The 123969-nt window shown below is 41.1% G+C and overlaps 1 protein-coding gene and 1 long non-coding RNA gene across 2 annotated transcripts; one reads left to right on the top strand and one right to left on the bottom strand.

Moving 5' to 3' along the window:
* Positions 1-17951: 17951 nt before the first annotated feature.
* Positions 17952-50003, bottom strand: Nampt (nicotinamide phosphoribosyltransferase). The gene is made up of 11 exons (XM_027417008.2): positions 49826-50003; positions 41584-41740; positions 39266-39369; positions 37640-37768; positions 33205-33363; positions 32290-32426; positions 29450-29675; positions 27977-28096; positions 24457-24597; positions 22948-23082; positions 17952-20830 (listed from the first exon to the last, which is right to left on the bottom strand). Exons 1-11 carry the CDS (start codon positions 49880-49882, stop codon positions 20720-20722), a joined length of 1476 nt encoding a protein of 491 aa, XP_027272809.1. The 5' UTR covers positions 49883-50003; the 3' UTR covers positions 17952-20719.
* A 267-nt stretch (positions 50004-50270) lies between these two features.
* Positions 50271-104073, top strand: LOC107980315. The gene is made up of 6 exons (XR_004770064.1): positions 50271-50607; positions 70840-70937; positions 82017-82120; positions 84704-84868; positions 97255-97312; positions 102579-104073. It is a non-coding gene; the product is annotated as an uncharacterized LOC107980315 (long non-coding RNA).
* Positions 104074-123969: the final 19896 nt, after the last annotated feature.

Here is a 123969-nt window from a genome sequence, read left to right as displayed (position 1 = left end):
AAATCAACACAAGACCCCCTTTTGGATCATCGTTTATGTAGTGACGTTACTAAGTATTTCAGTTATTTTTTGCATGGGTATGTGATAGTTTGGGTGAACATTGTGAGAGTGCCTGTGGACGCCAGAGACTGACATCAGGTGTCTTCAGTTGCTCTCCACACTATCTTTTGAGTCATGGTTTCTCACTTAAACCCAGAGCTCACCAATTCAACTAGTCAAGTTTGCTAGCTTGTTTCACAAACACGAGTCACCATGCCTATCTGGCACTTACAGGGGTGCTGGGGTCAGGTCACCATGCCTGTGTGACAAGTGAATTACTCACTGGGCCATCTCTTTACTCCTGAATCCCAAGTTTTAATCCTTATCTATCCAAGACAATTGAGTGTTTTATTTTGAAATAATTTTAAAATTCAGGAACCAGAGAGATTTTGTTGTCTTCACTCTGCTTAGTGTGTATTGGCTGCTGCCTGGTGGCCCGTGACTTCTACTCCTTATTCTCAACTTTATCATTGGTTTTGTTTCTGGCTTGTTGTTTGCATATAGTACATGTCTCAGTTCTGTCTTTTATCACACTCACTTATACTTAATGGTAGTTGGTAGATTTTACTTCTCTTCTTAAACTTTATTTTTGTATCTATACATAGTGAGCTTCATGATGTGATTTTGATACTTTCATTTCTTTTTTATTTGTTTTTATTTTTGCTTGTCTTTTGAGACAAGATCTTTATACATAGCCCTGGCTGGCCTGAAACTCACTATGTGGACCAGAATAGCCTTGAACTCATAGAGAGTTCTGCCTCTGCTTCCTAAGTGCTGGGATCAAAGGTGTGCACTGCCACCCTGGTGATATTCATTTCTAGAGTGTATTTACTGTTGTTTTTACTTAGCTTGCACCTCTTATTCCATTCATTAATTCTTAGAGCTTGATCAAGTAGCCATTTATTTCCTTTCATTATTAATTTTCATAGCTTTGATAGAATATGATTGCTATTAAGTAAACAACAGCCTAAAGTCTGTAAATTCAGGGCCAGTGAGATTGTTTAGCCTGGAAAAGAGCTTGGCACATAAGCACCCCCAGGAACCCGGATCTGAGCCTGGGTCCCACAGTGGGAGGGGACAGCTAGCTGTTGGAATCTGCCTCTGTCCTCCTCCTGCATGCCATGGCACAGTGGGTATCCACAGAGCCACAGCTGCAGGCCATGCTGTTTGGAAGCAGCATCTTACTATGTAGCTCAGGCTGCCCTTGACCTCGCCAACCCCCTACCCTGGCCTACCGAGTGCTGGAATTGCAGGTGTATATACTATGTCCAGCTTCACTTCCATTGTTGACATGTTTTTCCAGGTTGTAGACATTGTATTTTATTTCAGTACTTCGAATATTGCTTCATATCTTTATTACTTGCATTGTCTCCAACAACAGCACCAAAATGGTAAAAATATTTACTATTGCTCCTCTGAATATATAGCATCTTTATTTCTTCTGTGGCTGTTTATGAGGGTTTTTTTATCTTAAATGTTTATTTTTAGAAACTTGACTGTGCCATGTCTTGGTAAAATTTTTCCATGTGTTTCATGCTAGAGTTTATTGAACTTCTCAGGTCTTTTAGCTACATCTCTCTCTCTCTCTCTCTCTCTCTCTCTCTCTCTCTCTCTCACACACACACACACACACACACACACACACACACACACACAGTTTTTTATTGCTGTGAAGAGACACTATGACCATGGCAACTCATAAAGAAAACATTTAATTGGGATGGCTGACTTACACTTTCAGAGGTTCCGTCCATTCTCATCATGACCGAGAGCATGCCAGCGTGCAGGCGGATGTGGTGCTGGAGCTGAGAGCGCTATCTCTTGCAGGCAACAGTAAATCAACTGTGACACTTAAACAAGAGACCTCAAAGCCTGCCTCCGCAGTGGCAGACTTTCTCCAACAGAGCCACACCTACTAATAGTGCCACTCCCATTGCAGCTCTTTTCTTTCATACCACCACTGTGTGCATGCGTGTGTGTGTGTGTGTGTGTGTGTGTGTGTGTGTGTGTGTGTGTGTTATGTGGCTGTGCTTTAGCAACTAAACCATCTCTCCAGCCCTCAGTCAAGACTGTCCTGGAACCTGCCTACTACACTTGTCAAGGATATGCTACTCTTATATCAAGCACCTAGAACCCCAAGGGGTACTTCCCTCCAAGACCTAGGCCCTCCCACACCAATTATTAATAAAAAAAAAAATGCACCACAGGCTTGTCTATAGTCCTATCCAGTTTAGGCATTTTCTCAATCAAGGCTTCTTCCACAATGACTCTAGTTTTTGTCAAGTTGACATAAAAGCAACCAATACAACAACTAACAACAGACTCTTATTCAGTGCCCACTATTGGGTTAGGCACTATCTCCCAATATTATCTCTTCAAATGATTCTATGGGGCCCACTTCTATTATCATTTTACAAATGGAACAGTTGAGGCCCAGACAGGCTATAAAGCTTCCCCCAAAGCACATATGATGGTTAATCTCTATGGTCAAGTTGTCTGCGTCTGGGTGGAGGGATCTTCTCCTATTGTGGGCAGCCCAGGTTAAAGTGTTCCAAGGGAAAAGGCTTTTGCCTGTCTGCCCTTTCTTCTCACTGCTCAGTGTGCCTGATTCTGCTGCCTCCAGTCTTGCCAGCCTGAAGGCTAGTGGCTCTTCAGGATGCCCCCAGGCCTTCAGGTTGGACTGAGCCCTCTAAAGCATCTAGGATCATGGACTGAGCGGCCACTGAGTTCTCAGTCTCTCCAGTATGCAGATGGACATTGTTGAACTACTCAGCTCTTATCATGCAAGGTAGTCTAATAAATGCCCTTTATAATATTTGTTCATGTTCTGTTCCTCTAGAGATCCCTGACTAATACAGAAAGTGAGTAGTAAGTGACAGAGTGAGAATTTGGGCTACAATAGTGAATTGAAAGCATTGTGTTTAGGCAGGAATGATAGGTTTTCTTATACCTAGACCCTTCAGATTTTTTACAGTCATAAATCAACTCATATTAAAATACAACAGATATATATGTGCTCTTTAAAGAGCAAAACAAAAGAAAACAAAAAATATGCCATCAACAATTTTGAGGAATCAAACAATTTTGAATTTGGGGGTTTAGTAACAACTTATTGGAAATTTGAACACTAGCATGGTATGTTTTGTTGATAAGTTCAGGGTTAATTTTCAAAAAACAAAGCAGGGAGGCAGTAAGTGAGAAAGCTTGCTTCAAACCTGATCTATTTGTTTTTATTAGAATTATTAGGAAGAGAATTAAGTTAGCAAAAAGCCAAATACCCACCAAGGGTCAAAGTGTGCTCTTGGACTATGCCCTTCCATCCTAACAATGCTTGGCCTGGAACTTAGAAGTAAAGTTTAGCTAAAAGTAAGTCTATGTCCCTGTTAGCACCCTTCCCCAAAGCTCACAAACTAATTGAGTTATTGTAGATGCATGCAGTTTACTCGTTCTGTCTAGATTTTGTTGTTGTCTTTTTGTTTTATTTTTAAAATGTCTTCACACGTATTCCAGGCTGGCCTTCAATTTAAGATCTTTATGCCTCAGCCTCCTGAGACCTGGGACTTCTCAAGCATGTGCCACATCTAATTCTAAGGTAGAGTCTTAATTATTTTAAATATTTTCAGGCTTTTGAAAATATCTATTTTATTTCATCTATTGAGTTCTTATTTTTCTTGAGGAAATGATGGACTTACATTTTTGTATATTTTTATACTTTACAAGAACCATTAATTTGTTACCCTGCAATCTTATTACACTCTGAGGGAAGATATTTTTATTCCATTTTTGGTTCAGAAACTCAAGGTCCCGTTATTTCCCTGAAGTATATTGGCTAGTGTTGATGGATCCTAAAGGCTCTCTTGAAGAGGGCTGAGAAGCTGCAGTGCCAACAACTCAGACACTGGGAGTCAGGTGAGAAAGGAAACAGCCGGCTAATTTATTTAGCAATGGGGAAACTTTATATACACCCCAGCACCTAGGTGTTCTGATCAGCTGACATGGTGTAGCCCCTCCTTGGCTATGCAGGATCAGGACCTCTGACAGCACCAAGTAGACTCCAGGTTGGCTCCTCTTGGCCTGGTAGGCCTTAACTTCCTACACAGCCACCCTTTTTAATTATTACATGAGCGCTCATCCGGAGCCAGAGTTCATTGCACAGGCCTTGTTGGCCCCACCTCAGGATGGCTCAGTAACTGGACAGTGCCTGTCTTGGGCTGGCCTTCGATGAAGCCCTACCTATTATTGACTACCTGCCCTTGAAGAACTTCATTCCTGAAGAGCTGCCAGGGGCTGGGGGGCCAGTGACTAGGTGGTGGCCTTTTGAATTTCAGATAACTAGGCATATATAACCTCCTCTGGAGGACAGTGAGAGAGATGCCTAAGAGCCATTAACACCTGAAGTGTCACCTCAGTTGGTGCCTACTGCTGTTGAATACGCTGCTGAAACATTTAAAGAGAACAAGAATTAACAATACCACCCTGCCAATTAATGCATATGTGATCATCCTGGAGGGATAAAGTATCCTTTTTATATTATGCCAAACTTTTCAAAAAATAGAGTCAAAGGCTATAAACTCTGCCCTTGTCTGATTTAATTAAAATAAATCAATTTGTTTGTAGGGGGCAAGAAAGGGGAGTATATACATTAGCCATCCTGGGTTATTCCCTCTTTGGTGGAAGCAGACTGATCCATGGCTGGGTGCATATCTCTTATCTGGGACCCATATTGGTGTTGTGGCAGTCTGAGGAAAAACACAAGCTTACCCTCACCCACAGGTTAGCAGGGGGGCAGTCAGCTGCCATTGGAGGGAGATAGGATCCCTCCAACTCACCAGGGGCAGGAGTATGTTCCTTGGCAGAGATGCCCCATACTTGTAGGCCTGGATGATCTCCTTGTCATCAAAACTGAGAAAGTTCATGTGGAAAAGGACCTCTGTTAAGGCCAGATGAGGATCTCTATTAGCCTCTGGTGAGATAGTCCTGGCCAACAGTTCCTTAAGAGCTCTCTTGGTCCTCTCCACAATGGCTTGTCCCAGCAGATTGCAGGGGATGCCAGTGGTATGGAAAATCTTCCAGAACCTCAACATTGAGAGGCATAGGCAGGGCCATACATGCAGACACATAGACACACATACACTTACAAATAATTAAAAATAAGATAAATATGTTAAAATGTAATAAGATTCTACTGAAAACATGTCACATCTATCTATCATCATCTATTATCTATCATCTATCTATCTATCTATCTATCTATCATCTATGTGTGTATGTATGTATGTATGTGTCTGTCTGTGTATCTGTCATCCATCAGTCTGTCAATATATACTTAAGTTGCTCTATCTCTTGGTGCTTAAGAATAATGCTGCCTTGTCCAAGGCCCTGCTTTTATTTTATAGGCTATATTCCCAGCCTAGGATCTTTGAGTGATGTTTATTGGCTTGATGGTATCATTATGAACCAGGTAGAATCATTTCCTGGGGGCCCCATCTTCCTTCTGGAGACTCCATTGATTGCTCTTAGAAAAATTTTTTAGAGATTAACTGGACAGGACTGACTTATCTCCTGGACATCCCTGGACTGAATGGTTTATCTGACACTATCATTTTGGATATAATATCAAACTAATTGACAATCACTTGCCAAAAAACAAGATCTTAGCCAATAAAGTTACAGTCTCATGCAGTCCCTTCCTCCACTCCCATCCCTCATGCTACCCCAGCCTTTTCAGATTCTAATAAAAACAGACATGGTGTTCTTAGCCAGCATACTGGCTCCAAAGATGTCATCCCTAACCCTGATTCCATTCAATGGGTGAGCTAATGGCCCTCCTCAAGGTTCTAGTGGAGTGCCAGACTGAGCCTGTTAACATTTTTTTTTTCCTGACAGCCAGTACACTGTACAGGCAGTTTGTGCTGGCCTTTTCTCAAGTCAAAAACTCACTGACCCCACTACCAGCAGTGTGCTGCTCACACAAGATGTCTTAAGTCAGAGGACAGAGCCCTGGCAACTGTCACACATTAGATCTCATTACCTAAACATCTATATCTCTACACTTTTCAGAAAAGTTGTAGTCCCAACTCAATTAAAAATCAAAGCTGGCTTTGGAGTTGGAGCATGGTTCTCTCCTTCTCAAACCTCAAGCATGTTGTTAGAAGAAAAATTCAGAGTTCCTGTCTCATATCAGAAGAGACACCTGGTGTGGGACATAAGAGAACCAAAAATCTAGGGTTAGGGGAGCTCAAAACCTATGCCAGAAATGCCTGTTCAGGGCACCAGATGTTGCTAGGTCCTAAGGGCTCCCTCAGAGGAAGGGCTGAGGAGGTGTGATGCCAAAGACACAAAGATTCTAAATAAACAGACATTGTTTATTTAGCAACGGAGGAAACTTATATGCCCTCCCAGTACCCAGGTGTTGTGATCCAGTGACATTGTATGGCCACCCCTCATTGACTAGGCAAGATCAGGACCTCTGACAGTGCCAGGCAGACTCCAGGTTTACTCTTCCAGGCAGGTAGACCTTAACTTCCTGCAGGTTAGTACCTGGCAGAGCTAGATGCAGTATCTTTATATAGTGCCTCTTAGACCAGGGCCTGCTCCCCCACAAAAACCCACCACCACCACCACCACCACCACCACCAACAACAACAACAACAACAAAACCACAATGACTATGACACTGAAACAATCCTACAAATCAGTTACTTCCTAATGAAAAAGAATTGAAATGAAAAGAAAAAGATTTAGATATCCAAGTTAACAACAGCTAGTGAGGAAGGCACTAACTTTGAATAAGATCAGTTAGATGAAAGAATTGAGACAGTATGCACTCTTTTGACTGTTTAAGAAAGGCTTTTTATATGGTATAGAATACTAATACTGTTTATTTAGGGCTTCCTTAATGCAGACATGGTGCTGCACATTGATAGGGAATGTACTGTGTATGTTTATCTTATTGATTGTTAAATAAAATACTATTTGGCCAATGAGACAGCAAGTAGACTAGACTAGAAGTCAAAGAGGATTCTGGGAAATGTAGTGGAGAAGTGCTGATTCAGACAGGAAGTGACATAGCAAGGAGACTCATATTTAAGTGAAGGAGAAACCAGAAGGGCCCTCTCTTTTCCCCTCTGCTCCTGCTTCAGCGGCACAATTTAATCCACTGGCAAGGAGGGATGCCAATAAGGCATCTGATAAGATAAGTCTTATAACATATATAGATTTATGATAGTTAAGACTGAGCTAACAGATGAGAATCCTAGTCATTGGTCAAGCAGCTTTGAACCTAATACAAGTTTTTGTCTATTCATTTGGGCCTAACTAGGGCAGGTGGCTGGCATAAAGCGCACACGTGGCAGTGGGGCTCAGGCAGCTTTTGCAGAAAGATTTAGCATAACAGAATGGTGTCAGTGATCGGGATGACCCCATGCCCCAAGGTCTCCAGAGAAAGAGGGAAACATGCCGCCCACCACAGCCTGCCCTGTCGGGCCGCTGAGAGGCATTGGAGCAGCTTCCATATGCTCACTCCGTCCCGGCGCTCTTGGGCATTCATTGTACTCGGCACTTCTGAAATGATAAAGACAGATCCAGATAAAAACCTCTAAAGGTTTACACTACATTTAAAAATATATGTAGGCTTGTGAGAGAAAAAGTAACAGGAGGAAATAGAGTAACCGATTGTGATGGCCAACGCCGATAGTGTCTCGTCCTGCGGGTCAGTCATTCAGGGTTCCGGAGGGGGGCTGCCTGAAAAAGAGTCATGGGCGGGAGAAGGAAGGAAGCCAAGCGTGGCAAAAGAAAGAGGACCAGAGTCCGTCTATGCATTGTCAAGGCTTCCATTTATTGGGGTTCAGACTGGGCTTATATAGCCCTGCAACAAGGAAATTAGGCAGGCGGGGATAACAGGAAGGAGCCAGAGCATTCTTCTTATCAGCCGGAATATCTTGTGATCTTCCCCAGAACAGTGAACAGGAAAGCCCCAGGCCCTTTCTCGGAACAGAAGCAATTAGCAGTTCCGTGTGGCCAAACCATCTAATTACAGGTTACAGGAGGCTCATAGAAGGGTTTACAAAGATGGGCTTTAAAACCCATAGTTTAGGGCCCATGGCCCTTAACACGATAGGATTTGCTAAAGGAAGCAGAGGCAGGCAGATTTCCACAGAGAAACCCTGTCTCAGAAAAGAAGAAACAAAAGGAAGTAAAAGTAGAATAGTAAAAAAGCCACCTAGAGATTAAAAATACACAGAGAATCTGGATACTAAATGCCATACTGTTGTCTTTAAATTGTTTGATTGCCAAGGAAAGAATTACTGCTGCTAAAATACATTTGATTATAAATGCTGCTAAATTAATCCAACTTCTACATTTTAAAAATGCTTTGACTTCAAAATTTAAGTTTAAGGACAGGCTACTTAGAAATAAAGGTTTTGCTTGTATTTCCACAGAAAATGAAAAGCTGTTGATTCATTCCAGACTAATATGGTTTGATCAAGCAAGACCCCCTAAAGATGAGATGATACAGCCTTACAGACTACAAAAACAAGGACTTGGTCAGGTTTTTATGTTTTATCATGATCCCTATGGTATATGAACATCGTTCCCAATCAGCAGGAAGCAGTTTAGAAAGAACGATGCCCATATTCCCAAATATTGTTTATAAATGTTTTATTCATTTAAATGGGGTTAGTTATAATGATAATGAGCATAGTCAATCTCTTTTTAAAGAAAGAAAAGGGGACTAGGATATAGGAATGAATACTTTAAATTGGTAAAGATTTTCATTTATTGATACAACTTTAAGGACAATTTTGTGATATGTATATGTCTCCTTTTGTTTAGGTATTGTGTTTATACAGATCTTTTACCTACAGTAGTCAGAACTTATAATTAGGTTAGTTAGGTTTTCTAGATATAGAGATGTATTTGAGATGGTTAGGTATTCTTCAAACCTTTCAAAGACCTACAGAAATATGACATTTAAATGGTTTAGGGTTTTTCTTGGCAGTGAGACACAACTGCTCCTGGCACACCAATTACGTCAGAAAGGAGGATGGGCATCAAAGAAACTCGTTATGGAGTTTGTTTTCAACATGGCAAGATTAGCCATTTGGGCAAGAAACTGCTCTTGCCTGGACTGTTTGTTGCTGTATAAACTGGACATTCAGGACCCACAAGAAAATGACTGGTGAACTTACAAACAAGACAGTACTGAAGGGTTCCTGTTAAAATAGAGAAGTATGCTAGACACACTGTGGCCTATAGGCTGAAGATGGATGTCCCAACATTAAAGAGGAACTTTGGGTGACTGTCCAGGTAGCGAGAAGTCTCTGTCAATTCTAGAGTTTATATATTATCCTTCTGTGGTCTTTGATAGAGTTGAAGACAGATAGTTATGGTTATAGTTTTCTTCAGTTATTAAAAGATAAGTTATCCTTCTTTTATTTAGACAGAAAAGAGGAGATGATGGGGAATGTACTGTGTATGTTTATCTTATTGATTGTTAAATAAAATACTGTTTGGCCAATGAGACAGCAAGTAGACAGGACTAGGAGTCAAAGAAGATTCTGGGAAATGTAGTAGAGAAGTGGTGATCCAGGCAGGAAGTGACATAGCAAGGAGACTCATATTTAAGTGAAGGAGAAACAGGAAGGGCCCTCTTTCCCCTCCACTTTTGCTCCAGCGGCACAATGTGATCCACCAGCAAGGATGGACGCCATAAGGCGTCCGATAAGATAAGTCTTATAACATATATAGATTTATGATAGTTAAGACTGAGCTAACAGATGAGAATCCTAGTCATTGGCCAAGCAGCTTTGAACCTAATACAAGTTTTTGTGTATTCATTTGGGCCTAACTAGGGCAGGTGGCTGGCATAAAGTGCACACGTGGCAGTGGGGCTCAGGCAGCTTTTGGCAGAAAGATTTAGCGTAACAGCATATGTTAATGCAATGTTTCATTTCTTCTTACAAGAATCCTATGAAGGAGGAACCCCATGGCCCCCATTTTACAGATGGTATAACTGAGGCACAGAATGAGGGATTCCATCACTCCATTTTACAGCTGGAGGCCTCGTTCCTTTCCATCATGGGTTAAGGCTTTGGGTGCAGTCAGTCATGGACTATGTGAGAAAATAGTATTTGTGACATCCTCTCCAAATTCCAAGGAAAGAAAACAAGCAAGGGGTTAATCAGTGCTTAGGAATCACCATTTTCTTCCTTCTCTGCCAGTTACAGTGGCTGCTCACAGTCTCTTGCCTTGACAGCTAAGGTGGGGGACACCCACAACTGCCTCTGAGGGGACCCTGCAGGACCTTTGCCCTGTCCACAGTCCAGTGAAAATCCCTATCCCCTCACAGGGAGGAGCTGAAATTGCCTTATAGAGAAACCTGACACACACTCCATCTGTCCCTTTTTTCCCTGTCACAACACATTTGTTCTCATTTCCCTATCCCTTGTCAAAGTAAATTTAATTTTAAAACCAAAGCCAGATTGGGCATTTTATATTTTTAGTGGCAAAAATTGTTGTAACTATCATCAGTCTAACAAGGGGATTTGGAGCAGACTTTTAAAAAATTCCTGTAATTAGTAAGAGTCTGAACTCTGCAAACAGATTGGTTCAAGTTCCAACCCATACAGTTCACAGAACATCTAAAACCCTTTAGCCACATTGTTAACCTTGCTCAGCTTTAGTCTTTATGAATGCAGCAACCCTGTGATTGAGAGGATTTATTCAGATGTCTTCTGTAAATCCTTTAGTACAGGACCTGGCCCATAGTACACATATTTACACTGGATGCTCATTACAGACATTGTGAATGTAGCTTCTAATGTGCCACTAAGCCTGAAGGCCTGAGTTCAATTTCCGGTACCCACATGATGGAATGATGTCACAAGTCATCCTCTGACACTCTCATTCTTTCTGTGGCACATTTGCCTCCCCCCAATAAATACATGCTTAGAAAACAGAAAAGGGGAAAACTGACTCCTCCAAGTTGTCCTCTGACTTCCATACATGTACTTTCCAAAGAGCTTATGTGCACACACAATACACATACAATAATGATGATGATGATAATAATTAGACTTGACAACATGTTAAGCTGTGTATTGGCACATGAAGTATGTCTTGCTCATGCTGCACTTGCTCTTTCCCAGTGTGTTTGAGCATTGCCACAAGTAGTTTTGAAAAACTTCTGATGTCATAAGGGCAAATTAAAATTGTAGCCCTCAGCAGCACTAATGAAGAAGCAGAGGGGTTGCATTTTAAGTAGACATGAGAGGTGGACTTGGAAGGGGTAGGGTAGGCCTCACGCTGGGGTGTTGAACAATAGGCAGTTAGGGATCTGGCTAGGATCCTGAGCTAGGATCCAGCCAGGACTGTGCTGGCTTCTGGACCCCAAAGATAAAGGACAGTTTATTATTCCAGTGTTTTTGTGGCTCTAGCCTGCCTTTCAGTACTGTAGGTTCCCATGGAGTTGTGGTTGTTGTCAGGAGAGGGTGTAGTGAGTGGTGTGGTGTTTAGAAAGGATCCGGCTTCCCAACATACTGGTGTGTCTCTCCTGTTATAAATCCTTTTCCAGGCATCTTCATGGACTTACACAAATCCTACAATTTCACTTCTCTCTAGAAAGAAAGAAGAAATAAAGGACCCTTCATGTCTGTTAGCCATATTAACTTCTTTCCCTTAAATGCTCATATTTCTGTTTTCACACTATACACCAGACACTACAGTCAACAGCTCCTTCAAAACACTGTTCAAACCACAACTCAGTGGAAGCCCAAGGCTAATCGACCTTCTTTTTGTCAACAGAAAGCACAAAGCTAACTGGGTGATTAGCCAAAATCATCAGTTCAAATTGAGTTGGGTCTTGCACAGCAAAGCGGCCACTTCTAGAAGGTGAGGGAATGGTAGCAAGAGGGCACTTGAGGGGAATTCTCCAGAGCGCTTGATGATGTTCTAGAGGACAGCATATCCATAAATTAAAACCAAGCCCCATTCAAAGGAGTAATCACAAATTAGAATTCCTAGATGTGCAATCATGAAAGTTTGATTGCTTAAGTATAAAATTCCAAGAAAGTCAACAAAATGTAAATGAGTACATATGAGGACTGAACTAGTCATGCAGAAGATAATGCCGACAATGGAAATCTCCCCAAAGAATGAGACATAATGGGAAAACAAAAGAAGATGAGTAGGAAGCTGAGAAAAGACCTGGACAGTTCTCCAGGAGACAGACAGGATGTAGACAGAGGACTTTAGAAATAGAGAAGTGACTGACTTCAGTTGAAAGGGTCCATTTAGAGCCATAATTGGTAAGAGTTCTATATTGTGAGCATGTAAGAACTTCATTAAAAATTTCAGGAAGAGGACTGGCAAGAGAGAGCAGCAGGTAAAGGGCTAGCCCAGTCCTGTGCTGAACGAGAGAGCTGCTCCCTGACCCTCCTGCTAGCCCAGTCCTGTGCTGAACGAGAGAGCTGCTCCCTGACCCTCCTGCAAGTCCAGTCCTGTGCTGAAGCAGAGTACATCAGAAAGAAACTCGTTATGGAGTTTGCTTTCAACATGGCAAGATTAGCCATTTAGGCAAGAAACTGCTCTTGTCTGGACTGTTTGTTGCTGTATAAACTGGACATGCAGGACCCACAAGAAAGTGACTGCTGAACTTACAAAACTAGACAGTACTAAAGGGTTCCTGTTGAAATGGAGAAGTGTGCTAGACACACTGTGCCCTATAGGCTGAAGATGGATGCCCCAACATTACAGAGGAACTTTGGGTGACTGTCCAGGTAGCGAGATGTCCTGTCAATTCTAGAGTTTATATATTTTCCTTCTGTGGTCTTTGATAAGAGTTGAAGACAGATAGTTATGGTTATAGTTTTCTTCAGTTATTATAAAAGATAAGTTATCCTTTTTATTTAGACAGAAAAGAGGAGATGATGGGGAATGTACTTCTTTGTATGTTTATCTTATTGATTATTGAATAAAATACTGTTTGGCCAATGGCAGCAAGTTAGGCAGGACTAGGAGTCAAAGAGGATTCTGGGAAATGTAGTAGAGAAGTGATGTTCCAGGCAGGAAGTGACATAGCAAGGAGAATCATATTTAAGCAAAGAAAACAGGAAGGGTTCCCCTTTTCCCCTCCGCTCTTCCTCCAGCAGAGCAATATGATCCACCGGCAAGGAGGGACACCAATAAGGCGTCCGATAAGATAAGCGTTATAAAATATATAGATTTATGATAATGAGACTGAGCTAACAGATGGGAATCCTAATCATTGGCCAAGCAGCATTTGAACCTAATACAAGTTCTGAGTAATCATTTGGGCCCTAACTCAGGAGGGCGGCTGGTGTAAAGCGCACACGTGGCAGTGGGGCTTGGTGGCTTTTGGCAGAAAGATTTATTGTAAGTTTAGGATTATATATGGTTCACATTATGTACATAAAATTCATGATTAATCTTGCTTATTTTTCTAATTGTTCCACCTGCTTTTCTCATTTATTAAAAACACACACACACACACACACATTTGACCTTTCCCTGTTAGTCTGAAAGCAATATACTTACTTTCATGTCGATTGGTTCAATATGTATAATATGTACATGTTTATCGTGGTCTAAATTGACCAGTAGCTGTAGCCACTCTCCTGATAGCTAGTGCAACATAATTCTACCTGCTTTGCTCCTGAGTGTAACCCCTGGGCACATGATTATTCACTATTTCATATAGTCGGCGTCTGCTCAGTTTAGTGTCTGCTCCTCTCATTGCTCTTCCTCCCTGTATCCCAGGGATACCTTAGGAATTTCTGAAAGGGCAGCATGCAGAATTTCAGGTGTTGGTGATGGAGCAGAACTCAGTTTCTCCTTACTCTTGAGACAGTGTTAGTGGTTGTCTTGGGGATCACTTTCCTCTAGGACACTGGCATCCATTGAGGCTGTTGAGGCAGTGTTTCTCTTCCCTTAGAACATCATGTTTTGTTCTGGCTTTCCCCATATTTTTGTTAGCAGGTAATGAAATAATGGGCTTATAAATTTTCATGTGTGTTAATAATTGCTCTACTCAAATCTGTACTCACGCCCCCCACCCTGTGCTCTCTAAAGACCCCCTCTGCTATTCCAGGCTTGCAGTTTCACTCTTCCATCTGGACATGGCTTTATTTTGCTAAGGATTCTTTGAGATTTGACCATTAGATGGTTTTCTTACCCCATTTCAGGTGAATCCCAAGGCCATATCAAAAACAAGCATTTATTGTAGAGTAAGGACTTTCAAGACCTTCACTGTGTATCCCAAGCTGGTCCAATCTGTGTCCTTCTTCCTCGGCCTTCATTAAGACACTTTCACTGATGTATACATGTACTTTGATCCTATCCAACCATTATTATCCCATTCCTTGTCCTAAACAGCCCCTTGTCTGCCTTCACACCTTACAAATAGATTCTTGAAATGATCAAGAACTTTTACTACCCATCCAAGCAAGCCCAACGTATTTTACTTCATATGATGGTCTTCTGATGGGGGAATGTCCTTCTGTATGTATATTTCTTTTATTTGTTGATTTATAAAACACTGATTGGCCAGTAGCCAGGCAGGAAGTATAGGCAGGGTTATGAGACAAGAATTCTGGGGAGGAGGCAGAGAGGAGCCACCAGAGAGACTCCATGTAGCTACTGGGAAGATACAACACCGGGAATTCTCTAGTAAGATAAGACCATGTAGAAATACATGTAACAGTAGTTATGGCTTAATAATTAATAGAGAGCTAGCCAGTAAGAAGCCTAAGCCATTGGCCAAACAGTTTATAATTAATATTAGCCTCTGTGTTTTTTGGGGACTGAAAAGTGACAGGACTAGGCAGACCAGAAACTCTGTCTAGTCTTCATTTGCAATGATTTTCCTGCAAAGGATGTTTGTTGTTCTTCATGGATGAATCAAAAGCTACTATGGATACATACCACATTTGATGTTAAGGGACACCCAAGATAGTTTCATAACTGGGCTATTTTAAACAGCGCAGCAACAAACTTGGGTGTGCACATATCTTTTAATAATGATAGTGACTTGGAGCATATACCAAGAGTGGTTATTTCTATTTTAAAAACGTGTAAAACTTTGATGCTGCCTTCTGTAGTGGCCACACCTGCACTCCAAACAGTGTACAAGAGATCCCCTTCCCTTGCTCTAACCCAGACTGTATCCATGATAACAACCATTTTGACTGGCATGAGATGGAGTCTCATGGTTTCAATTTGTAGTCAACTGATAACTGAGAACACGCAAATATTTTCCCCATGCATTTATTTATGGTGATTTCTACTTCTTTTGAGAAGTCTGTTCAATTCCTATTCTTGGGGGAGTGCTTGTTTATTTTTTGAATATTTTGGATACTCATCTTCTGTTAAGACAGATAGCTAATAACTCTACTCTGTAGGTCCCATGTAATCCTTGCTATGTAATCCTACTTGGCCACTTCTGGTAGTTCACTTCCACTTTCTCTTACACTGAGGTCTTTGATTCATTTGGAGCTTATTTTTATACAGGATGGGAAATATGGCTCCAGTTTTATTCTTCTACACATGCACACCCCATTTCCCAGCACTATTTGTTGAAGAGGTTGTCTTTTCTTCACTGTATTGGAACTTGTCAAGAATCAAGTAGCTGCATGTACTTATTCTGTTGCATTAGTCTGTTTTGTGTTAGTATGTTTGTGTTGTGTATGTATTTACATGTGTGCATGTTGCGTGTGTGTTGTCAGTGCTGTTCTATTTTTTGAAGTTGAATTTCTTAAACTATATCCTCTAGCTTGTTTTCTCTGCTTCTAGAGCACCCCTTAGACCAAATGCTGGGCTTCCCTCCGCCCCATTCTTGTTATTTGCTTACTTTCTGTGCTGAACAATTCCTTTGGACTCATCTTCCAAGTCACTGGTTCCTCTACAACTTTGCATTTGAAAATTCTCATTCTATCAATCCTCCTTTCAAATATTACATCATTTAAAATTCACTCCCTGACATGTTTCAAAGTGACTTTTTTTTAATTTTAAAGGAACATCCTACTCTGTCTCAAGTCTAGTGTCTGAAGTCCTTGAGTTTGTTCATGGTATTTTGGGTGATTACTCTGTGAGCGGTTCATATTTCTTAGAACATTATTCTGACCACTCATTGAGGTTATGTTTCATTTCTAATACCACCTAAGAGATTCTGCTCATGCAGTTCAATCTGTTTTAGCCTGACCTTCTCATAAAATGCCAGAATGTGATTTGGACTGCAAGGGCAACTTAGGAGTTTTTGTTTGTTTTTTCACTTATCTTCTGAGTGTAGGCAGGTTTTCTGAGTGTTGCAGGGACTTGAGGCTCTGCTGGCGTATTTCATCCTCAAGGGTGAACTTGAGGACTTCCCAGGGGCTGGCTCACCTTCATCCCGAAGGGTAGATTTTAGGAGCTGGCTTGTTGAAGCACCTCTGTACATCAAGCCCACCCTGGCCTGCACAAGTGAGTTCACAGTCCCCATTTTGGTGAATATTTCTGGGCAAGAGCAGTTTCCTGTTTGATTTCCTTTCATCTATACTTTTTGACCTGGTGATTTCTTTCTTGCTAGTTCAGTACTCAGAAAATTATCAAGAACTTGGTGTTGCTGGCTCACACTGGTATCACGGTTTTTCTTAGTGTTCCCACTTCATTCAGTCAGACTCCTTTCCTTCTGGAAAAGGAGGTTTAGACAGGATCTCACTAGGTAGCTCCGGCTGGCCCCGAACTCACCACCTTCCAACTGCACCTTTCTAGTGCCGAGATTCCAAAGCACACTGATTTGCTTCTGGATTTCTTGCTTTCTCTTCTTGAACTTGTTTTCCATCCCTAACAGCATCAGTGAGATTAGGAAGCTAGAGTATATAAATTGTGTTTATTCACAAATTAGAATTTTCATGAGAAGAAGGTTCAGGTTTCATCAAATCCTGTGCTTGTCTTCAGACGGTTAAAAACGATTGAGCTACATACAAGGTAATCTTGGGCAAATAATGCCAGTTTTCTTCTCATCTATGTTTATGAAACTACTACTCCAGGAGTTTAAGAAAGGAATACATTACAGTTTCTAACTTTACCTGGAGACCCCTGACTATCTAGACTGGCTGGCCATCTAGTGAGCCAGGCCCAATACACACCCAGCTCACCCAGCCTTTTCTGCATGCTGGGGGTTTGAACTTGGGTCCCCATGCTTGCACAGCAAGCTTTTTGTTTGTTTTTAAACCTACTAAGCCATCTCCCCAGATCAACTTTCCTATAACTGTTCTTTTCCTTTCTCTTTAGCTGATGCTGACAGTTTCCTTCGCTTATATTCTGCCACTTAACCTTTACGAGTTCATTGCCAGTTGGTCTTGGGCCCTTTATAAGCTTGATATGCTTTTTCTGGAAAATGCAACATAGTGGACTATCTCAGCTTTGCAGGCTCTAGCTTGTGTTTCAACTACTCAACCCTACCACCGTGGCAGGAAAGCAATGATGACCATAACTAAACAACTGGCTGGGGCTATGTTCCAATGAAACTATCTACAAACCAGATAGATAGTGGGCTGGATTTGGTCTGTGGTGTGTGTGTATGTACCAACTCCTGCTCCACACTCACTCTCCAAAGCTGTGCCTCCAATGCACACACATGCATGCACACACTTGTGCTCATGAGCACACCTTACCAAGGCCTGGAAGGGCCCTTCTGTATCCAACCCTGTATTCTCCAGACACCTACTCATTTTCTGCATTAAAAGTCCCTTGTCCCATGAACCCAGTATCCTCCCAGCACTCCTAATAAACAGTACTGCCATGCAGAGCTACTGAAGGCAGGAAACAGGAGCGATCCTCAACACACCTTCCTCTCATCTTCTAATTCTGGAAATGGCATTATTTGACACACACAGTCAAATTTAACATTTCACTAACAGAACTAAACTTTATTTCCATGTTTATTACATATTGTCTTTGATGAAGAGTACATATTAGAATTGACTTAACATACAACTTGGGAGAAAGCTTGATAATTCTCCACTGGATGGGTTAAAAAGGAATGTAAAACTACAAAATACTAGTTTAAGTGAGTTCTAAGTTATGGTAAATACAACAACAAATACCTTGCTAGTTTTCTCTAATTTTCCAAGATGGATTTCACTATAAAAGTTTTTTTCATAACAGTTTATTTCAAGAAAAGGGCTACTCATAATAAAAACTTTTTACTTTAAATATAGGGTACAAATAAGTCAACACAAAATCCTACTTACTACTTAAAAGTTCTAGTGTCTTAAATCTGTATATGTTATTTGCTTTTGTCAGGAAGGGTTAGGCCAAGGGTGACACACAGTACAACTCCATTTGACATTTATGTTATCCATTGCGTACTTAGGATGGAGATGGCAAATAGTGCTTAGTGGCAGAAGCTCAAAACTAAACAGTTCCACGGGGACCAGAGCCAAGAGAAATTACCCATTCTACTCCTGGACCCACATGTACAAATGGAGACTTCTCGTTCTCACTAAATGTTCCAAGATAAAACTGGTGTGTGGAGCTGCCTGAATTCACAGAACACAAATACCCTGCTTGGTATGACACCAATGTCTGTAAGCCTTGTAGCGTATTTTGTGAAGCTGTGCCTCTCAGGGAGCACAGACAGGGGTCTACACAGCTCAGGCTGGTTTTGAACAATAATCTGCCTGTGTATACCTCTAAAGTACTGGAATTATCACTGCCTACCTTAATACCCATCCAGGACATGACTTTTTAGTCACATTTTCATTGTCTCAGGTAGTTCAGGCTAGCCTGGAATTGTTATGTAGTCAAGAATGTTGATTTCTGACCCTTCTGTCTCCACTTCAGTTCTGGGATTACAGGCATGCACCACACCAAACCGAGACTTCTTAAATTACATTAAAAAAAATAATCTGTTTAAGATAATTTTTAAACCCATGTTTTAGGATCACCTCTAAACCTGGTACTCCCTTCATGAGATTACAGATATGCTCTCATGTGACTGTTCTAGATGACTCATGGCTTTTAAAATTTCATCTTAATGGCAAGTTGTTAAAACTTGACTAATCAGTTTCTAGTATCAGATTCTTAAATGAGAACAAAAGAAACTTCATAAAATTCAGTTTCCTTCCTTCCCAGAAAAACCAACACCTCTTAAAGTGCAAACGCATGTTCCTTTTCTTAGAGCATAGGCTAGTGAGTTTTCTGTGTTTGTGTTTAGTGAACACAGAAGTGAACATTCCAGGCTTTGTGGAATATTTGGTCTCTATTGCAACTACTCAATTTCTGCCACTGTGGGAAACAGCCTTAGACAGTACATAATTACAATGGAGCAGTACCAAGGTGGCCTGCAGGGCAGCTGGCCAACCTTGCCTTAAAACTGACAGTAGTCACCCCAAAGAAACTAACTAGTGTCTAGTCAGATGCAATGGCCAACTCAGGATCTAGCAGTAAGTCACTATAAACGTTTTGATGACGGATATTTTAAATTTAGCCACAACTCTGATTAAAGTAGATTCTTCTACTAAGAACCACACTTTCCATTGGGGGTAATATCAAGAACTTGCTTAAAAAATATTAGTTACTGAGGGTTTAATTTAAAATTAATAAATGATGCCCATACAGTTTAATATCCAATTTAATTTTTTAAAAACTTAATGAAAATATAACAGAATCAAAGCATTTAAAATAAGTACACTCACTACCCACTCCAGCAATTCATTTAAGTCATACCAACTACAGAATATGAAAAATAAATTCAGAAGTGTAATTACTTTAAAATACACTGCTTTCACTTTCAATATTTTACATTATGCATATATTCTATAGTGGAAGCAGAAATTCTCTCTAAAAACATTATCTTCTTAAAATCTTGAGGTGCATATTAGAGCTACAGGCTATTCTCTGACATATAAAATTGCAGAACAGGCCTTTTGAATTTGGCATCTCACTTGTACAATACAATGACCAAGGTATAGAACTGTACAATGCCTAGAACATTCGAGTAAGAACCATAATTCCCATCAATATAGAATGACTAATGCATATTCTACAAGGGCAGTGAGGTTAGTAATTATGTTGGGTATGTGTCCTGACATAATTTCCAAATGTACAACAACACAAACAATTTTGTTAAGGCCATGTTTTATTTGCTGATTAATGGACAAAAGGCAATGTAATTTATTTTCAAGTATTTTCTTGAAAGTCTGTGCTCATAAAAATCATGAAAAGTTGGAAACAGACTGTTAAATCACTGAAACTTTAAATATATCTTACACAATCTCATTTGTACAAAAATACAAGTTAAATATAAACATAAAGCAGTCATGGTAATTTTATGCAAATCTGTTTTATGTGATCTGTAGTTATATATATAAAAGTTTCTTGGTTCTGTGATTTGTGAAAAGGTCAACACCAGATTGAGTTACTATCTATTAGCAAAGGGCACTAAAAGCTCACTTTAGCATTAATCTTGTACATGGTTATAAGTGTTTCCTAATTTGAGATCGTCTAAACATTGGCGAAAAGAAAAAGGGCACTATGTCCATAAACCAACAAATAATCTGGCTGTAATGTATCATAAACACAAACCCACACATCTGTACAATGAACATGTTATTACATACACACAAGTGCACACATAGTGCACGTATGTATACACACACTGCACAAACAACAACCAGGCCTAATGAGGTGCCACGTCCTGCTCGATATTCAGCTGTGCATTTTTTCTGACTTCATCAAATGAGTAGCTTTTTGTCACCTTCCCATTCTTGAAAACTGTATGGAGAAGATCCTGCAGAATGTAAATTTTGTCATTAAAAAGATCATCAAATATGTGAACTGTGGACCAATTTACCTAAGAGGTCAAGCACACAAAGGTGCTGAGAGTGTCCACTTAAACAGAGAGATCATGATGAACAGTCTCAGGCCAGCTTTCTTAACAGGACAAACAAAACCCCAGACGACCAGCTTTTGTACTACTGAAGAAACGTGCTCAAGTGGGAGAACGACAGCTGTCCCTGCTACATTACTCCTCTAGAGCCTGGCCAACAGCCTCAAGGCTGTTTAGACTGGTCAATTTACAAGTTTAATAAATTTGTTAACTATTAAATTTTGGCCTTAAAAAAGGGTAAAATCTAAAAACCAAACCGAAGACAGAAACAGAAAAACAGGCATTGATTTTTTTTGGTCTCATTTATAGTGATCAAGTTACACAAAATTGTAACTGTAAAGTCATGGATAAACATCAATAGAGGATGAGGACTGAATTAGTTTCTATAAGAAGAGTCCACTGAAATTCATCTTAATTTTCTTTCTTACAGTACACATGGCATTTTTTTTTTTTTTTTTTTGGGTCGGTTTTTTTGAGACAGGGTTTCTCTGTATTGTTTTGGAGCCTGTCCAGGAACTTGAGATCAGTAGACCAGGCTGGCCAAGAACTCACAGAGATCTGCCTGCCTCTGCCTCCCAAGTGCTGGGATTAAAGGTGTGCGCCAACAACACCTGGCCATTAACTGGTATCTTATGTGTTCTAAATTGCACCTAGATGTAGCATCTTCTTTGGTAAGTTTCAATACAAGCAACCAGAAAATTCTGGTTTTTATGTCTTAACTAATGTCTCCATGATCATAGAGATAGATCACCACCATGCTTCTGCCTGGACAGATGTTAGAGCACTGCTCACGCCCATGTTTCCTCCAACTCAGTCTCAACTGGCCTTGCTTCACTCGAGATGACTCAATTCGGCAGAACCTTGGTAGCTCCAATTGTAATGTGAAGTCTACTTAGAGAATTGCTGGTGGACTACAAAAAGATTGAATTCTAGAAACCTGATCTACAAGTTCACATAGTTTTCATAGAAAGACGGATTGTTTATTAATTCCAGCCCCAAACCTTAAAAAACATAAGGAAATAGTTGTCATAAGCAGTTACATTTGTACAATGTCATTGCAGCACTGTGATGCAGAACATAAACACTCAAGACAAGTTCTTCCTCTTAAACTGAGTCACCCTCCCATCTAGTGACTTAGAGATCAGTAATCTTCACTTTTGGGCACACATATGTAAGTGTACTTATGATGACAACCATTGAATCACATGGCATACATACCATACGTTCTTTCCTGTTTAACTAGAATCAGAAAACTCAGTATGGCTTTACCATCTGTTAATTATGTAATCTGAACCAACCCACTCTATTTCTATGCTACTAAGACATTTGCTTTTTTTTTTTTTAAAGCTCAGAATTCCATGAGAATGAAGTAAGACCAAAGAAAACCTCCTGAAATAGCTATTGTTAAGTTCCGAAGAAAGAATTCCCTTCAAACAGTGTGGAATTTGGCTAGTCCATCCATAATAAAATGAAAATATGCAAAGTCTAAGGGCAACACTTAAAAAGTATTATTTGCTATGCTTCTCCAGAAATTATTCACTGATAGGTAACAGTAAGATTAAGACCAAATATATATATATAAAAAAAAAACCTGTTAAAGGTCATCAATATTTACCATGTTAGCCACTATGTGAAAAAAAAAATAACTGTTCTGAAAACAATTTGAAAGTATAACACAAACTTCCATTTCTTAAATTGAAAAGCAAGTTCACTACTGTTAAAAACTCCAGTTAAACCAGGCAGTGGTGGTGCACACCATTAGTCCCAGTACATCAGAGGCAAAAGCAGGCAGATCTCCATGAGTTCGAGGCCAGCCTGGTCTACAGAGTGAATTCTAGAACAGCCAGAACTATACAGAGAAACCCTGTCTCAAAAAACAACACACACACACACACACACAGACACACACACACAGACACACACAGACACACACACACACACACACACACACACACACACACACACACACACACACACACACACACAAATATATCTTCAATCATCAGACAGATACTCACATGGCCATATTCCTCAAGGTCTCCCTTTCCTTCTTCAAGTGTAACGAAGTTCCCTGCTGGTGTCCTATGTAGAGATAACCGGCCCTTTTTTGACCTTTTGTTGGGATCAGCAACTGGATCCTTAAAAACATTAACCTGAAATCCACATTAAGGGAAGAATTATACATCAACATCCACCTAATGTCTCTAAAAACATGTATCAGTTCAATGCCACAGCTCTCAGCTGCACACAAGGATGGCTGGATCCCTAGCTAGAGCCAGTTTTTCTAAAGTGTATCATACACACGTGTAAAGAGTCTATGGTGTTGCATGTATAGTCATATCACTCTGCAACGGACTGTTTTCCTTCAAAATAGTAATGCTATGGAAACCCAAATCTTGAATCTTTTACAGGATGATTTGGAGAAATTTAACACATGGCCCTTACATGACAAACTACAAACACACACACGTCGTCACACACTGTCTAGAGAACTAGAGTATTTAGGATAAAGATGCTCTTGTTCCACAAGCTTTCCCTTTCCTCAGAAAGAGGCTGGAGAGACAGTTAAGAGGTGGGGTGTTGGCTGGCACGAAGGAAGCAGTGCATGCACTTACACAAAGGGTAACGGTTGGAGAACCTACTGGGCACTGGGCACAGTGGCACAGCCTGTAAGCCCAGCACTTGGGAAGCAGACAAGAGGACTGCTACAAATTCTAATCCAGCCAGGGCCAGGTTGCAAGACAGTACCATCGATAATGAAAGATTATAGAGCCAGAAAGACAGGAGGCAAAACACTAACAGATGGCAGTGGCGAGGAAGAGCAACAGATAAGACAAGACAGTCTCTGGAATCTCCAAAGAAAGGTGGAAGACAATACACAGGGTTTTTATTCATAATTACTGTGTGCATGTGTGTGAAGGTGATCAAAGTATAACTTTTTGGAGTTGGTTCTCTTTTCCACCTTTATGTGGATTCTGGGGATTGAACTCTGGTTACCAGGCTTGCATGGGAAAGTGCCTTTGTCTGCTGAGCCATCTTGCCTGCTCAGAGTTCTTAGCTTTCCCTGAGCCCAACTCCACAGACTACTCAGCCTTTAAGAGGCTATGGAAGATTTAAAAGAGATTGCAGTCCAGCTGTATTATGGTTATGGACCATATTCTGGTATCAAAATCAGAAATCCAAACCCCACCCACTAATAGGATCTTGACAGTGATTATTCCATACTTGATATCTTCAGTATGTGATGGCCAGGCTATCTGATAATCTTACCTAAACAGAACCAACTTCTTGATACAAAGATATATACCAAAACAATCACAATGGCTGGCCTACACTTGTCTTAAATCACTGTTTACTGGTTCCCACATCTCTTTTTTTATTACCTGACATCTTTCTTTCCCCATTTCTTAGGTAGCACCCATCAGCACCTGACAGTCCAGCAGCACCCTGTTCTTTTGAATACTGCCCTCACCGTGCCTTTCACAGACACAGGAACAAAACATGAGAAGAAAAGTTGAAGGACATACCCCAAGGCCATTTGTTACAACATAGCTGCATTTGAAGGAGCAATTCAAGAGGTCTCTTGTTAACTTCTGTAGCAAAGCTCCGCCAGAACCAAAGGAGACATTCTCAATACTCCATTTTTTTTGTTTCATTCCCTCTACAATCTAGAAGATTAAAAACAAGCAAACAAATGATCTGGAAGATGATGGAGGTTACTTTCAAAGGGCAATATTGTGAAACTCCTACACTTGTTTTGTACCAGTCAATACTTACAAGCCCAGGCAGGTAACAGTACATTTTCTTTTTAAAGACCCATTCAGGGTGCAATGGGTATATGGAAGGAGGGTTCACTGACAGATTTTCAGTGTACAGAAAGAAGTCAATGCAGTCAGGCTGAGAGTGAAGGAGCCAGAAACTGGTGATATATACGTATCTGAGGCTTTGTGGGCTCTCCCAGCAACCTCAAAGCTACTGTCCAATGCCAGCAACAAACGCTGAAATACTTGCTCCACGTTACTAGACTCTAGGGATTTGTAACCATCACAAATACATCACAGTGCACTGTGTTACTACACCTAACATTTACTGTTTGGCACACGCAGTTATTGACAGGAGCATCACTGTGTTACTGCACCTAACAGTTACTGTATGGCACAGGGCAGTTATTGACAGGAGCATATAATACTCACTTGTACCTAAGTCATTTCAACCTGTCTGGTGCTCCAGTGCATAAACAAAACTATGTACACCACTTTAGATGTTACAATTTATGATTGGGTCACAGCAGGAAAGAACGATTATTTATGTTCCAGCTGGAGAGACTGGTGTGGCACAGCTTTTTCAAGGGTCACAGGATTTAAAAACAACAAAGCCATGTTTCCAGTGACATCTGTGTTTCTCTACCCCGGGTTTATCTACCAATCATGTACCTCTAATTTACAAACAAATCCAATCACTTTCATAATAGAAACAGTAAGTAAAATTTATTAACCATTTTTTTGAATTTCATGAAAAGCCATGTTCTGTTTAAAAGAACTATTTAAAAAGAATTTCCAAAGTGATTAAAGCAGAGGCCAGTTACAGCTTTAAAATGAATCGTTTACACATTCTCCCCACATACTAAGTCTCAAATTGACATTGTAAAAGGAATCAAAGCCTAAACTTCATCCTGTGTTAATAATCTAACACTGAGAAATGCAATCATTTTTAAAATTTAAAATTGCAACCATCTAATTCTTCTCTCTCTATGTGTATGCTTTTCTTTTAAAACAAAATATGGTTTTCAATGAGGAAAAATTAAGGTAAAATACACAGTTTAAAGTGATTCTTTTAGGCTTTATACAAATCTGGTCTTGTGTCTATTACTGTGTCCTGAGCAGGCATGGAGATTCTTGTGCTCACAGATAAGCACTAGGGGAACCAGGATGTAAACACACAGGACTATCTCTGTAGAAGGCTAGGAGCAGATATGGTTAACAACCTAGTGACCTTTGCATTATCTGAGTGGTTGAGACCAGGGCTTGTCAATCTATAGAACCCATTTATGGAAGATGTTGCATGTATGTTATAAAGAGTGTCTTGGGCTTTATTGTGCACACAGGATTGAGTTATTTATCACCAGAAAACAATTTCCCCAAATTGTGCTGTGCTTAAATATACCTAAAATTATGTACTTTGTGTCAGACTTTTGAAGTTTGAATCAACACCGGCTACTTGTATTGAACTGAACTAACTACCTTCTTGCCTCCCAAGGTGGTCACAAAGAGCCCCCCCTTCCCAGGGATGGGCACAGACAGATTAGCTTGAGACCCACCACCAGATGAGCAATAATGAAAAGGAGAGCTTCACATCGTGGTATGTCAGCTCAAGTTTCTCCACTCTAAAGCAAGTCATTCACAAGCAAATCAGAAGAAAAAAATTCAAGGTAAAAGTAAATGGTCAAACTATCACTCTTATTGCATAATCCATTTTCATATTTCACACCATGGTATTTAAATTAGCTGAGGGGTCCTTAGGATTTTATTATCTGCTAACATCACTTATATGAATTGTGCTCCAGTGTGCAGGTTCTTTTCATATATTATGTATTTATGTAGGTCAAAAAAAGTAATTCATTCCTAACATTTACATAAAATCAATGCTTTCTAGTAAGCTTCTGAATCAAAGTTGTAATTCATAGAAGAAACATACAAGAGATGGGTTTCAAGGTAAGGACAGCAGACAGAAAGGAAAAGTGGTCATGAACTGCATCTAAGATTTTAAGCTATAAACCAGGTGGCAGTGGCACATGTCTTTAATCCCAGTACTCGGTAGGCAGAGCCAGGCGGATATCTGAGTTCAGGGCCAGAGTAACTTCTAGGATAGGCTCCAAAGCTACACAGAGAAACCCTGTCTCAAAAAACAAAAACAAAAAATATAACAGCTTGATAATAAAAACTTTGGAAATCTGTTAGATTGCAAAGAAACCTTCCTTTTTTATGGACTCAGAGGAGTCAGTACTATTTTAATGATATCAGTAAATCATTCTGGTGGAGAAAATAGAACAGCATCCAAGGAGATCAAGTCCTCAGGCCACCAACATAAACAGGAAACTGTATTTTCTGATACAAGATTTTTGCCCTTTGTTCTGGTTCACAGTAGAAGCTAGAGCAGCATGCCATGTGACAATGAATGTTGACAGGAAATCTATGGCTGAGGTTGGCAGCTAAGGAAAGAATGATGGTTTGTTAGATAAAATATCCCTACCCCATTAGCAAAAATTAAGGACTCTGATTAACATATATAGAAGAAAACTGTTAAGATGAATTCCTTTTCCTGTTTCTAAGACCACATGTGACTAACTTCCAACATGAGAAAATCAAGTACATTTGCTAGGTATGGGCTTCTTCTCCCTGTTTCCCCAAAGTGCATTGCTTTAAGAGCCAGTTTAAGATATTCTTCCTACAACAGTGAGTGCATCAACACTACACTACTCGGCACATATGATTTGCTTCAGTTGTCAGCCTGACAAGGGAGAGGGAACTTCAATGGAAGAACTGCTCAGATCAGGCAGGCCAGTGGTCACCTCTGGGAGGCATTTTCTTAATTATTAATGGATGCAGGAAGGCCCAGCCCACTGTCAACAGTGCCATTTCCAGAGAGGTGGGAGGTACTGAGAAAGCTGGCTGAGCAAGGTGTCTAGACCTGTTAAATGCTCCACTCCCACCTCTTACCCACAAGCTCACAGACCACCCAGATCTAGATAATCCTTAGATTGTGTCATGCTGAGAACTCTTATACATACTCTGACCTCTTCAAACAAAAGCCTTCATTCTGTTTCTCTTTAGAATTATAGTAGAAGGTGGCCCAGGGAAGTATGAGCTGGCTGGTATTTCTGTATTTTAAGCTACTGTTATTTCTAAACACCAAAGGAATTTACCATCATAAGTATTCAAAATAAGACTCAACAATTGCATTTAAATTTTAATAGGCTATTTATGAATAAAAAGGAACTTTTCAAGAATGGGGATTTCCTTCTTGTAACATTCATGTAAAACACATTACCTCCTGTAAAGTGTTGATATCCACTCCATCTCCCTGAATGACTCTCAGATAAGGTGGCAGTAACTTGTAGCCCTTTGAGTTCTCAGTAACAGGAAACTTCTTGCCTAAAATATCTAAGACCTGCATGAAAAACAGGACATAAGTAACCAAAATGGGGGGGGGGTGCTTCCCAAGCTAAGAATAAACAATTTTCAGATTGCAAAAGTTCAGTTACCTAAACACGTACAAAGCTTTATAAAATTTGGTTCCAATACCTTTGAATCACATTAGAAAAAGGTATGCTCTTTTCTATTTCAGTTCTGTTTGGTTCACACTTGTCTGAGTCACAAAGCTGACAGAAAATGCAACTGTCAGAGTGAGATGGAAATAAAGCATACACAATATGCAGTTTGTTCAAAGCTCTTTGCTCTTGTAATGCTAATGTGTGTGACTGATACTTAAGCCACTCCATGCAATGATGGCTACTCAAGATGTTATCAAAGCAGCTCAAACCCTTAAACACTACTTGATCAGGAAAACCTGTCCAGGGACACTGAAGACCTACTAGCCACATCCCCCTCCCACAATAATTGCTTCCTTTCCTACATACCCTAACCCTAATAAAACTCCATGTAAATGAATATAAAAGCTGTTTAGTTTGTCAAAAGTGAAACACTTCAGGTTAAGACAGAATGGGCTGTATACAGAACCGGAAAAGATCCCCTTGAATCTCTGTCCCCACTTCCTATGAGTGAGTGAGTGACACGCCATCTGCTCATTAGCTAAGAACAGTTATGGGAAGGCTCCAGACAGAGGCCTACCCTGGATACTAGACCCTGTTTCCATGTTTCTCAACCCTGGTGTGTCACTTCCTCCTTTACAACAGAGATGGTAAGAGCCACCAGAGGTTTTTTTTTTTTTTTTTTTTAAATGAGATTAAAGTAAACATTTTGGTGTAAAGCACCAAACAGTATTTCTCTAGAAGGCATCAATTACCTCCTGCTGGATGAATACTCTGTAAAACAGGCAAATCAAGCCCTGAGCACTAAAAGGGCAGCTCTGCTTGGAGACAGTTCTAGCTCTAGCCAAGCATGACTTGAAAAGCAGTTCTGAATCACTTGCATTCTTTATTACCCTGAACATATGCCTTCTGTGCCAACAACTTCAAAGTTGTAACAATGATTTCTAATAAATGGAATAGACAAGTTGACTAAATCACAAGCCTGATTAAGATGGTAATGCTACTAATTCAGAAGGCACATAAGGAAGTATTCAGTGGCCTTTAATTGTCAACTTGACAATTTGTAAATAAACTAACCTCCACCTCCTTTCTCTGCAATTAATGTGTGACCTTGGGCAAATCTACTGTTCTCTGAGTTACAACTCTGAAAACCAGGAAACTTTCCCAGAAAGTCTTGAAATCATGCGTACACAAATGAGCAGCACTGAAGAAGCTGGTGTACAGGCATCTTAATGATACACATTACAATTTACCTTCAACACAGTGTCGAGCGGATTTCCAGAGTCAGGTCTGATGATTAGCGGAGCCTCTGTACTTCTTGATACTATTAAATGTCTTAGGTCTTCACCCCATATTTTCTCACAAGCATTATAAATGTCATAACTATCGCTGACCACAGACACAGGCACTGATGAGAACTGTGTTACTATGTGTTCAAAAGCATCTTTTTCATGGTCTTTCCCCCAAGCTGTTATGGTACTAGAAAACAAAGCAAAAAAATACAGACTTACTCAGGCAGACACATGACCAGTGCAGAATCGTCAGTAACTACAATCTTCACCACACCACACTGTCAGTGTGTCATGGAGAAGGGATCCAGTTTAATAAATGTACATCAGAAGGCATATGAAATATCTGGGCCAAGTTATTCCTTGGCCAATTTGTTTTTAACACTATGAGTTAACTATTCAGCTCAGAAGTTATTACTTAGCTCTCAAATCAATAGTTACCCAATTATAAACTGTTTTTTTTTCTTTCCTTTCTTCAGCATCCTTCAATCTAATCAAGAGTCACATCACACTGATGGCTCTTTTTACAAAGCAGTAGCTGTGCTCACGTCTCCACTTCATGCATGCGATGGGAAAGACACAGATGAAGAGAAGCCCACAGTCATAACTACTGCTCCTGTCCTCCCTAAGTCATAGAATTGAGCTCAGTAATCACCAACCCTACAGTAAGATGTCATTATCTATATAGCTTCTGTTGACTAAGTCTGTGTCAACAGTCTCAAGGGTGCTATTTGTGTATCTGGGTTTATTTCCGCTGTCAATTTCAGTCATCAAGGTGAGTTTTTGTTCTCAATTGCTCAACTTTCCTGATGCATGCTCTCTTTCTTTTGACTGCGATGTCACTTTCCACCTTCAGTGTTCTGGGATTTCTTCATTTCCCTTCTGCCTCTTCCACAGTCTCCCTTGGAAACTCCCCTACCCCCCCCCCACCCAATCTAACTGGGAACCTGGCCCTCTGTTAAACTGGAACTTTGTCTACCCCACAGCCTCTGTGACTTCGGCACAGTACCATTCAAGTGTTCTGTTGTTCAGTGACTTTGATACCTTCCTAGAGTCTGAGGGGAAAGTATATATAACTCAATTATTTTTATGTTCAGACTCTAATTTTCTAAGGAAATATTTACAATAGCAGTAATGGTTTAGAGCTAGTGTATACATTAGCATTTATTCTAAGTGACCTGCTGTACAACTGTAGCTTCTCCTTTTGTGTGGTTGGATAGAGAAACAGAAGGAAACAGAGATGAATGAATGATAAACACAAGGCTACCCACTATGTCACCTGTTAAGTCAAGTAGGCTTTAGTCAAATACAGAAAGTATTATGCAATCATAAAACACACCAGATTGCACCCTGTGCATGTGTACAGTGTCCTTTCCATCTGACAAAGAAGCCCTAAGAGATGCTCCTTGTTTATAGACTTACGGTATATTCATGTACTTATTACTTCAAAACTTATTTGGCTGACAGCCACTATGCGATTACATTAAATTTTTTAAAGATATGGGTATAGACAAAAACTCAAATAACTTCCATCAGTTATCACCCATACTTTTCTTAATCCTGAGGGCCGTGTCATACAGCAATGTCCTTAGCTGCATCTATTCTCCTGAATTACAATGCAAATAATCTGTCTGATCTCATGTTTGTCAAACTTCTCTCCATTCATTTAGTCATCTATCTCTGGACCTTACCCCTCTCAAGACCACTGTTTCCTATACTATTTCCTAGAAAACTTAGCTTCTAGTTTTTCTATTTTCTTGCCATCAAAATAACCTAAAATCTATTTCCAATGTATCATTTGCTCAAAACTTCCGGACCTGATTCTTTTGAAAACGCCTAATTAATAGTAAGCTAGAGCTTGGGAAATGGAGGCAGGAGAATGCACACACTGCAGATATCTAGTTATCTGTTGACTAAGCCCTCAGAGTTGCAAGAAATGGCCTACTTAAAGCCAGCTTCTTCTTCTTCTTCCCTCCCTCCCTCCCTCCCTCCCTCCCTCCCTCCCTCCCTCCCTCCCTCCCTCTCTCTCTCTCTCTCTCTGTTTATGCTCTGTGTAGCCCGGGGCTGTCGTGGAACTCACTCTATAGACCAGGCTGGCCTTGAACTCAGAGATCGGACTGCCTCTGTCTCCTGAGTGCTGGGATTAAGGGCGTGTGCCACCACTGCCAGGCTCTGCTGTTTACTTTCAATAAAGGGAACTCTAGAACCAGATCGGCTGCAACATGGATTATAATTTCTTAGTATGCCTTGAGATGGTTTAGTAAGAGTAAATAAATAAACATAAGAGAATTGGAATACCTCTTTTTTTTTCTGTTAAAATGGCTTACTTATCTAGAATTGAAGACACTGGGTCCAAATGACAATTTCTTGGGTAAGAGTAGGCAAGACCACATAGGAAAGTGGGGAAGTGGATTTAGTGTTTCCAGACTTTACTAATAAAGAAAAATCTATCGGCATATACAATACAGCAAATGAAAAACCATTCCTTAAAACCAGTATGGCAATTGTTAAGTGTTGGGAAAAGCTCTTCGATTCTTTTACTAGAGTGGTTCAAAATCCTAGCCCTGCCTGATGCTGATCTTTATAAAAAGTGTGATTACTCAATTTGTACTGTTTTTCCATGAAAGTTTATTTAGAACCTGACTCTGGAGTCAAGTAAGATATTGCTGAGTTACACATAGCAAATTCAAACCAAGTTTTAGAGGGCAATTTTGTTGTTTGCAGGCCAGAGCTAGGACCACGGGCCTTGTATGTGCAAGCAAGTGCTCAAATCTTTAGCATGGGAACAACAAACTCAATTTTACCTGTGCTCTGCCGCTGGAACAGAATAGCCTGGAACAGGATCTTTTGTTCCATAGTATTTTTTGATTAGAGCAATTCCCGCCACCGTATCTGTTCCTTTGAAGTTAACCAAATGAGCAGATGCTCCTATGCCAGCAGTCTGGAAGATTAACCACAAACCAAAATTCAAAACAGGAGCTAACACATTTGCCCCATCCCATTTCCCATCCAATTTTTTTCTTTGTAGTCCTGACTGTACTAGAATTCACTCTGTAGACCAGGCTGGCCTCAAACTCAGAGATCCGTCTGCCTCTGCCTTCCGAGTGCTGCGATTAAAGGTGTGCGCTACCACCGCCCATTGCAATTTCTTTACCCCACACTTGTGCCATGTTTGCTGCACCGGTCTGTCCCCTCCACCTAATCATACAGAACTGGAGCATGTGTTTAGAGGTATATTCCATGTACTGAGAGCAGCATGACACACTGCAGATATCTAGTTATCTGTTGACTAAGCCCTCAGAGTTGCAAGAAATGGCCTACTTAAAGCCAGCTTCATCTCAGAGGCATTCTGAGAAGTTGACCGTGGCCTCACACTGACATGGTTTAGATGAGAATGCTCTCTATAGGCTCAGATATTTGAACACTTGGTCTCCAGTTGGTGGTGCTATTGAGGGAGGTTTAGGAGGGTAGCCTGGCTAGAGGAAACATGTAATTGGAGGCTTTACTAGTTGAAAGTCTATGACACTTGCAGTTTTCTCAGTCTGATTCAGGCTTGCATTTGAAAATGTGAGGTCTTGGACTCCCTGCCATGAGCAGCCATCATAAACTTTCTTCCATCTGTGGCTGTGGTAGTGATGCTTTCTCACAGCAACAAAAGTAGCTAGTATACCCACTGATAATCCACACTGTATGCCCTGAGACTCCTCTTGGTTCCTTACCTCTTGTGAAGAGACTCCTCTGTAACCAAAATCATGTAACTTGTACTCCAGACCATCTAAATTACCAGAGGTCTCTAACAAGTATCTGGCCAATATTTTCTTCTGCTCTCTTGAATTGGTGGCCACTGTAATTGGATACCAGGACTGAACAAGAATAGTCTGCAACAACAGAATTAACCACATTATTGGCATAAGAAACTGGGCTCCTCCTGGGGAAATCACGGCTTACTTCTGGACTTAGAAAGAAATCAGCCCTCAGGAAAAGGGGACTCACTGCACATGCAGCCCCTACTCAACCACGTAAGCAGTAGAGAGAAGTAAGCACTTGCACTCTCAAGCAGACAACTTCAAACACAAGTTTTGATTCTAATTACATTCCGCCACAGACAGGCAGTTTCATACTTGATGCTGAGGCAACGTCCCATTGTCCTAAGTTACTCAACACTTATTCTTGACTCCCTTACTTGTGGAGGGTAGCACCAAAGTCCCAAGAACCAGCTCTGACTTACAGACTGTAAGAGCTACTTCAAACAGTCCTGTCTTTAGTCCTTTAGACTTGCACAGTTCTAGCAGTGCTATGGTATCAGAGAACCAGTCTTTACATTCTTAGTTTTTACAAAGCCTGCTATAAGAAAGCTATGTGAAGTGTTGATGTGAAGAAGGGTTAGAACTGCTGGGTTCTAAGAGCCATTCTTCAGTTTCCCTTTTTTCTTGGCTCCCAGGAAACTCTAAATTCAAGTTGATGTTTAACAAAAACGAGTTATTTTGGCTTGGGAATTTGCTATTTCATTCTACAATGGTAAATTTCCATTTTTACTTTCTAAGCCTGATAGCATATTATCAGAAGCACTTTCCAATCTACTTAGAAAAAGCTAAGATATAATTATTTAAATGGTAATGATATCTGAGCTGTATTCATTTCTGATACAAATTTTTTAAACTTTTTTTTAAGACTTGCTTTTTCTGCATGTACACCTGCATGCCAGAAGAGGGCACCAGATCTCATTATAGATAACTGTGAGCCACCATGTGGTTTCTGGAAATTGAACTTAGGGTATCTGTAAGGGGAAGTCAGTGCTCTTAACCTCTGAGCCATCTCTCCAGCCCCCTGATAAAAATTTTATAAAGCAAAATTTTGCCAACTTACTAAGCATAAGCTAAGTGATCCGCAAATGAAACCAATGGAAAGAGATTATTTAATTTTAGACATGACAATCAGCTCATCTAAAAAGCAAACCACTGTGGCATTACATTTCTGAGGTTGAATCAATATGGCCTCCAAGCCATATTGAAGGCTATGAACCCTCTCATCTGAAGTTCTAGTCCTCATGCCTTGACCCTGGGCTATCCTGTGATCAACTGTGTCTCTGTCTCAGATTATGTGATTCCAGGCTCCATGAAGTTTCTACCTTGGTTTACATAAACCGCCTGATTTGTAAAAGGCAACAGTCCCACCTAATGGAGTGGAGGCCATGGGAAGCTGCCCAGTTTAGCTGAATGCAGATGTTTAAATCCAAGCAAGACCTACTGAGGAACATCCGGGAAATCACACAACCATGGGGAACAGCAGCTGTGTGTAGCTACTGTCTGGAAATAGTTGTTGACAGCAAAGCTGACACAACTCTCATCTCTGACACATCTCTTAAAATTTCTCTTCTGACCCCACCACCAATCATGAGCCTCCTAACTCCACGTGTTAGCCTGTGACCTGCTCTCCACACTGTTGCTGGACATCATTCCAATGCAAGCTTTAGACAGGGTCTATCATTCTTTACAAACTAATTAGCTACTTTCAATTAAGACAAGGTCCAAGTTTCCCCATCTTTGAAATGGCATTTCATCAGTATAATCATCTTTTAGAACCAGAAAGGTTTCATTCTGTTTCTGGTCAGAAGGGAGTGTGTGGTCTAGTGTGCTTGCTCCTCAGCCCCCTTGTATGCCTGAGACCCTTTACAGAACTTCCAGGTGTTGGGGAATACTTGTTAAACTATGCAAAGATGTGTTGCTATTTTACCTTCCCTGCCTATGGCACCTGATTGGTTTAATAAAAAGCTGAATGATCAATAGCTAGGGAGGAGGTATAGGTGGGACTTCTGGGCAGGGAGTCTGTAGGAGGAGGAATTTAGGCTCAGGGAAGAAGGAAAAGGAGACAAAAGGGAGACACTGGGGGCCAGACAGACAGACAAAGAGGAAGCAGTGAAAGTAGGACATACAGAATGAAAGAAAGGTAAATGGCCCTGAACAGCAACAGGTTAAAGTTAAAAGTGCTAGTGGGACAAGCATAAGCTAAGGCTGAGCTTTCATAATTAATAATAAGGCCCTATGTCATTATTTGGGAGTTGGTTGGCAGCCCAAAGAAAATTCCAATTACACATGGCCTTGCAAGCTTTTTGTGTGGTTTCAGGACAGGGACTCAGTTCCTCACACTGGTGCAGCAAATACTCTTACCTCTGGGCTGCCTCCATAGACCACATGTGTTTAATATATTTTTTTTAAACTTAAACTGATATTTATCAAAGGAGGGAGAGGAACAAATGCTAATTATGTATTATTAACCGTCACTTTAAGCTGTCAGATTTTTTTTTTAACTTTGTGGGTTTTTTAGTAAAATATACCAACAACAATGACAGTCATTAAATAATCACTTTCAAAAGAGGATAAAGGGCAAGGTAAAGTAGCAACTATTTAATCACTCTTTTTCCATTTTTCAAGTGTGTGGAGTATGTGTGTGTGCACGCACATATGGATATTGAGCTTCATGCTGGGAATCATCCTGGATGATCCTGCTCTTCCATTTCACTCATTAAGACAGGATCTCTCTATCAAACCCAGAGCTAGTCTCCCTGGCTAGCTTGCTCTGGGAATCCCTGTCTCTGCCTTCCAAGGCTGAAATCACAGGTGGGCTATTAAGACTCCCTGGCATTTACATTGGTTCTTGGGATCTGGATTCCTGTAGATTGTGAGGTAATCACTTTAATTACCACACCTTTCCAGTTCCTACTTCATTACTCTTTACCTACCTTTGGAGACACCCACCTAGTCATAGGAGGCAGGACTCATTACTCATTTGCAAACTAAAAGTGATTAAGTGTGCTTCCTATTTGAGATTTTTGGCTTTGAAGAGAAAATGCTATTCTGAATGTACTAGCTGAAGACAGTGTGGTTCAAAACAATTCTACTACAAGGCTGAGGGTCTAGCTCAGTGCAACAACTATGTGTTTAGCTTGTGCAAGGCCCTGAGCACTGTGTTCCATCTCTGGTATCACTAAAACCAAATCCCCCAAACCCTTCTCCTACTCTTGTGTTTTCTTATATTATTCTTTCAAAATCAAAATCCGCCAATACAAAAAGTAAGATTTGCTGTCATTTATTTGGAGTTCACAGATAATTCAAAGTTTTACTACATAGAACAGACTGATTAAAACATATTTTAGTTCACCATACCATTTTTCTGAGCCTATTTTAGGCCTGATATTAGTTGATGGCACATCAAAAGTCTAATAGCATTTGAAATTCTCAGTCACCTTAGTAAAATGTATTTCAAACATATTCTGGGGTCTCATTTTTCCAAAATCGTAATTTATGCAGTGTAACAACAAATTACTTTCATCAACACTGAGATTCTGCTGTTAACTATATAAAGAGCACTCAGCGATGCACTGTTCTATTGTTGCTTATAGGTCATTTCCTCCACAGATGAATCGCATAGTGGTCCACCAAGAAGCTAGAGATTATATTATCAAAATGGTGACTGTGACAATGTGGAACTACTTAAGACACATGTAAGGAAACCAAAATACCTACTACATGTGTGCCCTTCTTTTAGCTTTAGAAATTAAACAGTAGGAATACAGAATGTCTGTATTTAGATTAGATGCTGAAAAATTCACTGAAAAATCAGTAAATGCACCGACTCTAACTGGAGAAGTCTGCATTTGTTAAAAATGAACTTGGGCTACTTTTCTAATTTTTCTATAAGCTAGTATATATGGAGAATGCCAATGGATTAGTTAGCCTGGTGTAGCAGTGTTTGGGAGGCTAAGACAATTCAAGGCCTGCCTGAACAACCTTGCCTCAAGAATTTTTTTGAAAAATTCATGATGGAGGTGTAATTTAGTGCAAGAGTCTTCTAACGTGTGCTAAGCCCTAAATTCCAGTCCCAGTAACACCAAAAGAAAAATATAAGATAGATATCAACTGACCTTTAAGTAACAAACAACATCATTTGATTCACACAGAATCTCCTAAAATAACATTGCATTTGAATGAAGGACTTTAAAGTTCATTTAGCTCAATTATCATTCACTGATGAGGAAGCTGAGGCAGGAGTTAAGTTTTAGATTTACTAATGGTGGCAAACTTACTGGATTCAATGGTCTTTTATCTTCAATCACCATTAAAACAAGATTCTGAAAACAAGCAAAACCTTACTCACCTCAATCCAGTTGGTAAGCCAGTAGCACTCAGGGTCTGTGTTCTCCACTGTGAACAGCACATTCCCTCTGGGGATGACAGAGCCCTCAGGAACAGCCTTTACTTCAATTGGAAGATGACCATCATATTTCTGGCAGGAGGCAACAATATTCACTCATTCATCAAGCAATGTGCAGTTGCCTGTTATATTAAGTTTTTTGTTTTTTTTTTTTTTTTACATTTTATGGAAGCTATATTTTTACCACTGCAGGAAATATAGATGTTGTTAAATCATTAGCAATAATCTAATTAGTCAGAGTACCTTGTAGTTTCTGAATCAAGTTAAAATGATTAAAAACTTAGGCACCAATCCAGCTGTTAAGTTCATGCTGTTTCTGTTAAGAATACCTACCACTCACGATCAACACTGATCAACACAGCATTTCCCTGACTTGTTCAGGAAAACAGAGAAATGTCATTCTAACACACTCTAAAAAATTTCCTACAAACAACTTGGTCTAGACAGGTCATTTTCATACATTAAAAAAAAAAAAAAGGAAAGATTAAAAACTAGTGTGAAAGAACACAGAAAGAAAAGGAAATCACTCTAGAATACTTTTATGTTTTATCTTTTTTCTGGCAAGTACACTCTTAAAACCACAAGGACCCTGACATTCAATGTCTAAGTTTAAGCCACTGCCCTGATAACCTTTGAATATTTGGTTCCCAGATGCTGGAACTGTTTGGGAAGAATTAGGAGATGTGGCCTTTTTGGAGGAGGTGTGTCACTGGGGTCGGGCTTTTTTCTCTGCCTTGTGGAGGATATAAAGCCCTTATCCAGTGTTCCATTGGCTCCCTGCTATGATGGGTCACAGATCCAACTTTTGAAACCGAACACCCCAACAAACTCTTCTCTACATCGCCTTGGTCATGTGTCTTAGAACAGCAATAGAAAAGCCAGAACCCCACTCTTCATAGATAGTTAACCCTGTCTAGAAGGCAAGTTGCTGTGGAAATCCTGAGTTGATGTGATTCAGGACACAGCATCTAAATGAGAGAAAACAATAACTATGAGTTTGATATGCTGTACAGCATACTCCAAAATTAGTGTAGTAATGCAGAAACCACTAGTCTTTTGCCCTTATAATTCAATTCCCAGTAATTTGGATGATCAGGACATTATAGTAAAGTGAAAAGCAAGCATCAACTCCAAGGAGCTACACCCAGCTATTATGACTATTTGCTGAGAGAAAGTTCACAGAATTATTATGTTGTAATAAACGCATAGTATCATTTTTACTTGAGTAAGTTAGAAATAACTTTTGAAATTGACAAGTAACAATACTCTCAAAATTATCAGTGTATCTCCATTTTCTAAGGCATATTTTCCAGAAATGTAATAAATTATCTTTCAGAAAATGAGTTATAATATTACTTAGGTCTACTATAAACTATCTGTTAATGATTCACACTACAGAGAAAATCCAAATGTTACCTAGTTTTTATAAGAATATCTAAAAATGACCATTATATTCAGATCATCAACAAAAAGCTTTAGTTATAGTTGAATGTTCTACTCAAATTCTATGGCAAGAAATTTTGAATTAAGCAAAAACCGAAACAGATAAAAAGCAACAGCCACTTTTACCTCAAGAATGTAGTTCCATCCCCTTTCATTGAAGACATCATCTTGGAAGTGCTCTTTGTACACTTCTTTGGCCTCCTGGATCTTCTCTTTGGTCACTACTTTACCTGGAAGGACACCGGTCTTGCTTACATCCTTTGAATTGCTGAGTCACCACAGCAATGTCTTCAACTCTCACCCCATTTATGATCAAAAAGTACAGAGAGGATGAAGGAGATTCACCAGGTCAAGAGCAGATTCAGCAGAGAAACCTACTCATCCAGGAGTTCACCCAACATAAATGTTTACTATTCTAAAGCTGGGGAGCAGCCCAACACAGTGGCTCAGGAAGTCAAAGTAGGAGGGTCAGGAGTTCTGAAGCCAGCCTGCATTATCCAGTGAGACCCTGTCCTGAAGCACTCAAACAAGCAAGCAGGTAGAGATCAGACAGACACCTGCACAGCATCAAAACAAACAAAACCTAACTCCAGTGCTTTCAGATATTCTTTAAATGTAAGATAATCAATAGCTTATTTCCAGGTGAACTTTCTTCAGAGATGTCTCTGGGACTAGGCAATCAATAATTTTCACAATTACTAATTTCTACCCCATCCCCATTTTTAGCTAGCTTTTCTTATTTGTATAATCAGGAAAAGGGTACAGTACTTACTTACAGGGTGATAACACAGCTATTTAGAAAACAATGGCCTAGAGCACTTCTGTAAACTACTGATGAGGATGTACAATTAGATGGTAGTGGGGTGGTCTTATAAACATTTGGCAACAGTAAAAGCTTCTGAATGTACAAGAGCCACAGGTTAATTCAAAACCAAACACATAATGAATTCCAAGTTTTTTGGCAATGTTCACCTGTGTTGTTGGATCATCCAACTTCATCCAATTGGGTGTGAGCACATACATGTGCACTTTGTACTGTGCATGCTGTCACACCATGCAAAGTCAACAAATGATGCCTAAAATACCTTGCTTGGCTTCGACTATTGTCTGCTACAAACTGTAGTATTTTTGTTATCTGTAACAAAATTCTCTGCTCTTACAGAAACACAATGGTTTAATCACAGAAAACACTTTTAGTGTTTTCCTCCTGTCACTCTTAAGTATGTAGTTTAAGCTAGTATATGTTTATACTGTATTGTGTTAACAATGCTTGATTTTAAAAACTGGTGTTTAAGTTGCTGATTTGAGTTTCATTAAAAAAAAATTGTTTTATGCATTTTAGCTTGGGTTTAGGACAGAAGTCCCATCAATTATGAAATGGCCCTAAACATACTTCTGCCATTTGTACTACATAGTAATATGAGGTGGCAGTCTCGGCATTATAAAAATATGCACATGTACATTACTATGTTTAGTCCTTAATAAAAAGTAACATTAGATACATTAGGAAGTCATTTTTTTTTAAATCAGCAAATGTTTGCTTATATATCTATCTTATATACTTTTATACTCAGAATTGTGTAAAAACACCTCAGGTTAAGAAAGAATTGCCAATGGCAAAAGTTTAAGAAGCCCTTGTCTAAAGTAGGCAATCAATGTGTGTGCACACACGCAATACAGTAGCAACTTACATATAATAACTAATAAAGTTATAGAACTGAATAAAAATTTATAATCTATGAGACCAATGTTAGCCAGTGTATTTGAAATGCCCTGTGCAGTCTCTCTGCATACAGTAGGACCTTTACATCGAGCTGTGTACTCAGCTGTGTAGCCTGCCTGACCCATCTGACCTTAAAACAGCTAGCATTTGCACACAATTAAACTTAACCTGTACTCAACTGAAATAATTTTTGTTTCAAAAATTTTCAGATGTGCAATGTCTCTGGAACTGAAACCCTGCCTAGAAACTCCATTACAAAATATGCTATAAATGGCCTCAACAAATATCCAAACCACCCCTAATAATTACTGGTGGAGTTTTCTGTTTTAAAATGAATTTTAGAACTAAACCCTTTACTGTAAATATTTATGAAAAGTGAAACTTTAATGTATATCTAAAGTAATATAAGGTATTCTAGTTAAATCTACCATAATTCAAAATGAGTTCCCGGATCAATAATAAATCTGAGTGAATAGCTAAATCTATCAGTAAACAAGAATAGTCTCTGAATATTACTGACTGCCCGAAGCTTTCTTTGGAAACTCACCAATTTCAGAAAACCTTTCTCCAACTTCCCAAAACAACTGTTAAAGTGGTGACCAAATATAATTAAATATCAAAATCAGATTACTCAAATAGTTACTTCAAATAGCAGAACATAATAGAGAGAAACATGAAATCACATAAAGCAGGGTTTTAAATGTACTGGGAAAAGCAATACCTTTTAAGTACTTATTAAGAATGTACTGCAACCCATAAAATACTGTTTCCTCGTATTTCACCTTCCTTACTTTGGAGTTTTCAGTCTTCTTTTCACGGCATTCAAAGTAGGAATAAACTTTGCTTGTGTTGGGTGGGTACTGTTTATAGTGAGTAACCTATACAAAGAAAGACATCTTCATTAGGAAACACCTAGAGCACAACAGACAAGCACAATAGACAAGTCTTCAAATGACTTCCAAATTGGACTGCTTCTTACTTGTTATTGATCAACCTCCCCACCCTGGTTGCACAGGGCAAGAGACATATGCCACTAGGATCCTGCTAATAATTCCTTATTTTACCATCAAAACAAAAAGTGACTGAAGACATCACACTTAAGTGGGTTCACTCTGAGGTACACAACCGTAACAAATAAGCCAAGGCAGCCGATTCAGATGAGTTGTGTATGGATTTGTCTTCGGAGAAATGTTTGAGACTGGAGTTTCAGGACACTTGACTGTCCTTGCATTCTGGGGATAGGACCGGTCTACGTGAGGGAAATACTTCCATCTTTCTGTGTGTATGTGTGTATGTGTATGGAGGTCAGAGGCTGTTTTTGGGTCTTCCTCAGTCACTCTCCCTTTTATTTTTGAGACAGGATCTCTCATCAAATCTGGAGCTCATTAATTTGGCTAGATTAGCTGGCAAGCCCAGAGGTTCCCTGCCTCTGCCTTCCCAGCACTTGTTTTGTAAGCACATGCCAACAAGGGTGCTTTTTATGTCGGGCGCTACAGATCAAACTCAGGTCCTTAGGTTTAAGCAGGGAGCACTTTATCGACTGGCCTCCATATTTTGACTGTGACTGGTTTTATGTGGTCAAGTTTGGAATTCTGCCCATGACATCCATACTAAAGAAGTTTCAGGTTTTGGATCATGAATGCTCAGGCTATACCACAGCTACCTAAGGCTCCATGTGTGGGGATAGTCCCCTGCTCTATGCCGTTACAAGGCACTGAGGGTGTCTTCTGACTGCCATGTGTTCTACAGAAATCTGGATGAAAGCAGCAGCCGCAGCAAATCTTCAGAATAATGGAAGCAAACAGAAAGCCTGTTTTAGGTGACTGCTGCTAACAAACACGATAACCTGAAATTGACCCCCCGGGACACATGTGGTAGATAAGAAGAGACTCCTCCATGCCATTCTCTGATCTCCACATGAGCACCAGGTATAGGCATCCATACACACTTAAATATAAAATGTAGTAAAACATTTACAAACACAAATGGAGCCTCCCATTTTGCTACTTCTCAAATTGCCTCCTAACTGAATAGTAAGTTCATGACTTTAAAAGCATAAAGGCCTTTTATCACAATTTCTATTCTATGAATTTTCTAAGGGCTACTGTCAAAGACTTAGGTTTGGTATTCACTAGACTTTTACTTTTACTGTAGTGTTTTTGTCTAAGGCATCTGCTTGTAAATTTACAAGTAAATGACTAGAGGAGTCGTGTGTGTCCGCACAATGCTAAGAATAGAAAAAGTAACTTTACAATCTCAGGTACAGGGTAAGGTACAGCCACGGTGGGCCAAGTGTCACAGGTGACCACGGTCCACACAATGTCTCCTGTTAAACTATGATTTCAAGTTTAGGAAAGCCAGTGTTTCTTCAATGGCACAACCTCAGTCTCAGGGAAGTTTGGCTCTTTCTACAGAATCTGTCTCTTAGCATTAGCATTCTAAAATAAAGGGATTTCCACAGCCATTTCTGAACCACCATCTCCTGTGCTTCCTTCCCACAAGGCATGCTTGGAGCTCCCTTTCTGGTGTATATAGGCAAAGGTGTGTATTGGCAAACCTCTAGAGTAACATGGACTTGAGGGCCTGGGTCTTGCAGGCGTGCTACAGCTCCTGTGAGGCACAGAAGAAAACACAACAAAAAAAACAAAACCAACCAATCCCCCCCCCCCCAACAAAAAAGCCTACAATAAAAGGCACAGGGAATCCTGAGAAAATGTAGACACTTCAGAATTCACAGGTTGGAACCCATGGACTGAGATCACTGTCAGTTTAAAAGCTACAAAAAACTAAGTGAGAAAGCTAATGGAGAACCCATAGTAATTAAACCTATAAATCTGCCATAATGCAAAACAAAACAAACAAGCAAACAAACAAAAACCAACCAAGTTAGGTATATTTATAAATGATATTTCAGTAATAGTTAAACTTGCTAAGAAAAAAAAAGATAACCTGCACTTATAAAATACACCCAAGACAAATGTAAAACAAGTGTCTGACTTACAACCTAGTAACTCCAATTCTTCTAGAGGAACCTAGGAATTGAGGTATTTACAGGTCTAAATGACACAGTCCAAGCTTTATAAAATTCAGGTCCTTAGTTGTATCTCACAGCATCCACCCTGTATATCTTCTACCAGAATTTACAAGTTGTAAGGCAGGCTGGGGATGGGTCAGTGGGTAAATGCTTGCTGCATAAGCATAAGGACTATTTGGATCCCTAGAACACATGTAAATGCAGGCAGGGATGGTGGCCCAAGTGTAACCCCAGCATTGGGAGGTGTAGACAGGGTCTGCTGAACAAACTAGCTAGCTAGACTAGCCAAACTGTTGAGCTCTTGGTTCAAGGGAGACCCTACCTGAATGTACTATTCTGGACAACAATTGAGGAAGATACCAGACATTAATCTATGACCTACATACAATGTCTGTACAAACAGTATAGCCCAAAAGCATGCAAACATTCATACATATACCACATACATAAAAATATATCACAAGGCAAACTAATTAATTTCTGAGAAGTCCAAAGAGTCAAAAGTTGAATGGAAATATCTCTAATTCATTTAACTTTACCAGGGCCTAAAAGCATAATTTTTTCCATCATAGTTATACTTCTGTAAAACAACACAGCTTTAAATTTTAAAGCTCTTAATTTTAAGAAGACTTCTATGTGTATGGATTTTTGCCTACATGCATGTCTGTGTACCACATTCATGTAGTGCCTGAGGAGGCCAGATGGGGGCTGGCATCAGTTTCCCTGGGACTGGAGTTAGAGGGCTGAGTCATCATGTGGGTGCTGGGACCTGAACCTGGATCCTTTGCAAGAGCAGTCTGTGTTCTTTACAGCTGAGCCACCTCTTCACTCAAAAGCATTCAATTTTTTAAAGCTTTTGTTTAGGATACATTTTTTAACAGTGCTTTAAAACCCACTTTTGCCTAAGCATTCAGAATGTTTCCCGTGTTAAAATAAGATACCATCTAAAACAAAGTTTCATAGACTGCTGAATTAGAAATGAACCACAGTCTAAAATTTTAAGAGAAAATTTAAAAGTTATTTTAGAGAATACAGGTTAAAATTTTAAACTGTCTATGCAAATTCACAGGTAATTAACCATGAAAGAGAACACTGCCAACATGCTGTTAGTAGACTAAAGTGTTTACATTTAGTTATATGGGAACATACATAGTGGTTCAAGGGTACTATTTTTTAAAGACAGAGTTTCTTAGTAAATATATTCTAAGAATATAGTCAACAGGCATTACCTCTAGCTTTACTAGTTGGCTGTCCCCTTCATTTTCTGCTAAAGTGGTCACTGACCCTTCATCACAAAATGGGATATGACATAACTCCAGTTAGTTTATTCACAAACACGCAACCTGTTTGTTCCATGTGCCAGGCTTACTGTTTCAGATGCCGAGGGGAGGAAGTAAAACAGGCTGACGTGGTCCAACTTCTTACACGGCTAATGAGAAGGGCAAGAGAAAAACAATACTCAAAGTAATTTCAAATTAAGATGGACACTGTGAAAAATTAGGACAGGACAGAGGGGACCTACCATGTGTCTTTAAAAAGAACTGGGGAGATTTCTCTGGGTGGTGACATGTGAACAAAACTCAAATGAAAAGACAGGAAACTCTTTGGCATAAGGGACAGTACAGAATAATGACCAATCGAACTGGTAAGGCTTGAACAGAAACAGGTCATACACAGGCATGGGTGCTGAGAAGAGCACACTGTGTGTTAAGTACAAGGGAAGCCATTATGTTTTTTAAGTTGGGGTAAATAAAACCTGATTTGCATTTTATTTTGATGTTGGGGACTGAATATGGGCTCTTACATGTTCTAGCACTGAGCTACAACTCCTAGCCCCTCCTCACAATCTCAGTTGGAAGTGTGTGTCACACACACACAAAATAATATAAAACAATCAACGAGGCATAAAGGGAATATGTACTACAGGGTGCTCAAAGCAGGCCCAGGAATTAAGAAGCGACTGCACACAACTAAGTCAGATGAGAAGACAGACACCTACCTAGCCTCATGTTTTAACAAGGGTGAGCTTTCTCCAGTGTGGAGTGTTAGCCAAAAACTGCATTAATACATTCCATTCTCAAGAATTTACCCATGTCTTCCTGTAACAGTAGGCCTGGGAATGGAGACATATTTATGGTAAGCAAAACCCTCTTGGGGAAATTGGGTATAATTTTCTGTGGTGATATATCATTTGTGATTTATTAAAGCCACTGGAGATCAAAATAGCAAAGCAGCCATACTAGTAGCTCATACATATAGTCTGAGGATCACCACTTTGGTCTAAGCATAGGTAGATTAAGAGCTAGTGACTTGGCTGCTTTGCTTTTCTCATCTTCAGCTTGACGCTTGAACCCCATTATCTGTCTCTGGGTCTGTTATTTATTTTCTCTAGATTAGGATGGCCTGTTGGTTTCCCAAGATCTTTCTTCCCAAACTGGTATCATATCAGCAAAGGCAACTAGTACTTGCCTACTTTTTCAATTACAGTTGTATTTTTAACTAGTAATAAATAATTAAGAGCCAAGATTTACAATGGGGTGTCATATCCAAGGCCACAGATAAGTTATATTATCTCTGTGATGCCTACAGCCCAAGCAAAGGATTCACTAGCCCCATCGTGGCTAACCTCTGCCTCACTACAGCAAATATTTTAACTGGTTCTGCTTTTTCAGGAGTTTTTAAGGTGTGTGAAGCTCTGGGAATTTGCTGCCACAGAAAATAACTTGTTGCTGTTTAGCTCTGAAGCATAAGCTACTTCATAAATACTTGCAGGAGTTGGTTCTCTTTCCACCACATGGACGCCCAGCTAATGCAAGTCACACGGCTTGGGAGCAAGCATCTTTCTTTACCTAATATCGCCAGCCCTACTCTTCTATTTCTATTACCCAAGTTTCTCCCCAAATTTATAAAACTTACTTGAAAACATATATAGTCACCCTCTTTTTTTGAGACAAGGTCTCATGTAGCCCAGGCTGGCCCATTTTCACCATGTAACCAAGGATGTCCCCTACCTCAACTTTCTCAGTGCTAAGATTACAGAGGTACGTCACTATGACTGAAACATATATATCTTTAAGAATACATTAGAAAATAAATGCAGAACCCCTCCGACTGGCAAGCTCTGGTGCCACCGGTCCACATGGTTCCTAATCCTTTGTGCTCTCTTGGAAGCACATTAAGAGGCAATTATAAAAACTGGGAGTCAGTGAGAGGAAAACACTGTAAAGTTCTAGGCAGAACTAAGTTGGTCATGTGATTCTCATCATCTTAAATCTCTTCTGCAATAATGCTTGAACTTCCTATGTTTCTCAGCCATTGAAGAACACAAAGCTGACTGCTTCATCAGTACATGGAAGTTAATCAGCTCTTTGAAGTGTCCCTAACCAATCTTTCTCCACCCTGGATTGTAAGATGCTGGTTGTTCCCCACTGCGTTTCTCCACTATGGACTGAAACAGTGCTGTGTTCTAGACAGCTGGCCCAGAAGGCCGATGAGAAGCAAGTTATTCTGGCAGCACACTTCAGTGGAGTGATGGGACCTGGGACCTGAATATTGCCAGAGGACTACTTTTGTGTGTCCTGTCTTTTCCAGCCACAGCACAAATGACAATGTCTTCTGCTAATCTGCTAGAGATAAAATGTTGAAAAATGTTAAAACTGTTCTCTGCAGTAGGCACTTACAAACAAAATGTGTACAGTTTTGTGGAATTTCTGTGTGGGCTTTTACTGCTTCCCGGTTATCTGGAAACTGACCATCTCAGAGGTAAGCTAAAAAGAAAAACCATGTCTCCTTTACAGGAAAGCCACAAATGCAACCCAACCACTGCAATGATAGATCTGCTCACATCCATCTTCCAAAGCTGGGTTAGTATCACTAAAGCTGGGTGGAAGATTGTGCCTTAAGCTATTCTGAAAATACAAATGATTAAAGATGTAAGAGAAGGCCTTTTTATTTGGAAAAAGAACTCACAATGAGACTGGAGAGCTGCATCTGCCTATGTCCTCAGCTCCTTATTACACATAATGAAATATGAGATCACAGAAATGGAAGTGTGTTTCAAACATTTTTCCACTGCCCCCAAGTTCTGTCCTTTCTTAAGGAACCCTGAAAATGTATCCCACATGTTGCTATATGCTTGGCTACCACCTTGTGTAGTTTAGGAAATGATTTTTCCTTTAGTTTTAGAAGAAATCTCTTCAATATCCAGCCACTCTCCTCAAAACAGCCAAGATTTTTTAAGAACTGACAAGAACATGTAATCATATGTAATTCCCAAATAAAAGAATTTTCTTTACTTGTAATCTCAAGTTATGCATCTACCTCTCTATCAAGATAAAAAGGCAAAAAACAAAGGACAAACTGCTCAATGCAAATGGGCAGAAGTAAAAATCACAGGCAAATTATCATCATGCAGATAGAAGGTTAGAAAGCTTTTCAGTAACAGCAGCTCCAAAAAAACCACCAAACCTGCTGCTAAAGCACTTTCATGTTGATATTTATATACTTCGTTTTTTCTTGAGACACTATGTACCTCTGGTTGTTCACTATCCACTATCCTAGCCTAGAACTAACTCTGGCTTTTGACTGTTGTGATTAAAATAAAGATGTGTTCTCCAAAGCCCGGTCTTTAAAGTTTAGCCATTTCATACATAATACAGTAAAATACTTAAAAATTATTTTGGGATACTTACTTAAATTTTACAAAACCATGAATGAAACTTTTCTAAAATCACCAAGGATGCCCGAAACACCTCAACGGAACTAAATCAAGTAGAGATAATTTCCACTTTACAATTCTACCTGAAGCCAGTTACGGTGGCCCACGCCTTTCATTCCAGCACTGAGAAGGCAGCAGGGGGATCTCTGAGTTCGAGGCCAGCCTGGTCGACAAATCGAGTTCCAGGACAGGCAGGGATACACAGAGAAACCCTGTCTCGAAAAAACCAAAATAAAATAAAAATCCCATTTAAAATCCACCTGTTGATAAATCTTGTATCTATAAAAATGAACTCACCTTTAGAATTTAAGCAAAATGGAATTATCTGAAACTCTCACTCTCAGATTATAGGGTTAATAAGCAAAGAACCAAAACAAAACCACGGGAGTACTACCACTAATCACTACACTCAAAACCTTCACGATGCTTAAGTAAATACTAAACTTGAAAGCTAAAATTTAATTTGTTCTAGTGAGGGTACTAGTCTGACATTTTACCCTTAAGCGTCTTGGCTACAAAACTTAGTTTAAGACCAGTGCAGTTCACATCACATAATCGTGGGGCATTTCCTCTTTACTCCTCCCTTGGCTAAGGTGCATTTCAAGTGGAATTAATGCAAGTGTCCAATCAATAGGCACCTTAAAGCACAGGGCCATTTCCCTCCCCACAAGTTCCCCAGGGTTAAAACTCCAGTTCCTTTACCTCCAGGTCTTTCACTTTCCTTTTCACAGAAATCCCGTGGTGACCCTGAAGAGTCAGAGTACACCGGCCTCTGCAACCAGAGGCCGTCGGGCGCGTGAATGAACCCTAAGAGTTTGAAACGCAGCCCAGTGGAATGGAAGGCAGACTCGGACGCGGTTCCCGGGCCGGGTTTGTCCTCCACGCGGGGGCCCCTGGCTGGGTGCGGGGCACGCCGCCAGGACCTCTCCCCGGGGCAGGGACGAAGCTGCCCAGCCCGAGGCTGTTACCTAACCAGCCCGATCGCCGGGCGGCCCCACACAGGGCGCCCGGCCGGGGTGCGGAGGCCGCCGGCAGCCGCAGCCTGCGTGCGCCCATCCCGCCGAGCCTCCGGCCGCGCCCCCGCCGCGCGCGGCGCAGGCCCCGCCTCCGGCCCGCGGCTCCATCCTCCGGCCGCGCGCTGCGGCTCCTCCACCTGCCCCATCCCGCCGCCCTAGCCCCGCCCCGGCCTCGAGGCCCCCGCCGCAGCTCCACCTTGTACGAGTCTGTGGCCAGCAGGATGTTGAACTCAGCTTCTGCCGCAGCATTCATCTCGGGCCAGAGCGGAGCCGCGGCGCCACGAGCTGCCCGGCGCGGCTGCGAGCGAGGAGAAAAATGGGCTTCGCTGCGCTCCGTTGCTTAAGTCACCGCTCGCTCGCTCGCTCGATCGCAGGGGGGCGGGGGGGGGGGCGGGGGGGGGGGGCGGGAGAGCCGGGAGAGAGGGCGGGCGGCCCGTGACGCGGCAGCGGAGGCTCGCACGCTCCCCAGCCCAGCGATCCGCGGCTGCCCCGGCCGGGCTCCGCGCCCCGCCCACCCCGGGGACAAGGGGCGGGGCGCGGCTGCGCGTGCGCAGCTCAGGGGCGGGGCCGAGGAGGACGTGAGGCACGCGCTGGGCCTCCGCAGCGCCAGACCCAGGCCTAAGGCGGCGGGTCACCCCAGCGCGTGACCTGGGAGCCCGCCTCCGCCTCCGCGCTGGGGCTCCAGGGGCGTGGCCAGCTGCAGAGGGCGTGGCCCTGGCGCTCTCAGCCCCGCCCCTCGTGACGGAGCCTTTCTGCCCTCCGCGCCCCGGCCCTTCCTCTTGTCCGACCCAGTCTCGGCTCGTCCTGGGAGTGTTGTTGGAGTCACGCCACCCGGCTGGGGCCAAGGGGCCTCCCACTGTCGGCTCCTTGTTCCCGCACGCGCCGAGTTACCTTTGTCTCTCGCTCGGAGGATGGATGGGACCTCTTGTCGGTCGTGATTCTCCAGCTTTTCCTTTACTGTCCGGGGAGCTGCATGAGGTCTGAGCTCCCTTGGTGCATGCACTTGCTTTCATCCCTGCTCTGTCTGCAGCCCAAAGGTTTGATCCTTCGAAGGCTGTTTGACTTTTCCTGGAAAAAATAGTAATTCAGCCCTCTCAAACAATTTAGGGACAAGTCCAAATTGAATCTAATATTGTTGGGAAGTAAAAGGCAACCTTAACCAAATATATATATATATATATATATATATATATATATATATATAATTAACTACTGAGGGGAAACTTGCAACCTCCCAAATAAGAGAAGTGACGTCATCCCATTTCCATGAAACCATTCTCTTGTTCAATTTTCAAGTACATAGTTGCAGTTCTTTTTGAAGAAAACTAAAATTCCCTTTGCAGATTTAATAGCATTTAAAAATTCTAAGATTTGGGTGTTTGTTTTGATTTTAAATAGAATACAAGTAACAAGAGAAAATTAGTATAACTAAACTGACACAGGCCCTTATAGACTGCATCAGGTTAGTTGTCTCCTGGAATCCATTCCTCTCCAATTGACCACTGTTCTAGGCTGGTTTTTTTTTTTTGTTTGTTTGTTTTTTGTTTTTTCGGAAGAAAAATTAGGATTCTGATTACAAAGTAGGCTTTGTTTATGGTAGCATTTTTTAAAAGCAAAATTTGTTCTTACAATCTGAGTTTTCTTGTATAAAAACAAAACAGCTCAAAATATAAAAACACTAACATTGTAAGCATATAGACACTGTTAGTTACTTTCAAGAATTAAGTCTGTAGAAGAACTGTGGGCCCAATCCCACAGCAGTCTTTAGTGAAAAGGATGGTAATGAAGTTGTTAGGATTTTGATCTTAAAAGGCCTATATGCCAGTGTTGACTGCCAGCCTCTGAGCTGTACAACTTTAAGAGCTGGGGTTTGGTTGGAGGCAGTTCTATAATTGAGAAGATTCTCCTATTCGAATTGCACCATGCCACAAGTTCAAAGCAACAGGGCCAAGCAACTGTGAACTGAAGCTATGAGCCAAAAGAAACTACCTTCAAGATTTCCCCAGGTGTTTTGTGGAAGTGATGGAAGCTGACCAAAACAGAAACCATGTTGCCAATAGAAAACCACATTGCCAAAGGCAGAATTTAGTGTGTTCTTATGGAGCTATATGTTTAGACCAGACCAGTTTTGAATTAACTGGGGTTTAGAACTATGGTATGAAATTATCACCAAATATTTTGAACCAAGTTCATTTTGAAATAATATATACTGAAGAACATCTTGAGAATAAGTATTTAGTTAGCATCTTTATTTAGTAGCATGTAAAAGATCTGACAAACTGTTTACCATGGATTACTGCAGCACAAATAATAAATACTAAGATTCAAATAGTCCCTTCTGTTAGTATTAAGGCATCTGTATTGGCCTGTCTTTGGGGTTCTGACAGGATATGCTCTGAGCTACAGCCACTAAGAGCATATTCACTGTGTTCCCTTTTAAAAGGGGCCTCCCATCCTTCTCTTTCTCTCCTTCTCTCTGTTCCCCTCTCCCCTCCTTCTCTCCCTCTCTAACCCTTTCTCTCTCTCCCTCTTTTCTTTCTCCTTTCTCCTGCTACTTCTGTCTCTGGAGGCTGTCTACCCCTTCCCCTTTCCCCTTTCTATAATCTCTTTCCTAATTAAAAAAAAAAAAAGCAAAAAAACCTCTGCTTGAACCCTGTTTCGTGGCATCTTTCTCTCATGGGCTGCTTTTCTTAAATTACAATACCTTCTGCTTTTGTGTAGCCCCAGGTCATTCATTCTACCAGCCTACAGATCAGCCAGTCAAGCACAGCAGATTGGGCATCCAGTTCTTGTTGTTAGACCCCTGGAAAACTCAGGTATCCGGGGTCCCAGGCCACGTTCGCAGTCACCCCAATCACCAGGCGGATTCGAGAGCTTGCTGCAAACTGCATGAGGCTTTATTGTAATTTAACGAGCTAACCCCATGTTAGCTCGGGTCTTTCACTCACCTGCCATGGCGGATGGCTAGAAAAGACGGCTCCTAAGGCCTCCCAAGAGATCTTATAGGACAGCGTAAGGGGAGTGTCTAGGGGTACGCACAGGTTCAGGATTGATGCGCCTCCAGGCTTGGAGGGCTTGCCCTGTGTTGATTGGTCAACTGGTTGTTATGGTCCATAGGCCCTCCCAGGGTGGTTGCTATGCTCTCTACGCCATTGCTGTGTGCTTGTCTGTAAAGCACACCCAGGGTCGTAAAGCATAGCACCACCAGCTAACTTCTGATTAGTTCCTTGTCACAAGGCAGGCATCTGACTTTCTAGTGTCTAGGACAAGGTCATAGAAGCACGTGTTCGGCCGTTATGGCTGCCAAAAGGGAAGCTGGTCCCTTCATTCCCCCATTTTCTTTTTGGAAATTCCAATCATGGAATTGCTGTCTCTCTAGCGCCCCCATCAGGGAGTGATAGATATTGGCATCCCCATGCAAGGGAGTCCCTCCTGACTTAGCATCTTAGCCAAGGAAAATGGGTGGCGAATTCTTTTTCAAACTACTTCCTGCTGACTTTGGGTCGAAGTTAGGGACCCCAGAAGGTTGAAATGCTAGTCAAAAGCAAAAAGGAATTTAGGCAATGGGGAATCCATCAGGAGCTTCTGGTTAGCAGACACTGTTGCAGAGACAGGGGGTGTCCATATCAGCTGGACTGGTTCACATCCACAGCAAGTCCAGGGCTCGCAGTCTACTTAGAACAGCCTGTAGTCAGCAACTGATACTCAGATGTCTGCCAGAAGCAGAAACCTGTTTGAGACATGTTTAAACTAGGAACAGAAGTTAAAACTTATTTACTGAAGCCCACAGTGCAGGAAAAGCAGATATTTGGATATCTGTTCAAACAGCAGGAACTGTTATAACTGAGTCCTAGCAAAAACTACAGATTTGGGCTATAAGCATGTACATTTTTTCTTCTGTCCAGAGAGCAGGTATGGATTGGACAGAGGTGCCTTTGGCCTGATGAAAAGCCCTTTAAGTTTGTACATAGATGACAACCAAAATAAACTTAAAAACCTTGAGCTTGTGCCTAAACAGTAGATATTCATTATTTTATCAGCTAACATGCTGACTAGAGTCTATAGTGAATCTGACTGTCTCATGCTGCCAAGTTGATAACCATTAATATTTCAGAGATCTGAGAAGGGTATATTTTGTCCAAATCTACTAAAAAGTGACAGAAGCCAGTCTATATACAGTTAGCCACATCCAAGTTTCTCCATTACTGCTGGAGGCAGGTGTCTCAAAGAACAGCAATCTTCGCCAGGCCTATAAGGTGAGAGGGTTTTTTTCTCTCTGTGGAAGAGGGACATGGAAAAGACTGACCTTGTTTTGTCTAGGCAAAGGGGGTGCAATCAATTTTCCAGTGTCCAGCAGCTTTGTCCACAATCTCGGCCAGGTCCTGGCAGGCGGCAGGTATCACATCTGAGCATCTCGCTCACTGGTCCAGGTGCAGGAACTGAGGTGCCTCATAATCTTCTTTGGAGACTTTGGGTCACTGTCAGGATCTGACAGTCTGTCTGACATTATAAACTTTAAAGATTGTTAGACTCCCGAAAACTCAAGTATCTGGGGTCTAACATGGTATGCAGGGGAGTCGCAGGGGTCTTTTTCCCACCCCTGGATTGGCCAAGGGTCTGTGGTTACCAGCAGCACCCCCACCCCAGGTCTCTCTGCCTTGAGCACATGGAGCTCAAGCACACGCCTTTAAGTTTAGGGCATTGGTGGCACACGCCTTTAATCCCAGCACTCGGGAGTAAGAGGCAGATGGATCTTTATGAGTTCAAGGCCTGCCTGGTCCGGCAGATCGAATTCCAGGACAGGCTCCAAAGTCAAAGAAGAACCCTGCCTCAGAAAGAAGTTAAGCTACTGTTTAAGAAATATAAGGTAGCTCTATGCAGTGTAAGTTCAGCTGTGCTAAGTTTCAAACATTTTACTAAGTTAAAACCCAGTTACAGTCAGACTAAAAATTAATTACAGAAATAAGACATTACCTAGCCACCTGTGTGCTTAATGTGTGCTTAAGGCAAGTAACTAAAACAGACAAACAGACCTCTAATGCTTCAGAGATCTTCAGAATATGGCATTTAAATTGTTATCTTTAAAGTTTATAATGTCAGACAGACTGCCAGATCCTGACAGTGACCCAAAGTCTCCAAAGAAGATTCTGAAGATCTCTGAAGCATTAGAGGTCTGTTTGTCTGTTTTAGTTACTTGCCTTAAGTACACAAGAAGTATACTTCTAACACCAGCTAACTTCTGATTGGTTCCTTGTCACAAGGCAGGCATCTGACTTTCTAGTGTCTAGGACAAGGTCATAGAAGCACATGTTCGGCCGTTATGGCTGCCAAAAGGGAAGCTGGTCCCTTCATTGTTATGGTTAAAGTGGATGATGCTGAGCCCCTCCTATATTTCAGACAACCTCTGATACACTTTTGTATTTCAGGGTTGCTTCGGATATTCCAAACTGATGTGATTTCACCTCATTAACAAACAAACAAAAAAAACAGAGAAGTGGGTGTAGACCTCTTCCATCTCCAAATCCTGACCATTGTTCTCCTCTTTCTCTCTCCCCTCCAGATTCATCAGCTAGCAACAATTATCACAGAGGCAGATGTAAACAAAACAGGAGCTCCATAAAGTTAAACTTAGACCTTCCCTTACTTAAATTGCTCAGATTCCTTGAGATTGAAAAGTTTTGAACTAATTGCTCAGATTCCCTGAGATTGAAAAGTTTTGAACTAATTTCTTTGGCAGAAGAGGTTTCAAGACAGCCTAACATAACTCTGTTGCATGGTTACTAGTGATCACTTTTATATAGGTCTATAATGAAAAAGAGCAAGTGGGGCAAAAAGAAATATGAAACATAGTTTGAAAGCTGGAGCTTGTGGCCCATGCCTTTAATCCTAACACACAGAAGACTAGTTCAGGCTAGTCTACAAAGTGAGTTCTAGGACAGCCAGGGCTACACAGAGAAACCTCGTGGGGGTGAGGGGTGGGGAGCAGGGGGTGTAGTTTGAGGAGAAAAAGAGCACCAGGAAATTTAATGCTTGAGCCATTCTTTGTGTTGAAAGAGATCAGGAGAAATGGAATAAATGGAGTGGTGCCTCTAGGGGAGAGACCCCCCTCTGCACCCCCGCAGCTAATCCTGCAAGTGAAAAGGCCTGGGGAATTATCCAGCTCTAAAGAGCATCAACAAAACAAAGCTGATGCCAATGCAATTCAAGGAGGGGCCTCAATTTCCATCCCAAACTGGCAGAGGAATTTGGCAGCATCAGTCACAGGGTCCTGGCTTGAAGAATATGGGAGTAAAAGGGTGGTGGGGTTTTCTCCTGAGATTAAGGGAAGCTGCTGAGGTCAGGCATGTGGTCAGAGCATCTATGTATAGAGGCCTAAAGAGGCCATTTCCTGAAACTGTGATCTTGAAACCTGGATTATGTTAGAGACCCCATTATGCTGGAGATGCCAGAGTAGTGGGATGTCTGTCAAGAAGAGCTGTTGACAGGGCGTGGAAACAGCCCAAGAGAGAGAGAAGTATGTTGAAGTTAGCAGAGCTGTAAGGGAATAGCCATCTAAGGCCTTTGATATCACAGGTAGAGCTACAGGATTTGGAGTTTGCCCTGCTAGGTTTCTGTATTGCTCAAGTCCAGTATTTCCTCATTATGCCTCCTTTACTCCTTTTCAGAATAGTAATGTATATTCTGTACCATTGTATGTTGGAAGTATGTAATTTGCCTTTTTATTTTGATTTTATAGGAGTAAAATTCAGTACAATTTAGAGATTGCCCTGAGTCTTAAAACAGACTTTGGTCTTTTAAATTGTGTTGAAACTGTGAAAGACTATGGGGACCTTTGAAGTTGGACTAAATTCATTTTGTTTTATTGTATAGAGTAGAATGTTGTGGTTTCAATGGGAATGACTGATGGAGATGTCTTCTGTACATACGTTTCTCTTATTGGTTGATGAATAAAGCACGGTGGCCAATGGGGCAGGATGATAGGTGTGATTGGGAGACAAGGAGGATTCTGGGACATGTAGGCGGAGTCAGTCAATATGTAGGGTGCCAGAGGAGTAACACCATGCTGGGCATTACTGGGTAAGCCCCAGCCTCATGGCAATACATAGATTGATAGAAAAGGGTTAATAATTAAGACAGAGCTAGCCCATAAAACGCCCTAGCCAATGGCCAGCATACTCTTAATCTCAGGGTGGTAGGTTCGTGCTCCACATTGTTCACCATTTTGTTACTGGCATTCTTCCCGCCAGCATGCTCCCAGAGCCCTATCATCCCCAAATGAACACGCAGTTATAGCACTGTTACAAATGGCTCCTATGGGCTCATATATTTGAATGCTTGGTTCCCAGTTGGTGGAACTGTTTGGGAAGGATTAGGAGGTGTGTCTTATTGGAGGAGGTGTGTCACTAGTATTCTCAGTGGACTATGAGTTAAAGATGCAGATCCCAGTCCGAGATTAGGAGATGACATAACCTTTAAGGGATAAGGCTAGTGGGAGGGCTTTAGGTCATGGGAGTATGAACTTGAAGAACCCTAGCCTCTTACTTCCAGCCACAAGGGCTTCCTCTCTCCTACACTCCCTCCATGGTTCCCTGCCTCACCACTGACCCACCAGTCATAGACTAATTAATCATGGATTGAAATTTCCAGAACTATGAGCCAAAATAAAACATTCAACTTTTGAAGTTTATTATCTCAAATCTTTTGTTACCGTGGTCAAAAGCTGACTAACACATTAAGAACTCATTGGACCTGTACAAAATGCTATGGTAGAATCTATAGTTTCCAGGAACAGATGCTCATATGAAGAAAACATTTACATGTTACTCTGCAAACAATTTCCTTCCTACAGACAGTCCATGACCCTGCAGATGTTCTGCGGAGGTCACAGTCATTCCTAGCAGCTTAGGAGACACAGGCCACAATCCCTCTGATGAAAAGCACTGTGTCCACAAGATCCTTCACTGGAGCAGGCTCTTCCTCCCCTACAGCCACACTTTTCACCAGTGTATATCACCTCCCAGAAATTGTGTCTCTGGGTTCCACTATTTGGCTGCCACAAATCCCTTGATACAGTGGCTAAAGTAAAATTTAAATTAACTTCTTTCTCTTGGATGAGTCCAGCTGGGGTGGTGACATGGTTCAGGAGTCTGTGCTCTGTTTGTCTTCTTGCCTTGTCATTCATGGTGTGTGGGTGCTGTATCCTAAGTTGAATGTTATGTTAGTTAATTTTCTGTGACAAAACACCATAACCAAAACCAATTTATGGAAGAAAAGCATTTATTTTGGCTTACAACTGTATGAGGGCTCAGAATCCATCATGGCAGGTAGCTTGTCCGTAAGCAGCAGGCCTGTGGTCAGAGCAGGAAGCTGAGAGATCACATCTTTTTTTTTTTTTTTTTTGTTTGTTTGTTTGTTTGTTTGGTTTTTTCGAGACAGGGTTTCTCTGTGGCTTTGGAGGCTGTCCTGGAACTAGCTCTTGTAGATCAGGCTGGTCTCGAACTCACAGAGATCCACCTGCCTCTGCCTCCCGAGTGCTGGGATTAAAGGCGTGCGCCACCACCGCCCGGCATGAGATCACATCTTTAGCAGCAAGCATGAAGCAGAGGCCAAACAGGAAGTGGGTGAGACTCACGCTGCCTCTCCTTTCCCATACCCCAGCACCAACCCTCCAGCAAGGCTCTATCTCCCAAAGGTGCCACAGCCTCCAACAGTGGGAACATTGGGACGTTTCTCATACAAACCATTTCACAAACCCTGAAAGTTGCTTCTAAACTTTGCATTAATGTGGCATGTACACAGTAGAAAATGGGCACAAAAGAACAAGCATGGAAAACAGTTCAGTGGTCACTGCAGTCTGTGTGGACAGGACGGTGTGATTGGAAACAGTGAAATGGGGAAGGGCACATTGAAAAGGGGTGTGTGCGGTGGAGAAATGGGAATGTGGGAGGGGTGTTGCGAGGGAGCTGATGATTCTCAGGCTCTGGCTTTAAATAATGGGTGGTTGGTTTATGAGTTCCCATAAACTCCCTAATCAGGAGTTTAATTTGTGCAATGTAAGCTTGAAGTTCCTATTAGACAGTTGTGAGACTGCCTCTTGGCTTACAGAGTTTTGGCTTACTTCGTATCTGGATTTTGTCATTCTCTGCCTGATATCTACACTAATAATCAGGAACAAATCTGTATTCCTTCCATTCTTCTGTCTCATTTTTGAAATGTCATGGCCTTTTTTTTCCAGTAGCGTTTGTAATATTTGGTTTCTCCAACTCCTTTCTGCCTGTTGCTGACAATATGGTGGTTCTTCTCTACCCCTTCCTACACACAACCCTGTGTTTCTGAAATCACAGGAAGCCTTGGGACCAAGTATATACAAGTCAATCTTTGGGGGACTTCCTTCAGATAAATGGCTATCTGGGGAAATTTGTCTCATGTAACTTAATTATGCACAGAAATAAAGCATATTTCTGAAAATGACAAAACACTAAGTAAATATTAAGTTAAATATGGCATTTATTGCTGGTATTTTTCTATGTTGAAAATAAGATTAGGATGTAGATTAATTGGTAGGGTGTTTGCCTAGCGTACATAAAACCTTTAAGTATGATCCCAGCACTACACAAGTGGAACATATTGGTGCATGCCTGTAATCCCACACTTTGGGAGGCAGAAGCAGAGAGATCAGGATTTAAAGGCCATCTTTGGCTACTTACAGAGTTCCAGGGCAGCCTTTGACACATAAGACCTTGCCCAACAAGAGGAGGAGGAGGAAGAAGAAGAGAAAAAAAACCCAATAGATAACAAAGAGAGAAAACAAACAAAAACAACCCTGTCTTATTGTTCCTTACATGAACCTAGTTAAAGAGCATCTTGTTGCCTTGGAGCCAGTCCTCAGCTGTCAGATTCAGACGTGATTCAAGAAGGTCCCTCAAAGTTGTTCTGGCTGTGGAGGATTAGAAATCTCTAAACAGACAATCAACTGATTTAGAGGACATAATAAATAACAGGGTAAAATAAACCAGACTTGACAAAGAGATGCTGTTATCTGCAAAGCAGGTTTCCTCCACAACAAGTCATAGATTTTCTTGGCAGGTACAGAATAAGATGTCCTCCCAAGGTATCTTTCTGAAGCCAAACCTCGGAAATCAAAGTTCTGTGTTCCAGAGAAGTTTCTGTCAAGGTTAGCCCTGTTGGTCTTCTAGAATCAAATCAGGTAACCCTGATCAATTGCCGAGGCATTGTTTCCATGGCTCACACGTGCTGCAAAGCAATTGGGCAGGAGGTTTTGCTCTATGTGATATTTGAGCTCTTATCTTCTCAACACAAGTGTTGGTCATTTTCCTACTGAATCAAATTTATTAATCATCTCTTCAACTTTCTCTGCTACAATCTTATTGCTTTCTGTCTTCACTCTAGAAGATAAGCTAATATAGGCCAACACTATCCTGGACCAACAACATTCAAGTTTCGAGAATGGCTTTAACCTTTAAAATTGTGTGCCAGAACCATTAAATCTATGGAGAATATGCAGCTTTTCCACAGTGAAATTATTCAAACTAATTAGAAAGGAAGCCAAACCTAAAGGAGTGGCCAGTAGTGACTTCCCACTGGACTACATCTCTTAAAGGTCCACATTTTCAGTATGTGGATGGAGCCTCTACTATGAAGGACAAACACATCTATAACAGCACCATTCTTACTTCCTGTCACATGAATTGTCCACTATACTGCTTATTTCCTCAAAGCCAGTAAAGGGCATTTCCATCAAAATGGGTTGCCATCAATGTAAAATGCTTCAGTGTAAGAAAATGCATGTGCTCCTTGCCATATACAATTTTTCACAATTGTTTATTATTTTTTTGTGTGTGTACACACATGCTCATGTACTTGGGAGTCAGATGACAATTTGAGAGAGTTGATTCTCTCCTTCCACCATGTGGGTCCTGAGGACTGAACTTGGGTCATCAGGCTGGGCATCAAGGACCTTTACCTGCTGTGTCATCTTGATGGTCCCTTGTTCTATTGGTCAGAAGCAAACTCTGGTTCTGCTTTCACTAGGTGATATTGGTCATACAAGGACACTTCAGTTTCCTTTCAGTTCCGGAATATACCATGTTCTTCTCTGATTTAGGGCATAGACACGAATGATTCTTCCCTGTGTGCCCCTTGCTCCACCTTTATATTACCTGGTTAGTTCCCACCCTTTCATTAGATTCAATTCAGCACATGTTTGGGGAATCATGTCTCAGGACTATCAGCTCAAGTTTAAGCCACTTTCAGATGTGACTGTACCCTCTTGTATCTTTTATTCACACAGCTTGCTCTGGCCTGCTGTTCAACAACTGATGGATTTCCGTTTCCTCCTAGATGATCCCTTTGTGACACAGCATCCCCATCACACCTACTGTCGCACTTGGCACAGATACTGAATAAATAATAAGTCAGTGATGGTTTTACTGTCTGAGGAGACCCACAGAAGTACAGAGCCATATTAATTCTATGCCTTGGTCAATAAGTGTAACAACACTCAGAAAGAAAAAAAAAAGAACAAAATTTCTGGTGACATATTTATGAACATTTTAGGAACTAGACCAAAAAGTGTTCGGAATTCTACCCTGGGTCCTCTGTATTGTCAGATTTAGTTACCAACAGACAAAATTCCAGGAAAAAGCATACAAACGGTGAAATTCCTAATGACTCCACAGGAAAACTGGGGTGGGAGGAGTCGGGGAGAACAGAGTAAAAGAACAATAATCTATCTGTACAAAGAAATAGAATGCTTTAGACTAAATTGTTATGTCTTAGTAAAGCAGATCCACTTGCTTCCTTCTTCAAATACATAGAAAAAATGTATGAAAATAATAAACCATAACAGGAAAAAAATGTGTTTGAACAGACGGAGAACAGAAGGTGAAAAATCGTTTGTAACATGAACAAGAAAAACTACCTTAGACATACAAACGACTTCAGAGGCGGTTTACGTTGATACTTGAGAACAATGTCTATTAAGGCTGTGTAGTAAGTCAATAGCTGGGGATGACTTTGAACATCTGATCCTCTAGCTTGTGTCTCAGCTGTGTGCCATGCTGGAGGAGTTTCAGAGACTCCTATTCAGATGAAATGGAGATCTTAGATGCATGCTCTTGTGGCATTTGAGTGTCTCAAAGGATGCAATTTGCAACTAGATTGAAAGGTTGAACCAAGTTTAAAAATCATGTTAGAAAATGTGAGCTTGCTTCCTTGTTTTTCTGAAAGAACTTCCTTTAGTTTAGGTGTTTGAGGAGGAGTGTTTTTGAGGGTTCCAAAGGAGGAGAGAGGCAAACTGAAGATCACATACATCTTGGCCTTCAGAATTTGCTGTTTTAACATTCTTGTTTGTAATCTCTCACAAAGGGGAAAAAGATCTCCATATCAGCTCTTTCAATTTTATAAGTTGTATAGAAATTCTTGACTATCTGCCAGAAAATGCAAAACAGTTCCCAACGGGCAGGGAACTCCTCTTTCTTTCCATGTCTCCTATGTTTCTAGATCTTCATGCTGGGTCTCCAGCTTCAGACTGGGTTGCAGAAAGTCCTACATCCTTAGATGAAAGGATGCTCCAAAGGTCTTCTTTTCCTTCAGAAAGCTTGGCTGAGTATTGAATTCCCATTAATACCTTCCTGTGCTGCTGTCTTCCAGTGTCCTGTGCAGCCAGGCCAGGCTCACTGCCTTTCTGATTCTTACCCTTTTGCAAGTAGTCTACCTCTTTGCCCTGAAACTTTTAGGATTTTCTCCTAATATTCAGTAGAAAGCAAAAACTCAACAAAAAAGAACAGTAAATGAGAATCACGAAAAGAAAATGCCAGGATGTGAGTCAATAATATGAATGAATAAGGGTTCTTCTTAGAAAGTGAGTTTTACAAAAGCATATTTTTAATACAGACATATCTAAAACCAAATGACTTAGAAAATTCCAGTGAAGTTTTGGAAGATACCCAAGATAAATGCTAATATAAGGAAAGCAAATATGACATAAGTTTCACATGTGATAAGATTCAAATGATAGATCATTGACTATAAAAAGGGAATATTTATATTGATGAAAGAAGCAATCTTTGAAAAAAGCATAAAGAGAGGTGCCGGAGAGATGGCTTAGCAGCTAAAAGCACTGGTTGCTCTTCCAGAAGACCCAAGTTCCATTCCCAGTGTCCACATGGCATCTTGCAACTGTCTGTAACAACAGTTCCAGGGGATCCAATTACCTTTTCTGGCTGACAAAGGCACCAGGCACACAAGTGTACAGGCATACATGCAGGCAAAACATCTATGCACATAAAATAAAAATAAAACAAGTTTAAAAAGAAAAAGAATGGCTAAAAAACTTGAACTTAGAGTATAACATCTAAAGAACAAAACTGAAAATGTTGCTAATGTAAAAAGAAATGTACAGTTCTGTATACATGTATGCTAAACTTTTATAGCGTGCTGCCCAGGTTGATAGAGCAAGTGAACAGCACTTAAGAATATCAGGAATTAAAGTAAATAGAACTTAAGAATAATGTAAAGTTTTGAACAATGCAATTGGCAAATGTGATCTTATAGGTCAACATTTATTTATTTATAGGCAAGGTTGCTAACCCAGGCTGGCCTCAAATTCCCCATGTAATCAAGGATAATTTTCACTTTCTGATGCTCCTGTGTACACCTCCGAGTGCTGGTGTTATAGTGTACCATTGCATTCAGTTTATGGGGTCTATGCCAGACAAGCCCTCTGCCAGCTGAGCCACATTCCCAGCCCTTATACCTAATTTTTATTTATTTATTATTGACACAGTGTTGTGTCTGTATGTATGCCTACATGCCAGAAGAGGGTGCCAGGTCCTATTCTAGATGGTTGTGAGTCACCATGTGGATGATGGGAATTGCACTCAGGAATTCTGGAAGAGCAGCAAGTGCCCTTGACCTCTGAGCCATTTCTTAACTTATACCTAATTTTTAAAAAGTTCATACACATTGTTTCCACCATCCATGGAATAGCTATAAAAGTTGAACAAAAAAATCAAAAGAAAAACCTCAAATTTTAATTATTGAAATCAGAAATAATGTGTCAATGAAGTAAAATTAGAAATTAACATGAGAATAAAAATTCAGTGGTTCTATTCAATTCTCTCAAAGTGTTCAGAAATTAAAACCAAGATTATAACCTGTTCTCAAATAAATTACAAATGGGAAACAATTACCTGAAGCTTAAGTTAACATAGGCAGAGTGGCACTCACAGTCTACTACATCAACTTAAATAGTCACTAAAAGAATAGGACATGCCATTGGGGTACATATTTATGACTCCATCACATACAGACAAACCACCACCACCAACATTAGAAATAACAACAATAACAACAAAATGACAGGAATTAACAATAATTGTACACTGATATCGCTTAATGTCAATGGCCTCAATTCCCAATAAAGAGATACAGAGTAACAGGATGGATATGAAAACAGGACCACCTGGAATCCCAGGACTGGAGATTGGAGATGAGGCTGGAGTGATCGAACTGTCTTAGTTACCTTTCTATTGCTGTGATAAGATACCTTGACCATGACAATTTATAAAAGAATTTATTTGTGGCTCATGGTTTCAAAGTATTAGTATACCACCCAATAATACATGGACTCCAACATGACCACACCTACTGATTCTTCCCAAACAATTTCACAAACTGGGGACCAAGTATTCAAACATATTAGCCTTTGGAGGTCATTTTTACTCAAAATACCACATGAGCTTAAGGACATCCTTGGCTATATGGCAAGCTGAAAGCCAAGCAGGGCTATAAAAGACCCTGTCTACCCTGCTACGCCCCCTGCCAAGAACAAAGCAAAAAAAAAAAAAAAAAAAAAAAAAAGAATATGGGCTATACAGACTGCAGACAGACTAAGCAGAGAGGAAGGGACCTATGTTATAAATGCCAGGGGAGAATGGAGTATGGAGTGGGTAGATGAAGGCAAGGACACATTTGCAGTTTTGGTTTGGGAAATGCAAAACAGTTCAGATCGCTGTCACCTGCAGAGGGAACAGGACAGACTCGAAAATCAAGAAGACATGACGTCTCTGGACTGTAGCAAGAAGGAAAGTAGTCAGAGGGACATGTCCAAGTTTGGGCTGTGCTGAAAGCCCAGGGCAAATCTGTAACCGTACACTGACTGCAGTGGTGTCATGTCTCTGCTCTGAGGGTGTCGCTGGCTGCCCTCTTGGCTGTCTCTATGCATGTAGAAGGTAAAAGCTGCTGACTGTGGTCTGAGAGCCCCTTCATTTGGTCTATATCTGAAAGCTCTTACAGTAAGGCTGGGTCTAGTGTGGGAACTAGTAAATAGTGGTTAACCGGCTCCCTGAGATACTTCTGACACAGGCCTGGTAACTTCTCTAGCCGCCTCTCATTCCTCCTTAAAAAGCACTGTCTCTCACATTCACAGTGTCTCTCTGCTTCACAATTTCTTCTGAAGCCTCGTCCTGATGGATGTGTGTTGACCACAGCTTTTTGTTTGCTGGTTTTGGCCCAGCCAATGGAAGTGGGATGGAGCAGGACCATTTAAGTCATTTTGCTTTTGACATCATTATACTAACATACACCCACAGCCCTCTTCTTTTGAAAACACATTTATGGCATGTGCATTTTAGGGGATGAAGTCCTTTTATCAAGGTCTGTTTTATATCTCCCCTAGCTCTCTTTGTGGGCTTCAGTGTTTGGCTGATGCCAGGTTCAGATTTCAGGTAAGTGGGGAAGAGGAGGTACAGGCAGTTCCCACTTTTTCATCACTGCGACTATCTCCACTGGCACTACCAGTACCTCAGTGGCTGCTGCATCAGTCCAGATGGTGGAAGCTGGCAGCCTATCAGAGGGCAGAATCATCCTCCATGGAAAGAGCATCTTCCTTCAGGGTGATTGAAGACCTGGTTTTCAGAATCCATCTAAAGATGGACTAATGTGCTACTGTGGATTGGTTCTGTATCTTCATCAGCAAATGAGGCTAGCCAAGGGCCTGTTTCACATTAATCACATAAGATATCCTGGAATGAAGTGGAAAATTTAGTACTTTGAAGATGTCATTGCCACTTTTTCCGTTTTCTTAGTGAAACATCGCTTAACTCAGGTAAAAATGTACAGGAAGAGAGAAGACAGGAGAAACAAGAGGACCGAAGCAAACTGGTCATGCGATCATCTTCTACAGGAGAAAGCTCAGAGTGGCGTTTGTCCAGCAGGCCAAATTAAAATGGAGAAGTGGATGTTCTTCAAGAAGAGAAATGGAATGAATTCCGTGTAACAGCTGGCATGAGTAAGGGGCTGGAATCTGCTTATAGTACGGAAAGAAGGAAGTGCTTCTCATGAAAACTCTGGCCACCAAAACCAAAATATTCTACCAGAGTCAGAATTCAAATATGCAATTTAAAATTTGTAGTAGTGTTCAATGACTAGTGGAGAGTGAAAACAAGGATGCGTTAGATCTTGGCCCCAGAGCATTTTTAGTGGCACAGGTACTATGATGGCACTACACAGAAGAAAGTCACATTTGGAACTGTTGGTGCTGTCACTTCTGGTCCTGGGGAGTCTGACCATGGTGAATGAACCACAGTACCTTGTTGATTTCCTTAACCCTGCTCACACATTTATAAACACTCCTTTACTAACACCTCTTTCCTTCACCTTCTAAGAGTAGCTATTAGTGCCCTGGATAAAGAGAAGGAGCTGATTCCGTGCCCACTGTAGGCCATGAGGTCACATGGGAGGCAAGTGGAGCATGTGCCTTATCCTCCCTCAGCCAGGCTCAGCCCTTATGACCAAGGACTTCTCATAGTGCACTCAGCTTCCTGTGCCAACTATCTCTCCTGTGTTTGCTTGTCTTTTTAGATACAAACAGATCCCGAGTGCAAGCACATCATGTTAGAAAAATATCAGTCAGTTCCAGAGGCCACTTAATACATTTAGAGGTTGAGTGTGAGTAACTGAAAAGCTTCTCTCCTCCATTTTGTCAACAGACAGGCCCAGTCCATCCCCACTCTGCACCAGTCTGGAACGTTTGTGCAGGGAGGGCTTGCTCTCCACTCTTTCTTGGAATGGACTTGCTTCTCTGCATTGCTTATGTTGGTTTTAAGGTTTCTTTCTCTGCACTGTGTGTGTGTGTGTGTGTGCAAGCGTGCATGTGTGTGTGCATTTGTGCATGTGTGCCTCACTCACCAGGAGTCATTAGCATTGTTTTTTGAGATGGGGTCTCTTGTTGGCCTGGAGCTCACTGATAAGGCTAGACCGGCTGACCAGATGGCTCCTGGAGTCCTCTCGTGTCTGCCTCCCCAGTGCTGGGATTTCAAGGTTATGCCTCTGTGCTGAGCTTTCTTTTGTGTATGTGTTCAGGCAATTGCACTCATTCTAGCATTGCAAGGCAAGCACTTCAGCAGCTGAGGTATCTGCCTAGCCCCTCAGGACTTCCTGAGGAAGTGTTCATACTTGGGAACTGTGGCCTGAAGCATGGAATGCTTCCCACATTGAGCAAGGCTGCTCTTGTCTTTCAGTTTCTCTTTCTACAAACTTCCTTTTCTTATCAGGTCTTTCAACTTGTTCTTCTTTTCAGCTCCTCCTCAACTCTTTCTTCATTTCCTCAGAAATAAAATTGAAACCATTCTCCATTCCTTCCCTATTCCTGGAATTGTAGAGTCATGTCTATAGGTTTTCATATCTTGACTTCCTAGAGCAAGCTACCCACTTTTTTTGTTCCATCATTCTTTATATTTTCATATCATCAAATGCAGTTTTATGTTTCTTTCCCCCAATTCTTTTAGTATACTCTCTGGTTCTTTAATTACTTCTCCTCATTTGATTGACAAGGCAGCCAGCCCACTTATGCTTCTTATTTTTTGTAAACATTATTAGGTAAACATTGTTAAACCCGATTCTCTTTTCCTCCTCTGAGGTTTGAGGTATAGTTCCTGTTGGTTTTACTATCCTTATTTTTCCTAGCAAATTATACAAAGGTTATTATGTAAATGTTATTAGATTTATCTGGAGAATTTTCCCCAATAAATATGTCTTATCTTCCTAATACTTCAGGTTCCATCTTGCTATTCTAGTGTAGGGGTAAGAACAGACAGAAATATACATACATATGTGTGTATATATGTATATATATGCATATTTGAGAAGTTCATTCTGGTATGTTATCTCTGTTATAATCATCTCCTTTCTTCCACTCTACAGATTGAGGTCCTCTTCTCTAGACGCTTCAGTTCCTGAGTTAGAAATACTTCATTTGTCCAAGGCACTATCTGCTAGCTAATGAACAGGCTGTCTTAGTTACTTTTGTATTGCTCAGAAGAGACATCATGACCAAAACAACCTAGAAAAGAAAGACTTTGTAGGGGGCTCACAGTTCAAGAGGGTGAATTCATGACCATCATGGTGGGGAGTATGGCAGTAGGCAGGCAAAGATGGAACTAGACCAGTAGCTGAGATCTATCTCGACATGCATGAGGTATGGAGAGGGAGAGGGAGAAGGAGAGGGAGGGGAGAGGGAGAGGAGAGGGAGAGAGAGAGGAGAGGAGAAGGGAGAGGGAAGAGGGAGAGAAGGAGAGGGAGAGGGAGAGGGAGAGGGAGAGGAGAGGAGGGAGAGGGAGAGGGAGAGGGAGAGGGAGAGGGAGAGGGAGGGAACGGGCAGGCTTTTGAAACCCAAAAGCTCACTCCCAGTGACACACCTCGTCCAACAAAGCCACACCTTCTAATCTTTTCTAAATAGTTTTACTTATTAGGGACCAAGTATCCAAACACATGAGCCTTATTGGGAGCCGTTCTCTTTCAAGCTATCCCACAGGTAATGAGTTTAGAAAGCACTCCACTGGAGTACCTGAGATCAAGATGTGAATGACACTTAGAAAGGGGGAAGGAGCCTGTCTGATAAAAGAAAACTCATTAGGTGCAGAGCTGAGATTCATCATATTATAATCAGTAGTGATGCCCTGCAATGGAACTTACTGAAAATTCAAGTGAAAAACACTTTTAAAAGCCAGAATATCTAAAGCAACAAACAATTTGCTTAGCACACAGTAAGTGCTCAATGAAGTCTGTTGTCATGGATGCAGTGGTGCATACTTGTACCACTAACACGTTTGAGTCTGAGGCAGTAGGGAGATCTGTGTCATGTTAGCTAAAGGATCCTTAGGTCTAATATGTAAGTCTCTTAATTGTATCATGAGATTATGACAAGTGATTGCCCTTTGTGACATATGCCTTTGTCCACACACACTTTACGGAGTGGCACATACGACTAGAGTCCACATTCCATAGGGCAGATCAGTGAACTGGGAATTTAGGTGAGAGTTGATGTTGCAATGTCGAGTTGAAAATCTACAGGGCAAATCACACAAGCTAGAAACCAAGAAGGGCTTTAAAATCACAGTGTTTAGGCCAACTCCTTTCTTTTAATTTTAGTTTAATTTTTAGTTATGTGTCTGTGTGTGGCTAAGTACACAGAAGTCCAGTTGCCTGTGGAGGCCTGGCTCCTGGAACTGGGTTACAGATGATAGTGAGCAGCCCCATGTGAGTGCTGGGAATCATACATGGGTCCTGTGCAAGAGTAGTACTTGCTCTAAACCACTGAGCCATCTCTTCTGCCCATCAAATCCCTGCTCTGAGCAACTTTGATCTTCAGATGTCCAGTAGAAAGGACAAGCCAGAAGGCCAATTGGAAGGAATCTCTAAATCTGGCTATGTCCAATGTCAGTCTTGTCTAAAAAGAAGCTTCCTGGTAGGGCAGGATAGTCTTTGACCAGGACACTTGCAGCTCCCAAGGCTGAAAAGGCTGAGGCTCTAGCACAGACAGGTGTCACAAAATTTTGGAAAATAATCAATCTTCAAAGTTTTTGTAATACTGGATTTTTTTGGTATAAACAAGGTCAAATACATTTATTTATTGTAGAAAATCTACAATGAACATCCTCCAAGTGAAGGCTATAGTTTGCACAGATCCTTGGTGTATATAATCAAATAATGATATATGTGTGTATGTCTGCTCGTGTGAGTTTATATGTATATGTGTGTGTATCTGTGTGAGTCTGTGTGTGTTGTTCTTTGTGTGTCTGTGTATCTATGTAAGTCTGTGTGTATGTGTGTTTCTGTATGTGTGTATCTGTTTGTGTATATGTCTGTGTTGTGTGTGTTTTTGTGTGTGCATGCATGTATGCCTATATCTCTGTATGTGTGTCTACGTGTTTGTGTGTCTCTTTGTGTGCCTCTGTATATGTGTATTATTGTGTGTGTCTGTGTAAGACTATATGTTTGTGTGTCTGTATGTGTGGTTTCGTATGTGTATTTGTGTATCTCTGTGTTGTAGTTGTCTGTCTGTGTCTTGTGTGTTTGTGTATGAATGTGTGTACGCACATGTGTATGTCTGCTTGCATCTGTGTCTTTGAGTGTATCTGTTTCTCTGTGTGCCTGTATGTATCTTTGTGAGTCTGTGGGTATATTTGCTTCTCTCTATGTATTTGTATGTGCCTGTGTATTTCTGTGTGTATGTCTCTGTGTATGTCTTTGTGTGTGTCTATGAGAGTGTGTGTCAGTCTGTGTGTCTCTATGTGCATGTGTATGTGTTTCTTGTATGTGTGTCTATGTGTTTGCATGTATTTGTATTTATTTCTGTGTGTCTTTGTGTCTATGCTTGTATGTGTGTTTTTGTGTGTCTGTGTCTATGGCTCTGTGTGTGTGTGTGTGTGTTTGTATGTGTGTATGTTTGTGTATTTTGTGTGTCTGTGTGCTTGTGTAACTGTGTGCTATGTGTGTTTATATATACACATATGTATATACATATATCCATCATCTTTCAGAATAAGTGTCTCTTGAGGGATCCAGAGAGATCAGAATTAATCCCTTTATTTTCAGCCTAGGGAACTAAGGCAGAAAGAAATGCTGAGCCTGATTACAGTGTTCTTTTCAAATGCAAAACATAAAAACCCTGGATTGTAAATGATGAGAATTGGGTTGATTTCTGGTGAGGTATTTGACCCAAGCCAGACAATAGTGATTGATTCTGTATCTCTCTAGCATTGCTCTACAGCTGAAGGGGCACCTGATTAATAAGTTTAGAATAGATGGGTAGAAGGTTGTAGGGGCAGGCTCTGCTTTTGGTCATGTGTGCAGAGTATCTGATAATGGAACCCTCTCCTTTGTGTCTGAATCTAATTTCTCTGACAGACAGATCAGTTCCAGCAGTAGATGGTGGAGGCTGAGTGAACCTGTTTTGGAGTATAAAGGAATCAGCTGCACTTGCTACCTTCAGTTTGGGGATGAAGGTAATTTCTAATGAAAATATTTAAAGCTTGAGAATTGATGATGGCCTGTCAATGTGAATGCTATCAGAATTAAGACCAATATGTGACTATCTCCAAAATTGCTTCCCAGAAAGGTAAAACACTTTCTTTTAAAAAGGATTTATTATTATTAAGGGATTTGTTTTGATTTAATCATGATATGAGTGTTTGCCCCTATATGTGCACATGAATGCAAGTGCCTGCAGAGGCCAGAGGCTTTGGATTTCCTGGAGCTAGAGTTACAGATAGTTGTGTGTCACCTAGCACAGGTGTTGGACTCACCTAGCACTGAGTCCTCTGCAAGAGTAAAATGCACTTTCAACCGCTGAGCCATCAGTCTAGCCCCGTATTTATTATCTTTATGTGTGTGTGCTTCTGTGAGCTTATATGTGTGTAACACATGTGTGCAATAACCTACAAAGGCCAGAAAAGGGCACTGGAGTTGTACCTATAACAGGTTGTGAGAGGATCCCTTGGGACTGTAGCTATAGGAGGCTGTGAACTGCCATGTGGGTGCTAGACATCCAACTCCAGTCGTGTGCAAGGGCAGCAAGTATTCTTAGCCGGGGAGCCATTTCCTGCTCCTCAAAGCATTTTCCTACATTGATCCTTTTCCTTGGCGACTGAGTTGCTAAGCAGAGGATTCAAAACCTATGACTTCAAACTTGTCATATTTTTTCCAGCAGATAAATTTCTTAATTCACTTAAATAATTACTTATATATTGAAAAATATTGAACCCACTCCAAGGGAGCATGGCTGTGCAGTGACTGCAGTACTGCCTTCTTTATTTACGTCTTTATAGTAGTCTCCTGGGAAGTCTTTGGTGCCACGGGTTCACAAAGTATCATATAACTTTTTCCTTATTCTTTCTAATCTCTGAAGGGCCAAGCATCAGTTCTATTAATCAATTAAATAAACATTTGACCTAATGTTTTCACATGACTGTGGCTGGGGCTGGTATACATATTAAAGCTACTGAATTTCCCCCACAGGGTCAAGTTGTGACTACAGACAAATGCTTTGTCAGAAAGTGGAGTGTCACAGTTCTTCAGAAGCCAGCCTTGAAAATTAGGGACAAGTCAGCTATACATTCCTATTTTTTTCTTTATAATGTGTTATGGACTCATTACCTGCCCACAAACCCTTAGCTCTTTACTCATGAGTTCTAGTTTAGTTTTAAGATGGGATCTTACAGTCCAAGCTGGCCTGGAACTCAATGTTCTCCAGACTCAAGCTCCTAAATGCTGAGATTAGAGGTAGCCTGGCTTCTCCTCAGAACTTCTACAGTATCTGTGATATTTCTCAAGAGTTTTAGCTTGAAATGAGCTGTTTCAGCAATTAAAACAATTTTAAAACTCATCAATTTTAGCATTTTCTGTTTTGTTTTGGACAGGGTTTTTTTTTTTTTTTTTTTTTTTTTTGGCTGTGCAGCTCAAGTTTCCCGTAAACTCAGGGTTGTTCTGCCTCAGGCTCCCGAGTCCAGCAATGCAGTTCTCATTCTCCTGAGTTTTAGGGTTACAGTCCCAGCACATGAGGTCATCAGTCTCCTGAGTACTGGGGTTATGGGCAGGTTCCACCACACATGGTTCAGTTGCAGCAGTTTCTAGGATTCCAGAGCTATATTTTCTTTTTCTAACATTTCAGGAACTTTTGAACAAACCCGCACTTTCCTCATTTCTAATTTGTGTGTTTTGTCTGATGTTCTATGCTCCCTTTCATCTTTCCCTGGGGAGCTCAGGACACAGGGCATGCATGTACTCTTGCATCTTCCTCCCTGAATTGCTTACAATCCATTTGAATGTTTTGTATACTGTTTTAAATATTGCTAAATGAAATTTCTTCTTCTAAGGGGGCAACCGTAGGGCATGGTTGTATTTCAGCCTGAGCTGGAACTGTAAAATTTGGCAAATTAGTGAAGTAAAGGCCAGATTCAGACAGCAGAGGGGCTCCATATCTGAAGAAACAGAGGTTTTTGACTTAAAGTTTCCCTTTGCAATGCCATGGAAGGGTGATTTTCGTTTACATGGTGCTTAGATTTCATATTTTTCATTTTTATTACAAAGAGCACTACACAAAGATTTTACAAAACTCAGGACTTTTGAGACATTTGGTGAGAATTTGGCTATGTTTGAAGATGTTGCCACCTGTGGGTCTTGCTCTGTCCCCATTTCTGTGATGTTTTCCATCTGTTTTGAGGCAGATGAAAAATTGTTGCTACTGATGTAGGTAACACTCATAACTATCAGCTCTCTTCCCAGTATATGTTGACAGTTACTGGGAGAAATGCAAGAATCTGCAGTCATTCCTCGATCCCTATGGTCCACCTACAGATACAACAAATCCATGGATGTTCAAGTCTCTTACATGAATTGCCATAGTATTTGCATATAGCCTACTTACCTCCTCTAAAATACTTTGGATCATCTTGAAATTATTTACAATACCTAAAATACAAATACTATACAAATAGTTCTCATAACATCCTGCTGAAGGAATAATGATAAAATGGTCTGTACATATTCAGGTAGACACAATCTTTCCCCCAATATTTTTGATCTATACTTGGTTGGATCTATGGATGTGGAACCATGTACAGAAGGGTTGCTTGTACACAAACTCTACTAGGCACCCCACACTCTCCCTTGCAGGTAGTTTATAAGAGCACATTAAAGGAAAGACTGTGTGTTACTCACCTCTCATTCTTAACCCATGTTGCTAGACTGCTCAGAAAACCTTTCCAGTGCTCTTAGTCAAATAAAACCCAAAGATTATGTCCTGGTATTTTAGACTTCCAGTTGGCATTTATACTTCAAAAATAGTACTCCTTCTCTATCCCCTTACACATGACCTGTACTTTAGACAAACTGGGTCACTATGGTCCTTACCTACCCCACAGTACATTAAAATCTCTCACTATCATATGTGACTAGGGATATGCTTTTCTTGTTTGAAATCTGTCATAAGTGCTATTCTGTGATTGGTGAAAATATCCCCTTCTTGACAATATAAGCAGATAGTTCCACTTACCTGCTGCCTCCCCTGGTGTTAGGAAATCAGGCCCAACAGCTACAGGAACCCAATAGGTATAAGTGTTATAATTTTTATGTAGTTCTAGGTACAGGGGTCTTAACCACATAATTGTTATAACTCCTTTAAAAACAGTTTTTATTAGCACACATACACAGATAGGTTTCACTGTGATATTTTCATATATGCATATTATGTATTTTAAGAAAAAATCATATTCATCTCTATTGTGCCCTTCCCACTTCTATGGATCCCCTTCTTTTTCAAACCAGTCCCCAAAGAACTTCTCTTGAGTGGTCTTCTCTGGCCTATTTTTGGCAGAACAGGCTGAGGTGACAACACGAAGAAGCAATGCCAGCAGAAGCAGCCCAGTGGCGGCAGCAGAGTTAGTGTTGACAGGAGGATAGTGGCTGAGACGTTAGACCAACCAGCTGCTTTAATGACAGCAAAGGAGATTATGGGAACCATAAGCTGCTCAGACAGTTGCAGGGGTGGAGCCATGGAGACTGTGAGACTCTGCCAACCAGGAGGACAGGAGCAGAGCTACTGGAATTTGTGGCCTTGGTAAGTGGTAGAGGTGGTTGGCAGGCAAAGCGGCAAAAGCAGTCTGGTAGCAGGGAGCAGAAGAGGTGGAGCTGCAAGCCTGGTAGTGGACAGCAGAAGTCTCAGCAGCAGCAAGAAGCATGGCCATGGTGGCAGCTGCAGCAAGCTATAACAGCAGCCAAAGGCTGAGGAGGCCTGAGTATGAAAGCCCCAAAGCTGTAATTCCAGTTATTATCAAGGTCTGGGGATCTCAGCCTAGATCTATCTACACAGGACTTACCACACTTGAGGAACCTTTAGGTCCTTGTGCAAAGATCTATGCAAGAACTGACACTCGGAGGGCTAAGAGTTTTAGCAGTAAAGACCTGCACTAGTCCTGTAACCCTAGAAGAGCCACTTGCTTCTGTCCCCATCGGATGCCTCTACTTGTTGTTATCAAATGCAAAGGGTGCAAAAGCTGCCAGAGACAATGCTGTAAGAGCTTCTGCTGGCCTACTCACTACTTATGTCCAGCTGAGTTAAAGGATCCCAGCCAGCTGATTGGTAGCATAGCACAGAACTTGCATGGGCTATAGCTGGCCGACCCTGCTTGCTACATCCTCAGCTATGTAAGGAAGGCAACCTGGGCTACACAGGACCCTGTCTTAGAACAAAACAACAAGAAGTTAAAAGAATTCCTTAAAGTAATGAAAAAAATCCATATATCCAGATTCTATATGAAGAGAAAATGTTCTTTAAGAATGAAGATGAATAAAGGTATTACCAGACCAAAAAAAAAGGACTCAAAATATTCCTTACTGCCAGAATGCCAAAGGATATTCCTGAGGCTAGAGATAAGAGATAGTAGATAATGGTCATATGCCCATAAAAGAGTAAATAACATTTTAAAAAGCCAGCACAAGAGAATACTTTTCTTTGATATTTCCTCTTAATTCTTTTCTATGAATCGTAACTCTAAAATGGTAGTTATAGCTTGTATGACATAACAAAGTCAGATGGAATACACACAATAATAATAATGCAAATAATGAAAGGATAATGCTCACAGAAGATGGCTTCAGGGTTTCTGTATTTTACATGAAAGAGGCCATAGAAAATATAAGTAGACTGTGAAAAACTAGGGGTTTATGATCCACTCTTACAGCAATAACTAAAATACAATACAAAGAAATATAGACAATTTTTAACAAGATGGAGCAATGGCCTGGTTTTATTTCAGCAACTAAAAGTCAAAAGTAAATATCTGAATGTCAAGTTCATATGAAGGGTCAAGTGATGAAGGACATGGGGATGAATGAACTAAGCTATACAGTTGCCCCAGCTTATTTTCTAGAGTTTTCAGGCATTGGCTCAGGAAAGGGGAAGTCAGGAAGAGCCCAGCTGCCCATCTGAATTGAAGACTCAAAGCTGAGAGAATAGAGAGGATGAAGAGGCTAGGACATTTAACACAGGTATCAGAGAGGAAAGAGCTGTACAGAGAGAGACCTCTGCCTGCAACAAAAGATATGTTGAGCCTTTAATTGAGCACTGGTAAGTACATGTTAGAGGACATTAGCAAAAGGATGGGGGAAGAACCAGCTAGATAATTACAGGACTCAGTATATGCAGCTTACATGATGGCCTGAAAAAATTCCTGTTCCTCACAGCCAGAGTGGAAAGCTTCATTTAATTTGAGAATTGGATATCTCCAGGAGATGCTTGTCTCAGTAATCATGAGAAAACATCATCCTAGGCTAAACAGTTCTACTTAAGAAAGCTAACAGCAGCCGGGCATTCGTGTTGAATGCCTTTAATCCCAGCACTCGGGAGGCAGAGGCAGGTGGATCTCTGTGAGTTCGAGACCAGCCTGGTCTACAAGAGCTAGTTCCAGGACAGCCTCCAAAGCCACAGAGAAACCCTGTCTCAAAAAACAAAACAAAACAAAAAGCTTAACAGCAGCCTATAAAAGATTAAACTGTTGCAAATAACTCAACTGTGCTAAGGGCACAGATATATACATATACATGTATATATACATATATAATTAACTAGTAATTGAAGGATTCCTGTTGAAATGGAGAAGTGTTCCAGACACACTGTGGCCTATAGGCTGAAGATGGATGCCCCAACGTTACAGAGGAACTTTGGGTGACTATCCAGATAGCAAGATGTCTCTGTCAATTCTAGAGTTTATATATTATCCTTCTATGGTCTTTGATAGAATTGAAGACAGATAGTTATGGTTATGGTTTTCTTCAGTTATTATAAAAGATAAGTTATCCTTCTTTTTATTTAGACAGAAAAGAGGAGATGATGGGGAATGTACTGTGTATATTCATCTTATTGGTTGTTGTATAAAGTACTGTTTACCAATGAGGCAGCAAGTTAGATGGGACTAGGAGTTAAAGAGGATTCTGAGAAATGTAGTAAAGAAGTGATGATCCAGGCAGGGAATGACATAGCAGGGAGACTCATATTTAAGGAAGGACAAGCAGGAAGTGGTCCCTTTTCTCCTCCGCTCTTTCTCCAGATTCCCGATGTGATCCACCGACAAGGGAGGACGCCAATGGAAGGTGTCTGATAAGATAAGTCTTCTAAAATATATAGATTTATGATAATTAAGACTGAGCTAACAGATGAGAAATCCTAGTCACTGGCCAAGCAGCATTGCAACTAATATAAGTTTCTGTATTATTTTGTCCATCCACATGGTGGGCAGAACTCAGGCGGCTGGCCGAGACCTCCCACATGGCAGTAGGGCTCGAGCGGCTTTTGGTGGAAAAATTTATTGTAACAAGTAATTAATTATTACGAGGCATATTCCCAGGATAAGTCACTTTCTGTTTCTGCTAAACTAATTACACCAATATGGATTGGTTGCTTTTGTTCCCCTAAAGCTTGTATGTTGAAATCCTAACCCCAGTGTAATGGTGTTTGTTTGGAGGAAGAACTATATTATTTACTTCATTGTTGGTATGAGACAATACCTGATAAAAACAGCTTAAGGAAGGGTTTATTTTGGCTATCAGTTTGAGTGGCTCACAGTTTGAGGCCCAGCCCATGATGCAATAGAAGTCATGATGGTAGTACCACGAGGCAACTGGGGACACTGTATCGCTAGAGAGACAAGAGTTGGTGCTTTCTCCTTTTTATTTCAACCAGGACCTCGGTTTACAGGACCACCGACATGCAGGGCACGTCTTCCCACCTCAATGAATGAAGTCTAGAACACACACAGACACTCATGGAGCTTTGTGGCTCCTAGGAGATTTTGGGTCCCATCAAGTTGTCAATGTCAACCATCACAGGAATCTTCAGTAGGTGAAGTGATTGGGAAAAGAATTGCTAGCTGTATAAAAGGGACTCCAGTGCTCTGTCACTCTAATTCTACCATGTGAAAATACAATTGAAAGTTGGCAGTCTGTAAACAGAAAGATAGCTTCACAAAATCCTATCCATGAAGGCTCCCTGACTGTAGGCCTCCTGCCTCCAGTACTGTGAGAGATCAGTTTATGTAGTTTGTAAGTGTCTCTGACAGTGTGTTACAGTAGTCCCAAACCATCTAAGATGGTGGCTTAAGGGAATGAATGTTGTCAAGGCATAGTTCTATAGGCCAGAAGCCCAAACAAGGTCCAATTATATTCCCTCCTAGTGACCTCATAGAGTTGGAATCAAGGTGTCAGTTAGGGCTGTGGTCCCGTATGAGTATCAGAGGGCTTTAGAAGGCCATGGGATTTTTGAAAGGACTCATTTGTTTGCACTCTAGACCTGGAGGCAGTGTCTTCTTCACATCCCTCTGACTTCCCTGTCCCCATCAGCTACTTGTCCTTATCAGTTAGCATCCTTGCACCATGTACAAGACCCTCTCATAGACAGACACAGTCCCCCAATGAAGTAGAAATGGATAAGAGCCCCTGAACAAATGGGGAGCATGGGGGGGGAGGGAGTTAGGAGAAAGAGGAGGGGAGAGGGGGGAGAACATGAGGAATCAGGAAGATTGAGTGGGGAGAGGAATAGAGGAGAGCAAGAAAGGAGATACATCAATAGAGTAGACACTATAGGTTTAAAGAGTAATCAGGCACTAGGGAATTGTACAGAGTTCCACAAGGATGACCCTAACTAGGAACCTAAGCAATAGTGGAGAGGCTACCTTAAATGCCGGTCCCCTATGATGAGAATGATGACTACCTTAAATGTCATCATAGATCCTTTATCCAGTAGCTAATGGAAGCAGAAGCAGAGATCCACAGTCAAACACTGAACCAAACTTCTGGAATCCAGTTGTAGAGAGGGAGAAGTGATGAGCAAAGAGGTCAAGACCAGGTTGGGAAAACCCACAGAAGCAGCTGACCTGAGCAAGTGGGAACTCAAGGACCCCAGTCTGACAGCTGGGGAACCAACATAGGACCAAACCAGGCCCCCTGAACATGGGTGTCAGCTAGGAGGACTGGGCAGTCTATGAGACCACTGACAGTGGAACCAGGATGTATCCCTAGTGCACAAATGGACTTCGGGAGTCCATTTCCCATGGAAGGATACTCTCTTATCCTGGACACACAGGGGAGGGCCTAGGCCCTGCCCCAAATGACTTAACAGATTTTATAATCCCTCATGGAAGGCCTCACCATCCCTGGGGAGTGGATGAGGGATGGGATGGGGGGACATGGGAGGATGGGAGGGAGAGGGAGCTTGGATTGATAAGTAAAATGAGATTGTTTCTAATCTAAATAAAATCTATAAAAAAGAAATTAATAGTGAAAAAAAAAGGATCCTTTCATGAGTAATTCAATTGATATGAGACTTTAATTTCACTTCCCCATAGACAGCTAATGGAATATAATTATTAAAAGAATAGCCTCTTATCAAGGTCAGGGAATTATAAGAAAGCATAAGTCAATTAGGACTGTTTAGGAACTTTTCCAGCCACTCCTGGCATAGTGGCACACACCTTTAACACCAGTACTCAAATTATGTTGTAAAGGATTCACCTTGTGTGACACTTGGGATGCAGAGGTTGGTGGTTAAATTGAGTATCTGGCTGGCCAGGACTACACAGTGAAAGTGTTTCAGACGAGACATGTAAAAAAATAGATAAATATGTCTCATATTTTAGGTGCATAATGAAAAATACAACTGGATAGAAACAAACGTATAATGACAGATGGAAGAATCAGTAATGGCAACATTAAAACCATCATTTTTGCTGCATGAGTGTAAGAAACTAGAGGATAGTTATGCAGGTTTGGTAGTGACCAGGAGACCACAAGTGACTAAAAGACACAAATGTGTGAGATAAAAAAGTGTACTAGATTGGATTAAAAGCAGATTAGCTTTTAATCTTGAAGATTCACTTATCTAGATTATCCAAATAAAACAAAGAGCGATAAAATAATAAGCTGCACTAGGCATTCTAGGAGGATGGAAAACCAAATTTGGAATTCCAAATTAGCTAGCTACTCAGAATATAAAGAGTACTTTGCGGGGTTCTCTTGCAGGTAGAGCTGGGGAAGGGCCTGTCCAGCAGGTCTCTTCCTGGTGCTGAGCAGGATGGTGAGTGTCAGACGACTCAGACCCTCCCCCCTTCTGGTTACAGGGAAAGAATACACACTGAGTCTGGAGGTCTCGATTTATTCCATCAGGCAGGAACTTATATAGGGCTGAGGTAGGGGATGGGAATCTTAGGATGGGGTAAGGTGACCTGAAGAGTCAGGGCCAATAATATTCCACCAAGCTGGCAGGTAAGCTAGGCTGGGGGCAGTCTTACATCAGGCCTTGCTGAGTCATCCCCATGTGGCGGTTACAGTCCAGAAACAGGTCGCCAAACTCTAGCCAGGCTCAGGAGGTTACACTGGGCCTCACATCTGAGCCTTAAATTCAAGTCAGACTCAGGTTACACTGGGGCCTGGTATCCAAGCCTTTTTAGGCCCAACAGTACTTAAGGAAATAAGGCTATGCATTCTCAAATTTTGATGAAAACTAAAATAAACCCATAGATATAAGAGACTCCATGGTCATCAGTCATAGAATATGAAGGAACTTGAATCAAGGAACTTCAAAACTCAAACTGTTGAATCCAGTGATGAGGAGGAAAATTGAAAACCACCCAATTTAAAAGTTTACAGAACAGGATAAAAAAGACAGCAGATTTCTTTTTCTTTTTTTAATATGCCCCCCTCCCCTTCCCCTGCCCCCCCCAACTTCTCCCCAACCCACTCCTCAGAAAAGGTAAGACCTCCCATGGGCATCAATAAAGCCTGGCACATTAAGTTGAGGCAGGATCAAGCTGCTTCCTGCTGCATCAAGGCTGAGCAAGGCATCCCACCACTGGGAATGGTTGTCAAACCCAGGCTATAAAACTGTTGCTCACGTGCAGAGGGCCTGGTTTGGTCCCATGCAGGCTCCCCAGCTCTCCAACTAGAGTCCAATTAGCTCCTACAAATTCAAGTCAACTGTCTCTCTGAGTTTCCCTATCATGATCTTGACCCCTCTTGTTCATATAATCCCCCTCCCTTTCTTTGACTGGACTCCTGTAGCGTGGCCTGGTACTTGTCTGTGGATCTCTGCATCTGCTTCCATTAGTTACTGGAAGAAGGTTCTATGATGACAATAGGGTTGTCACCAACCTGATTACAGGGAAAGGTCAGTTTAGGCACCCTTGCCACTATTGCTAGAGATCTTAGCTGTGGTCATCCTTTTGGATTCTTGGGAATAAGGTTTCTCCTGAACCCTGTAATGGCTCTTTCTACCAAGATATCTCTTTCCTTGCTCTCCTACCCCATCCCTCCCACCCCTCGACCATCCAGTTCCTTCACACTCCCACCCCCATCCCCCCCTTCACTGCTCCCCATCCCCAGTTTACCCAGGAGATCTCATCTATTTGCCCTTCCCAGGGTGATCCATGTGTTCCTCTTAGGGTCCTTGTTACCTAGTTTCTCTGGAAGGTGTGGATTATGGTCTGGTTATCCTTTGCTTTACATCTAGTGTCCAGTCAGGCCTGAGTATATACCATGTTTGTCTTTCTGAGTCTGGGTTACCTCATGCAGAATAATTTTTTTTTCTATTTCCATCCATTTGCCTTCAAATTTCAAGATGTGATTAATTTTTTTACAGCTGATTTTTACAGTCCATTGTATAAATGTACACACATTCTCTATCCATTCTTCAGTTGAGGGGCATCTAGGTTCTGGCTATTACAAATAATGCTACTACGAACATACTTGAACAGATGTCCTTGTGATGTGATTGAGCATCCTTTGGGTTTATGCTCAAAGGTGGTATTGCTGGGTCTTGAGGTACATTGATTCCCAATTTTCTGAGAACAGCCATACTGATTTCCAAAGTGGAGCAGTGGATTTATTATGGAGATAATGCAAAAGAGAAGATGGGAAGGACATATCTTTAAAGAATCGAAAGAAAAATACCTCAGTAAGTTAAATTTCTATATTAGCAAAGTATGTTAGAAAATACAAAGTAAAGTGTTTTTTTTTTTTTTTTTTCTGATACACAATAGCTGTAAAACATGCACTGTGAGCAGAGCCTCATGAAGTGACCCAGTCAACTCTGGACTGACAGCTGGAGATCCCGCATAGGACTGAACAAGGCCCCTGAATGCAGGTGACAGTGGGTGACTTGGGCAGTTTGTGGGGCACTGGCAGTGGGACCAAGATCTATCCCTAGTGCATAAACTGGCTTTTTGGAGCCCATTTCCTATGGAGAGATAGCTTGCGCTGCCTAGACACGGGGGTGTGGGTGTGGGGGGAGCTTGGTCCTGCCTCAACCTAGTGATAGGACAGACTTCATTGATTTCTGTGGGAGGCCTTACCCTCTCTGAGGAACAAAAGGGGGTGGAGTAAGGGGAAGAGGGGGGAGCAGGGGGAGGGGAGAGAGAGGAAATGGGATTAGTACGTAAAAACAAGACCTTCCCCCCAAAGCCCTCATAGGTTTCAAATGATCAACATGTTACTAAGACTATACTATAAATTAACAGAATTCTCTCTGGGGAACCCCCAAACATTAGAAAACTAATAAATGATACAAAAGCCATGTCACAAAGGGAAATTACAAAGTCATTTGAACTGAGTCAAAGTGAAAATATAACATACCAAGGTGTGTAGGAAGAAAGACCTAAAATAAGAGTTATGGGTAAAACTCACACCAGAAGGAGGAAAGCACCTGTGCGTCACGGTATTAGAGGACAGGAGAAACCCCAGCTGAAAGGGATCATGAGACAAAAAAACAAAAACAAAAACAAAAACAAAAACAAAAACAACCAACTTAACTGACAGTAGAACAGGAACAGAGAGCTGGTTGATGGCGGCTCACACCTTTAATCCCTGCACTCAGGAGGCAGGCAGATCTTTTCTTTGTGAGTTCAAGGCCAGCCTGGTCTACATGGTGAGTTCCAGGCCAGTCAGGGATGTTACACAGAGAAACCCTGTCTTGAAAAAAACAAACAAAGAGAGAGAGAGAGAGAAAAGAAATGGATACCCCAGTCAAATAAAATGTTAAACCTAAACACTCCAGGCAAAAAATATTCAGGAAATCTGGGACACTATGAAAATACCAAATCTAAAAACAAAGAAAGACTGTTAAAAACTGAAAGGAAAAGGACCAAATAACATATGAAGGCAGACCTATTAGAATTACATCTGACTTTTCAAAAACGATGCTAAAACTCAGAAGGGCCTGGACAGATTTGATGCAGACTCAAAGAGAACACAAGATGCCAGCCCAGATTATTATACCAGCAAAACTTTTACTCATGATAGAGAGAGAAAAATAAGGTATCTCATGATAAAATCAAATTTAAGCAATATCTATCTATAAACCTAGCCATATAGAAGGAGCTAGAGGGAAAAACCGAACCTAAAAAGTCTGACTACACCCAAGAAAACACAGGAAATAAATAATCTCAGACAAGCAAATCAAAAGAAGGAAATTGCATGCTCCGCCCCCAGCATCCACTACCAACAAAATAATAGCAATCAACAACACTGCTCATTGATCTCTCAATATCAAAGGTTTAAATTCCCTCAATAAACAGACATAGATTAACAGAATGGATACGAAAACAGGATCCATCCTTCTGCAATATCCAAGACACATCTTAATATTAAGAATAGACATCACCTCAGCATAAAAAAATAGAAAATGACATTCCAAGCAAATGGGCTGAAAATGTAAGCTAGTGTAGCCATTTTAATATCTGACACAATAGACTTCAAATCAAAACTAAGCAGAAGAGATAGGGAAGGGCATACTCATCAAAGGGAAAATCCACCAAGAGGACATTTCCATTCTTAACATCTATGCCCCAAACACAAGACACCCACATTTGCAAATGAAATGCTTCTACAGCTTAAAGCTGGTATTGATCCTCACAAATTGAAAGTAAGTGACTTTAATACCCCCTTCTCACCAAGAGATTGGGTCATCCAGACAAAACTATACAGAGCAATGCTGGAGCTACCAGATGTTGCAAACCAAATGGACCTAACATATATTTTCAGAACATTCCACCCAAACACAAAAGAATATACATAACTTCTCCCCACCTCATGGAACTTTTTTCGAAATGGGCCATGTACTTGGACACAAAGCAAGTCTCAATAAGGTATGAGCAAATTGAAGTAACACCCTAAATCATATCTGACCAACATGGATTAAAGGTGGGTCTCTGTGGTGATATATTATTTATGAATATATTATTTATGATTTAGTAAAGCTTGCTTGAAGTTTCAGAAAGGTAAACTCAGCCTCAAGCTATAGAGATCAGGCAATGGTGATATACACCTTTAATCCTAGCAGTCAGAATCTAGGAGGTGGTGGTGTACACCTTTAATCCTAGGACTCAGGATTAAAAGGTAGAAGGATCCCTGTGAGTCTATGGCCACTCAAGTCAACACAAGATTGATCCAGTCCTAAAGAGAAACAGCTCACACAAAGATGATCTCAGCACCTGGCATCACACACTTTTAATCCCATCACTAGAGGATGGGATCAGGGTCTTAAGTAGTCAGTATCAGGCATTCATTGTTTAGCCACATTGAGGATAGAAGACATTCAGTCTCAGGATTCTCCAGCCACGGTGAGGAGAGGCAGCAGAGTCAGCCCATTCAGCTATTTTGCTTTTCTGACCTTCAGCTTGAAGTCTGAACCCCAGTATCAGTCTCTGGTCTTTTATTTATCATGTTACAGATATCAACAACAACAGAAAGCTTATAAACTCAGGGAAACCAAAGAAGTCACTATTGAATGATAACAGTTCAAGACAGAAATAAAGAAATTAAAGACTTTCTAGAATTGAATGAAAATGAATACACAACATACCCAAATCTATGGATGTGAAGGAGGTTCTAACAGGTAAGTTCATAGCACTAAGTGCCTACATGAAAAGAATTTGAGAGATCTCTTATAGTAACTTAACAGCACACCTGAAAACCTTAGGACAGAAAGAAGAAATCACACCCAAAAGGAGTAGATGACAAGAAGTGATCAAACTCAGGACTGAAATCAATAAAACACAAACAAACAAACAAACAGATACAAAGAATTAATGAAACAAAGAATTGTTTCTTTGAGAAAACCAAGTAAGATTGACAAACCCTTTTCCAAATCAGAGAGAGAAGATCCACATTAACAAAATCAGAAATAAGAAGGGGACATAACAATACACCATTTCAATTCCCCACCTGAGAACTCTGAGGAAATCTTCAGAGCCAATGAGGACAAACCTTTATTTTCTTCTTTTTAAAAAATTGACCTTGGTTTGTCTTAGACAACTAAACTTCTGGGAAGAGGCCATACAGGGCTCCTCAATGTCATTATTAAGAATACTATTTTTTTTTGTTTTGTTTTCAGATTGAAGTGTTCCTTTCAGTATCCAATGCAGAAATGGGTTAGTGGTCACAAATCTCTTTAATCTGTTTTTACCATGGAAAGTTTTTATTTCTCCTTTAATTTCAACAGACACTTTTACTGGATATAACGGTCTGGGTTGACAATTGTGATCTACCAAAACCTGGAGTATATCTTTCCAGGCCCTTTGGGCTTTAAACATTTCTGTTGAAAATCAGGTGCTGTTCTGCCTTTATAATTGACTTGAACTTTCTTTTTCACAACTTGCAATTGTTAGCATTCAGGCATGCTGGCCTGCCCCTGAGGACCTGGTAGGATGCACTTGCCAGCACGCAAGGAACTCTAACCTGCTCAGGGTCCTGACAATGTCATCAGCCATGTGGCTACACAGCACATGTACTACAACCCCTCATAAAAGGCAGGCCTTACTCATCTCCTGGCTCTCTTCCTCTCTTCTGCAGCTCCTGTCTCCAGAGGCCAGCCTCCTCCTCTCTCTTCTCCCTTTCCCATTCTCCTCCCCCAATAAACTCTCAACATGAGCCCTGCCACACAGTGCCATGAGACTCTACAGGCTCTCCTGTGCTTCCTCCTGCCTGCTGGAAGTCTGAGGCACACTGGGACCCTGTAACCCAGTTTACCCGAGACAGCCTCACTTTTTCAACTAACAGATCACTGGGCCAACCACACAAGACCAACAGAATCAACAGAAACACTGACCCTCTAAGGTCAGTGTAAATGCTTCCCTGGATCCATGGGAGTGACCGTTAAGTGTCTGTCACCCCTCTGGTGTCCTTGGAAATGGAGGAACCATGGTCTTTAAGGCCACCGTTGACCCTCTTCACCCACTTTCCACAAGTAAGGCCTACTCTACTGAGTGTGATTTCTCACCTTTAGCCCCACCTGTAAGTCCTGGTACCAGGCAATCATGGCTCCCTCAGGCTCAGAGTCCTTGATCCCTGTTCTTTGCATGGGTAGGGAAGAGAAGAAGATCTGGAGAGACTTTGGAGAAGAGAAAAACATGATCAAAGTATGTTTGAATTTAAAGATTATTTTAAATGATAGAAATAGAGCAATAATAAAAAGGAAAATATTTTCTATGCCTTCACTATGGTGACTGTAGTCTCTGCTGCCTCTTCCTCCTCCTCCTCCTCCTGTCCTGTGCCTTCATTGATGCCCATAATTCAATCATTAGGTCTTTTCATAGTTTCCAAAAAATCTCCAGTGTTCTGCTCATGTGTTTTTAAATTTTCTTTTTGGCCTTTAATGAGTGATCAAGTTCCTTTATCTTTTCAGCCCTGACTTTCCCCCACATGATCCACTCTGTTGGTGACACTACCTGGCTTATTGGGTTCTACATTTCCAGGATCATTTCAGTTTGGCTTTTCTTCAGCAGTTCTATCACTTTATTAAATTCAATTTTCATATCTTAGATTGACTTGCTTATTTCATTGAGCTCTTTGTTTTTGTTTTCATTGAGTTGTTTGAACATGGTTATAATCATTCTTTTTAAATTCACTGTCTGGAAGATCTTTCAGGTCATCTTATTGGAGTTAATAGTATGTGGTATAGTCAATGTTCTATTTCTGTAAAGAGACACCATGACACAGAAACTCTTATAAAGGAAAAGGTTTAATTGCTTACAGTTTCAGAGTTTTAGTCCATATCAACATGGTGAGAAGCATGGTGCCACCCTAGGTCCCTGGGCTATCTAGTCTCAGGTTCTTGGTTGCCCAAGCAACCACAGGTATGGGTTCCATCTCATGGAGTGGGCCTTAAGTCAAACCAGATACTGGTTGGTTACTCCCACAAACGTTATGCCACCATTGCCCTAGCAGGCAGGACAACATTGTAGATCAGAGGGTTTATGATGTTTCTCTTTTGGTAGTGTGCAGAATACCATTCTTACCAAATACACTAGCTAGAATGTAGGGATGATAGTTCTATGTAGGGAGCAACTAGACTTCCCCATGTTCAATGAGTTGTATATGTGTTGTCTTCACTGATGAGGCCTTGCTGTCAGGTTTTAGAGAGCAACCTATGGATGGATATATATATATATATATATATATATATATATATCAACCCTGGATTGTTAGGTGATTTCCATGGGACCATTTTGGCCAACAACTCAATTATATGTAACTCAATCCTGGTACTGGAAGCTTCATTTGGTGACAAAAGATGTCCAACTGGGGCTCTGTCTTCATTATTTGGCAATTTCAGTTAGATCACCTTCATATATGCATACATTTTAGGAAACTTCTATTGTACTTCTAATTCCATACTACCCCTCAAAAGGCCCTTAATTTTAGTTGTCTCTTTTGTATCCCCTCCCTCATCTCTCTCCCTTTCCCCACTTGATCCTCCCATTACAACCCCTGCCCCATCCATCCATAACTATTGATTCTATTTCCATTTCCTAATGAGATCTGCCTGTACTCCCCAGTACCTTACCCTACCTAACCTCCATGATTATATTATGATAGCTTGATTGTCATTTACTTAACAGCCAATATCCACATGTAAGTGAATGTATGCCATATTTGTCTTTACTGGTTTGAGACACCTCACTCAGGATGATTTTCTTTTTAGTTCCATCCATTTACCTGTGAATTTCATAACTTAAATGTTTTAACAGTGGAGTAATACTCCACTGTGTAAATGTACCACATTTTCTTTATCTAGTCCTCTGTTGAGAGACATCTAGGTTGCTTCCAAATACTGCCTATTATGAATAAAGTAGCAATGAACATGGTTGAGCAAATGTTTTTGTGGTAGGATGAAGTATCTTTTGAGTATCTGCTCAAGAGTGGTATAGCAGCATCTTGAGGAACATGGGTTACCAGCTTCCTGAGGAACTACCACACTGACTTCCATAGTGGCTGTAAAAATTTGCAATACCACTGGTAATGGAGGAGTGTTCTTCATATTCTACATCTTCACGAGCATGAGATGGTTTTATTCTTCATTGATCTTAGCCATTCTGACAGGTGTAAGATGAAATTTCAAAGTAATTTGGATTTGCATTTCTATGATAGCTAAGGATGTTGAACATTTCTTTTAAGTGTTTCTCAGACATTTGCATTTCTTCTTTTGAGAATTCTCTTGTTTAGCTCTGTACCCCCCTTTTTTGTAAATGGGATTATTTGTTTCTTTATATGTAGTTTTTTTTTTTGATGCAAACAGCTCGAGGCTTTATTGTTTAATGAGCTAACCCATGTTAGCTCAGGTCTTTCATCTTCCCACCATGGTGGATGGCTAGAAAAGACAGCTCGAAGCAGCTGCATAGAGATCTTATAGGGCAGCTTAAGGGGAGTGTCTAGGGGTACGCACAGGCTCAGGATTGGTGTGCCTCCAGGCTTGGAGGGTTTGCCCTGTGTTGATTGGTCAACTGGTTGTTATGGCCCATAGGCCCTCCCAGGGTGGTTGCTATGCTCTGCGTGTCATTGCTGTGCACTTGTCCGTAAAGCATACCCAGAGCCGTAAAGCATAGCCCCACCAGCTAACTTCTGGTTAGTTCCTTGCCACGAGGCAGGCATCTGACCTAGTGACTAAGGCAAGGCCAGACAAGCACGTGTTCGGCTGTTATGGCTGCGGAAATGGGGAGCTGGTCCCTTCATTCCCCCATTTTCTTTTTTGGAAATTCCACTCATGGAATTGCTGTCTCTCCCATGCCACCATCAGGGAGTGAGAGGTATTGGCATCCCCTATGTTAAGGGAGTTCCTTCTGACTTAGCATTTCAACCAGGGAAAATAGGTGACGTATTCTTTCCTAGGCTACTTCCTGCTGACTTTGGTATGAAGTTAGGGACCCAAGAAGGCTAAAATGCTAGTCAAAAGCAAAAAAAGGGATTTAGGCAATGAGGAATCCATCAAGAGCTTCTGGTTGGCAGACTCTGTTGCAGAGACAGGGGGTGTCCACATCAGCTGGACTGGTTCACATCCACAGCATGCCCAGGGTTCGCAATCTACTTAGGAACAGCCTGTAGTCAGCAACTGATACTCAGATGTGTCTGCCAGAAGCAGAAACCTGTTTAAGACATGTTTAAACTAGGAACAGAAGTTAAAACTTATTTATTGAAGCCCACAGTGCAGACAAAGCAGATATCTGGATATCTGTTCAAACAGCAGGAACATATTTATAATTTTGGGTCCTAGCAAAAACTACAGATTTGGGCTAGAAGCATGCACATTTTTCTTCTGTCCAGAGAGCCAGGTATGGATTGGACAGAGGTGCCTTTGGCCTGATGAAAAGCCCTTTAAGTTTATACTTAGATGACAACCAAAATAAACCTAAAAACCTTGAGCTTGTGCCTGAACAGTAGATAGTCATTACTTTATCAGCTAACATGCTGACTATAGTCTATAGTGGATCTGACTGTCTGATGCTGTCAAGCTGACAACCATTAATATTTCAGAGATCTGAGAAGGGTGTATTTTAACCAAATCTATTAAAAAGTGACAGAAGCCAGTTAGAAGCCAGTCCATACACAGTTAGCCATATCCAAGTCTCTCCATTATCGCTGGAGGCAGATGTCTTAAAGAACAGCAATCTTCGCCAGGCCTATAAGGTGAGAGTTTTTTCTCTCTGTGGAAGAGGGACATGGAAAAGACTGACCTTGTTTTGTCTAGGCAAAGGGGTACAATCAATTTTCCAGTGTTCAGCAGCTTTGTCCACAGTCTTGGCCAGGTCCTGGCAGACAGCAGGTAGTTTTTAAAAAATTTCTTTTTATATTTTGGATATTTATCCTCTATCAGATGAGGAATTCATAAAAATCTTTTCCCATCTATATACTGCCACTTTGTCTAAACAATGGTGTTCTTTGCTATATATATATAAGCTTTTCAGTTTTGTGAGGTTCCATTTATTAATTGTTGACCTTAGTGCTCATGCTAATGATGTTCTTTTCAGAAAGTCTTGTCCTATGCCAATGCATTCAAGGCTATTCCTCACCTCTTCTATTACACTCAGTGTATCCAGTTTTATATTGCAATCTTCGATTTATTTATAGTTGAGTGTTGTGCAGGGTGATAACTATGGATCTATTTGCATTTTCTACATGCAGACATTCAGTTTGACCTGTATCATTTTTGAAGATTTTTGTTTCTCCAGTGTATATTTCTAGCTCCTTTATACAAAAGCAGGTGTCCACAGGTGTGTATATTTATGTCTGTGTCTTCAGTTTGATTCCATTGATTCACGTGTCTGTTTTTGTGGCAATATCATGGCATTTTTATTATAGCACTTGAAATAATGGGTGGTGACACCTCCAGCAGTTCTTTTATTATTTAGGATTGTTAGAGCAATTGTGGGATTTTTGTGTTTTCAAATGAAGCTGAAGATTGTCCTTTAAATATCTGTGAGTAAGTGTGCTGGAATCTTGATAGGGGTTGTATTGTGTTGTAGATTGCTTTTGGCAGGATAGCTATTTTTTTACTATGTTAATTCTACCCATTCATAAGCAGGGCATGGGGGATTTCCATCTTTTGATAGCTTCTTCAAGTTTTGAAGTTTTTTTTTTTTTTTTTTTTTTTTTAAATCATACTTGACTTTCACTTCCTTGCTTAGAGTTAACCCAAGGTATTTTTTTTTTTTTTTTTTTTTTTTTTTTTACCTATTCCAGGCTATTATGAAAAGTGTTCTTTCCTTGATTTCTTTTCCAGGCTATTGTCACTTGTTTACAGGAGGACTACTGATTTTAGTGTGTTAATTTTGTATTGAGCTCCTCTGGTGAAAGTGTTTATCAGCTTAGGACATAGGAGTTTCCCTGTGCAATTTTTAGGGAAATATGTATAGTATCATATCATCTGCAAATAAAGATACTTTAACTTTTTCCTTTCCAATTTGTACCCTCTTGATCTCCTTCAATTGTCTTATTGCTCTATCTAAGACTCCAAGTACTATGTTTCAAATAACCAATATGATGATGAACTTTAAGGAATTGGAAAAATAATAACAAACCAATAATAATGAAAACCTATACACAGACATCTCTTGTCCTGACTACACAGTCCCAAATAACCACTATGAGGCTTACATTAATTGTAAATGCTTGGCCAATAGCTCAAGATTATTACTAACTAGCTCTTAATTTTAAGTTAATCCACATTCCTTATTTGAGCCTTTGCCATGTGGTGGTACCTTTATTAGCATGGCATGTTTGTCTCCTGCTCCCTTTGCATATGCTGGTGACTCTTCTGACTCTACCCTTCCTCATCCCATCATTCTCAGTTTGACTTTCCAGCCTAACTCTATACTATTCAGCTATTGGCCAGTCAGCTTGTTTATTAAACCAATCACAGCAAAAAATTTTCACAGTGTACAAAAGGATTTTCTACAGCATTTCCCCCTTTTTTGTCTAATAAAAATGAAGTTTTAAACTTTAGTGTAGCAAGATTATATGCAACAAAACCATTTATCAAGTAAGAATCATAGTTACAATATCCATTTGTATCTGGAAAAATCAGAGAAAATATTTCATTATCTATCTTATCTTTTGAGTCCAAAGTTTTATACCTAATTTGTTTTTTATTATAACTAAAGAAAACTATAATTATAACTATCTAGTTTTCAATTTCATTGAAGACTCCAGAGGGATAAAATGTTTTCTAATGACAGGGACATCAGGTTGTCTGGACAGTCACCCAAAGTTCCTCTGCAACTTTGGGGATCCAACTCTGGCCTACAGGCCTAGCATATTTGACAGACTGTTTTTTTTTTAATTAGAAACAAGCTTCTTGTCAGTCAATCCCCGTTTCCTCTCCCTCCCCTCCTCCCCTACCCCCTACTAACCCCCTATAGCATCCCCTGTCTGCTTCCCAGGGAGAGTGAGGCCTTCCATGGGGGATATTCAATGTCTGTCATATCATTTGGAGCAGGGCCTAGGTCCTCCCCCATGTGTTTAGGCTGAGAGAGTATCCATCTATGTGTAATGGGATATCAAAGTCTATTAATATACTAGGGATAAATACTGATCCACTGCCAGAGGCCCCATAGATTTCCCAGGCCTCTTAAATGACACTCATGTTCAGGGGGTCTGGATCAGTCCTATGCTGGCCTCTCACCCATCAGTCTGGGGTCCTGAAGCTCCCCCTTGTTCAGGTCAGCTGTTTCTGTGGGTTTCTCCAGCCTGGTCTTGACCCCTTTGCTCATCACTCCTCCCTCTCTGCAACTGGATTCCAGGAGTTTGGCTCAGGGTTAAGCTGTGGTTGTCCTCTTCTGCTTCCATCAGATACTGGATGAAGGCTGTAGGATATCATAAGGTAGTCATCAATCTCATCATCGGGGAAGGGCATTTAAGGTAGCCTCTCCAATATTACTTAGAATCTTAGGTGGGATCATCCTTGTAGATCTCTGGACATTTCCCTAGTGGCAGATTTCTCTTTAAACCTATAATGGCTCCCTTTATTATGGTATCTCTTTTCTTACTGTCTTTATTCTTCCTCTGACTCAATCTTCCTGCTCCCTCATGACCTCCTCTCCCCTCCTCCTCGCCCCTTCTCTTTCTCCTAACTCCCGCTTCCTTTCCTCCATGCTTCCAATTATCTCAGGAGAACTTGTCCATTTCCCCTTCTCCAGGGGACCATGCATATCTCTCTTAGGGTCCTCTGTGTTTATCTAGCTTCTCTGGAGGCATGGATTTTAGGCTAGTAATCCTTTACTCTATGTCTAAAATCCATATGTGAGTGAGTTCATACTATATTTGTCTTTTTGTGACTGGGTTACCTCACTCAGGATAGTTACTTTATCCATTCTTCCATTGAGGGGAATCTAGGTTCTTCACATCCTCTCCAGCATAAACTGTCATTGGTGTTTTTGATTTTAGCCATTTTGATAGGAGCAAGATGGTATCTCAGAGTTGTTTTGATTTGCATTTCCCTGATGGCAAAACATGTTGAATAATTTCTTAAGTGTCTTAGCCATTTTAGATTCCTCTATTGAGAATTCTCTTTTAGTTCTGTACCCCATTTTTTTAATTGGATTATTCAGTGTTTTGGAGATTAGCTTCTTGAGTTCTTTGTATATTTTGGAAATCAACCCTCTGTCAGATGTGGGGTTGGTGAATATCTTTCCCATTCTGTGGGCTGCCGTTTTGTCTTGTTGACCATGTCCTTTGTCCTACAGAAGCTTCTCTGTTTTAGGAGATCCCATTTATTGTCAATCTCAGTGTGTGCACTACTAGTATTATTTTCAGGAAGTGGTCTCTTATACCAATTCATTCAAGGGTACCTCCTACTTTCTCTTCTAAGAGGTTCAGTGTGGCTATATTTGTGTTGAGGTCTTTGATCCATTTGGAATTAAGTTTGGAATCAGGGATGATGATGCCTCCAGAAGTTCTGTATTGTACAGGGTTGTTTTGGCTATCCTGGGTCTTTTGTTTTTCCATGTAAAGTTGAGTATTGTTCTTTCTAAGTTTGTACAGAACTGTGCTGGGATTTTGATGGGGATTGCATTGAATCTATAGATTGCTTCTGGCAAGATTGCCATTTTCACTATGTTTACCTATCCAAGAGCAAGGGAATTTTTCCACTTTCTGGTATCTTCTTTAATTTCTTTACTGTAGAGTGGATAAAGAAAATGTGGTACATTTACACAATGGAGTACTACTCAGCAGAAAAAAATAATAGAATGTTGAAATTTGTAGTCAAATGCATCGCACTACAAGAAACCATCCTGAGTGCGGTAACCCAGTAACAAAAGGACAAAAATAGTATGTACTCACTCATTTATGGATTTTAGACATGGAGCAGGGGATTGTCAGCCTACAATCCCACCACCAGAGAGTTTGGGAAACAGGGAGGACCCTAAGAGAGTCATGCATGGTACCCTAAAGAAGGGGAATGTTACAGGATCTCCTGAGCAAATTGGGAGCATGGGGGAGGGGAGAGGGAGCTGGGAGAAAGAGAAGGGGGGAAGAGGAGGGGAGAGGAGGACATGGGAGACCAGGAGGGTTGAGTCAGGGGAAGAATAGAGGAGAGCAAGATAAGAGACATTATAATAGAGGGAGCCATTATAGTTTTAAAGAGAAATCTGCCACTAGGGAGATCTACAAGGATGACACCAACTGGCAATCTAAACAATAGTGGAGAGGCTACCTTAAATGCCCTTCCCAGATAATGAGATTGATGACTACCTTATATGCCATCCTAGAGCCTTCATCCAGTGGCTGATGGAAGCAGAGGCAGGTACCCACTGCTAAACACTGAACTGAACTCCTGGAACCCAGTTGCAGAGAGGGAGGAGTGATGAGCAAAGGGGTCAAGACCAGGCTGGTGAAACCTACAGAAATAAACAGCTGACCTGAACAAGGGGGAGCTTCAGGACCCCAGACTGATGGGTGAGAGGCCAGCATAGGACTGATCTAAATCCCCTGAATGTGGGTGTCAGTGAGGTGGCCTTGGAAATCTATGGGGCCTCAGGTAGTAGATTGGTATTTATCCCTGGCACATGAATGGACTTTGGGAGCCCATTCCACATGGAGGGAAGATCTCTCAGTCTGGACACATGGGAGAGGCCCTTCTTGGGATATGACAGACTTTGAAGATCCCCCATGGATGGCCTCACCCTCCTTAGGGAACAGAGGGAGATGGGGTGGGGGCTTGGGTGGGTTGGTGAGGGGCGGGAGAGGAGGGAGCTGGAATTGACATCTGAAGCAAGCTTGTTACTAATTAAAAAATATTTGGGTGGTTTGAGAAAGGGTTCCTCTGTATTGCTTTGGAGGTTGTCCTGGAACTCGCTCAGTAGACTAGGCTGGCCTCTAACTCACAGAAATCCACCTGCCTCTGCCTCCTGACTGCTGGGATTAAAGGCGTGTGCCGCCAACACTCAGCTTAAACATTCTTTCAGAGTGTCCCATAAGTTTGGGTATGTTGTGTCTCCATTCTCACTGAATTCTAGGAAGTCTTTAATTTCTTTTTTTATTTCTTCCTTGACCCAGGCATGGTGCAATTGCGCATTATTCAATTTCCATGAGTTTGTAGGGTTTTTGCAATTTGTGTTGTTGTTGAATTTTAACTTTTAAGCATGGTGGTCTGGTGAGATACAGGGGGTTATTCCATTTTTTTTTGTACTTCTTGAGATTTGCTATATTGCCTAGTATGTGGTCGATTTTAGAGAAGGTTCCGTGTGGTGCTGAGAGGAAGTTACATTCTTTTGTGTTTGGATGGACTGTTCTATCGATGTCTGTTAAACCCAATTGGGTCATAACGTCTATTAGTTCCTTTGTTTCTTTGTTACGTTTCTGTCTGGTGCTTCTGTCTAGTGGTGGGAGTGGGGTGTTGAAGTTTCCCTCTATAAGTATGTGAGGTTTTATGTTGGATTTGAATTTTAGTAATATTTCTTTTATGAATGTGGATGCCTTTGTATTGGGGGCATAGATGTTCAGAACTGAGACCTCATCTTGGATTTCTCCTGTGATGAATATGAAATGTCCTCCTCCATCTCTTTTGATTGATTTTAGTTTAAAGTCTAATATGTTAGATATAGGATTGCTACACCCACTTGTTTCTTGTGTCCATTTGATTAGAAAATCTTTTCCCAACCCTTAACTATGAGGTACCATCTGTCTTTGAGTTAATGTATTTCTTGTATGCAGCAGAAGAATGGATTCTGTCTTTGTATCCATTCTGTTAGCCTGTGTTTTTTTTATAGGAATGTTAAGACCATTAACATTGAGGGATATTAATGACCATTGATTGTTCATTCTTGTTTGTTTTGGATTTGTTGTTTTTGTTGTTGGTATTGTGTATGGATTTCCACCCCTTTTTTTCTTTTGGCTGTTGGTATAGTAGGATTATCTATTGTGTATGTTTTTGTTGGTGTAGTTAACTTCCTTGGGTTGGAGTTTTCCTTCCAGAACTTTCTGTAGGGCTGGATTAGTGGATATATATTGTTGAAATCTGGTTTTGTCATCATGGAATATCTTGTTTTCTCCATCTCTAGTGATTGAATACTTTGCTGGGTATAGTAGTATATCTGTGGTCTCTTAATGTTGGTATGATATCTATCCAGGACCTTCTGGCTTTTAGTTTCCATGGAGAAGTCAGGTGTAATTCTGATAGTTTTGCCTTCATATATTACTTGGATTTTCCCCTTTGCTGCTCTTAATATTCTTTCTTTATTCTGTATTTTTGGGGTTTTGATTACTATGTGGTGAGGGGGCTTCTTTGTGGTCCACTCTATTTGGTGTTCTGTAAGCTTCTTGTACTTTCATTGGCTTGTTTTTCTTTAGGTTGGGAAAGTTTTCTTTTATGATTTTGTCAAATATGTTTTCTGCACCTTAAAGTTGGGTTTCTTCACCTTCTTCTATACCTATTATTCTCAGGTCTGGTCTTTTCACGGTGTCCCATATTTCCTGGATATTTTGTGTTAAGGATTTGTTGGACTTAAGATTTTCTTTGGTCAGTGAATCTATTTCTCCTAGTGTATCTTCAGTATCAGAATCTTCAGACTCTCTCTTCCATCTCTTGTATTCTGTTGGTTATACTTGCATCTGTAGTTCCTGGTCATTTACCCAGCTTTTCTATTTCCAGCATTCCCTCAGTTTGTGTTTTCTTTATTGTCTCTATTTCAATTTTCAGGTCTTGAAAAGTTTGAATTGTTTCCTTTGTCTGTTTGATTGCTTTTTCTTTTCTTTCTTTAGAGATTTGGTGATTTCTTATATTTCTTGGTCTGTTTTTTTCTTCCATTTCTTTAAGAGATTATCTTAATCCTCTTTGAGGGCCTCTATCATTTTCATGAAGTTGTTTTTAAGGTCATTCTCTTCTGCTTCATCTGCAGTGATATGTTCAGGTGTTGCTGGTATAGACTCCCTAGATTCTGGTTGTGTAATATTGGTTTTTCTGTTATTGAATGTGTTTTTATATTGTCTTCTTCCCAACCCTTCTTCCAGTGGGTGCAGGTGGAGTTTCTTCCTCTCCTGGTGAAAATGGGTTCAAGGTTCCCTTCTGGTGAGTACAAGCAAATACTCTGATGGTTCTTCTCTTCCTGGTGGTGGAGGTGGGACTAGTACCAGGACATTGGCAGACCCTCAATAGGTTGTTCTGCTGGGATGGGTTCCCCATGTGCAGGCCCCAAGTCTCAGGTGGCTCTGAGTGCACCAGAAACAGGCCCATGCTTTTGACAGACTTTTTTGAGAAGCAGGGAATTTTGAAGGACTTTTCTTGGTAAGGGTTGACAGTCACCTTTTTTATTTGCATCCTGCTCATCCAGTTTGGAGATTAACTGTCAGTAATTGAGGCGAAGACAGTTTCTTTGCCCATATGGATAACTTTTGCCACAAAGAAAACAAACTCCATATGGAGTTTCTTTGATGCCCACCATCTTCCTTTGAAGTTGTTTGGTATTACCTGAAGCAGATGTGTCTCACTGTCAAAACAAGACTAAATTATTAAACATTATTAATACTATATTCTGTAGATCTTTGAAATGTTTGAAGATTACCTATTCATCTGACACATATCTCTGTATACTTAGAACACTTAACTAACACGACTGTATGTTTGATTATTATAGATGACTAAATATTAACTCATACTTCTTAATTCAGCTGCATAAACATAATATCTTAAACAAGAGCAGAAATATACATACAGTATAACCAAATTAATTTTAAATTTGTTTCAATAGAGTAAAATCTACACCAATGTAAAATAGTTTGAGATTGACAGTTGTTTTTTAGATTAAAGTAGATTCAATAATCTATCTCTCTCTACCATTTCTATATCATATCCTCTTTTCATCTTTTAGAAAGAGATCTCTGAATTTAATTTTTTGTTAGTCTTTTCTTGACTATGACCAATAACAGTATGTAAGCAACCCCCTTATATGAAAACAAACATTTATAATCAATATTTTGGGAATGTGAGCATAGTTTTCTAAACTACTTTCTGCTGATTGGGAGCACTAGTAATCTTTGGGGGATCCTGAGAAAATCACAATAATTATAAATAATATAATACATATCATATATAGTACTATCTCTGGGGTAAAGCCAACTTGGTCATAATGAACACCATGGGTAGGGGCTCAGTAAAACATTTTTGAATGAATGATAGAGAAGTGCCCTGTAAGTTACCATGATGAGGATTAGCTAGCCTTTGGCTCTTTACCCAACATTTACCTTACAACTGCTTAATGTATATCTTACAAGATAAACATCCTCCTGCTACCAGAAATTTGCAAAGCTGGCCTCTGATGCAGAGGTAGTGCCAATGGGAATGGGAACATGAAGGTTTTGAAGTATTTGGGAGACCCTAAGAGAATTCACTTATTACAAAAACAATACACATTTACTACGTATTTAAAAATAATAAGACCATGTAAAGTATGGGGCAGAAAGTTGTGGTGACTTTATTTTCATTTTATTTATTTATTTTTAAATTATGTTTTATTTTAGAGGAACTCATATTTACATATCCTCCCCCCATTCCCTCGCCCTCTCATCCTCCTATGTTCCCCACCAATCTCCCAATCCATCCCACAACTCCTCCCCAGGGATAGTGAGGCCCTCCACGGGGGACCTTCAAAGTCCCCCATTTGGGGGAGGGCCTAGGCCTTCCTTGCTGTATCTGGGCTGCAATAGAATCCCTCCATAGAGAATGGGCTCCTAAAGTCCATTTGTGTTCTAGGGATAAAGACTGGCTCCACTGTAAGAGGTCCCATAGACTGTCTTGGCCTCCTAAGTCATGGTGACTTAACATTCACTATTGAAATTATTGTGACAGAAATATACATGGGGAAGAATTCAGATGTCATGGAACTCTATCAGTGGGTGAAAGGTTACTTTCTCTAATTTTAAGTCTGTTCTCTTGAGAAATTGCTGTTACTTGCTTGGAATGAATTTTAGGCTTTCCATTAGAATGTATGTTCACTAAATGCACCATTTTAATGGCTGGTTACTAGCCCACTTTAGAAATATGCCATACTTCATTTATGCTATCCTTACTCATGGACATTTGAATAAGTTTTTGTTCAGATGTTCCTTTATTTTATATACTTTTTGTAGTCTTTCATGTACTTCTGTGTATAAATGTTAGGAGTAGAAATGTTAGTTTATTTAGGACAAAAGTAGGGATAATCACTTAATCAACTTGTGGGTCGAGACCCTTGTTTGTGTTGAACAACCCTTTCACAGGACCATCAAAAAGCACACACATTTTTCAATCATGATGGATAACAGTAGCAAAATTCCAGTTGTGAAGTATCAACAGAATAATTTTATGATTGGGGGTCACCCAATCACGATGAGCTGTATTAAAGGGCATTGGCTTTAAGAGGGTGAGAACCACTGCTAAATTAAAGGGTCATAGCATTAGGAAGGCTGGGCATCACTGATTTTTAAAGCAAAAGGCAGAGCCCTCAACTTCTGACCATTTTTGGAGAATTTCCCTGTTCTTTTTAGTGGCTGCAATAAAGAATGAAAATGAGTTGTTCACACAATTCACTGTGTTCTGAAAGGCAGATAGATGTTTGGGCAGAGCCAGTGGAATAAGCACCAAAGAGAAGCAGAGGTCAGTTCAGGTAAGAGCAGGCTGTGATAAAGACCTGGCCACCTCCATATCTATCTGGAACATCAGATGTTGTTTTCTGGAAAGGGCATGGACCAAGTGCCAAAGGGTGGGAGAATTTGGATAAGTACCAGTCTGGTACACATACTCTTGAAAGACTAGGGATCACTAGGCTTTCTTGCACGTTCGGGCATTCTGGAAAGTGTGAAAGTACAAGAACAAAGATGGAAGTTTTATCAGATGAGTCCCCTGGCCCCCAAAGGAGACATATGACCCTGTGCAAGTATGATACTATATGCTTTTTGCACAAGATAATGTTTAAAACTGAAGTATTGTCATGCCCACTTAGCAGATGAGGAACCAGAAGAAGAGAAAAGTAATTTGTATGGTTTCATAGCTAGGGAATGGGGAATCTAGATACCCACACTGGGCACATGGATGGCACCAGATAGGCCTGAGCAGGCTACTGAGACATTCTGATTAGGAGATGATATTAGAATGTAGATTTTGACAGGGTGAAGGCTTTGGGGTACAACCACAGCTATCTCCTCACAGAAGAATAGGTGTTGGGGGTTTCTGTGCCCAGATCATGGGCATCTGGAAAGGTTCTGGTTAGGGGCACAGAACCACACAGGTAGTTGACTAATGGTCTGGGCTCCTTTTTAATCAAAAGAAAGAGGGCTTTCCCTTTTAGTTGATCTGACTTCGTTTCTTCTGCTCAGAACCTAAAGGACGTAATTCCTGAAGGGCTTGTGGCCCGATCAGCACTTTCTGTGGGACTTACTGGGCACTTACTGTGTTTGTGGTCCCAGGATAACCCATTGCCTTTTGTATGTTTCAGCTCCATTGTGAATTTCCTCCAAGTCTTGGATATGACATAACACTCTGAGATATTTTACTTGATGCTTACAATTCCAAAAGGAGGGGCAGTTCCTAATGAGGAGATGATGATATCATGATGATTTTTGCAATGAGAGTGCTTCTCTCTTCCATTCCTTCTGTGATGGGGGTAGCTGTGTTGGGATCAGAATTACCAAATATCCATTCCAAAGAATATTGGAACACAGCTAACCTGCCCAATTGCCACTTTGCTGATCTTTAGAGGAACAACACTATCATACAGTCTTTTAATTTGACCATTTATTCATTAGTTTCATAAGGGTTTATTAACTAAGAACAAGGCTTTTTGATAAATGCTGCAGACACAGGAATGGGACTTACTGTTTCCAGCTTTAAACACGCACAAATCATATCAAGGCTGTGAGTCAACCAGTGAGATGACTTGGCAATCTACAGTACCAAGCAATGTTTCTGGTTTTCAGCCCCCAAGTACTGAGGTAAAAGAGACAAGCATTTGCATAATTGTAGAAAGTCCCTAGGTTCAATCAAAGCCATGAGCTCACAGTTTGGTTGCTTAAAATTGTCATTCCCTTTCTTTATGACCTTCAAGGAAAGAAGAAGCCATTGCCCCCAGTCTTCTTATCATGTTATGGTGGTAGCATAATTTCCGAAAACATGCTTTCAGTAGACATCTTATACCCTGTGTCCACAGGAAACATTTGAGTCTCAGCTTCCTCTACTAGCTCCCTTTTGATTGACAAATGTTCTACCTGTCATTAATGATGGAATGTGTGCTTGTCTTCAATAACTAAGAGAGAAACTCAGTCTCAAATTTTTAGGTGGCCCTAGACCTTGGGAGAAAACTAGGAAACAATGGACAATCAAGAGTACTGAGGACCTTAGACAAGTAGAGTCTTTCTAATATTAACACAAGTAGAACTCACTACTTGTAGACCCCAGCTACTGCCAACACAGCTACACATCCTAAATCCCCCTGCTTCTTCACAGGGTACAGACTTGTCATCTCAGGTTGAAGCTGCCAACTGACCAAATCTAGGCCTGGTAGTCAAATTTTAGGTTACAGGGAGACAAGAGAACATGTGAATCAACTCTCATCAGGACACACATAGTTTCTTCAGCACAGTCAAGGGTCCTGATAAAGCCCGAATGACAATGTCCTTTATAAAATAGGGTAACATGTGTATCTCAGAAAGGCAGTTTGGATGACACGTTCTAAGGATATAAAGGGTGGAGACTGACTAAAATCCCTGTAGAACCCAGTAAGATAGAGTTTAATGATTTACTGGATGTAAGGAGGGTTTGAAGGGGTGGGGAGAAGGACTGGAATGAGAGTAGGGAAGGAGAAACTGGGAGGAGATGAGACAGACTGTTTCTGAGCTCCTAGGGTAGGCAGTCTGGAGGAAGAGGGTGTGGTACAGTTTGACGGAACACTGGAGATACTTTTGACTCAGGATGTGAGACTTTCCCAACTTGTGTTTCAGTTTCCCCTTTTATAAGAAGGGGGAGTCCTACTTTTTTTGTTGTTGTTGTCTCAAAAAGTCAGGTGGAGGGCATGTGAAGGCTGAAGCATTGGCATGATGCCAGGCATTGCAATGGGCTTCGTAGTTGTTGTTGTTAGTTATTTGAAGTGCTCCTCAAATCTCTTCAAGTTTATTAGTCAAGGCTCCATAGTTGAGAAATATAAATCAGTTTGACTATAGTTACAGCTACTCATAACAGGTGGGGCAGTGAGGCCCTTAGTTGAAAACAATGTTCCGGGCACACTAATTAGAAATCAAGAAAATGTTTTTATTTTTGCAGATCTGGCTAAGGTGATGTTTTCACTATGTTCCATTTTTACTTTCAGAAACCACCAAATCATAAGTCACTTATACCAGGGAATGACACAGCATTAAGAAGCTCCCACACTCTCATGAGGGCGTCAACCTGGCTTCTTACATAACAAGGACTTTGGCACCTCACCCAGGACTTGGTTGCTTGCCAGTCCTCCATTCCGCAGAAAAAGGCATCAAGATTATGTGGACAGTTGGGTGTGATCCAAGATTAGGGCATGGGACAATATGAAGGCCACACAGCAGGAGGGAGGGCAAATCTTCTGCCTTAGGGAGACCCTGGGAAATTCAAGTTTACATGCAAGTGAATAAGCAAATGCTTGAGATTGCTGGCATTTCCAATTCCATAAGAACATGCTTGAGGGCTACCCTCGTCTAGACCTGTCTTGGATTCTGTGCAACTACAGGGAGCTTGTATCTTCTAGAGTTCTCCGAAGGGTCCTCAGCTCTCTACTAGCCATAAAAAGTGGAGCTGCTCTCAAGAGCCTTTCCTGATGCCCCTGAGGGAAACTGCATGGAGCACTTTAACCTATGAAAAACAGTTTGCATAAGAGAGAGTCTAAAATTTCCTAAGGGGAGATGGACTCAGAGCCAAAAGAGATTAAGATCAACTTTCCATCTGGAGAATCGATGGCCTTGGGTGCCAGCAATGCAGAAACCAGCTAAGTATTTATTAAAGTCCAGCACAAATATTCTGTCCACTTTTTATTCTGCTTTGTTGCATTGAGCACAGGATTCTCATTCACAGAGTCTGGACACGTTTGTAGCACCTGCGGTCACTCTACCTTGCTCCAGTGAAACTAAACTCTTGTGTGTGTCTTAACATTGTGTCACTTTTATGTTATGGAAAATAAGTATTCCAGGAGAATGCTGTTTCTTATATTGCATTGGAAAAGGTGGCTGAATTAATAACACATAATTGAAAACAAACCCATTTTATAAGCATTTGCTCTCCTAGTGCCACTGGGAGAATAGATTTTGACCTTAGTCTTGCAGATAGTTGTTATTGATGTCAGGTATTGTCCTTGGCATTTTCAACACAGTATCAGAATTTCAACAGCAACCCTTCCAAGTGCATGCTATTGCTCCAGAACAGGGATGAGGAAACCTGGGTCAGGGAGGTGATTTGGGCTAGGAAAGGAGGTACAGGGGCCTGGTGGAGCCTACTTGCTATCTCAATCACCAACTCTTTGCTGTTTGTTGGCACTAGGCTGCCTTTCCCTACACAAAGGGGAGAATCCTGTACTGGGGTTTCTTCTGATTTAAGTAATTCAGATAAGATCCAAACCTTCATTAGAAATTTCACTGAGCTTTTTGCCAAATGGCAAGCAATTCTGAAGTGAAATTATACTTTCATGTGAGGGTCAAAGTCTCATAGTTTAGCCTGGCAAGACTATTCAGTGGGTAAAGGTTCTGGTTGCACAAGCCAGATGCTCGGAGTCCAACCCTAGAGACTCACAGAAGAGGAGAGAACTGCATTCCCAATGCTGCCTCCTCTATGGGCACCAATATTAAAGAAAATAAAAAACTCAAAAATCTCATGTTTTTATTTCTTTCCCTGTCTTGGTTTTGTACAACTAATTAGAATGTATCAGGTATGGTTTCCCTTGCCATTTGCTGGCAGACCTTACAAAATGTTGTTGAGAGCAGAACCCAGTCCACACAGGCCTTGTCCTGAGGGTCGAGCAGGGAGATACTCAGTTAAGTAGAAGGTGGCTTTCTTTGGGGGAATTGCCAGCAGTGAAACAGTTTCTATCCTTCTTTTTTGTGCAGAAGAGATGGGTTACCAATGAAGCAGCCCCTGCCTACTTCCCACCCCAGCCCATCAAGAGGAGAGTTTAGGGAGGGAGCAAGCATTTCCCATGCTTATTTCTGAGCTCCCTGTATCAAGAATGGTCCACACACTTCCAAAGCAGTATATTGCCAGTGTTCTCCAGAGCAGGTGTTCTGCAGATGTCAGTGGTGGTCAACAACAGAATGGTCCCATATGCAAGCAGCTTCGGTACTTCTATGGTACTGACACAGATCTCATTCTACTTGATGGGCACATCTATTCCATTGCTCTCTCAGTAGATTCAACCACGGAATTATTTTAGGGAAAACTATGCTGTCAGAATCTGGGAAGTGCTTCCTTAAATCTTACTTCATCACCTTCTTCTTGCCTTTGATTCCCTCATCTTTGTGCCTTTGACATTATCAGTCATTTTCATGTTCATCTATCCTATGCTATTAAGTCTCTACTGGTATAGGGCAGTGTAATATCCCTGGTAGGTAGTCATAGCATATTTGGGATGTGGTGCCATTTATAATTTAGAGTCTAGCTTGGAAGGTAAAAAAGACACACATAGACAGTAAAAAAAAAAAAAAAAAAGCACGCTGTCTGCAAAAGAAAACTGGAATTAGATTCTGAGAGTTGAAACTAAAACAAAAAATGAAGGTTGTTTACTTTCTACATTTCATCAAGGAGCCAAATTGGCATTGAGAGTGAAGGCATCTTGTGGATCAGGTTTCTGGGCAGAGCTTCCATCTGCACAGCTGCCCATGACCTGCCATCTCTTTTGCACATCTGAGCCCATTGCCACATCACCTTGTGGTTCCAGGAGTTTCTGAGGGCAGCCTCTGCAGGTAGTGGAGGAGGAGTGGGGTGGACTCACTCCAAATACTTAGTCTTAACTGGCAAAGGCTTTGCAGAAAAGTGGAGGGCAGACTGGTGGCACATCCACCCATTGGCCTCTTACCTGACTTGGACACGAGCTTCCCTGGCTGAGGCACCCTCTTCTTGGAGTTGGTTTCTAGCTTCTGGCTATTGACTATACAAATAAACAAAAGGCTGAGCTGTTCCATCCCAGGCACAGCCTTAAGAGGAAGCAAAATCAGCCACCAAGGCCAGGGTGAGAAGTGATCTCATCCTCAAATAAATGTGTCAGTGTGACCTGCGAGGCCGAGAAGACACTTAGAGGGAGAGCCTCTTCTCAATTGGACACCACACTGTTTTCTCTATGGCTTTGACTAGTTGGATGAGGCTCTCCCGCATTATGCAAGATCATCTGGTTAGTCTTTTAAAAATACCTTCACAGAAACTCCCAGGCTAGTGTTTGACTGAAGCCTAGCTAAGCCAATCACATAATTGGTCACTTATGTATATTAGTCCTCTCTCACCTAGAGAGGATAGATCTCAAGAACCCTGAAATTATGGATAGTATCAAATCTTATACATATTGTACCCCCTGTAGTATAGCTAGCTTTTAAGTTTCACATAAATAGGAGATTAACATGATAACTCAATAATAAAATAGAGCATTTTATAAATACATGCTACAATAAAAGTTATAGGAATGTGCTTTCTCTATCAACTGCTACAGAGTAGGTAGCATATAAGGTGGTACACCCAAAAGAAATGACTTACACCCAGGCAGGATGGGGCAGGACAATGTAAGATTTGATCACACTGCTTAAAACAACATGGAACTTCAAACTTTTAAGTTAGTCATGGGCTTGTCCACTAGTATCTCTGGACCAAGGTTAACTAGAAAGAGTATGGAAGTGCTGTAAGGTATGTGTGTGTGTATTGGGTAGAGAAAGAAAATGTATTTCTCATATTGGATTGTAGCAAGGAAGATTTAAGGCTTCTATGTGTTCACAAATTCACTCTTAATCCTGCTACTGCTCCCCTAAATGTGCGCTTGCCCTTCTCACAGGTGCTGTTTCCCCACTGCTGGTAAAGGCAGCTTCTGGGTCACCTCAGACAAGCTTGCTGCTGATGTGGCTCTAGGCAGCCTTGCTCTGTTCCTTCTTTCACAGGTGCACATGGCTTCCCAGCCTTTGTGGTTGTGGAATCACTTTCCTCTACAAGGAAGTCCTTTTCTAGGTTTCTGCAGGGCTGACTCCTTCTCTGCCCTACTGCTCCTATTCCTGATCAAAGAGGCCTTCTTTGCTGGCTCCTGTAGACTAACCCTGGTCCAGTCCTCACATGCAACCTATACCCATGGATTTGTGGATTGCCCAATATCTTACCACACAGTGCCATTTTCTCTATTGTACTCATCACAATGTGAAATTAGTCACAAATCTCTATTTTTCATCTTTCTTGAACAAAGGTAAATACCATGCCTTTCCTATTCCTGCTCAGCTTTGTCTATTTGGTGCCAGAATAGCACCAGTCAAGTGTAACGTTCCCAGAATCACTTATGGAATGAATCAATGGCTATAGAGTGGACCTTGTCCATGACTTAGCTGATAGAACATAACCATCCTTTGACTTTTAGAGTATACCCACGTATGAATATAGGTGGAAGAAAGAAGTAGATAACTGTCTGAAGTGTCTGCTTCCCTTGCTGACATATTTGGGCATGTGCCCAGGCAGCCAGATATGTTTGCCTTGCAAGTGGCACTAAGAAGCCGGCGCAGTACGTAGTGGTAGCTGCAACAGGCACTTCGGGGCTCATTGATGTGGAAAGTGGCTGTGAGGAGCAGAGGTGGTGGTGCAGGGAATGCGCTGGACTGACATGGTGGTGGCTTGACTCAGTTTTGGTTGTATTAACCCTTCCTGTCTGCACTCATGAATCACATGTCCCTGTGGCTGTGAGCAGCTGCTGATAACGCTGTCTGCGAACCTGCCAGAGCAGTTGCTGGTGCTGAAACTCACTTTTCCCCATTATCTTCTCCCTCCATCCTATTTTGTCTTTCCCCTTCATTACTTCAGCCCCTCAAAGTCATCTTCATGCATTTCTCTACCACCAAATCTTATACTCAGCTCTGGCAGGAAGCCAGTGTCTCAGATGAGTGATGGCCTCTATCGTATAGCTCTGCTCTCTCCTGTGAGTTGAGACACTTGGGGATGGTGGTATTGAGAACACTATGTGGTTTCAAATCAGTCACTAGAACTTCTTTAGCTCAGCACTCAGTGAATAGAATCATAAACCCTTTTGTTATTTGGGACTTTCTAGGGAGTCCATACTCCTGACAACACCACAGTGTACTTAGGTGTCCTCATCATTATGTAACTTATCTTTCAGTAAAGGACAATGTAAAGGGATAGAGAAATAGTAGAGGTCCCTCATGGCACACTATCAAAGACAGTATGTGTCTTCTGTATATGAGATAGCAATGTCTTTGTATACTTTGGCAAAGCTACCTTACCAAATTCCAAATCCCATTAAGCTTGGGCTTTCTCCACTTATTTCAGTTTAGGAAAGTTCTGAGACTGCTTTAACAGTTTCAGTAAGGCTATGCCAGCTTTGGGGATAGTCCTTTACTGGCTCACAGAATCTGCTTTCTGATGCTTAGGAACCTGTCACCATATAATAAATGGAACATACAGAGAGTATTTACCGAGAGAGGCTCAAGCCGCATGCATGTAGAAAGGCTCTAGAGAATGTGGTGCTATGAGTTCATGCTATGTTATTATAACAAAACACCCAAGGCTCAGTACTTCACAAAGAAAAGTCATGATGAAAACCAGAGTGGATGTCTTTAATAATATGTCTTTAACATATTATTGAGTTGTTGAATTAATTCACCTAAGATTCGACCTAACGCCAAGCTCCTTGGAATGATATATATGTGTGTGTGTGTGTGTGTGTGTGTGTGTGTGTGTGGCTTTTCTTTACTACAGCTGACAACATCTTGATATGTAATTAAAATAACATATTGCAAATGATAGCTTACACACTATAGGACAGCAAGCTACCTTTGTTTGGCTTTGGGGAGGCAAGATAGCATCAACTGTTAGAAAAGTGCAGCTCTAGGACTGTGACCTATACCTGAGGAGGCTCATATCAATTACAGATGCAGAGGAAAATCCCAGGATCACTTCAGCTTATCTCATTTGAAAATCTCAAGTTAGGGACTCAGGAACAAAACAGCTACTGTTATGAACCATTTCTTTAAGGCCTCATTAGCTAGTACGGAAACACAGAGTGTTTGGAAGACCTGAGAACCCTCAGGAGATTGCCATATTACCTGTGGAGAACACAAGCCTGTGAGCATTGGCAAATATGCAAGAGGATGAGGAAGGTCAGTCCCCATCTTTGCAGACTCTAGGTGTCTGCTTGATAAGAATATACCTTACCATATCTCATCCAGCAGAGAGTAAAGGAAATCTTTGCAAAGCATCTTCTCAGGGCAGAGAAAGCTGTCCTGCTCAGGCTGACTAATCCCGGACACTTGTCACATGCTACAGGCTTCCCAGACATGCATCAGTAATCTGGATTATGTCTCAGACACATACTGTCAGCAGCTCCTTTGATAACTCCAAGAATGATAAAGAAAAAAAAAACAACAAAAACTCTCCACACTTAGAACAGAGTGAATTTTAATTCATTTGCCACAAGATAAATGTGTTACAGGTATATTTTGAACCATGTCATTTATTTTTTGGAATAAGGAAACATGCATTTTCAAATCTGTGTATAACAGCTTAATATACAGAAAAGGCTAAAATGGAAGATGAGCTCATTATCACTCACAGAAAGGCAATTTGATGTACTAGGGACCCTTAGGGGATTTAGTCCTTCCTTCATTCCTCCCTCTCTCCCTCCGTCCCTCCCTCCCTCCCTCTGTCCCTCCTTCCCTCTGTACTCTCTCTCTCTCTCTCTCTCTCTCTCTCTCTCTCTCTCTCTCTCTCTCTCTCTCTCTCTCTCTCTCCCTGCCTGCCTGCCTTCCTTTCTTTCTTTTTTTCTTTCTTTCTTCCTTTCAGAAAGTCGAAGGCAGGCCTTGACACCAGGAGCTGGCTTAGAACTCACAGGTTCTGGTGTACTGTTGAATGTGAACTGTTTCCTGTGTTATCATCAGACAAGGCCAGTTTATGACTGTGATGTACTAGGACAGAAGCCAGACTGTCGATAACCACTGCTGAACACAAAATATGAACATTATCTAGGCTACAAAAGACCAAGTAGTCCATTCTCCTGAGTCCTCAGAACCTTTGTGATTCTTCATCAGGTGGAGCTTCAGGCACCTCAGCTTGCCCTTCCTTTATGTGACAGCTGCAGCAATTTGGTATTAGTGCACTAGGACTGCCTTTAGAAATTATATCAACAGATGTTAGAGCAATAGAAAGTTATTTTCCTCACAGTTCTGTTAACCAGAAATCTAAATGACAATGTCATCAGGACTGGGTCTTCCTGGACTTCCTAGACAATTGATCCAGAAGGATCTGCCCCAGGTCTCTCTTCCTGGTTCTAGTGCTTTGGCTGGTAAATAGCACTCTGGTCTTGGCTTCTATCTTCTTTAGCTTCTCCTCTTTATAAAGCCTCTTGCCAGGGGATTTAGGCTCCACCCAACACCATCTGACAGACTCATCTCCCAAACCATCCTTTACTTCTATGTACAGAGATGATATATATATCCAAATAAAATCACATTCCCAGGCTCTGGGTCTCAGGACTTGGGCATATCTTTTGCATATCTATTCAATCTACTACAGATAACCACCTCAGAGTTATCCTAGCTCTAAATCTAAAACAAATCATATCCATATACTCTCTTCAGAGCATTGAAAACAACCTCCAGTCTTGTAAGTCTTTGGGAAGACATGAAGTGGCCTTTACAAAGTGCATTCTACTCCTGTACTACGTAATGCATTTAACTTACAATGCTATATGGGTGTACCCTCTGTGGTCTTTGGCTGGGGACATCGGCACTCCTTCACAATTCATATTTGTGAATACCCTAATGTGTTAGGTACCAGAGGAATGCTTATTTACAAGAAATCACTGGATCTTGGTAGCAGCCCTATGAGTAAATAAAATTGACCCCTATCCTACAGGTGAGAAAATTGAGCCCTCGAAATGTTAGTAGTTGATTCAGTTAATGTTCTTCAGAAGCACAGAAGCAACTAAGTGTGAGCCTCCATATGTAAGGGTGAGGAGACCTAGATGGGAATTGGTCCATGTGATTATGGAGTTTGGCAAGGCCCAAGCTCTCCAGGCTGAGCTGGAAGCTGAAGAACCAGTGGCTGTAGTTCCAGGGTGGGTGTAGAGGCTGGAGAACTAGGAGACCCTTGATGCAGTTTGAATCTAAAGGCCAGCAGTTTTGTCTTGGAGAGAGCTAATGTTTCAACTTAATGATTATGTCCGGAAGAACTCAGTGTTCCAGGTAGAACACAGACAAACAGAAGCAAACACTTTTTCTTAACCACTTTGAAAATTCTAGTTCTAAGCCGGGCGTTGGTGGCGCACGCTTTTAATCCCAGCATTGGGGAGGCAGAGGCAGGCGGATCTCTGTGAGTTCGAGGCCAGCCTGGTTTCCAGAGCGAGTGCCAGGATAGGCTCCAAAGCTACACAGAGAGACCCTATCTCAAAAAAAAAAAAAAAAAAGAAAGTTCTAGTTCCAGTCAGACTGTCGAAAGATTGGATGAGGCCTACCCAGGTTTGGGGAGCAACTGGCTTTCCTCCTTTGAGTATCCAAAACCACTCTCGAAAAGCCAGAAGAATGAGCAACCAAGAATCGGTGCTGTGACCTGGAGTGGGCAATTTGCACTTATAGTCCAGGTGAGCTCAATGTTGAAAAATTATCAGTCCCAGCGTTTGCCCCAAGATTCCACCTCTGGTAATTGAAGTCAGAATTCAAACACTGTGCCATGTAATGCCCATGTCCTTCCTTTTGAGCGCTCAGCCACCATGATCCCTGCCAAACTCTGTTACAAATGAGCCTCAGCCAAAATGGCTTCTCTGATTCTCCCTGATCTAGTGTCAGGACAGCACCATTTGGGACTGATTTACACATCCCGTGTTTTTGCTGTTGTGTCACATGTGGTTTCTTTGTACCTCTCAGTATATTGTAAGGAATTGGGGGGACCAAGGACTATCTATGTCTTATCTATAATAACAGCTAATGGTATTACTTGTGGTAGATGGTGAACCTGAGCTATATGTATCCACTTAATGTAACAATTGCTTCTTTTACTTCTACTTTCCAGAAGCCTGCAGACTGGATTCTCATCAGTTTGCACAAAGTGGAATCAGGATTTGAACCTAGGCAATCTGGCTTCAGAGCCTGAGGTTTTAATCACCATATTCTTAGCACCACTGAGATACATTCCTGTATCCTTTCCACCCAATGGCCTTCATTTGCAGATGCCATTTAGAGATGACAGGTAGGCAAAGGAGCTCTTTTTGAGATGTGGTTATCAAGGATCAAGAGCTCCTTGGGAGGTCAAATGGTTTTGGGGTTGACTAACTGGGTTATGTATTGAGGGGGTGGGGTCTAATCTATGCTGTGGGCCACTCCTGCCTAGGTTTCTCAGTTTTCACTCACCTCAGTTCCACGGCACTTACTGGGAAATCAGTGTGGAGAGTCCTGGGGCCCTCACTTCTCATACACCACGAGGCTGCTCTTACCTGCCTGATTGCTGCAGCAAAGACTGGGCTTTGAAAGTGCAATGTCATCTCACTAAACACTTACTGGCTGCAATGTCACTCACTAAACACTGACCCACTCATCCTGTACAAACAGGTTTTTTTGCATAAGGGCCACCAGTAGGCTTATCCTTGGACTGGGCACAGTGCCAATGTGTGGGTTACCAGGTTGGCACACCTAGTCCTTTTTCTGGAGATACCGGATTAGATGATGACTTAGGGCTCCAGGGACTCATGACTGCAGGGGCCTGCACCTCACTCTCACCAGATTTTCCTCCATCTTTCTTAAATGAAGAGGCAATATTAAGTGTCCCTAAAACAAGTTTCTCATTTTCGAGAGCAATCTAGCTAGTCAACAGAGAACAGGAGTTCTGTTTTTCAGTGGGAACTGCTTTGATTTGGCTTCCCTAAAATATGCAGATTGGGTCACAGCATTGGGTCATAGTCTTTTTCAGTGGTTGCACTGTGATCTCTTTTATGACTGAAGCAGGCTTTACAGTTGTCAGTACCTGGTACAGTGTCTGAGATGTAGGGCTCTGTAGCATGAGTTTTCTGGCCTTGCAATCCTTGAGACCCAAATAAGCACAGAGAGACTTTTATTAATTATGAATCTGCCGATGACTAGGACTTCTTATTGGCTAGCTCTGTCTTAATTATTAACCTGTTTCTATTAATCTAAGTATTTCCACATGGTCTTATCTCACCGGAGAAGGGTCCAGACCTCTAACTCCTTTGGTGGCTACATGTCAATTGCTAAGTGTCTCCACAGAGAAGAGAGATTTCCTGTTTGTCCCTGCTTATATCCTGATTCTGCCCAGCTACATCACTTCTTGTCTGGCCAATCAGCCAATCAGTGTTTTATTCATTAACCAATAAGAGAAACATATACAGAAGAACATTCCCATCAGGACTCCTTCAGGAGTAGTTTTCCCACCAACAAAACTGACAGGACTTCCTCTTGAACATATTGCTTTGTCAAATAGGACAAATCCCTGATAAGACCAGAGAAGGCTTGCTGGCTTGTCCAAGCTCTGGAATAAACCAGCAAGGTGGTCTGAAGGTAGGACAAGGTCCAATTCCCTTGGTTAGATACTCCGCAGAAAAGGGACATTATAGAACATGCCATCTGTATTGTAAAGATAAATGTAATGACATGGGTTGTCACATGACAGGATCTCCCTGCTCCAGGCACTGACTGAAAAGGAAGTGGGGGCTGGGGAGGAATGGCAGTTGTGTAGGGCCGCCAAGGAGGTGGGGCTGGAATTGGTGGCCATACCTTAAACCACAGCACTTGCTCTAATACCAAGGCTCTGATGATACTAGGATACAACTGAGGGACCCTGAGAGTTCCCCTGCTAATGAAGCACAACACAGAAGGCCCCCTTCAGACCATATACTCAGGAAACATCCTTCTTGTGAGGCCTTCATGGGGAAAAGAAATTTGTAACTCTTTGATTTTGATTGACAACAATGACTTTTTCTTAATATCTTTGAAATCTTGGTGAAACAAAAAGAGAGACCTGAACTTTGAAAGCCTGTCTTGTTTGATGTTATTGTCCTCTGGTGTAAATTTCCTTGTTCTAGGAAGATACTACAATTGACATTTGATTCTTAAAGGAAAAAAAAAACAAACATTATCAAAGGCAGAAATTTAATTCCTGCTTTCTCAGGGGCTTTTGTCATGTATGATCACAAAACAGCTGTTTTCTTCATGAACAGCATTGCAAATGTTTTCAATAGGAAAACCTTTCATCTTTAAGAAAGGTTTAGTCTTCAAAGAATAAAGCTGTAATTGTTTCTACTGTAGAGGAAACTGGATGTTCTTGGTGGTGAGGTGGGGCATTGGAGACTTATCCTACTCTAGACTGGGAGGCCAGACAGGACAGCTCAAGGCCCATCAGGGTGGGCTTTTTCATAGCCTGGTTCTGTAATATGCTAGACTTGTGAACCTAGACTTTGAAAATGGACTCATGATTTTATTATTGCATTCCTGTCTAAGATGATACTAGCCTCTAGATGGTAGAGGCACCCAACTATTAATTGTGATGGGACATGGCCTATGAGAAAAGAAAGTAGGGATTTGGGAATATAGAGACAGGATTGCAGGCAAGGATGAAGAGAGTGGGGTGACTACAGACAATTTTCTCCCCCTTTCTAGAAAGTGTAAAGAATGCAGGACCTAGAACTGGTAAGGTGGGCTGTGAGCTGAATTTGGGGGTGCCCAGTGGGGGTGCCCAGAGAGAGGATTTCCTTATTTCCAAGGCCAGTTTTAACTGTCAGAGCTGCAATGCCTGTCTGTCTTTTATTACCAAATCCTTGTTAAATTCTTGTCACTCATGAAAGGTTGGGCTTAGCCATACTGTTGGAAGAACTGTAGACCCAGCTGATCACAACACAGCAAGAAAGATGGGGGTACTGGCAACAAAGTAAACAGAGTCAGAGTAAGGGCAGTGGGAAAACAGGTTGAGTGAAGGTTGAAGGTGAAGGTGGAGGTGGTATAATATATATATATATATATATATATATATATATATATATATATAGGCCAGTCTGGGATTGCAGATTAACAAGGTGTCAGGCAATGGAAATAGCCATATATATATATATATATATATATATATATATATATTATATATATATGGAGGTGAGAATCTCAAAGATGGGGCTAGTGGGGACATAGATTCTGCAGGTAGGTTGGTTATGGTTAGTCAAATGTCTCTTGTGTACAACACTCAAAAACAAACATTTGTGGGGCTCTCATCTTTTGTGAGGAGAAGGAATTTGAAGGTTAGTGGTGAGCATTCAGAGGGCAAGATGGACTAGCTGGAATGATTAAAATAAGCATGTGGGAGAGGAAAGAAGACACAGTTATAATTCTATCTGCAGCACAACACAGCAGAAGGAGCAGTAGAGATAAGCATCCTGCTTTGACTTTGCCCTTACACTTGTCTAGACTTCCATCTGCCCATGTGATTGGCTTATTTCTTCCATTGCCTCTGGTGCTCCCCTCTATATTCTCTCTTCCAAGAAACCCTGCCACCACCACACAGCTTGACAGCCATGTCTAGTGTTTTCTTTCCTCTCAGACCTTCCCAGACTCTACCTAGAGCAGCCCTGATCACAGCACCTGATGGCCAATGGGCAGTGGTCTCTGTGGAAGCATAGTCTTGTTACTTCATTTGAGTTTGGTGGGTCAGGAAAAAGGAAGGGACAGAGCTTCATGTGGATGACATTTCCCTAGATTTTCTGATTATAGAACTTTCTTCAGTGTTACACACTGAATCTTGAGTGAGAATCTATAGAGGGCTACTGGCAATGTTAGGCTGGCCTGTCTACATTCTGACATGTGTGTTGGGTAAGTCAGGGTTACTGGTAGTGTTAGGCTGGCCTGTCTACATTCTGACATGTGTGTTGGGTAAATGAGCTGATGACCTCTGTGAGCAGTTGTGGGGTCCATGCTGCTTCTAGATGTGGAGGGCAGCTTGGGCAGTGTCTCTTAGTGGCTCAAACACTGGAGTCTGGATATCATTTTGGAACTTGTGGGGTGTGATAGAATTTTAAAACTCAAGGATGTTAGGCCAGGTTTAATGTTGCACATCTTTAATCCCAGGACCCAGGGAGGCAGAGCAGGTGGATCTCTGTAAGTTCAAGGCCATTCTTGTCTACATAGTGAGTTCCAGGTCAGTCACAATGTCTGGCAGAGGCCCTGGTCTTCCCTGAACCTTCTCTTTGCTGTTACTCCTCGGTGGTCTGAAAGGTACTTCAGCAGCTTGTGTTTCTGTTGAGGCTTTCTGGTGGAAGGAGGAAAGAGAAATCACCTCACTCCACCACACAGATTAGGAGTTCAGCAAATGTACCTTGTTCCTGGACCAGTCACTGTTTTTCCCCAGGCAGGAAGCAGCTGTGTGCCCTGACACAACGTTGAGAACAAACTTATTTTTTAAGAATTTTAAGGTATGCATTCCTCTTTCTAGGGGAGGGTGGGACATATCTTTGCTTCCTAAGTCTAGTTGAGGTGTCTGAAAGAGGATTCGGCGGTATTTGAGGGTGACAGAGCCGCCATGGGCCCTGTAACAGGGTTTGGATGTGATTTTTACCCTGATAAAAATGTGCATCTCACCTTTCTTTTATACATATTGCCCATATCAATTGGTATACTGGGTTTTCCGGTGTTAAGTAGGCTTTGTATGGCAAACATTGGGGAGGCAGAGCAGGTGAAGATGGAAGGTGCCCCTAAGCTGCCCATGTAACCTTTCTAAGCTCTGGTTTCCTTATCAATAAGATACCCACCAAACAGCTACCTTGAGGAGTTACTACAACTAAACCCACTAAAAGCCTTTTCCAGGGATAAGGGCTAAGTATCTGCTGTCATTGTTCTGGGCAATCCTTGATTCTCTGCTTTTCCAGGACAGTCACATGATCCTCGGGGACAAGAACTGGGGACTATGCTTTCTCTTGGCCTAATGTGAAAGGGAATTCCAGTTCACTGCTACCTTCCAGGGCCCTGATTTTAAGCAGATGAGTTGGAGCTTAGCACCCAGTGGATCTTCTAGTCGGGAAGGTTATGCTGAACAAAGTGACTACTCACTCCCACTCACTCCAGTGTCATGTGTTCTGCATTAACCTCAAAGTCTCAAGAGTAAAAATAACTCAGTCTTATGTGTTTGTTACGTATCAAATAGAGACAAACTGTCACGAACCTGAGCTCAAATTGTCTGTAGTCTCTCATGTTTAGAGATTTAATCTCTAAGCAATTCTCTTCAAGATGATGAAATCACCCCCGTAGGGTTTCTGTCTTGGCATCCTGCTTTGGAGAGCATATTTCTATTATATTGGCAAGGGAAAAGACAGCATAGGAATTATTGAAACAAAAAGGCCACATCTTGTGTTTGGTTCACTCCCAATGTGAGAGGCAGTATCTTCATCAAATGAATTATCTAATACTGATTCTAGAGATCTGGTCAGTTAAATAAAGCACTGTGTAGACAATTTCCTCTGATTTAAGTGTTCCTTCTTGGTGGGGGTGGGTGGCTCATAAGACTTAGGAAGCTAAGGACCATTTTGGATAAAGGTTCACCAAGTTCCTGTAGCTTAGTAGGTTCAGGACACTCAGAAAGTTACAGGTTTTCAAGGCCCCGTCTCAAGGCTATATAATTAGACAATACTTGCTGAGGACAGGAGAGTAGGCAGGGAGCTATAGGGATGTAGCTTTCATGAGTTGTCACTCTGGTGATGCTTTGAGGCTTCCATTCTCCAGTAAGAAGGCCTAATCAACCCATTGCGTTGTCAAGTTAGACATGGGTAGAGTGTTTCCATGTCAGTTATTTGTACTTTATCTAAAGTCAACAGTCATTTGCTCATGTCTGTCCATTAAAAAAATCATACAACAGAAATAAAGCTGTTCATGCCAAAATGCTTGAATAGGGGTTAAAAAAAACAAATGTGAAAATGTGTGTATTTACATAATCACTGCTTCTTTAAATACAGCCAGGCCAGAGTGTCAGTAGAAGGGACAGACTCTCTGGCTTGTCCAGGGATCAGGAAAAGTAACAGTTCTTAAACTGATACCAGGACCTTGTATTCCTAAAGAACACCCAGGAAACAGAAGAGGCAAACTCATGCTTCCAGTGTGCTCACCACTTCCCACACCTGAGACTGAACTTCAAACTTACTCGAACCTATACTCGATACTCCATCAGCCTACAGCAGAACAAGCTGCTCTCAGCTATTCAATCCTCAGACCACCATATGGAGTAATCATACCTTAGAAGTAGACTGATGCACTGTTTCCAGTTCCAGTTCTGCAGCCCTGCTCAGAGACACCTGACGACAGGGGCCTGCTCACAGGATCCAAACAAACCCAGAGACTGCCAAGGCCCTGGTAACAGTCCCACCTCCATCCACGAGAAGAGGGCAAACATCAGAGTATTGAACTCTTTGCATCTACCAGAAGGGAACCTTGGTCCCATACCCACCAGAAGAGCAAGAGACTCCTGCTACACCCACCAGAAGAAAGGATGAAAAGAGGTCAACGTAAAAGCACATTCAACAACAGAAAAACCAATATGACACCACCAGAGACTAGGAAACATACACCAGCAAGACCTGAACATCACAGTGCAGATGAAGCAGAAGAGAATGACCTTCTTAAAAACATCTTCATGAAAATGATAGAGGGCCTCAAAGAGGACATGAGAAAATCCCTTAAAGAAATGGAAGAAAAAACAAACCAAAAAATACAAGATATCAACAAATCTTACAAGGAAACTGTTCAAGACCTAAAAACTGAAATAGAGACAATAAAGAAAGCACAATCTGAGGGAATGCTGGAAATAGAAAAGCTGGGTAAATGATCAGGAACTACAGATGCAAGCAAAGCCAGCAGATTACAAGAGATGGAAGAGAGAATCTCAGGAGTTGAAGATACATTAGGAGAAATAGACTCATCAACCAAAGAAAATCTTAAGTCCAACAAATCCCTAACACAAAATATCCAAGAAATATGGGATACTATGAAAAGGCCAAACCTAAGAATAACAGGTATAGAAGAAGGTGAAGAAATCCAACTCAAAGGCACAGAAAACATATTCAACAAAATCATAGAAGAAAACTTTCCCAACCTATAGAAAGACATACCAATGAAAATACAAGAAGCCTACAGAACACCAAATAGCCAGAACCAAATAAAAAGTTCTCCTCAACATATAATAATCTAAACCCTAAACACACAGAATAAAGAGAAAATATTAAGAGCAGCAAAGGAAAAAGGTCAAGTAACATATAAAGGCAAACCTATCAGAATCACACCTGGATTTTCCATGGAAACTCTGAAAGCCAGAAGGTCCTGGAAAGATATTCTACCTACACTAAGAGACCACGGATTCCAGCCCAGACTACTATACCCAGCAAAGCTTTCAATCAATATAGATGGAGAAAACAAACAAGATATTCCATGACAAAAGCAGATTCAAACAATACATATCCACCAATCCAGCCCTACAGAAAGTTCTGGAAGAAAAACTGCAAACCAAAGAAGTTAACTACAACCAGAAAAATATAGGCAATAGATAACCCCACTTAACCAACAGCCAAAAGGAAAATGGGATAGAATACCACACATAATTTCGCCACCATCACCAAATCAAAAACAAACAAGAATGAACAATCAATGGTCATTAATATCCATCAACATTAATGGTCTTAACTTCCCTATAAAAAGACACAGGCTAGCAGAATGGATAAGAAGACAGAATCCATCCTTCTGCTGCTTACAAGAAACACACCTCAACTTTAAAGACAGATGGTACCTAAGAATTAAAGGTTGGGGAAAGATTTTCCAATCAAATGGACCCAAGAAACAAGCAGGGGTAGCAATCCTAATATCCAACAAATTGGACTTTAAACTAAAATCAATCAAAAGAGATGAAGGAGGTCACTTCCTACTCATCACAGGAGAAATCCATCATGATGAAGTCTCAATTCTGAACATTTATGCCCCAAATACAAAGGCATCCATGTTTGTAAAAGAAACATTACTAAAACTCAAATCATACATAAAACTGCACACACTTATAGTGGGAGTCTTCAACACCCCACTCTCACCACTGGACAGGAACACCAGACAGAAACTTAACAAAGAAACAAAGGAACTAATAGAAGTTATGGTGCAATTGGGCTTAACAGCTATCTATAGAACATTCCATCCAAATACAGCGCCACATGGAACCTTCTCTAAAATCGAACACATACTTGACAACATAGCAAACCTCAAAAGGTACAAAAAATTTGAAATAACCCCCTGTGTCATATCAGACCACCATACTTTAAAGTTAGAATTCAACAACAACACAAATTACAGGAAACCTACAAATTCATGGAAATTAAGTAACACCCAATTGCACAATTCCTGGGTCTAGGAAGAAATAAAAAATAAATTAAAGACATCCTAGAATTCAATGAGAATGCGGAGACAACATACCCAAACTTATGGGACACTTTGAAAGCAGTGCTACGAGGAAAGTTCATAGCGGGAAGTGCCCACATGATGAAATAGAAGAATAAGCACAATAGAGATCTAACAGCACAACTGAAAGCTTTAGAACACAAAGAAGCCAATATACCCTGAAGGAAATAATCAAATTGAGGGCTGAAATCAATAACGTGGAAACTAGGAAAACAATACAAAGAATCAATATAACGAAGAGTTGGTTTCTCAAGAAAATCAACAAGATAGACTAACCTTTATCCAAACTTACCAAACAGAGAGAGTGAACTTGCAAATCAATAAAATCAGGAATGAAAAGGGGGACATAACAACAGATACAGAGGAAATTTAGAGAATCATCAGGTCATACTTCAAAAACCTATATTCCTCAAAATTTGAAAATCTAAAGGAAATGGACAATTTTCTGGACAGATTTCACTTTCCAAAATTAAATCAAGAACAGATAAGCAACTTAAATAGACCTATAACCCCTAATGAAATAGAAGCAGTCATCAAAAGTCTCCCAATCAAAAAAGGCCAGGGCCAGATGGCTTCAGTGCAGAATTCTACCAGAAATTCAAGGAACAGCTAATACCAATTCTCCTCAAAGTATTCCACACAATAGAAGCAGAAGGATCATAGCAAACTCTTTTTATGAGGCTTCAATAACCTTGATACCCAAGCCACACAAAGACACAACCAAGAAAGAGAACTACAGATTAATATTCCTCATGAACATTGATACAAAAATACTCAATAAAATACTGGCAAATCGAATCCAAGAACACATCAGAGAAATCATCCAAAATGATTCATCCCAGGGTTGCAAGGATGGCTCAACATATGAAAATCCATCAATATAATTGACTATATAAACAGACTGAGGAAAATAAATTCACATGATCATCTCACTAGATGCCAAAAAAGCCTTTGACAAAATCCAACACCCCTTCATGATAAAGGTCTTGGAGAAATCAGGGATAACAGGAACATACCTCAACATAATAAAAGCAATATACAGCAAGCCAACAGCCAATATCAAATTAAATGGAGAGAAACTCAATGCAATTCTTCTAAAATCAGAGACAAGACAAGGCTGTCCATTCTCTCCATACATCTTCAATATTGTCCTTGAAATTCTGGCAATAAGACAACAAAAGGAGTTAAAGGGAATACCAATCGGAAATGAAGAAGTCAAACTTACTATTTGCAGATGATATGATAGTCTACATAAGTGACTCAAAAAACTCTACCAGAGAACTCCTTCAGCTGATAAACACCTTCAGCAAAGTGGCATGATACAAGATTAACTGAAAAAATTCTGTAGCCCTAGTATATACAGATGATAAATGCAATGAGAAAAAAAATCAGAGAAACATCACTCTTTACAATTGCCACAAACAACATAAAATACCTTGGGGTAACACTAACCAAAAAAGTAAAGGACATGTACCATAAGAATTTTGACTCTCTAAAGAAAGAAATTAAAGAAGATACCAGAAAATGGAAAGATCTCCCATGCTCTTGGACAGGTAGGATCAACATAATAAAAATGGCAATCTTGCCAAAAGCAATGTACAGATTCAAAGCAATCGCCATCAAAATCCCAACACAATTCTTCACAGACCTTTAAAGAACAATTCTCAACTTTATATGGAAAAACAAATGTCCCAAGATAGCCAAAACAACTCTGTACAATAAAGAAACTTCTGGAGGCATCACCATTCCTAACTATAGTCCTGAAAACAGCTTGGTATTGGCACAAAAATAGACAGGTAGACCAATGGAATAGAGTTGGAAACCCTGATATTAAACCACACACCTATGAACACCTGATTTTTAACAAACAAGCCAAATTTATACAATGGAATAGAGAGCATCTTCAACAAATTGTGCTGGCACAACTAGATGCTGGCATGTAGAAGACTGCAGATAGATCCATGTCTATCGCCATGCAAAAAAACTTAAGTCCAAATGGATCAAAGACCTCAAGATAAATCCAGCCACACTGAACCTATTATTAGACAAAGTGGGAAATACTCTTGAATTAATTGGTACAGGAGACAGCTTCCTGAACCACCAGTAGCACAGACACCGAGATCAACAATTAATAAATGGGACCTCCTGAAACTGAGAAGCTTCTGTAAGGCAAAGGATATAGTCAGCAAGACAAAACGGCAGCCCACAGACTGGGAAAAATTATTCACCCACCCCACATCTGACAGAGGAATGATCTCCAAAATATACAAAGAACTCAAGAAGCTAATCTCCAAAACACCAAACACTCCAATTAAAAATTGGGGTACAGAACTAAATAGACAATTCTCAATAGAGGAATCTAAAATGGCTGAAAGACACTTAAGAAATTGCTGAACATCCTTAGCCACTAGGGAAATGCAAACCAAAACAACTCTGAGATACCATCTTACTCCTGTCAGAATGGCTAAAATCGAAAACACCAATGACAGTTTATGCTGGAGAGAATGTGGAGAAAGAGGAACACTTCTCCACTGCTGGTGGGAGTGCAAACTTGTACAGCCACTTTGGAAATCAGTATGGCAACTCCTCAAGAAAATGAGAATGAGTCTACCACAAGATCCAGCAATTCCACTCTTAGGCATATACCCAAAAGAAGCACATTCATACAAGAACGTCTGTTCAACAATGTTCATAGCAACAGTATTTGTAATAGCCAGAAACTGGAAGCAGCCTATATGCCCCTCAACTGAAGAATGGATAGAGAAAATGTGGTACATTTATACAATTGAGTACTACTCAGCAGAAAAAAAAATGGAATCTTGAAATTTATAGGCAAATAGATGGAACTAGAAGAAACCATTCTGAGTGAGTAACCCAACACAAAAAGAGAAACATGATATGTACTCACTCATATGCGGATTTTAGACATAGAGTAAAGGATTACCAGCCTACAATCCACACTGCCAGAGAAGCTAGTAAACAATGAAGACCCTAAGAGAGACATACATGGTCCCCTGGAGAAGGGGAAAGGGACAAGATCTCCTGAGCAAATTGGGAGCACGGGAAGTGGGGGAGGGAGCTAGGAGAATGAGAAGCAGAGAAGAGGGGTGAGGAGGACATGAGGGAGCAGAAAGTTTGAGTCGGGGGAAGAATAGAAGAAAACAAGAATGGAGATACTATAATAGAGGGAGACATTTTAGGTTTACAGAGAAATCAGGCACTAGGGAAATGTCTGGAGATCTACAAAGATGACACCAGATAACAACCTAAGCATCAGAGGAGAGGCTACATTAAATGCCATCTCCTGATAATGAGGTTGATGACTGACTTATATGCCACCCGGTAGCCCTCATTCCCCAGCTGGTGGAAGTAGAAGCAGATACCCACAACTAATCACTGAACTGAACTGGATCCAGTTGCAGAGAAGGACAAATGATGAGCAAAGGGGTCCAGACCAAGCTGGTGAAACCCACAAAAACAGCTGACCTGAACATCAAGGAGCTCTTGGTCTCCAGACTGATAGCTGGGATACCAGCATGGGACTGACCTAGACCCCAGGAACATGGGTTTTAGAGAGGAAACCTCGGAAATCTACGAGACCTCCTGTATTAGTTCAGTACTTATCCCTAGCATAGTATCCCTAACACATAGAGGAATACTCCCTGAGCCAAGACACACGGGGGTGGAGTGGGGTGGGGGTTGGGGCGTGGGCCTAGGCCCTGTCCCAAAGGATAAGATAGACTTAGATGATACCCTATGGAAGGCCTCACCCTCCAGGGGGAGCAGAAAGGATATGTGATAGGTAGGGTTTTAGTTGAGGGGGTTGTAGGGGAGGAGGGGAGGGAGAGGGAAATGGGATTGTCATGTAAAACAATCTTGTTTCTACTTCAAATAAAAAAAAAAAGAAATAGACTGATGCAATTTCAATTTTGCCCATCTGTCTCTCTTCCCTGATAAGGAGACTCAACTCCATGCCTTATTTTGTAATTTTTCATTGTTCATCATTATCTGTGAGGCACAGGCCAAGGCTGGAGTCCACAAATACACATAAATCAGAGCTGAACTTTGTCCTCATAATGCAGG

Source organism: Cricetulus griseus, chromosome 5 (genome assembly GCF_003668045.3).
Source record: "Cricetulus griseus strain 17A/GY chromosome 5, alternate assembly CriGri-PICRH-1.0, whole genome shotgun sequence".
Lineage (NCBI taxonomy): Eukaryota > Metazoa > Chordata > Mammalia > Rodentia > Cricetidae > Cricetulus > Cricetulus griseus.
The sequence above is the reverse complement of the archived record's forward strand: the minus strand, read 5'-3'. Positions and strand labels throughout refer to the sequence as shown.

Coding starts and splice junctions, on each gene's coding strand:
- Nampt (XM_027417008.2), bottom strand. CDS start 49,882: ATGAATGCTGCGGCAGAAGCTGAGTTCAACATCCTGCTGGCCACAGAC. Junction 33,364..37,639: donor GGCTTACCAACTGGATTGAG/GTGAGTAAGGTT, acceptor CTGTTGTTGCAG/ACTATTCTTGTTCAGTCCTG. Junction 28,097..29,449: donor CGCTCGACACTGTGTTGAAG/GTAAATTGTAAT, acceptor TTTTTCATGCAG/GTCTTAGATATTTTAGGCAA.